At 35.7% G+C, this 144,179-nt stretch overlaps 8 protein-coding genes, 1 long non-coding RNA gene and 3 pseudogenes across 11 annotated transcripts; 8 read left to right on the plus strand and 4 right to left on the minus strand.

Moving 5' to 3' along the window:
* Window positions 1–4,016: 4,016 nt before the first annotated feature.
* On the minus strand, window positions 4,017–11,005 carry LOC143554440 (serine carboxypeptidase-like 48). Its single transcript, XM_077044191.1, has 9 exons — window positions 10,875–11,005; window positions 10,558–10,726; window positions 10,349–10,468; window positions 9,729–9,872; window positions 4,864–5,017; window positions 4,712–4,798; window positions 4,386–4,634; window positions 4,180–4,313; window positions 4,017–4,106 (listed from the first exon to the last, which is right to left on the minus strand). Exons 1-9 carry the CDS (start codon window positions 11,003–11,005, stop codon window positions 4,017–4,019), a joined length of 1,278 nt encoding a protein of 425 aa, XP_076900306.1.
* Window positions 11,006–32,798: 21,793 nt separating this feature from the next.
* Window positions 32,799–33,804, plus strand: LOC143554441 (serine carboxypeptidase-like 48). Its single transcript, XM_077044192.1, has 4 exons — window positions 32,799–33,124; window positions 33,203–33,371; window positions 33,456–33,575; window positions 33,643–33,804. Exons 1-4 carry the CDS (start codon window positions 32,799–32,801, stop codon window positions 33,802–33,804), a joined length of 777 nt encoding a protein of 258 aa, XP_076900307.1.
* Window positions 33,805–43,055: 9,251 nt separating this feature from the next.
* Window positions 43,056–49,170, plus strand: LOC143554427 (cell division cycle protein 48 homolog; annotated as a pseudogene). The gene is made up of 8 exons (XR_013139016.1): window positions 43,056–43,180; window positions 44,500–44,728; window positions 44,993–45,742; window positions 45,809–46,030; window positions 46,105–46,176; window positions 46,236–46,517; window positions 47,525–47,883; window positions 48,779–49,170. The product of XR_013139016.1 is annotated as a cell division cycle protein 48 homolog (transcript).
* A 965-nt stretch (window positions 49,171–50,135) lies between these two features.
* On the plus strand, window positions 50,136–51,280 carry LOC143554443 (uncharacterized). The gene is given in 2 exon segments (XM_077044193.1): window positions 50,136–50,865; window positions 50,868–51,280. Coding segments are annotated over 2 exon segments (1,077 nt in total). The 3' UTR covers window positions 51,215–51,280.
* Window positions 51,281–51,970: 690 nt separating this feature from the next.
* On the minus strand, window positions 51,971–55,065 carry LOC143554451 (ruBisCO large subunit-binding protein subunit alpha-like). The gene is made up of 7 exons (XM_077044197.1): window positions 55,010–55,065; window positions 54,739–54,919; window positions 53,751–53,872; window positions 53,436–53,643; window positions 53,208–53,353; window positions 52,812–53,118; window positions 51,971–52,727 (listed from the first exon to the last, which is right to left on the minus strand). The coding sequence occupies exons 1-7, from the start codon at window positions 55,061–55,063 to the stop codon at window positions 51,988–51,990; spliced, it is 1,758 nt and encodes a 585-aa protein (XP_076900312.1). The 5' UTR covers window positions 55,064–55,065; the 3' UTR covers window positions 51,971–51,987.
* Window positions 55,066–56,938: 1,873 nt separating this feature from the next.
* Window positions 56,939–59,692, minus strand: LOC143554428 (OVARIAN TUMOR DOMAIN-containing deubiquitinating enzyme 12-like). The gene is made up of 10 exons (XM_077044184.1): window positions 59,188–59,692; window positions 58,949–59,103; window positions 58,708–58,781; window positions 58,112–58,166; window positions 57,940–58,014; window positions 57,777–57,850; window positions 57,653–57,701; window positions 57,488–57,572; window positions 57,343–57,399; window positions 56,939–57,249 (listed from the first exon to the last, which is right to left on the minus strand). Exons 1-10 carry the CDS (start codon window positions 59,513–59,515, stop codon window positions 57,227–57,229), a joined length of 975 nt encoding a protein of 324 aa, XP_076900299.1. The 5' UTR covers window positions 59,516–59,692; the 3' UTR covers window positions 56,939–57,226.
* Window positions 59,693–71,382: 11,690 nt separating this feature from the next.
* On the plus strand, window positions 71,383–75,904 carry LOC143554429 (uncharacterized). Its single transcript, XM_077044185.1, has 9 exons — window positions 71,383–71,430; window positions 72,306–72,422; window positions 72,609–73,058; window positions 73,163–73,575; window positions 74,090–74,189; window positions 74,313–74,372; window positions 75,082–75,171; window positions 75,291–75,410; window positions 75,502–75,904. Exons 2-9 carry the CDS (start codon window positions 72,324–72,326, stop codon window positions 75,808–75,810), a joined length of 1,641 nt encoding a protein of 546 aa, XP_076900300.1. The 5' UTR covers window positions 71,383–71,430; window positions 72,306–72,323; the 3' UTR covers window positions 75,811–75,904.
* Window positions 75,905–91,314: 15,410 nt separating this feature from the next.
* Window positions 91,315–94,853, plus strand: LOC143554430 (E3 ubiquitin-protein ligase WAV3-like; annotated as a pseudogene). Its single transcript, XR_013139017.1, has 2 exons — window positions 91,315–91,748; window positions 92,983–94,853. The product of XR_013139017.1 is annotated as an E3 ubiquitin-protein ligase WAV3-like (transcript).
* A 13,293-nt stretch (window positions 94,854–108,146) lies between these two features.
* On the plus strand, window positions 108,147–115,838 carry LOC143554444 (E3 ubiquitin-protein ligase WAV3-like; annotated as a pseudogene).
* Window positions 115,839–116,512: 674 nt separating this feature from the next.
* LOC143554432 (uncharacterized) lies at window positions 116,513–117,045 on the minus strand. Its single transcript, XR_013139018.1, has 3 exons — window positions 116,958–117,045; window positions 116,731–116,871; window positions 116,513–116,627 (listed from the first exon to the last, which is right to left on the minus strand). It is a non-coding gene; the product is annotated as an uncharacterized LOC143554432 (long non-coding RNA).
* Window positions 117,046–124,089: 7,044 nt separating this feature from the next.
* Window positions 124,090–127,216, plus strand: LOC143554433 (uncharacterized). The gene is made up of 13 exons (XM_077044186.1): window positions 124,090–124,237; window positions 124,371–124,482; window positions 124,573–124,686; window positions 124,790–124,894; window positions 124,971–125,054; window positions 125,140–125,255; window positions 125,342–125,443; window positions 125,509–125,622; window positions 125,724–125,780; window positions 125,885–125,951; window positions 126,658–126,711; window positions 126,789–126,863; window positions 126,970–127,216. Exons 1-13 carry the CDS (start codon window positions 124,218–124,220, stop codon window positions 127,090–127,092), a joined length of 1,143 nt encoding a protein of 380 aa, XP_076900301.1. The 5' UTR covers window positions 124,090–124,217; the 3' UTR covers window positions 127,093–127,216.
* A 1,674-nt stretch (window positions 127,217–128,890) lies between these two features.
* Window positions 128,891–131,872, plus strand: LOC143554434 (UDP-xylose transporter 1-like). The gene is made up of 7 exons (XM_077044187.1): window positions 128,891–129,067; window positions 130,164–130,348; window positions 130,441–130,508; window positions 130,591–130,723; window positions 130,814–130,975; window positions 131,056–131,328; window positions 131,766–131,872. Exons 1-7 carry the CDS (start codon window positions 128,947–128,949, stop codon window positions 131,859–131,861), a joined length of 1,038 nt encoding a protein of 345 aa, XP_076900302.1. The 5' UTR covers window positions 128,891–128,946; the 3' UTR covers window positions 131,862–131,872.
* Window positions 131,873–144,179: the final 12,307 nt, after the last annotated feature.

The following is a 144,179-nucleotide window of genomic DNA, read 5'->3' on the forward strand; positions in this document are numbered from 1 at the left end:
CCATGTTTCACACAAACCGAAACAACTTTCTGGTACTTCTTCCCCTCTGATTTCCATGCGGAGATATAAATAATCTTGATATCGTTGAGTACCTGTAAGTCAGATTTTGAAAGATTTACCAAGTTTCACTCTTAACAACTCCTGCTCGTCCTCATCCTCATCCTTCATTACCGCTTCAGCTGTCTCAATATCAACACCCCAAAGCTTCATATTTTTCAACACATCTTGAGGCATCGGCTTCATCGGTAAAATGCATCAACAAATATAAAGTAAAAACTTGCTTTTATTATACTAGGAAAATATGACTCAAAAATCTTAATACAATAACTCTCATAGATTAAACCCTACTTGGTTATATTCTATATATAGAGAAACACTAACTTGCAAGCAAGAAAACTAATTTACCCTAATTATCACATAACGGACAGCCACCCCTTCTTATCTAACTGGGCCGCCCACACCGGGCTCACTCAGAGGAATTACTTTAGGCCTTCATTCACCCCCCCCCCCCCCCCACCCCAAAATCCAAGTCATGATTAGGGAGGTCTCCAACTCCGAGCAGTTCGTGCATCTCCTTCAACTAGATCCACGCGAGTGCTTTCGTGAGTATGCAGCTTTCTGAAATTTACTACTAAAGTGTTCATCTTCGATCTGTCATCTTCAACACAATCCCGAATAAAATGAAACCGTGATTTAATGTGTTTCGTTCGACCATGAAAAATGGGAATCTTCCACGGCGGCTATAGCAGATGTGTTATCTATCTTCAACTAGATCTTCTATATTGGCTTTCCAGTAATCTCTCTCAATAATTCTCGGATCCATACGAATTGACATGCCATTGCGGATGTGCCATGTACTCGGCCTTGCATGAAGATAGGGCAACTGTGGGTTGTTTTTGCACACACCATGCAATGGGTTAAGACCCGTAATAGAAGACATAACTAGTGGTACTTCGTCCATCATCTTCATCCATGTTGTGACTACTATCACAAAACCGACCAATTTTGCTTGACCCTTACATTCATATTTTAACCCACACCTCATGGTTCCTTGAACGTACCTCAGTATGTGTTTAGCTACTAACTCATACGGTTCTCTTGGACTTTGCATGTAACGACTCACAATACCTACCAAATACAACAAATTAGGTATTGTATGGAGCAAATACTGCAAACATCCCATAATTTTGCGATAAGCCATTGGCAACAATTTCCTTCTTACTCTTGACTTTGCAAAATTTCGAACCGAACTCCATTGGTACTAGAATTGGGTTACTGGTGGTAAACCGATCCCCGATAAATCTTCTGAGCATATTCTTTTTGACAAACTATTATCTCGGAATCACTTTGAGTAACTTCCATTCCAAGATAAGATAATATGTTATCTTTCCAATATTGGATATTTCAAAATTAGCCAGCGTGCCTCATTTGAACTAGTGTATAATACTCGTACTTTTCCTGGTCACAAATAAATCACCAACATACACCGCAACAATGAATAGGTGTTTACCTCTCGCCTTGCGGTATATGGATTGCTTCATCTTACACTTCACGAACTTCATATCTTTCAAAATATGATCGAGCTTCGTGTTCCATGATCTCGGTTCTTACGTTACCCGTATTAGGCCTTTGAAAGACGGTACACCTTATGCTCTCCGTATTTCCTTTCGAAGCCCTCCAGTTTAGTTACATGAACAGCATCCTTCAATTGACCATGTAGGAATGCGGTTTGACATCAAGATGATGAATTTCCCAATCGGATGAGGCAGCTAATGCCATCATGATCAATAATCGAATAGTCTCGATTCTAGCTACCGGTGCGAATTGTTCTAGCTACCGGTGCGAATTGTTCCTCGAAATCGACTTCGGGGTTGTTACACATAACCCTTTATTGGTAAGGGCTCTCCCAAGGGTGGCATGCTTAACGTGTGTATGCATGCATGTAATCATTCGGTTATGAAATCATACAACTACATCACGATTGTATTGTGTTTCAATTGCAATTGCTCATCCTATTATTGATTGTAACTGAATTAAACTTTCAACATCCTTCTACATCTTTCAAGAGCGAATACATGTTGAACGATCCTAGATCCGAGCTCGTTTATCGACGATTTTACACGCTTCCGCATCTAGGCTTGGATTCTGTTAGTTGCGTTTAAATCCTCGCTTTAAAGTGTATTGTGCAATTGTTCATGCCATTTGATAATAATTGGTCAAGATCTATGATAGAACTACCCTAACCATTTGGTTTTTCATTTATGCCAAACTGAACCTTGACCCTTTTGTTTGGTTGAATAAAACATCATTGTATTTTCGGTAGAGATCCCTTCCCCACTCGATGAGTCATATTATAAAAATATCTAATTAAAAATCATGGCTTGGTGCTATGGTTAACTTGGTTGGTGCTATGGTTAATATGATTGGTCCATGTGACCAATTCACGTACTGTCACTTAAGTTTATTTAATTTGTTTTAGGTTTTTTTATGCTAAAATTTTTAAGCCTTATTAATTTATTTTTTTAGCTTACTGGGTACCATTGATAATGACTGAATTTTGTGTTTAGGATACAGCGTGGACACCGTCGATTCCGGTATTTCGTGCCAGTTCTAGACACAACACAAGGCATAAGTTTTTTTATTCATCCATCTATTCTGGCGAGTTCGCAAATGCAATGCATAGGTTTTTTTTTTTCACTGCACTTTCTTTTGTTTCAAATATGTTAATTTGTTATACGTGAGTGTGGATATATTTATTTTTTGTTTACTTTTGCGAAAAAAATATCTCTCAACTTTTGCGTTGCAATTGGAAAAACTAATGTTTGCTTTAATAATCGATAAACCAAATGACAAGAGATACGTTTCCTTGTTTGCACCATACCTTTCAAATTAGCAAACTTTCATCTTTTCGCACACTAATATCATTGCATAAGTTGTGATGCAAGATCAATTTTATCTCCATTATCAAAACCATATGGATAAAATTCATACAATTTCAATAATTTGTTCGTGTCCCACACTCATATGACTCGTGGATTCCAAATTTGTGACAATATGGGTTTAATTGTTATTTTTCAAAATTAAATTAAATTTTAGCTTGGTAAGATAGACTAAAAAAATTGGGTTTGGCGAACTAGGGGTAGTGCCTCCACACTAGATTGGAAGTTCATTTTTTTCAATAAATATACATATTAATAAAAAGACAAATTACATAAGTTCTAAGTTTAAAGACTAAAAATTTAAATTTCATCATTTTTGTTGTAGTTCCGCTAACCAACAACACGGATTGATCCGAGTCAAGTTGTGAGATTCATCTAGAGGACCTACATTTGTTATTAATTCATGTAATTGGATGTTACCACTTTGAATATTTAAAATATTGTAACTCATAATGATTACCTTGGTTGTTTTGTAAACTTGTTTTTTGTAGCAGTTTTGAAATTGGAATTAAAATAAATGATTTTTCAACTAAAATCGAATCAAATCTTTTCGAATTCGAATTTTAAACTCGAATCGAATCCGTATCCAACTTCAAAATTTCAAAATCCCAGACTTCTTGGAAATGGAAAGCCAGGGGAATGCTACCAACTCCCTTTACTCCCACGTTGGAAAGCATATGAACTTGACTGAACTGAATGACCAGCCTCGGGCCGGGGTAAAAGAAGAAGGGATAAGATAAGACAGTTTTTCGAACACGAATTTCAAACTCAAATCGATTTATGGATGGCTAAGAGTTTGGTCAGAATTAATGTTTGTTTTGTAAATGGCCAGTAATGCAATTGCTATCACTGAATATTTACCTGATAAGTGATAATTATCTATCATGTAATAGAGAGGGCAATTTATGACGTGACTCGTTAATATGACTTGACCCGACATAACGTTAATTCGGTTAGTCTCAGTTAATCAACATTACTTTGCTTATATAGCTCAAGTGCGATGACACATTCTAAAACGTCATAAATTTATAATCATTTGTGTAGATATGTCTTTACACAAAGAAAACAGTCTCTTTTTTACTTAAGTTTTCCATCTATCCACAGCTTTAACATCTGCAATGAAGCCTTTGGTTGATCACTTGGAGCCTGATGTCCAGCATCATGCACCTGCTTGACACAAAAGGTAAATTTTTGAAACCAAGAAAGCTTATCAAACACGCACACACAGGCACGCATGAACCTTCAGGAAAGTGAATGGACCATGGTTCTTTAGCTCTCCGGCTTCTTTCCCGTCTACCATAAATTTGACAACCCTTGCTGCTTCAAATCCCGGTTGACCCAACCATTTCATGGCCTTGACCCATCTATAGCTCCCTGTATATTCAGGTAAACATTATTCATGTTTTCATTTTTGAACTCAGCATATGAAAGAATTAAGAATCTCACCAAGCCAGTTACAAAGAAGATCATATTCTCCCGCGTATACAAGCATCTTAATACCATTCTCCAAAAGCTCCGGAAGGCCAACTTCAAGGTTTCTCATTTTGTCTTCCTTCATTGCGTCAAACACCACTTCACTTATTGAAACAAACTTTACATCCCGCGGTACCCCTAATATTTTTTTCACATATGCCTTATTCAAGAATTCTTGGACTTCAGGTGTTTCAGTACAAGATTGCCTCCTAATATCAAACCATTATCACATAACACAAAATTATATTAAGTTCAGATGTTAATTATGGTTGTAGGATTGTAAGATATTAGAGTGCTTACACAAGTATTGCTAATGTTCACAATCTTCGAAACGATCTTTAAACATAGACGCCAGGCATCAGCGCAGATTTTATGTCCATTTGTCCCTACAAATAAAATGTAATGAACAAATGATTGAAAGAAAATAACAAAATTATTTAAAGTTCATTACCGCATTGATTTACTGCCTTCTCGCACTCAGGCACCATCATCTTATTTATTCTGTTGTAATCTTGTTGGTTAATTAGTTTATTCTGAAGAGCAAAATCAGTAACTGATAAAAACTGGATTTTAGGTTGAGTGAGTTCGTTGCCTATTGCAATTCCCTATTTAAATCATCAATATCATAATCCCATTAGTATAACTGAAAATCCCAAAAGAGTTACAACTTCAAATATGTAACTTAACTAATAGATGGATAAAATCCTCGTCTCTTCTCATTAACCAATGTCAATATATAATACATGGAATCCCCTATTTTAGGGATATATTTACATATATTTGAATTATGAATAACAAGATAATTATCATTAATATACAATACTATTACACCCCCGCAGTCGAAGCGGGAGGTGATCGAATGCTGAGACTGGCTCGGAAGTCATCAAAAAGAATCTTCGGGAGTCCCTTCGTGAAGATATCTGCAATCTGGTAGCGTGTCGGTACATGTACGATGCAAACCTTTCCTTGTTGAACCTGCTCGCGAACAAAGTGTATATCTAGCTCGATGTGTTTCGTTCTTTGGTGTTGCACTGGATTACCCGATAAATATATCGCACTTATATTGTCACAGTACACTAAAGTCGCTACCGATAGTGGGCGATGTAGTTCCAAAAGTAAGTTCCACAGCCAACAAATTTCCGCCACGACATTGGCTACACCTCTATACTCAGCCTTTGCACTAGAACGCGATACGGTCGACTGACGTTTTGACGACCAAGATAAAAGATTATCCCCCAAGTAAACACAATAGCCGAATGTCGATCGTTGAGTGTCTGGGCAACCAGCCCAGTCCGTATCCGTATATGCCCGTAGTGCAAGTGTCCGTGTCGGACCGAGTGTGAGGCCGAGATCCGAGGACCCTCGAAGGTACCGCAAAATCCGAAGTAACGCATTCCAGTGAGAGACCTTGGGTGAATGCATATGAATGCACACCTGCTGGACTACGTAAGAAATGTCGGGGCGGGTAAATGAGAGGTATTGTAGAGCCCCGGCCAAGCTTCGGTAGAGAGTTGGGTCTTCGAAATCGTACCCGTCGTTATCACTCAACTTCGGTTTTGTATCAACAGGCGTGGGTACCGATTTACATGTAGACATACCTGCTCTTTCCAAGATTTCATTCACATAATTACGTTGAGATAAGAACATAGAATCACCGTCTCGTTTGACCGAAATCCCCAGAAAGAAACTAAGCGGACCAAGGTCTTTCATAGCAAATTCTGAAGCAAGTTTGGCCATGATGTGAAGTCTTAGAGCTTTTGAGGAGGTGGTGAGAATTATGTCGTCAACGTAAATAAGAATATAGGCTGTCTCGGATCCATGTTGATACACAAAAAGTGAGTTATCACACCGGCTTTGGGTGAATCCGAGTGTGACAATGAAGTCTGTAAATCTTTGGTACCACGCCCTCGGTGCCTGTTTTAACCCGTATAAAGATTTCTTTAGTCGACATACATGGTTCGGATAATCGCGGTGACGAAACCCCATGGGTTGATGCATATATACTGTCTCATGAAGCGTTCCATATAGAAACGCATTCGTCACATTGAGCTGATGAATCGACCAAGACTGTGAAAGTGCCAACGATATTACCATGCGAATAGTGGCCGGCTTTACGACAGGACTAAACGTTTCCCCACAGACGATACCCAGTTGTTGGTTTCTACCATCACAAACCAACCGCGTCTTGTATCTTTCCAAGGACCCGTCCGACTGAAATTTATGCCGGAATAACCACATACTTCGTATGACATTCATCTGTGGTTGGCGCGAGACTAATTCCCATGTTCCATTTTTGATAAGGGCATTAAATTCCATATTCATTGCTTGGCGCCATTCATGTGTAGACAAGGGAACAGTCGGGTTACGGGGAATTGGGGTGATAACGGTGGTATTTAGGTTGAATTGTTGTTTCGGTTTCGAAATTCCGTCCATGGATCTGGTACGGATGGTGCGGGTAGTAGTAAGTGGGGTTTGCACGGTGGGTGGGTTGGGAATATTTTCCACAGTAGGGATATGATTAATTGATGGGTTTGGGTTGTGGTTGGTTTGGGCCGTAGTAAGTGTGGGGTTAGTATGTGTGGGTTGGGTCGTGGAGGTATTAAGTCTGGGGACTGAGTTTTGAGTTTTGTTAGGTGGTCGGCGACCATAAACTCGCAAAGGAGTTGGTACAGTAGCCGTAGAGGGTGGGGGATCCGATTGGGTAGGTGGATTGTTGGTGGGGGGATTAGGTGATGGAGTGTGGTCTGTGGTTAAGTGCCAATATTGTGGGTGTATTGGGTCGGTTAGAAAGGTGTAAGTTTGAAGTGTGGGTTTGTTTATTGTTTTGAATGGGAATACGGTTTCGTCAAATTTTACGTGTCTACAAATAATTATTTTGTGTGTCGAGAGGTCAAGACACTTGTAACCACGATGTTGGGTAGGATAACCAAGAAAGACACAAGGTTTTGAGCGAGGCTCAAGTTTATGAATTTTGGTGTGAGGAATGAGTGGGTAGCATAGACACCCGAACACTCGAAGGTGGTCGTAGGAAGGTGTCCGTTTGTAAAGTAAGTAAGTGGGGGTTTTAAAATTATGATTTTTACTTGGAAGAATGTTGATTAAATAGGTAGCCACTTCTAGCGGCATGGTGCCAAAGGTTATTTGGTATGTTGGAGTGGGCTAGAAGGGTGCGAATGATGTTGTTGATCGAGCGGATTTTACGTTCCGCTTTACCGTTTTGAGAAGAGGTGTACGGACATGAAAAACGAAAGGTCATGCCGTGTTGGTTGCAAAATGATTGAAAGGATGTATTAGAGAATTCCTTTCTGTTATCACACTGAAACTGCTTGATGTTGCGTTCAAATTGAGTTTAAATTAGTTTATAAAACGTTTGAAAAATGGTGTAAACTTGTGATTTGTTGCAAATGGGATAGGTTCATAGAAAATTTGTCACGTCATCAACAAACAATATATAATAATGATGACCACCGGTGCTAATTACCGGTGATGTTCATAAATCACTGTGTATCAAATCAAACGGTAAATAAACATTAGAAGTAGATTGAACAAAAGGTAGTCTAGTACTTTTTCCCAAAGCACATGGTTGACAAAGTTTTGAATTAACCTTATTACATTTAATAGAACTAGATTTATTTAAAACATGCAATAAATTGGCCCCCGGGTGTCCCAAGCGTTGATGCCAAACATCTTGAGCGAGAGCGGTGAAGGAAAGAGAACGGATTTTAGAGATGATTTGAGGCGTGAGCGGATAGAGGTCCCCAGTACTATTGCTGCGTAGGATACGCGCCTTGGTCTTGAGGTCCTTCACAAGAAAACCAAAAGGGTCAAACTTAATAGAAATTTGGTTATCCGTAGTTAAACGACGAACCGATAAAAGGTTTTTGATAATATTAGGTACAAGGAGAACGTTGTTTAGTTTTAGGGGTGGGAAAGGTGGTGTTAGGGTTTGGTTGCCTTGTCCGACTACGGGAATGGTATTACCGTCATCAACAATTATATTTCGTGAATTGCCATTATTAAAAAAAAATTTGAAATTACCTGGGTTGTTGGTCATGTGGTTCGTGGCACCTGTATCCATGAACCATGGCTGCTCAGGAGGATTAAGGGCCATGGTGTGAAGAGCATGTTCGATGTCGGTGGGAGTGTAGCCGGCGGTATAGGCCTGAGATGGTCTCGGACCGAGAACTCCATGACCGGATGAGTTAGGCCATGAATTTGTCGGGTATGGGCAAGGTGGAGACGGCGCCCACTGCTGCCATTGAGACGCCCCCACACCCGGGTTAGACCACATGCTGGGAAACGGTGCCCATGGATAATACCCGACCTACGGGAAAGACCCGCGACCGCGACTAGCCATATTTCTCCCACGGTCTCTGCCGCGTCCGCGGCTATTACTGCTGCTGTTGACCCGTCCCCTGTCCAAATTCTGGTCGTTTCTCGCTTCTGCACGTTGATCGGAGGGTGCGTTGTTGCTGCCGTTAGAGCTGACCTGTAGGGCAGTGGCTGCCGAGTTGGCGGCATGGAGTGCAAGGGCTGCCCTTTCAGTTTCTTCCTGGCAGAGTTGCGAGCGGCAGTTATTGAAATCAGGCAATGGTTCCTTGTTACGGATCACGGTAGCAATGGTGACGTATTGTTCTGTTAGGCCCCCAAGTAATTTCAAAACCAATTGTGTTTGGGACATAGGAACATCAACATTGTGAAGTTGGTCAGCAAGCATCTTAATCTCTTGGCAATGCAGCCATGTCCTTGAAATTCTCGAATCGTGTGTTGGTGAGCTTAGCCTACAGATATAGGGCACGCGAACTCTTGTTGTCTTGAAAGAGGTTTTCGAGAGCGATCCACGCGTCGTACGCCATGGTGTCTTTCTTGAGAATGGTCCGAAGGAGGTCGGTGGAAATCGTCCCGTATATCCACTGTAGGACGATAGCGTCCAATCTTTTTCAAGAATCTTGTGTTGAGGCTGGGTCTTTTTCTTTGTCTTTGTTAGCAGCCGCAGAGGAGGAAGACGAGGACTGCTGTCTCGGCTCGAGATGGTCAGCGACAAGAAAAGCCGTGCAGTGGATTTTGAATAATTCCGACCAAGTTACGTATTGAGCACTCTCATTATCGAGAGTGATCGGAATGAAGTGATAGGAGAGAAAAGGAAGGAGATCGATTGGCTCTGATACCATAATAGATGGATAAAATCCTCGCCTCTTCTCATTAACCAATGTCAATATATAATACATGGAATCCCCTATTTTAGGGATATATTTACATATATTTGAATTATGAATAACAAGATAATTATCATTAATATACAATACTATTATTAACCTTCAAGTTTAAATGAATTCCGTCTTTGTTCCTGTTCCCATGGATAATGCGCGTAGCCAAAGCTGGAACGAAGTGCCCTCCATATGATTCTCCAGTTATATACAAATCATTTTTCACATAATCAGGGTGTTGCTTGAAGAACTCCTCTTTCAAAAATCAAAAGTGGGTTTTTAAGTTTGGAATTTTGACAATTTTGTCAAAGGGTATTTGTTAGTTGATTGCTTGGACATATATAATTTGATTAAGACTAAAATGATAATCGAAGAGTACATCGAGAATGCACATAAAAAGAAAGGAACACAGTCAAACAACGTCGTGAACGATGATTCTATTGATAAAAGGATCAAATGATCTTGGTAAGTGTTATCATACACCATCACGTCTGATTTATACATAATTTTGGTAGGTAACTGCCTAATGTAACTGTTTTAACTGTTATACGTGCCAAACACAACCGTTGGATATATGTGTCTGTAGCCGTGTGTTTATGTTACCCAACATAAATATTAACCTATCCTAATATAATAACATAAGTATCAGTATCATTACAAATAAGCATAGTAATAATAACAATCCTAATGATGTTTATAATTCTAATTAATTATCAGTTTGCAAATTACCTGTAAGAAATCATACATATCTTCACTCACGCCCTTTTCATCACGTCGAATATCTTTTTTACTAGAGCTGTAACTGAAGCCGGTTCCAGTAGGTTTGTCAACGTATATAATATTGCAAACCTGGCATACCAATTTGAAATTGAAATATTATTGTTACATATTTATCCAATATAGATACTTCAAATAATAAAATGTGTAAAGTAACGGACCTTATCCCAGCCATAGTCATTCCAGACCAGAGACAAATGTTTGGTCAAATGGAACGGACCATTTTCCTCAAAAACAGCTAATGCAGTGCTAGCACCCGGTCCTCCGTTCAACCATATACACACAGGATCATCCTTACCGCTTCTTGATTGAAAAAAATAGTAAAACATCCTGCAAAGTGCAAACATAATTAAAATATAAAATTAGTGTTACTGTTTTATTTTATAATTTTGTTAGCATTTTCTGCATGTTGATGAACCAAGTAAAGAGGCATCTTTGAACTTATTTGTTTGAGGCTAGATAACCAAGAACAACATACCTTGCGCCTATACTGTGGTTAATCTTAACATATCCAGCATCATGAGCCACATCATGAATAGACGCACGTGACTCGCCAAGAACGGGCAGTCTTAGTGATCTTTCAATGGTTCTGGAACAGGGATCACGCATTTCGGATTCAGGAAATGAGAAGGGCAAGTGGCATATGAGGGCAAGGAGAAACAGGAGAAGAACAACTTGGGCCATTGGCAAACTAGAGAGGATTTGAAATGATAAGAGAGAAATGAATTTTTACACAAGTGTGTATTCAACCTTATATAATGTTTTGATATTTATATTTATTTTTTTCCTTTATAATTAGTTATAATGTTCCCTTTTGTTTTATTCAGTTTTTTAGTTTAATTTTAGTTGATTTATCTATCCTCTTATTAGTAGACTTTGATTTGTTCACTCAAAGGCTATAATTTGTAGACGTGAATCAATATTTTTTCCTTTTATTAGGATGGTTATGTATTTTGTTCTTCTTTAAGGAATATTACCAGAAAAAAAGCATTTTTCCTTTATGTGCTCGTAACTTAATTCTTAAGAACATTTAAGTTTTCATCTTACTCCCTAAACGGCTAAACACATCAAATCAAGAGGTTTCATTTTTTTTCTTTTGTCTATCGTTGTGAAAATACGGCGAATATTACTTATGTGCAACAAGTAAAAACAAGAGTGTGGTACCCAACCCTACAATATTATGTGTGCCTAGAAATGAGGTATATGCTTTTTGAACCATTGTATTTGGCTTTTGATGCAAATAGACCAGGCCCGTCAATTTTACTCGTACGCGTAGTACTTGCCTAAACATACCCGTTATCCAATTACCCATAAAATGTTTGTTTTAAGGGCCGGGTTTCTATTAGACCTTCAAACATCACAAATCTGGATAACTCAAACCGATTAACCCGAAAACCAAATACTAAGCCGGGATCAACATCCTTACACTTTCACTTGTTTTTGTTGTTCGTGTGATTTAATAATGTATAAATAATAAAATACTAATTTGGGTTAAGTCACTAGTGTGGATAATCTAATGGTCTATTTAGTATGAAGTAACATAATGAATAGGGAAATGAAATTGATGAATGAATGGAAGTTATATTGGAACACACAAGGTATCAAAATAGGATATTTACCATTCTATGGTCATATTGGGTTAATATATAAAAATGGAATAAATCATTATTTTATGTTGCTTGCTAGACACATAAATGAAATAAATATGACAAAAATATCCCTACCTTAAGATAATTTTTTTTATTAAATTAAAAAGTGGTGATGATAGCGGTGGTGGTTAATAAATAATTTTTGGCTGTAGATATAATAGTGCTTTTTTGTGTATATTAAAAGGAGAGGTATAAGCAAACGTAATTTTAGACCATGTCTTATGGGAACAAAAAAAGTTCGTTAGGCTGAACTAGTTATACATGGAAAAAGCTTGTGGCGTTGGTTAATAACTAAATATAAATTGTGAGTTTTCACAAATTATATGCGATAATTGATTGGTTGTTTATTATCTTACTCAATTTCATTTATCTTCTTTATTGAGTAGTTAAATTAAAATTGACAACATTTCTTTCTTCTAAATTTACAATTTTCCTTAAAAGGGTGAGTACGTGAGAGTTCATGAGACCCACCAAATTTTCTTGATCGTCCAATATTTGTAAAAATTAAAAACGAACAAGTGTCCACACGATTGTTTTTTCGATAAAAGATATTATGTTCCAGTTTCACATCATCTAAAAAAAGCTTGTTAAAAGTAATACATCAAACGTAAGAGAGGAAAAGGTTTTTACATCGATGACGTCTTAAAGTATAAAACCATCGCATTTATTAAACAAAGAATAGTTTCTTTTAAAAACAATATTCTCTTGTAAGGGTTAGGTAATAATAGAAAGTATAATTTTTGTATGAAGGATAATAAGTTATCTAGTCTATGGATTTTGGACACGGATTGTTGAGTTTGTATTAGATCTATGGTGGTTCATGGATATGCTAATTTCAAAGTTTGGTAAGGTTTCATATGGTTATTTAAAAATTTATGGGATTGTTATTGAAATGAGAAAACTTATGATGGTTCATAGACATTTCAATTTCGATTTCAAATTTTGTTTCATGCGGTTTTATTTCTTTATTTATTTTTATGATCTATATAGATTGATTCCGACTTTAGGAATGTTTCATGTAATGTTTCTTTTGATTGTTAATACGAATTTCATATATATACTTTACATGTTACGCTAATCGTTCACGCTTCACAACATGCCTTTCTCATTTTCCTTGACGTCGCCCTTAAAACTCAACTCACTAAATGACAGCCCAAATTTTCAAGTAATCGGCTGCCGTGATCCCGACCATGATAACCCAAAATTCATCAAAACCCACACCAACCACAACCACAAGTGCAAACACCAAATCTATGCCCTAACCAACACAAACCCAATATACCCAAAGCCAACCAACCAAAAAGCCCTACACGAGAACACAACATTTGCATAGCTCGTGTATGTGTCACCACTCAAAGGCTGAAATGCTCCCACGACCCATTACTCAACCATTTACCCCAATCATATGCTCGCGCCTCAAGCCTGCCATGTTCAAGAACTCTTTGATTTCAGACATTTCGTTACAAGACTGCCTCCTAATATCATAACGCTGTCACATAAAACAAAATTATATTAAGTTTGTTTGTTTGTTATGGTTGTAGGATTGTAAGATATTAGAGTGCTTACACATGTATGGCTGATGTTCACAATCTTTGTAACAATCTGTGAACATATATGCTCGGCATCAACGCAATTGCTATGGCTGTTTGTCACTACAAATAAAATGTGATGAACAAATGACTGAAAATAATATGTCAAAATTATTAAAAGTTCATTACGGCATTGATTTGCTGCCTTCTCGCACTTGGGCACCATCATCTTATTTATTCTGTTGTAATCTTGTTGGTTAATTAGTTTATTCTGAAGAGCAAAATCAGGATCTGATAGAAACTGGATTCCAGGTTTAGTTAGTCCATTGCCAATTGCAAATCCCTATTTACATAATCATAATCCCATTAGTATAACTGAAAATCTCAAAAGGGTTACAACTTCAAATATGTAACTTAACCTTCAAGTTTATATAAATTCCGTCTTTGTTCCTGTTCCCATGGGTATATAATGCGTGTAGCCAAAGCTGGAACGAAGTGCCCTACATATGATTCTCCAGTTATATACAAATCACTAACTAATAATACAGGAATATATATATATATATAAACATTATATAATCTGGCTCATGTTGCTGGATATGTTACTAAGCACAGTATAGGCGTATAGTATGTTTTAAAAAAAACATACCGTGTGCCTATACCGTATGAAATGCGTGATCCCAGTTCCAGAAATGTTGAAAGACCATTAAGACTGCCCGTTCTTGGCGAGTCACGTGCTTCTAGTCATGATCTTGCTCATGTTGCTGGATGTGTTAGAACTAAGCACAGTATAGGCGTATAGTATGTTTTAAAAAAAAAAACATACCATGTGCCTATACTGTGCTTAATTCTAACATATCCAGCAACATGAGCCAGATCATGACTAGAAGCACGTGACTCGCCAAGAACGGGCAGTCTTGCTGGTCTTTCAACATTTCTGGAACCGGGAACACGCATTTCAAATTTCGGAAACGAGAAGGGCAAGTGCCATATGAGGGCAAGGAGAAACAGGAGAAAAACAACTTGGGCCATCGGTGAACTAGAGAGGATTTGAGATGATAAGAGAAATGAATTTTTACACAAGTAATGTATTCAGCCTTATATAATGTTTTTATATTTACATATTTATTTTTTCCTTTATTATTAGTTACACTTTTCCTTTTGTTTTATTCAGTTTTTAAGATTAATTTTAGTTCATTTATCTATCATCTTAGTTTTAACTTGTTCACTCATATATAGGCTATAATTTGTAGACGTGAATCAATATCTTTTCCTTTTTTTAGGATGGTTATATATTTTGTTCTTCTTTAAAGAATATATTACCAGAAAAAGGCATTTTTCCTTTATGTGATCGTAACTTAAGTCTAAAGAACATTTAAGTTACCTACAAGAAAAATACCATGTAGGGACGAAACCTATAGGGACTACACTAATTGTTTCTATAGTTCACCCTATAGGAACAATATCTTGTCTCTATATGGTTTTCCTGTTTTTTAAGTTTGGTAACTCTATAAAAAGAACATGTGGTCTCTATAGAGTAAAAGTAATTTCTTTTTAAATAAACAAAATCCTAAAAAAACTTTTGGAAACATGTCATCTCTAAAACATTTAATATTTATATATATATATATTTTATTTTCTTTAATATTGATCAAAATATAAAAAAATAAAAAAAAAACCAAAATATTTTAACTTATAAAGACAACAAGTCGTTTCTATAAAGTTTAAGTAAAAAGAATTTATATTCATTAGGTAGTAAAATTTCCCACTATTTTGAAAAAACAATATTAAAAATAATCTACTCTATAAATACAACATGTCGTCTCGATCTATAAGCCAAATTAGTCATTTTTGTATTTATTTAATCATGATTCTTACCTAAGGAAAGTATTAAAAATATATACACTGAAACATAGAGAGATAACATATTGTCTCTAAAAAGTTTGACTAGTGAAAAATTATGCGGCAAAATTTCCCACAAATCTACCAAATTAATATTTTCAAAATTAATTAAAAAAAATATTTGGCAGACAACATGTTTTCTCCAAAGGGTTTTATGATAAATCGTTTTTTTGTTATTAGTTGATTGGTAAATAACAAAAAATATATATTAAAAAAAGGTCTTCACTTTCACACGGTTTAAATTTGTTTGATTGTTTTTATTCTTGATTGATTAATATAATTAATTCTTTAACTAACACAATAACCCTTATTATTATTAGAAAAAAAATACTATATATTTATGTGTGTGTATGTACGTATGCATATATGTATGTGAATTTGAATATGTATATTTATTTATGAAGTAATACATAAAAATTATCCTCGTGAGACAAGAAGCGCAACATCGCCCATTTGGGTAGGTCCATCGCCTAGCGCTACATCACTCATTTTTCAGATATTTTCATACCCGCGTATTGTGATGGTCTCGTGTTTTATCTATCGCAATGCGCGAAGGATGACTAAATATTATTTTTCATGCTGGTTCTTGTCGTACATATTTGGGTGTTGGTTTCTAATTAATTTTGGAACATCTTTGGTCATTCATGAAAGTTGGGCAAAAGTAGACCGAAAGTTTCAGGGTGTTACAGCAAAACAGTTATTCGGGTGTTGATTAAAACCGAGATCTAAGCCTTGTACGTCAAGAAAAAGAAGAATAATTTGTTCAATTACAATCACAATTGTGATGGTGAGAAAGACAGGGGTAAGTACTAAGAGAACAAGAAATGTAAGACAGGGGTAAGTATCAGGAGAACAAGAAATGTGACCGACCCGATTAGAAATAACGAAACATAAAGGGTCGGGATGACAACTATGTGGTTAGAGAAAGAGACTTTCAGCAACCTAACGAGGAAATAAACACGTCTGTGGTTAGAGAAAGAGAATTTGGGATGTGGACGCGAATATGGCCAAGGTCCAGCAAAAATACGCAGCCGCCATTGAATCAAAACCGAACTTGTTAGATGAATGGTTTCAAGTAGGCTCATGTTGGTTGATAAGTCTGGAAGTAGTGCCACGGTCGAATTAATTGAAGGCAACCTTGGAATCATCTACCTTAATATTTAAGCTAAAATTTATAAATAAATAATCTAATTTCCGAATCAATTCACTCTCACCTCCCATTTCGTCCCTACAGTTTCTCCCTTTCTTCGATTATGATGTCGCAACGCCTACCTTCGCCAAGCTCACCATCATTTATCTAACGCTAGCTCTCATTCACGGTTAAAGATTCTAAATCACATGAGTAATGCCTGCTTGTGTCATGTCCGTAAGTAATGACATGTTATTCTCAAATTAGTATATGTTCGTTTGGGTCTGGTTACTTTCGATTGTGTCTGTTAGAGTCCATTAGTATGTGTTTATAAAAATAACTAGTTTTAGAGCCCGTGTTACATACGAGATAATTCAACTTATAAAATTATAAGTAAAACAAATAATTAAATGGCGTATATGAAAAAAAAATGTATTACATCTATGCTTGTATCTATACAATGTGTACATAAATTGATTTTATTCATATCACAAAATGGTTTTTTTAAATGAACTTAATAAAAAAATGTTCGTGCAAAATCGTACCCGAGAATGTTTCTTTCTATTGAAAAATTCATTCTCGATGTCATATATGTATAATTGAAAGAATTTTGGTTATGAACCAATTTCAAAAATAAGACTTCTCATACGACAGTAGTCCTAACCACTCAGCCTAAATACAAAAGAGGCGTTACCTTTATTGATATATTTATCAATTTACCACCCATCAAAAGAAAGTAGGATATTAAATTGTAATAATGGATAAGCTTCAAGCACTATGAGCTACACCATAAAAAAGATTTGGATAAGTTTCAGAGGGCTTCTCGACTTTGTCATAATGACAACATAAAAAATAACATGTTAACCTATTCAATTTTGTGAATATTTTGTTTCATTTGAGCATAATTTTGCATGACATGCTTCCCATACAATGTACTGATCACTATTGAAGGAAAAATTAATGTTGACATAAATATTTGAAATTTGATAAAAGTTAGAAGCACTGATAGACATGGGGGTGGCATGTCGAAAGTGTTCGCAATCTTTTCTTAAGTTTTAATAGTTGAGGGGGGAAATAGTCAATTTGCCAAATCCCAAACCTTTTGATTATTTCAAAAAATGCCCTTAAAAATAAACTTGAAACCCGAATCATGTTTAAAATTCTAACTTTCATACTTTTGACATTTTAAAGTCAACACTTTGAACTCATAACAAATTTGACGATAAATCTATTTTGCATTCTCAAACTTTTAAAAATACTCAAAATTTTCATTTTTGGCCCGTAACAAAATTTGACCTAAATGTGGTTAACTTGTACCAAACAATCAATTTACCAACTTTTGACCCATAAAATCACATTTAACTTCCACAAAAATCCCAAAACAATTTTCATTTGAGAAACATGATTTGTTGTTGATTTTTAGAATTCACCAAGTATTTGAATATATAGTAAAATAACATGTTAAGATTTATATTTATAAAAATATATAGATATTATATAAATATAGTGTAAAAGAAAAGTGAATAATTATTGATTTGTTACATATATTAGGTTACTCATTTTCTGCATGCGTAAGTTATTACGCACGAAAAGACAGAAGATAGAACTTGAGCTTTCACCACTCTAGTTGCATTATACAAGACTTGCCCAATGGCTATTCAAGGGTGAGAAATCCATTAAATATGTACTTGCGACTTTTTAAAATTTCTATTTCTCATTGTAGATAAACCACAAATGATATTGAATATTGATTGTGCATCTGATATAGCTACATAGAAGTTTATTTGACCGGAAACTTATATACATGTTATTTGGTTGAAGTGATTTATTATGTTTGGGGTTGTGGTTTTATTAACAGGTTTAAATTTGTTTGATTTATTGGGATTTTTGTAAGGCCCCGTTACCGGTAGCCCTACTTTCGTGTTGGATTTACTCATAAACGCAGTTCTAAATATCAGAGTTAATTAAAACGTTCGCGGAATATAAAAGCTTTCATAAAACATTTCATATCAAAACACGTCTTGTCTTAAAACATCATTTTGTCTTTCAAAATAAACGAAACATTTAACTTAAACGTCTTGAGTCTTCCGATGCCAGCCTCTTATTCAGTGCCACGTGTCTCCTCAAGCGAGCTGCCTCATCCTACTCACCTGCGTGCATACTAAAAGTCAGCTACGCTGAGTGAGTTCTAGTTAATCATACACTATACAATACACATAAACTTATATTCTTTCATTCATACTTTCATACTTTCATACTTTCTTTTGTATTAAATTACTTTCATATCTTACGTTATAAAGAGCATTACGCCCTACCTTTCTCGAGTATTATTAGGGCTCGGTACCCTTTTCCTCGAGTATTATTAGGGCTCGGTACCCTCCTTCCTCAAGTATTATTAGGGCTCGGTACCCTCCTTCCTCGAGTGTTATTAGGGCTCGATACCCTCTTTCCTCGAATATTAGTAGGGTTCGGTTCCCTAGTTCTCGAATATTAGTAGGGTTTGATTCCCTCTTCGTTACCATACAACCACCCTTTCCTTCTTTTGTTAACTTTATCACATTCATACACATAAGCATACATATCATACTTACCTTATACTTAACGTTACAACCTGACAGTACGTGCAATATCCGAAGATCGTTCACGTACCGTCAAGCCATCATTCATACATATCACATCATTCACATAAGGCATACACTTATCTCTTAGGATAAGCGTATTAACAAACATATCGAGTATGCACACAGCCCCGAAAACATAACACATAATTGGGACTAGAAACTCACCTGAACACGGTTACTTTCACCGTTAATCGTAATCCCTTTCTTCAGTTGTGCACGGCTGACTGTATAACAAGTATACATATCAATTAATTATCACTACTCATATCATCTTTCTAGTCTTAATTACTACCCACAACGAACGGGGGTCCGGGGGCAGCGCCCCTGGCAGCGGGGTCTAGGGGCGGCAGCCCCTAGCAGGGTCCAAGGGGCAGAGCCCCTGGCTGGGGTCGAGCTGCCAGGTCAGCTTGGAAAAATTTTATTTACATTAACTGTCTTAACACATTTTTCATTAGGTTTTTAATTTATTTTCTAATCGAACTTGACTTTAGGCGAAGTTAAACCTTAGGCGAACCTAGCTTTAGGCGAAGTTAACCTTAGGCGAACCTAGCTTTAGGCGAAGTTGTCATCAGGCGAACTTAGCTTTAGGCGAAGTTAACCTTAGGCGAACCTAGCTTTAGGCGAAGTTGTCATCAGGCGAACTTAGCTTTAGGCGAAGTTAACCTTAGGCGAACTTAGCTTTAGGCGAAGTTAACCTTAGGCGAACTTAGCTTTAGGCGAAGTTAACCTTTGGCGAACTTAGCTTTAGGCGAAGTTGTCATCAGGCGAACTTAGCTTTGCAGGCGAAGTTCATCAGGCGAACTTAGCTTGCAGGCGAAGTTGTCCAGCTGCGGTACTGTTCGTTCTTAAATCACTTAATCATCTTCGTTTCTTAACCAAATAACTCGATTTAGGTATCCACGGAATCGTCTGACCAACGCCTACAAACCCCAACCATCAAATCGACCTAACATCGATGTTTAAATGGTGCGATTTAGGCATATAGGTTACGGGTTCTTTTATCAATCGATTAACCCATCAAATCATAACCATTTTCAGTAAGTTTAGCTTTGTTAGATTCGTTTTTACCATTCAAACACAGATCTATCATTTCTATACTAATCCAAACCTAAACGAACAAGTTCTCGATATAAACATACCGTAAATGAGTCGAACTACGAACACGAGCTGGTCTTGCTGCTTTGGTTCGTCACGACGATCTAGCATCAACAAGCTCGGGTCCTCGTCTTTGGATCTTGGTTCGGGTCGTGTGTGTTTTGGAGTGTGTTAGAGAATAAGATGGAAATGAATGATGGTTTAGGGTTTAGGGGATATTTATATCCCTTAAAGCCCATGGACCTAAGGCCCATTCTCATTTAACTCATCTCAATTAATCTAAGTCCATGATCCGTTCTTTACTCGATATTAATTAATTAATAACGCGAAATCACAAAACGTAACTTTCTTTATTCAACATTATAAATTTTAGGATGTTACAATTTTGTTTGAAAACTAAAAATTTTTTTTTTTTTAATAATTTAAGACCTATAGAGACAACATGTCGTCTCTATAGGTAAAAATATATTTTTTGTTTTTTAAAAGAAAAACCTATAGAGACAGCATGTCGTCTCAATAGGTGAAAATATTTTTATATATATAACTTATAGGGATGACATATCGTCCCTACAAAATTTCCATAATTTTTTATTTTTTATTTATTTCATATCTATTGGGACGACATGTCGTTCTTACAGAACGAAAAAATATTTTTTTATTATATGTTTATTGGGAGGACATGTCGCCACTAAAAGTTTATCTATAGAGACGAAACCTATAGAGACAACCTAAGGACCTGTTGGTACGAGCCTCTAGTGACAACACATGTGAAAACAACATGTCGTCCCTACAGACTTTTAAGACCGATAGAGACAACATATCGTCCCTATAGGCCAAAAGCACTTGATCTCTGCAGGTATATTTTCTTGTAGTGTTATAAGTGCATCATTTATTTAAACTTTTTAATATAATGTTAAGTATTTATATTTATTGTTTTCTACTTTTCTTTAGTATTAGTATTCTTTGATTTGTTCACTCAAAAGTCAATAATTTGTTGGCGTGAATCAATGTTTTTTTTCCTTTTACTAGGATGGTTATATATTTTGTTCTTCTTTAAAGAATAGTACCAGAAGGCATTTTTCCTTTTATGTGTTCCCAACTTAATTCTTAAAGAACATTTAAGTTTTCATCTTACTCCCTAAACGGCCGGGTAAAGACATCAAATCAAGAGCTTTTTTTTCTTTCCTATCCGTGTGAAAAATAGGGGAATATTACTTAGCTGTCAAGCAAAAAGAGAGGTGCAACAAGTAAAAAGAGAGGAATCCCTCACATGTGGCATAGTGGTATGAAACTTGGGTTTTAAGTGAAGATTCGAGTTCGTATCTTACTTGTGTCACTTTTGGGTGATTATTTGCAATGAAGGATTTGAGCTAGGCCTTATGCAAAGGTTATCAGTTCGAACCCCGATCCCACCTGAGTTTTCGTCCCATCGTGTGTTATGCTTGAGAGCTCTGCTCTTGTGGTGGCACAACGTTTCTGGGGAACACCTAAGCCAAACTCAAACTCTGAAGCCAACGTGGACCCGGTTAAGACAACATAGTCTGGCCAGAGTTAAACATCAAGACTCTCCAAATTTAGAGAGTGCGATAGACTAAAGACAAAAAAGTCATTGTTTAAACAGTAAAAAGAGAGGTGTGTGAATACACAAGGACACAACCTAACTATATTATGCATGTTTGGAAATGAGGTACTGGCTTTTTAATGCAAATTTTTTTTTTATTATTATTAGGTCATGTGTTAGGAAGTAAAAAAAGATAGTTGGGCTGTTGATATATAATTATTTTTTTTTTCCAAACCTGTATGATAGGCTGGGTAATTTTATATAAATTTTTTTTGTCTGATTCAGTCGTTCTGGTCAGGCCAGCCATATAAAAAAACAGATAATCAAACAAAATATATATCATATAAACAAAAAAAAATACGTGAAATTTCATTAGAAACGTAAGTCTTTCTCATTGAAACAAATACAACCATTGTTTAAAATCTCATCACTCATTCGATTATGCAAACCGGATTTCACATACTTCATCACCGAAAAGCATCCTTCAACCCTTCAATACTCCCTCTCAGACAGATGATTCATTGACTCAATGATATCATCTGTGTCCTCCTTATACATCTAGACCGATGCACTTTACACCGCTACCTCAATACACTACATTTTACCAATGAAAGATAATGTGTCTAGCTATAATGTCTATTAATCTCTAATTAACCAAATAATCCAAAACATAAAGAACAATACATATATGGGCTTAACCCAATGCTATGGCACGGGGGTCGGCTGACCGCTATGAAAAAATTATTTTGTTTGCGATATATATGTTAATTGTTAAAATACCGACCGACCCCTATAATTAAAATTTCGATATCAACCCCCTTGGAATACTGAGAAAATGAGAAGAAAAAAGATAAAAATGGAGAAACAAAAATTATCGCCTGAAAATTTTCCGATGAGCATGGATCGTGGAGTTACAACGGCAAGAAAACATTGAAGAGATAAAATGATGATGAAATGAATTATTATTTTATTAGGTGTCATTGTACTTCTTATAAATGGTAAATGTTATAACTAAACTTTTTTTAACAATAGTTAAAAGTATATCTATAATAAATTTTTATTTTTACTCAACTTTTTTTTTAATCTAATTTAACTGATTTTTATTTAATTTCGTTTGTTACCTTATTGTCTTATTTTTATTTTACATGAAAATAGTGTACAATAATATACACACATGTATAACTTGCCACATCACTTAAATCTTTGTGATTTTGATACTGTATTTATATTAAAAAACATAGTTCATTTGTATTTTATAACATGCGTTAATTGGTATGATTTCGGGCTGCGGCTCGAGCTTGGTCTCATAGGTGCGCCCCTTGATTAATTAAGTAATTTTGTTTCTTTATTTATAACTAGGTTAGAGCCCATGTTGCACACGGGTGAAAAATATAATGAAAATAAAAAATTGTTATATTTAATACATTAATTTTATGTGAATTAACAATTCACATAAAAACTTATGTGAAAAATATAATGAAAATAAAAAATTGTTATATATAATGAAAATAAAAACTTCTTCTGGCCCTGTGAAAAAAATTCTAGGTCCGCCACCAAACACCACCACACTTCGGTCAAATACATTTCTTATGTAAGACCACGTTATGGTTGCTTTTTCACAAAAGTTTTCTATGAGCTTAAGCTAGCAACTCGAGCATCGTTTTCAAAACCCCCGTATGCCTTTATGTTTTAATTTTTACATTGTATCTAAAATAATTGTCTATGGTACCACACTTCGTATTATAGGCTTCAATAACAAGCTATATTAGTGTAACATTCCAAAATTTTCGGTCCAAATTTGACGACTTAGGAAAGATAAAGGACCCAAAATATATAATGGTGAATATGAAATAAGAAAATGAGAATATCCCACTTTGAAGAAATAAGATGGGTTTGTCCCACATTGGTGAAAGAAGTGAAGTTATCCCACATAGATATAAAACTATAAATAAAGAAAAGAGAACTTGTCCCACAACGCTAAAGAGAAAAACTTGTAAGCTCTTTATAAGAAAAAAAGTTCACAAAATTATATTTTTGTATGATAAGACACACTCAGTAGTCTTAGCGAGGGTACGGAGCCCCCGACGAGAACGAGCACGGGCTCGGATAAAGTGCGATGGGCGCAATTTGGCGCTTTGATAGCTCACTTTGCACTTCGCACGCTCGCATGCCTTAGTATTTTTGGTGGAAAAAAATATTCTCATCGTGCTACGCAACAGGTGGAGATAGGCCTCGTTGCGTTACGCGAAGGGTTATAGTTATCCGGAAAAGTTTGGTGTTAATCACGCTATGCGACGGCCACTTAGATGACCCATCGCGGTATGTGATGTGGAGGATACACAGCCGTGACACGTTGCCTGTCATGTGGCATAGCTAGGGCTGACTCGATAGGCCTATAAGGTCATCGCTACGATATGAGATGACCTCTTTTGTAGGCCGTCGCGATACACGACCACTTCCTGAATTAGCTATAAAAAAGGAAGCTCACGGCATGTTTCAATCGTTCAGTTTTCTTCGCTTTCTCTCACTTCCTCTTATAGCATAAATTTTGGTATAAAACCTTGAGTATCTGCAACAATACCTAGTCCGATTGATCGAGAATTTGGTACACGGATCCAAGTCTTGGCCTGAACAAGGTGAGACTTTGTGCCATTGTGTAAAGTTTTAAATCTCGTGATTATCGTTAAAGCTTATCGGTTTATGGGGTGTTTGGGATTGCTTATTTTTACTAACTTATAACTTATTAACTTTTTGAAAAAGAATAAGGTGTTTGGGATTGCTTTTGATGTGAGAGGGAAAAGCTAATAAGTTACATGTTTGTAGCTTATTAACTTAATGAAAAGTTATAAAGAGGTAAAATAAGGAATTCCAAACACCCCTTTATGCTTATATATATATATATATATATATATATATATATATATATATACACTACACTAGATGCTTAATACCAGGAAGCTCATAAACAGTAAACTTGCTAAGTGAGACATTCGAGTTTTTGTCCAACTCACATTTGTGTGAGACAACTGGTTTTCCAATACTATCATGACGATTTTTAAACTTATTAAACTCATGCCAAATAGTCCAAATGCTTTCAATATATTTTCAAAAGGTTTTAATTACGTTACAGAGATTAAGTCTCTGTAGACCTTGGGATGACTACTACTAGTATTGTTGGGTTTTGTATGCAAGGCTTGTCTAATGGACTATTACATATTACTTATTGGACAAGTGTTAACCAATAAGTAATGTGACCACAGTCACAGATATGGCTGAGTAACATGTACCTTTTGGTAGTTTGTAAGCAGACAGATGTAAAAATATCTTAATGTTGTAACTATAAAAATGTGTCATTCACATATGAATCTACTTACCAATATTTCCTATTGCTTATCACACCCCGAATTAGGGTCTAGGCATGTGACCAATAGTTGGTACCTGTTTTGTAAATATATCAGAGTTGCGGATTATTTTAGGGGAAGACTTTGTTTAAAATAAAATATTTATTTGTTTCAAAACTTCTTGGATAATTAAATATCTGAGTATTTTATTTACAATACATGTTTAATATGTTTACAATATTTTAATGATTAAAACGAGTGACTCTAATTCCTTGCTATCTTTACTATACTTGTTTCCCTGAAATGTGGGGAAAATACGTCAGCGACGTGCTGGCGAATCGTTGACTCTAAAAACATTTAATAAATCTTTTCAGACAAGATAGTTTTCTTGACCAAAATCAGCAGAAACTTCTCTTATTTCTGAGATTTGTACCACTTGCCACACACGCACCAGGGCCAGCCCATGGGTGTGGCTGGGTGGTCGACGGCCACAGGCCCGACACCCCGCTTGGCCCGAAATTTTTTTTTTTGAAAAATATTATATGTATTTTTATTAAAAACAATATGTATGTTTAATGTTTAAACACAGTTACATAACCACTTGCTTGATCTAGTGGAAAATGGGTATTACTCTTAATCAAGAGGTTGTGGGTTCTACCCTCACTTGGGACATGTTTAATCTTTTTTTTATATAAAAGTTTTTTACACAACCCAAATTATAACAAGTAAGCCCATAAAAAAATTAGACTGTTTAAGCCCAACAAAATAATTCCTTTACTTATGGCCATAAATATTTTCGCCTTTGGCCCAAAATTTTTTTTGCTTTCTTGAAGTCGGCCCTGACACACACAATTAAGGTTCTTCGGAAATTGATGCCCATTGGAGAACTTGGTTATGACTGCTAGCGTGCGGCCATGTAGCCTTGCATGATAGGCTAGACAAATATGTTTGGATCCAGACACATGTGTACCTGGTCTAAGTTGCTTTTATTTTCTATCTTGTAATTTAGGGATCACATAATCCCTTAAATCTTTATAAGTCTAGATCACGTAATCTCATATAAACATTTAGCTAACTTGTTAAGATAAACAACATTTTTATCTTAATGACTGATTATAAAAGGTTTAACGTATTCACCTGTGATTGTCTGTTCTAAATGATATGGTGATCTCGTTTGAAAATCTTTGTGAATGAATGATGATTAACTTATAATAAAATAGGTTTATATAAATATTCGATCGTCTCTTGATCCAGCTACAGACCTTTAGTCTAGTTTTGTTAGCTTTAAACCTTGATAGATCATTTGTTTGAATAAAATATTCAGATTTGCAGTCTTTCTGTTTCTTTACCAATCATGTGCTAAGTTTCTTTTTCATAAAGAAATATCTATGACAGGTTTCTTTTTCAAGAAGAAACGTCAATCTGACTATAATCTTTATATGTAAAATCTTATGTTTCTTTGTTATGAAGAAACAAAATTTTGACTATAACCTTTTGTATATAAAATTTTATATTTCTTAATTATAAAGAAATATTATTTTAACTATCGCCTTTGTATATACAAAGTTTATAAATTTGATCAAGGTCTAGGCTATACCCCCGACTAGGGTCTAAGCCATATAATAATAACTTAAGCGGAACCCTACCTTACACGGTTATTTAGAGTTTACACGCCTAAGCTTATACGAGCAGCACTTCTACTCTATTTGTGAACTAGGGCTTAAACCGTCGGAACTTGGCACAACTACGAGAACTGGCACGCAAAATGAGGCTGTGTGTGTGTGGAATGTGTGTTTGGTGTGAGATTTGAATATGCCGCGAACCTCCCTATTTATAGGAAATTTTGTGTTCCTTCGCATAGCACGAAGGAAAAAGGTTCTAGCCGTTCACGTGGCACGAACCGACCTTATTTCGATGAGTCATCGCTAGGTTGCCACGTGGCGCCACACGTGATGCCAAGTGTTCGCACGTGTCCTACATGCGTGATGGCCATTTCGCGTAGCGCAAAGTAGTCATGAAATGGTTCTTCGCATAGGGCGAAACCGCCCAACTTTGGGTTATGTGATTTGTCTTTCGCGTAGCGCAAAGGGTCAGATCTTTGTCCATTTACGTAGCGCGTCGGATCAAAAATCTAGATTTTTTACTTTTAGTCCCTCTACCTTCTAAAAATACTAAGGCGGCTCTCAAGCGTGCGAAGTGCAAAGTGCACTATCAAAGCACCTCATTGCGCCCATCGTCGAGCCCGTGCTCATGCGTGTCGGGTGCTACGCACTTTTGCTAAGACCATTGAGTGCCTTATCACATAAGAATATTATCATATGAACTCATCTACTTATAAGGAGCTCACATGCATGTTTTGTAATTTGTCAATGTTGGAGGAATTTCTCTTTCCTATTTATACTCATGTGGAATGTGAAATGACTTCATTTTCTTTCCTCTTTCAATGTGATTTGAATCAACTTTTCTTATTTCTTCAATATGGACGCTTCCACCTCCGTATTTTATATTTTCCATTACTTATTTTGAAGAAATTTTAGATCCCTCATCTTTACTAAGTTGTCAAATTTGAACCGAAATTTTGAGGATGTTATACTGATCAAATGTTTTTAAACATGTTTCAAGTGACTTGTTAAAAGACACGAGAATGATGCATGCAGGCCTTCCAACTTAAATAACTAGCTTATCACCATAATAAAGGAACATGTTTTGTAAATTATGGTTTATCCCTATAAAACCTTTGTACACATAAAGTGGATTTTATCACATTTTATGGAAAAAAAATGACGGTGTTTTACACTCTGATAAAATTTTTCTAACTATAGTCCTAATAAAATTTTCCACTGCCAAATTAGTAAACACCAATACCACTACTTGCGTTCACATCTCCCCTTCCAAGATATAGGGTCGGGCCGTGACAATTACTACATATATGTTGATGGCATTACTAGGAGTAAAATTATAAAGTAACTCAATAAAAAGAGGAAAGAGGGTCACACTGTCACTCACACATGCAGTCCAAAGTACACATAAAACCTCATAATTCATTATATTTAAAATAACTAGACTATTCTTGAAATAACACATTTTTTGTAAGCACATTTGGCAAATAACAAATCATCTTTTGGAAGGCAGTAGTATTCTTTAAACAAATACTGAACAGCCTGTTTCTTGTAGCATTCTTTAAAGGAGAACAAGTAAGCACCCTGATAAAATAAGAAACCACTGATTCAAGCATAAGAACTATAACCTTTTAAGATAAACAAGTCCAAGATTTCCTAAATAGATCTACTCAATTGTTCATAGAGAGCGACACACAACAAAAGTATCACTTGTTGGATTATGCATTTCCATTTTCATGTTACTTGTAAAACAGCAAGATCGATCAACTACATGCCATCATTCTCGTTAGGTACTAAAATCGACGTGTTTTGTGTAGTGATAAATGTATTTAAAGCGTCTGCATATCTCTAAAACTCATATCTGAAGCAGATAGCAAAACAACACTTAAACAACCATCATGGTCCAAGTTATAAATTACATGTTTCTCCTTGCCCTCATTGGTCATTTACCCTTCACATTTGCTAAATCCCAAACACATGATCCTTCTTCAACTTCACAGCATACAGAAACAGAATTTGAATTCAATATTAAGGCATTAAACCTGCACCCCAAACTAGATGCTAACATATTTAAACCAAACGCGTCTGATTCTGTCAGCATTTCAAACTCCAGAATCGTTGAAAAACCGTTAAGACTCACTTTCCTTGGCCAACCAGGTGCTACTATTCAAAATCTTGCTCATTCGGCTGGATATGTTAAACTTAATAAAACTATTGGTGCAAGGTATTTTTGTTGTCACCAAATATGCAAAAATTGCTATTAAAAAAGCAGACTATAACTATGTTCTAACTATGTTTGCAGGATATTTTACTACTATTTTCAGTCACGAACCAAGAAGGATGATCCTCTGGTTCTATGGTTGACCGGAGGACCAGGTTGTAGCTGTGCAATAGCACTTTTTATAGAAAACGGTCCGTTCCATTTGATCAATAATTCGTCTCTAACATGGAATGACTTTGGTTGGGATAAGGTCTTTTATACACTTAATTTTATACATTCTGAACATTGAATCAACATGTAACAGTATTAGGTCAACTTCCAATTGGTGTGACAGGTTTCCAACATAATATTCATTGACCAACCTATGTGTCAAACAGGTGCATGATGCTGGGCATATGGTTCCAATGGATCAACCGAAGGCGTCACTGCAGATGTTAAAAGTGTGGATGGAAGGAAAACTGCACTAAAAGAGAATGTTTTCTATGTATAATAGACATAAATCTACACATAATATTACAAAGTTATGATCTTTTAAAATGCTATTTATTTGTAATTGCAGCATAATGAAAAGTTAACGAAAAATTAACGGTCGGATCTTACTCCATATAGTTCAGTTAAAGTATCCATTACAGTGTAAAAACCTGACTTCAACGGAACAACCGATACAACACGCTGATGTTGTGCATTGCCATTTCTAGGGTTTGAAAGTGTCACCTTCAGCATCTCTCCCTCCATAATCTTATTGCAGCCTCACCTATTTTCATAAATTACGACATACAATTATAATGAATTATTGTGAATTAAATGATATACTGTGAACAATTAACTTAGTATATAATGTAGGCAACATAATTTGAACAATGACCAACATAAAGATAATTACCATAGCCCAATACTCGGCTTCAGCAGAAGAAATAGAGACGTACAACTGCTTTCTAGTCTTCCATGACACTGGAGTGTAATGTTGAGAAAAACGATTACCTAGCCACAAACGGTGAAAAAAATATCAGTCAATCAATCTTACCCAGTAAAATTCCAACCAACAGCAAAACTACATGGCAGGGTCTGGGAGGGTGGAATGTAAGCAAACCGTACCTCAATCCAATAGAATAGAGTGGTTGTTTCTAGAGAGATCCTAGCTCTAAAACTATATATAAAAGGGACATAAAAGTTCAACGTCAGATCTCTAGCCAGCTAGGAAAACAAAACAATAAATAACTACATAATAATAGTAATAGTAATAGTAATAGTAATAGTAACAGTAGTCGCGATACTAAATTGATAGATATAAATAGTGATAATAGTTCTGAGTATATGAAAAAACGGTTAAAAAAAAGTGCAGAATTAATCTTTGCTTGGCTAAACTTTTCCCCGGCCCAAATGAACCTATGAAGATGCAAACAAATAGGGTCTAAATGTAAAAGAGACAAAAAAAATTTTTGAGTGGAAAACCTCTCAATACGAGAGTAAAAACCACGGGACTACTAGAGTCGTTTCAAATTCACTATCATTAATAATAGAGCAATACAAAGTGTTCTCTAGGATATTAGAGGCATACAATCATCATCATCATATACTTGGAACAAACAGTCCTCAAGTATATGGAATAAAAACAAACGAATAAGAGGTAACACCAACGAGAAACTACAGGTCTCTAAAACATCTCTTATCTTCAAAACACCAAAAGAATGGAGCACCCAAAAAAAGCCTTCTTTTCGTAAATTGATTGTCGACAAAAGAAGAGAACCAACAAAAATACTCTCACAATTCTTTCGTATGTGTCGGCAGAATGTTACATGTGCACACTAGAGATGAGCTTTTTTCCTGAATATTGGTCCCGTACCGTACCGTACTGACCGATTGTAAGCGGTACCGGTATCGATATTTTTTTCTTAAGTTCGGTATCGGTAAAAAACGGTATCGGTATTGGTACTTTGCGGTACAAATCGGTATTGGTACCGAATTTATATAAGATATATCTGATGATTTTTTATGGATAGTAATTCAATTTACAAATATATCATTGATTGTGTTACCTATTTATATGAATTTTAAGTATCTATCTACATTCCATTCCATTAGTAATCAATATTTAGAATCCTAGTTCAATTTCTTTTCTTCCTCAAATACTCATCAATCTCAATTATGTGAATATGGTTTGTTATGGTTTTGTAAACCTTGTTTGCTTATGGGTTTTGCAAGAGGTTTGTAAAATCTGTCACCTTTTTATTTTTTTCCATCACTAGGGTTAAAAAAATTCAATAAATTAATAATAATCAATGATATATAACACTTTGGAAGTTCTGCCCTGCATAACTTCAGAAAAAAAAAATCAAAGATAAAATGCCAAAGTAGTTCTTTTTGTGTTGCTAAAAAAATAAAATGCTACTTTGGATCAGTTAAATACTAAAAAATAATAATAAAATGCTAAAGCGGTATCAAAGCGATAAATGACCAAAATATCGGTACTGTACCAATACCGAACCAATATATTCGGTAGGGTATTCCGCACCTATTTTTCCTCACAATTGGTATCTCTACTTTCGGTATTGGTAACGGTATCGATCTCATCCCTATCCCTAGTACACACCAAATAGAAACATTACAAATAATCCTTATATTCTTTTGATTGTGCTTGTCGTCCAAGAAACAAAGCCCACACCACACGTGGGCCCAAAACCAATGAACAAACAAAAAACAATAATAATTTTTTTTTCTTTTTCTTTATACTACTAGATAATATTAATAATAGTAATAACCGATGTAGGATAAATTGTTGGCTTTCTCATAGGCAAAAACAAAAAAAAAATAAAATAAAAAATACCGAGCACATACAGTTAAATCCAATCCGTTAACATTTGATTAAAGTCTAAATTAAAAAATATATATATAAAATGCATGTATGAACACTTCCAAAACAACTTCGTAAAACATACCTATTCAAAAGTTTTGTTGCATACGTGGTTATCATCATCAAACAAACCCAAAATGCGGATGGATGAAAAACTTAACTACAACCCGAATAGAATGTTTTGTGTAATATACAACATTATGAAAATATGATCCTTTAGAATGTTTTTAGTGAGTAGTGCAACAGCTGGAAGCACAAAATGTTGAATCAGTTTTCAACATGTTCTTTCTGAATATACAGTTGTGGTCAAAACTTTGATGTATATTCTTGAAATAACATATTTTATGTAAGAACATTTGACAAATAACAAATCTTCTTTTAAAAGGCAATAGTAACAGAGCTAAAGTTCACAAATCAAGTAATGAGATATCAATCAATCAATCATACCCAGTAAAATCCCACCGACAGCAAAGCCAAGTAATGAGATATAGAAACATAATACTGAAAGGCCTGTTTCTGGTGGCATTCTTTAAGGGAGAACAAGCATCATAATAATAAAAGAAACCATTAATTCAAGCATAATAACTATAGCCTTTTGAGATAAAGAAATCCAAGATTTCCTCAATAGATCTATTCAATTTTTCATCGAGAGCAACATACAACAAAAATGTGGGACTGTTTCTAGCAGTTTACACTTGTAAAACAACAAGATCTATCAACTATAAAACTTCACATAGAAGATACACTACATGCCATCACTCGAGTTAGGTGTACTAAAATCGACATCGCTTCTGTAGTGATACACGTATATAAAGTTTAAACCGTCTATAAATCCCTAAAACTCATCCTGAAGCAGATAGCAAAGCAACACTTCAACAACCATCATGGCCCGAGTAATAAATTACATGTTTCTCCTTGCCCTCATTGGTCATTTACCCGTTACATTTGCTAAATCCCAAACGCGTGATCCTTCTTCGACTTCACAGCAAACAGAAACAGAATTTGAATTCAACATTAAGGCATTAAACCTGCACCCCAAACTAGATGCTAACATATTTAAACCAAGCGTGTTCGATTCTGTTAACATTTCAAATTCCAGAGTCGTTGAAAAACCGTTAAGACTCACTGTCCTTGGCGAGCCAGGTGCTACTATTCAAAATCTTGCTCATTCGGCTGGATATGTTAAACTTAATAAAACTATCGGTGCAAGGTATTTTTGTTGTCACCAAATATGCAAAAATTGCTATTAGAAAATCAGACTATAACTATATTCTAACTATGTTTGCAGGATATTTTACTACTATTTTCAGTCACGAACCAAGAAGGATGATCCTCTGGTTCTATGGTTGACCGGAGGACCAGGTTGTAGCGGTGCAATAGCACTTTTTATAGAAAACGGTCCGTTCCATTTGATCAATAATTCGTCTCTAACATGGAATGACTTTGGTTGGGATAAGGTCTGTTATACACTTAACTTTATACATTATGAACATTGAATCAACATGTAACAGTGTTATTTCAACTTCCAATTGGTGTGACAGGTTTCCAACATAATATTCATTGACCAACCTACCGGAACTGGTTTCAGTTACAGTTCTAGTGATAAAGACATTCGACATGATCAAAAGGGCGTGAGTGATGATCTTTATGATTTCATGCAGGTCTGTAAATTGAAATTACTTTAAATTTTGTCAAAATCTCAAACTTAATAACCTAGTTTTGAACCAGGGGTTCTTCAGTGCGCACCCTGATTTGGTGAAAAATGATTTTTATCTAGCTGGAGAATCATATGCGGGGAAATACATTCCAGCTTTTGCTACGCGTATAATCCAGGGCAACGCGAACAAAAATGGTGTTCATATAAACTTTAAGGTTAAGTTACAACTTTGAATTTTGTAACCCTTTTAAGACTAGTATGATGCATGAGGGACCCATTTGGCTTATAAGCCCCACATCAGTTGCCCATACAACCGATGTGGGACAAGTCCCATACCTTGCAATGGTTTCAGTACGTAACAGATTATGACTTAATGAATAGGGAATTGCAATAGGCAATGGACTCACTGTACCTGGAACCCAGTACGCGTCGTCTCCTGATTATGCTCTTCAGAATAAACTAATTAACCAACAAGATTTCAACAGAATAAATAAGATGGTGCCCGACTGTGAAAAAGCAGCAAATGAATGCGGTAATGAACTTTAAATAATTTTGATATATTATTTTCAATCATTTGTTCATTACATTTTATTTGTAGGGACAAATGGCAAAAGCTGCATTGATGCTCAGACTAAATGTTATAAGATTAAGTCAGAGATTTTGACTATCTGCAAGAAATGTGTAAGAATTCAAGTATCTTACAATCCTGCAGCCATGATTAACAATGCTATTCATTTAAACTTAGTGGATTAATTTTATATATATCCTTACAAACTTAAAATATTTTATGTATACCTAACAAAAACTAAAAATATCACACACACACACATCCAGCTTTAATGAAATTTTACTAAATGATCATTCTACCCTTTACATTGTATTTGTTAAAACCCTACTTTTTGTTTGGATTTTGATCTACATCGATAAATAAAATTTAAGTTAAAACGAGTAAATAAAATTTTTGGAATTAAAGACGGGCACATATAAACTTTAAAGTTCTTATAAATAATAAATGGTCATATATTAAATTGTTTTTATTGAATAAAGTACATTTAATATTTTTTCTATTTGGAGGGGGGGGGGGGTATATGATATTTTTCAAGTTTGTAGATTGCTATGACTTGTCCAAAAATAACTTTATGTCATGTGACAGCAATATGATATTAGGAGGAAAGATTGCTATGACTTGTCCAAAATCGAACAGTTCTTGAACACGCCATCGACAAAGAAAGCATTAGGGGTGCCACCGAATATAAAGTATGCAGCATGTAGTAATGCGGTGAGTGAAGTCATGAAGGAAGACATATTTAAAAACCTTGCAGGTGGTATTCCAGATATTCTGAAGAATGGTATTAAGGTGCTTATATATGCCGGAGAATACGATCTTATTTGTAGCTGGCTTGGTAAGATTCTTTCATGCTGAATTCAAAAACCAAAACATGAATATGAAAGACTGAATTGCATTCAGTTCAATAGGGGATTATTACAATATATATATAAGTAAACTGGGTTCGTTGGCTCAGTACTAGGGGTGCAAACGAGCCGAGCTGCTCGCAAGCTACTCGAGATCGGCTCGTCAAAAAGCTCGATTGAGCCGAGCTGAATCGAGCCCAAGCTTCACTTATCGAGCTTGAGCCGGATCGCAAGCCTAAGCGAGCCTGTCATTTATATAATTTTTTAAAATATATATTTAATAATTAATAATTAATATATATAACGCTATGAAAAAATAAATAAAAATAATTGAATTATATATATTATTTTATACATAAAACTATAATAGAAAAAGTATATAAAAATAATAATAATATAAAAAATAATTGATAAATAGTAAACGAGCAAATCTCGAGCTTGAAATTCTACTCACGAGTTGAGCTCGAGCTTTGAAAATATAGCTCAAAACAAGCCGAGCTCAAACTCGAGCTCTGTGTAAGTTAGACGAGCCGAGATCAAGCCTAATCGAGCTCGGGCTAGGCTCGGCTCGTTTGCACCCCTACTCAGTACTAATAAACCCTACTGATAATATGCATTCCAATATAATATTCCAGGGAACTATAGATGGGTAAAGGCCATGAATTGGCCGGGTCAAGCGGGATTTGGAGCAGCAAAGGATGTCAAGTTTGATGTAGACGGGAAAGAGGCTGGACTGCTAAAGATCGAGGGTCTACTTACTTTTCTTAAGGTTCGTGCGTGCGTGTGTATTAACAATTAATGATTAACTCATTAGCATTTAACTATACACAAAATTGACCCTACGTATCAAACAGGTGCGTGATGCGGGACATTTGGTTCCAATGGATCAACCGAAGGCGTCATTGCAGATGTTAAAAGTGTGGATGGAAGGAAAACTGCACTAAAAGAGAATGTTTTCTATGTGTAATAGACATAAATCAACACATAATATTACAAAATTATTATCTTTTAAAATGCTATTTATTTGTAATTGTGATAGAATATTGCAGCATAACGGAATAATAACGAAAAATTAAGGGCCAGATCTTACTCCATATAGTTCAGTTAAAGTATCCATTACAGTGCGAAAACCTGACTTCAACGGAACAACCGACACAGCACGCTGATGTTGTGCATTGCCATTTCTAGGGTTTGAAAGTGTCACCTTCAACATCTCCCCCTCCAGAATCTTACTTGCAGCCTCCCCTGTTTCCAAAACATATGACACATAATTATAATAAACAAAACGATATAAAATTAAGTCTGTAAATGAACTGAAGTGAATCGAACGAGACCTTATTCATGTTCGTGCGTTAAGCTTTTGTCGGACAAAAGGACGGTTCATGAAAAGTTTACCGAACGAAATTCCGTGTCTATGTTCGTTACTTTGTTTGTTAAGGAATTAAGTATGTTCGTTTTCGTTCGTGTCCGTTTGCTAATTTTGCAAACGGACGCCAACGGATACTAACGAACGTAACCGGACACTGAAGGACACAAATGAACATAACCGAATACAAGCGAACATACATGAATTTGAGAAAAATAATCATCAAATCAACACAAAATCACCCAAAAATTCGGAAGTAGACCACATAATATCAAAAAAAAGCTTAACATAATAATCATAAACATAATTATATCAAAATAGTAATAGTAAAAGAATAATAATATTAAACAAATACAAAAATAGTAATAGTAAAATTCTAAAAAACGAATAAATATAATAATATATGTAAGCAAACGTAACCCCACAGACGTAATCTAACAGATGTAAACGAAGGTTAACAAATGAACCTAAATGAACATATTACTGATCGTTCACGGACACAACTGAACAAATGTGAGACCGCATCCTAGGCTTAGCGGGCGTTTAGGACACCGTGTCGGTGGAGCACATAATTTTTAAATATATTTGTTCAATATATATAACAAGGGGAAGGTTCATGTACAAAATAATCTTAACATGAGAACGTAGAAAACAATACCAATCTACCAAAAATGAGAACGCAAGAAGCAATATCAACCACAATACCAATCTACAAAAGCAATGTTTCATAATAACAAAGAAAAAAACCTAATAATAACAACAAAAGAATCAAAATCAGCAACAAAAAAATAACAGCAAATACTTATAACAGCATAAGAAAAAAACGTAACAATATCAACAAAATGTAAATCAACAAATACTTATAACATCTCATAATCGGAAATCAGCAAATACGAACAAAAAATAACAGCAAACAATTATAAAAACAAACCTAATAATAATAAAAAAATTGGTTCTCACTGTTTTCATGTTAAGCATAATATTAATTTGATCCTAGTGAAATTGTGTCCAAATAAATATGAAAAGAAAACATAGTAATTTAGCAATTATTCATTTATTCTGTTTATATTTAATTGAGCCAAAAAATTTACAGCCGTAGATATAATTACGTGGAAATAATAATAATAATAATAATAATAATAAATGTTTACCATAGAACGGATTAATGTTGGTGAGATCAACTAACTCTTGTGCAGAACAACCAAACAGAACCCTAGCAGCTCGGTCAAACAGCACGACCACGGACACGTTGGTGTCCGTGGCTACGGACATGAGTACTCGAAACAGGCGTTTATTAGTTGTGGTTGTGGGGAGCGTGCAGCGAGTGTTGGAGTCCGTGAGCGTTCGTTCGCAGGAAGAGCAGACGGTGTAGAATAAGTCGGTGTGGTCAATGGACATATTGTGTCGGTCGATTCCATGACGGTTGCTGATCGTCGAACAGAACAAGCAAAGCCTAAGTTAATAGTGGGGTGGCTTTAGCGACGAGGAGATAGAGTTTGAAGTTATTTATTGGATGATTGAAATGTCGAGCGGGGATAGCTCAGTTGGAAGATCTGAAGGTCACGTGTTTGATCCACGTTCACCGCAGGATAATTTTTTACTAATTTAAAGTAAAGTTTTGCATTTATATTATTCTTTTAGTTTCGGTTTTAGACTTGTGTTGTTTTTCGCAGTGTTTTAAAAACCGGTTTAAACCGGACGGTTGAACTGGATTTCAAACAGCAAGCAGGTATTTTAAGCCCGATATTTTTTGGCCGGTTTGCTAGAATATCGAACCGACGGTTTTTTCTAAAATACCGGTTTTAAGTCTAAGAAATTTTTGATATTTTCGGCCTCGGCCCATAATTTTTCAAAATTACTTTTAACCCAACAATTAACATTAAAACGCATAAACTTTAGAACTATTTTTTTAAAAGTGAGTGCTTTTATATTACTTTTTTAATATGTATTAACTTTTAGATTAATTTTTATTATGAAATTATTTATTTTTGGAGTTCAAGTTGCATTTATAGATAATTATAAGATAAACTATTCAACCAGTTGAACCTCCTGGTATAACTTGGTTCAACCGGTTGTACCATTTTTTAACTCAATCCGGTATGAGTAAAAAATCAATTTTTAAAACATTGGTTTTTCATATTGTATCAACGGTCACGAATTGTCACCTAGTTATTTTTAAACATAAACGTGATTTTTATATATTGTTAGGTGTTGTTTGGTAGTTTTTTAATGGTTTATAACATTTTCAATTTTTAATGCATAAGAGGTAGCATTAGTTTGAATGGTTAATATGTAATCAGCCTCTTAATTATTCAGACTTAAGGCTACCTCAACTATTCAGACAAAGGCTACCTCTTGACCATTAAAAATTATAGGCGTTTCAAAATTGTTTGTTATTATGATGAACTTTTTTTAAAAAATGTCGTACGAAAAAGTTATATATGTTTTAAAATGATGGGGGAATTAACATGTTACTAGAGAAATGTGTTTTTTCTCTTATGCCCTTAATCTTTTGGTCATCACTTAACACATGAAAATCAACTATGGCTTCTCATCATTTTTGTTTTTGTTACACTTTATAGAGTAACTCACTATAAGTAACTCAACCATATGAAAAGATACAAGTGTAGCATCTTTTGACCTGAAATTGAAATAAATATTTTTTGTTCTTAAAAAGGATATAAAAACACTATATATATTTTTTCCAAATGGTGATTTTTTTTTCAAATGGTAAAGATGTATAACTTAAGAGTTGATAACATTAAATCAGAACATAAATGATTTTTGGTCTATGCTATAGGATTAATTGGGGTTGCAAGTTGATTCGATTAAAGATTTGTTTTCATTCACAATTATAATACACTATTCAAGGAGCGTAAATTCTTCATGAAAATTAACAATCATGGTATTATTCCCAACCAGAGTACTCGTCATTATCGCTACACGTCTTCATTGTTATTGACGCTCGACAACACGATTACTCGTGGTTACTCGCCATTAACGCTCAAGACTCTTTAGCATAAAGACACTCATTTATAAAAGAAAACTAAAAAAATACCGAAATAATGATTTATTATCTTTTATAATAGGTGTCCAAAGTGTGTTTTCCAAGTTACTAATATATCAAGCACAGCCACAAATATGGTTGAAACAATATCCCACACCACTCGCGCAACGATTATTGCAATCATTATCTGTCATACAAGGTATAATACCATCATATTTGTTCTTACGTTGAATCTGATGGGCCACTAGTGATCCTTCGGTAGCAAAAGCATATAATGTTTGCAAACCTACAGCATATACTTCATCAACAATAAAATAGGAATATACTAAAATATATATAAAAAAGGGTTCAACAGATTGAGTGTACCATAGACTGAAATACACAATACGACCAAGAATGTCATCTTCAATGCAGTTAAGGTCATTTTTGAACACATTAAAATACAATAAGTTGAGAAGTAAGGAGATATTTTCTATTTAGACGAAGACAGCTAATGCATGACAAGTATATATGCATATCATGTCATATCATATCATATTATATCATACTATATTATACTATCTTATTTTATATTATATTATGTTATTGAGTATAATATAATTTGATTCTATGATATAGTGATTACTTATTAGATTGTATGGTCGACATACTATTGCAATGTATTGTAAGTTTATTTATTGTATGGTATACTATTGTATTGTAATAGTGCGTCGGGTGATATCGTTTGTTGGTGTTTTGAAGCTGGCCCATGTGAAGAGAGGCTGCGAACAAATTCATATGGGTATTTTTCACAAGTGGCTCGGTTTTGGGGACCGATGCGATCATTTGTGGTGTTTCTCACTATCGAGTTTATCTGTTTTGGCATCCCATTTTAGCATATCGATTCTAGTAATGAACCTGAACAACCAAAAGGTGGTAACCAGACTGGGAATTTTGGGACCGCTTTTTGGTTAAAATCAGTTTAGGAACCGGTTAGTTTAGAAAATGTTTTTTTTTTCATTTATTAGGATCCAAAAACATGTTTAAACATATAGAAGCTAGATGTATTACATAAACAACATAAGGCTCTTATTGTGTTTATTTTTGTAAATTAAAATTAACTATAACATAATTTTAGAAATTAGAATGTGAAATAAATTTTAGTTAGTTGTACTTATCCATGTCTTCGGATAGTCGCCATTTAGTGTTTATTCTTCGACATCATTATTGTAGTTCATCCGTACCAGCATATCATACATGAGTTTCTAATCGGATGGTGAAGACGAATGTTCGCTTGCTACCTCTCCCTTGTGTATTGTTTTCCTCCGGCTTCGGCACTTGAAATATTTCGAATGCACATCGTCTAAGTGATCCAAAGCTAATTGATAAAATGTTTTGATTTCGTCTTCAAGACTTGAAGTATTTTGATTCCGTTCTCACATAATTTTAGCAAAAAAAAAGGTGTTCATCATTTAGAGCGTTCACGGGTCCCTCATATTTACGTGAGTGAGTTCTTTATACTGTATGAAGTAGTTGTGAGTGAAGGACAGAGAGAAAGTTACAGTTGTTCACCCTCTATATTTTTTTTATGTTTTTTTAAATTGATTGTGTGTGAAAGAGAGAGAGACAAAAGCTACTGTTATCCATCTTCAAATCTAAAATTACAATAAAATCATTATATTTCTCTTTTATTTTTAATTAAATAATATTTTTTATTCATTTATTATTATCTTTTCTATTTTCTTCACTCACAACTACATTACAAAAAATATAAAAAACTATGATATGAACAGTGTTTCTTCAAATTTACTCATGAATGGTATCATTTTATCTCTCTTTAACTCACAACTGCTTAGACCATCCCTATTCACAAACCAACAAAATCCAATTTTTATTATAAAACTAATTTCTCTCTCTTCGACATCTACCTAACCCAATCCAACCAAACCAAACTTTTCATACTCATAAGCAACCCAACCTTCACCATTTTTTATTTAATAAATAAAATTTATAATTGTTGTTTTTTATTAAAATTGACTAGAAATATAAAAAATAAATTCTTTATGTAAAATAAACAATATATATATAATTTGAAGTTATTTAAAAAAAATAAAAAAAGTTCGGTAAGGATTAATATTTACTTTATATTAAAAAGTATATTTTTAAACAACTCTGTTTTTAATAAAATTTATACCGGTGTGTTCAAAAAAAAATCTAAACAAGACTATGTTTTTTGATTTTTTTAAAAAACTTAATCATTAAAAGTTATTTGAAAAAATCAAGATCGAAGTTAAAACTAGTTAGTGTGAATAAAAAAAAAGAAACTAAAAAGATGTCCAGTCAAGTGATGACATGTGGCAATCCTACCGATTGCAAACTAGTTTGCTACACCAAACCGTTTGCTATATATTCTTGTTTTTTTAATTTTTTTAGTTCAAATAGTAGGGCAAACTCATGTTAGGTTGGCCAATAAGGCCAATATGGGCGTGGAATGAGGGGGGAGAGGGTGCGGTGAGGTGGGGCGCGGAGGGGGGAAGGGTGGAGTGGACGATGGGCGCGGTGGGGGGCCCACCACCAACGGTCACTAGCTGTTTAAAAAAAAATTAAAATTAACATTTCTATATAAATTCAAACATTTTTCTCAATTTTACTCAAACAACTTTCATATTCACCAAATTTAACCATCTTCACAACATTCATCTTAACACCAAAGACAGGAGGGCCTTATGAAGGTGCACGAAGAAAGAAAGGCGATGCTTGCGGAATACAAAGCGATCCACAAGGAGCGAACGAAACAAAAGGAACTCGAGCTCGTCACAAAAGATCTATCGCATCTAGATCCTGTGTTGCGGGCGGTGATGGAAAAAAGAAGAGCAAAGATATTGGCCAAATATGCAAACGAGGACGAGGACGACGACAACGAGTATTAGTTATATTTTTATTTTTAGGATTTTTATTTTTATATGTAGGGTTTTTATTTTTATTTGTATGTTTTTTATTTTTATTTGTATTGGTTTTTTTGTTTTATAAAAATAAAATAAAATAAAAAAGGTTGGGCTTAGAAGCCCTTCACCATAGACGAAGCCCCCTCATCATAGAGGGGCATTATGCCATGGGGCTTCGATGCCCCCAGTGCCTACGTGGCGCTGACGTGGCACTGTGAAGGGGCTTCGAAGCCCCCACCATAGCACGCAGACTAAGAGTGGTCTTATAATAGCACTCTAAAAAATAGACAACACACCCACATAATTTTTAAAAACCGATTGAGAATGCTCTTAGTTTGACTGTAAGGGAGTTAAAATTATCTAAAAAAAATACACAATTTTAGTTTTAATTAACCGAACTAAACTAGTTTCACACGGTTGGTAGTTGGTACTTAGGTTGTTAGTTTGTTTTTGTTCTATAAATTGTTGCCCAAGACACTCCAACATGTATCTCTCATCACGTTCACAATAATAATATTCCATCTCTTCTATTATTATTATTATTATTATTATTATTATTATTATTATTATTTTCTCTGCAAATCTAATCCACCATGTCAAAACCAGCCTGAATCATCTTCTTCTTCATCTGATCCGTACGTTCCATCACCATATTATTCATTCATATATTTTTTTCACTTCAACCTGATCATTATTATTATTATATGAATATATTTGTTTGTGTTTGCAGGAAAGGAGGATCCAAGAAGGACTTCTCTACCGCAATATTGGAACGCAAGAAATCGCCGAATCGACTCGTTGTTGATGAGGCTGTCAATGATGATAACTCAGTGGTTGCTATGCATGCTGCTACCATGGAGAAACTGCAGCTTTTCCGTGGTGATACAATCTTGATCAAGGTTTGGTTTTTATTATTATTATTATTATTATTAGTATTATTATTATTAGTAGTAGTAGTATCGGTTTATCGGTCGGGTTGTGAATATGTTAGTTAGGGAACTTATTGTTTATTGCTATATTAGTACTACAGTTATTAAGTTTTTCCCTCTAATAAGTGTTGGTATTGGCTTAGAAGCCTATTGTATATTATGATGTGGTCAGGCACGACACGAATACATATAGAGGGTGTGTGGGATTGCTTATTTAACTCTAAAAGTGCTTTTTGTTAAAAGTGTTTATTGCCTTCTGGCTTTTTGAATAAGAGTTTTTAAAAAAGTGTTTGGATTAGCTTATGTGGTTAGAAAAGCCAAAAACACTTTTTAAAAAATGTTTGGCTTAGCTTATTTACATAAAATGACCAAAAAGGGTAAAGGGTGGGTATATTAGTAAAAATCCAATTAAAGAGCCAAAAACATTTTTGAAAAGCCCCAAATTGGGGCTTTTGAAAAAGTGTTTTTTCAAGCCAAAACAAAAAGGGCTTTTACATTTGCCAAACACCTTTTTTGCTTATTGGCTTCTTGAAAAAGCCAATAAGCCAATAAGCATTTTTCAAACTCAATCCCAATGTCGTTTTTTTTTCTTTTGTTTTTTCTAAACACGAACCTGTTTAGAAACAGATTACTTGACATTGCGTATATAGGGGCACGATAAATAGCACGACAAATCCATGCTTGTGTTTATTGACTAGGGTCTATATATTTTTTAGCGAGTATCGACCGAAGTTGAAGGCCATAAGCAGGGGTGAAGGTTAGTGAGGGTCCGGTGTGGCCCGAACCCCCTTGTTTTTTTGTTCAGTGATGTAAATTTACCTGTTTTCATCCGAAAATTTTTTTACGTAGTGTAAATTTACCCATCTTCAACTTGAAGTTTGAGGCCCCCCCCTGACGAGCTCGTCCAAGCTTCGCCGTAAGGGGCTAAGGGCGCGCAAAACTAAGCAGGGCGTATGTTTTGTTTTGTTTTTTTGGGTTTTTTTTTAATATAAGCAGGTTTAAACATGTGTTTAAGTCATTTAGGCACGGATTTAAACAGGTGTTCAACGTGTCAACTTGTTTAAGACATGAAACCTGTTAAGCCCAAAGCCAAACTTTCTTAAACTCCATCTCGTGTCGTGTTAACAGTCCGCGCCAGAATTTTCCAGCCCTACGATGATCGGCTTGAGAATATAATACTCAGTGTTTATTGTATATCATTACCATAGTTGGAATATATGATTTGCTTAGGATTACTTTGTAACTGTTCTAAGTGAACACTCTTTGTCTTAAATTGATATTATTTGCAGGGCAAGAAAAGGCGGGATACGATTTGCATTGCCCTTGCTGATGAAACATGCGAAGAACCGAAAATTCGGATGAACAAGGTTATTAGAACTAACCTAAGAGTCCGGCTCGGTGATGTTGTGTCTGTGCACCAATGTCCAGATGTTAAATATGGAAAACGCATTCATGTTCTTCCACTTGATGACACCATTGAAGGTGTCACAGGCGACCTATTCGATGCATATCTTAAACGTAAGCTTTCATCCTTCCCATGTTTGGGATTGAGTTTGAAAACAACTTATTGGCTTACTGGTTTTTTCAAAAAACAATAAGTTGAAAAATTGTTTGGAAATCACACAAATCTTTCTTATTTTAGCTTTTTGAAAGAGTTAAAAAGCTGTTTTCTAAAAGCCATAAATCCTGGCTTTTTGAAAAAGCCAATAAGTCAATAAGCTGCTTCGAAACTCAATCCCAAGCATGCTCTAAAACAGATAATTAAATATCCAAACTTTGCAGCATACTTCTTGGAGGCATACAGGCCCGTTAGGAAAGGCAACCACTTTCTCGTGAGAAGAGGTATGCGCAGCGTTGAGTTTAAAGTAATCGAGACTGACCCGGGTGAATATTGTGTCGTGGCTCCCAACACTGAGATATTCTGTGAGGGTGAACCAATTAAGCGAGACGATGAGGACCGGTTAGATGAGGTGGGATATGATGATGTAGGCGGTGTGAGAAAACAAATGGCTCAGATTCGTGAACTAGTCGAGTTACCGTTAAGACACCCGCAACTTTTCAAGTCTATTGGAGTCAAACCGCCAAAAGGAATCTTGTTCGGGTAAGACTTTGATAGCCCGAGCCGTGGCTAATGAGACAGGAGCTTTCTTTTTCTGCATAAACGGGCCGGAAATTATGTCGAAGTTGGCGGGAGAAAGTGAGAGTAATCTTCGAAAGGCGTTTGAGGAGGCTGAGAAAAACGCGCCTTCGATTATATTTATTGATGAGATTGATTCGATCGCTCCAAAGAGAGAGAAGACTAATGGTGAAGTTGAAAGAAGGATTGTGTCACAGCTTTTGACACTTATGGACGGGTTGAAATCGCGGGCACATGTTATTGTTATGGGGGCTACTAACCGCCCTAACAGCATTGATCCTGCTCTTAGACGATTTGGTCGGTTTGATAGGGAAATCGATATTGGTGTCCCTGATGAAATCGGGCGTCTTGAGGTTCTTCGTATACACACGAAGAACATGAAGCTTTCTGAAGATGTAAGCATGACTTATCGAAATATTAACATTTTGTTAATCGATAACGAGATTTTTTTTTTTTTGCAGGTTGACTTGGAGAAGATATCTAAAGAAACGCATGGTTATGTCGGGCCGGACCTGGCGGCTCTCTGTACTGAGGCTGTACTTCAATGTATCAGAGAAAAAATGGATGGTATTGATTTGGAAGACGAATCGATTGATGCGGAGATATTAAATTGAATGGCTGTTACGAATGAGCATTTCTCGACTGCTCTTGGAACTAGCAACCCGTCTGCTCTGCGTGAAACTGTACGTTTGATATGCTGAGATGTTGAATTTATGTTGTCTGCAACGTTATTTTAATCGTTTTTGTTTGGGTGCAGGTCGTTGAGGTTCCGAATGTTAGCTGGGATGATATTGGAGGACTCGAGAATGTTAAGCGTGAGCTTCAAGAGGTAATGTTTGTTTTAATTTGATCATGTTTGTTTTAACTTTTAACTGATACATGCACCAGACGGTTCAATATCTGGTGGAGCATCCTGAGAAATTTGAGAAGTTTGGAATGTCGCCATCGAAAGGAGTTCTTTTCTACGGACCACCTGGATGTGGGAAAACGCTTCTTGCAAAAGCGATTGCGAATGAATGTCAAGCAAATTTTATTAGTATCAAAGGACCCGAGTTACTGACAATGTGGTTCGGTGAGAGTGAAGCCAACGTTCGTGAAATTTTTGATAAAGCTAGAGGATCCGCTCCGTGTGTCCTTTTATTTGATGAGCTTGACTCCATTGCAACTCAGGTGATCACACCTCTCTTATATATACATATTCATGATCTTGAGTTTCAAGATTTGGAATTTAAACCGTGGGTGTGCATGGGTAAGTTTGATATGGTTTTAGGCTCAAGCCCAATCATAACCGAAGTTTTTAGGTTTTTGAAAACCGTTCAGTTTCGTTTTTTCTGTTTTCTCTATGGGTTCAGTTCTATTTGGGTTTGAAAAACTTTTTGGCCCTACATAATGAATTGGGCATGAGACTTTGGGCCTATGTTTTTAATTTTTTTCGTAAATTAATGATTAATTCATTATTATACATTTAGACCTAAAACTTTTGGGCAGTCGTTTATTAAATTGAGTAAACTGCGGTTTTGGTCCCTATGGTTTGTCCAAATCTGCGATTTTAGTCCAATAGTTTCAAATTTGCGATTTTCATCCATGTGGTTTCATTTCACTTGCAATTAAACCCGATCACACTAACCCCGTTAAGTCTAGCCGTTCACGTGAGGGGCAGTTTTGTTCTTTTTTCTCCCCAAGTAAACCCCAGCTCCAATTCGCATGCCCCATCACGTGAGAGGGCAAGGGTGTATTTGGGAAAAAAATGGACAAAAATGCCCCTAACGTGAGGGACACGCTGAAGGGTTTAACAGTCAGACTTAACGGGATTAGGAGATCGGGTTTAATTGCAAGTGAAATGAAACCACAGGGACGAAAATAGCAAATTTGAAACTATTGGACTAAAACCGCAGATTTGGACAAACCACATGGACGAAAACCACAGTTTACTCTATTAAATTTTTATGACTTACTCAACATTCAAAAATAAAAATCATAATTCCAAATTCAATAAGACTTGTTTTTTTTTTTTTTTTGAATTTTTACGGGTTTGGTTCGGTTAGTTTTTATGGGTTTCGTTCAGTTTTTTCGTTGCATGCAAAACCAAAACTGTAATGGAAATTTTGTTTAAAGAAACATAAAACCAAACCGTTGGTTTCATGCACACGTTAAAACCGATATTGTGATTATTGCAGAGAGGAAGCAGTTCTGGAGACGCGGGTGGCGCTGCAGACCGTGTTTTGAACCAACTGTTGACAGAAATGGACGGGATGTCTGCTAAAAAGACGGTCTTTATCATCGGAGCCGCTAACCGACCCGACATTATTGACCCTGCATTACTTCGGCCCGGACGTCTTGATCAACTTATTTACATCCCGTTGCCAGATGAAGAATCGCGTTACTCGATATTCAAGCTGCAATGAGGAAGTCCCCGGTTTCTAAAGATGTTGAGTTGAGAGCTCTTGCTAAGTACACTCAAGGGTTTAGTGGGGCGGATATTACTGAAATATGTCAACAGGCCTGCAAGTATGCAATTAGAGAGAACATTGGGAAGGTAAGCTTTTTTTTATTTTTTATTTTAGTAGATTACAAATATATTTTTATAATACATTGGTAAGAGCGTATTGGTCATTAACTCGGAATTTAGCTGAGAATCGGACGCTAGTTAGGTGCTGTTTGTTTTTCTGAAAAAGGTCTTCGCGGGTTTTTTTGTCTGCGCCACGTAGACATTGCCACTTGCAGACTGTTTGTTTTCTCGAAAACGTTTCATTTAAAAACATATGCGCAAGCTCTTCTTGGTGCAGACTTAGCCCATCCACTTTTGAGATTTTCTAAGGTCTACAGAGGGTTAAAACACCACACCCTACCAACACCCACTGTCCACCACCACCACCCCCCATCGTCCACCACCACCACCCACCATCCGCCACCACCGTCCACCACCACCACCCATCGTCCGCCACCCACCGTCTGCCAATGTCCACCACCACCACCATCCACCACCCACCGTCTGCCACCACTACCACTATCAGCATCCAGCAGCAGCACCAACCACTACCACAGTTTGTACACCACTACTAGTCTATTTTAGCAATCAAAGGACGTTAAAAAACAAGCAGTCTTCTTCATGCAAACTGCAGAGGTTTGGTCCACATCTTCTATAGATGTCTACAGATGTGATTCGCAAACTGCAGACATTTTACCTCTGAAAAAACAAACAGCACCTTAGTGTCACGAACTAATTTGTTACATATTGCTTACTTTAAGGATGCCCATTGTAGTTAATTAAGGATGCCCATTGTAGTTAATAAATATTAGGGACCTAACCTGCATCTGGTATATATACACATACAGGATGAAATATGTAATATAGTTTTTTTTTATTTATTTACATGTTTGGTTTCATGTCGGGTGATTAATCGGAAAATGCGTATTATCGCATGTTGCAGGATATAGAGAGGGAAAGAAAGTGGAGTGAGAATCCGGACTCAATGGATGAGGATATTGATGATGATGTGGCGGAGATAAAGGCGGCTCATTTTGAGGAATCTATGAAGTATGCGCGCAGGAGTGTGTGTGATGCTGATATTAGGAAGTACCAGGCGTTTGCGCAGACGTTGCAGCAGTCGAGGGGATTTGGGTCTGAGTTTAGGTTCTCGGAAGCGACGTCTGGTGGGACGGACCCGTTTGTTGCTTCGGGTGGTGGAGCTAATGATGATGATGATTTATATAGTTAGGTTTTGTAAATTGTTGGTTAAAGTTGTTATCTTGAGAAAGAATGAAATAGACTTGTTGGGTGTTTTAAATTGTGGATTTCTATTCATTTGCATCACTTGTGCATTATCACTTGATGGAATATTTATGTTTTACTTGTTTTAGAATAGAAATAAGATGTTCAAACTGAGCAATTATTTACAAGCAATTATATGTGATGGCGTAAATTAGAGTCAACTGTGGTTTTAGTCCCTGTGGTTTGTTCAAATTTGCGGTTTTAGTCCAATAGTTTCAAATTTGCTATTTTCGTTCATGTGGTTTCATTTCACTTGCAATTAAACCCGATCCGACTAACCCCGTTAAATCTGACCGTTAAACCCATAAGCATGCCCCTCACGTTAGAGGCATTTTTGTTCTTTTTTCCCAAATACACCCCAGCCCTCTCACGTGAGGGGGCTTGCGAATTAGAGCTGGGGTTTATTTAGGGAGAAGAAATGACAAAACTGCCCCTCACGTGAACGGCCAGACTTAACGGGGTTAGTGTGATCGGGTTTAAATGCAAGTGAAATTAAACCACAGGGATGAAAATCGCAAATTTAAAACTATTAGACTAAAATCGCAGATTTGGACAAACCACAGGGACAAAAACCGCAGTTTACTCTTATTTATGTTATCCAAACTCTTTATATTCTTTTTATATTTTTTAATCTTAATTTTTATTACTATTTTATCAAAATAGACCTAATTTATGTTCGATCTGTGTTTGTATGTGTTCGTTTAGAAACTTAACGAACGAAAACAAACACACATTTTCTTAATAAGTGAACAATAGAACATGAACAAGAAATATCATTCGGTAGCGTTTGTGAACCATTTATGAACAAGTTTAAATGGTTAATGAACGAACAAGAAATCTCGTTCGGTTAGTGTTCGTAAGCTGTTCGTAAACAAGTTCAAATGCTTAATGAACAAACACAAACACGACTTCGTCCAGTTTAGTTCGGTTCGTTTATAGCCCTGTGTGTACTGTTTACCAAATATATAAAATGTTACATTTCAACTAAATTGTTTTCGGAGGATTCAGGAAACAAAATGGCCGTCCAAACCATTCTCAAAGACCTCAAAACAGTCCATAAACTTGCAGTAATTTGCAGGTCGATTCAATCATGGAGGTCCACGTGTCCGTTACCGTTTCAAAAAAGGTATGATTTGATGCTAAAAGAATATTCCGATACCGGCAAATTCGATTCAGCATTGGAAACCTTTAATTACATGAGAAACAACGGGATTCATATTAACAAACGGACGAGTTACAGTTACTTGATTAAGCTAATTAGAACTGAACAGTTAGGGTTAGGGTTAGATCTACTGTACAAATTGATGGAGTCTGGTGTCCACGTGTCAGTTTATACATTAACTGTTGTGGTGGATGGGTTGTGTAAGTTTGGGGAGATCAAATCCGGTCGAGAGCTGGTTCAATATGCTATCCGTAAGCGCGTTGAAGCGAATGTGGTTACGTTTAATACGTTAATCGGTGCCTGTTGCCGAAGGTGGGAGTTTGAGGAGTTGGGTTTGGTTTTGGGGTTAATGGAGGAAGGGGGGGTGGGGTGGAACGTGGAGACGTATAAGATTTTGATCGACGGGTATTTAAGCGGTGGGCGGGTCGGGGATGCCGAAAGGATGGTGATGGAGATGTGTGGGAAGGGTTTGAAGGTGGAGATGTATTTGTGGAATTTGATTGTTGGGAAGTATTGTGAGTTCGGGCCGATGGAGAGTGCGTTCCAAGTGTTCGATGAAATGACTGAGAGAGGGGTGTGACCGAATATGAGATGTGTAGGAGTTTGGTTAGTGGGATTTGTGGGGTTGGGGAGATGGAGGCGGCGATGGAGTTGGCGGGGAAGTTGCAGAGGAAGGGGGTTGATTTGGGTTGTGGGGTTTTCGGTGATTTGGTTAAGGGGTGGTGTAAGAAGGGGGAGTTTGGTGATGCGGTTGGGTTGCTTTTGACGATGGAGAGGAACGGGGTGTTTGGTGATGTGGGGTTGTATAAGATGGTTGTTGCGGGTTTATGTGAATCGGGTCGTGTGGAGGAGGCGACGAGGCTTTTGAGCTTTGTGGTGAAATGTGGTGCTACCACTGAATTTATCACCAGTCTAGTGAAGGATCCAAAATAAACTTCACATACAGAGTAACTTAAAAGTCGCATAAACCATGCTTTTGCGACCGACCCATCATTATTCAAAAGTCATAAAGATTTTGCGGAGTTAAGCAGCTGGAAACGATGCGAGTATTGCAGCAACACTCCTGGCATTTGTGTCATTTACTTGAAATTTTGCAGCCCCAAAGCATAACTTGTTAATCATTTGTAATGCAGGTTTTTGGCATCTGACCGACGTGCAGGTGAAACAGGGTAAGTGGACGAAGGCTGCTAGCAGTGGAGGAGACATAAGGGTTCCGAGAGGATCCGATACAACTATAGACCTTTCATTACTGGAGTGGCTCGTAATCTTGTATGGGTTTAAAAGGTTATGATCCATATTTAAAAGTTCTGTGTATTTAACCAACTTTTGTAACTACCTTCAAAGTATTATGTATGTGCTAAAGGTTGGTTTATTTATTAGTGTACATGTGCACTATATTATTGTCCTAAGACTATATGTTGTGATTTAATTAAAATCGAGCTAAAGCCTAGCTAAGTTGCCTCATTTAATTTCAAACCCGAGCTCGAAGCCACCCTGGCTCGACTCGTTAATTTAAAACACAATGAAAGAGACCATAAATATTAACTTTAAAAGATAGCAGACACCATTTAGCTCAACATTTATCTCAGTTTGGTACAAAAACAGACCTGTAACGATCTCCTACACTACATCACCGCAATAACAGTCCATATTTATTATTCATAAATCCGCTCGACCACCTCAAACCAGTTCAAACCTCTTGTTGATTATACAGTAAGACCTTGAGGTGCAGCAGCCACAGGCACTTTAGGTTTAGGCTTCTCAACCACAATAGCCTGTGTAGTCAACACCATTCCAGCAACCGAAGCCGAGTTCTGCAAGGCACATCTAGTCACCTTAGCAGGATCAATAACTCCAGCCTCTACCAAATTCTCGTATTTATCCGCCATTGCATTATAACCCATCTCCCATTCACCCGCCTTCACCTTCTCAACCACCACCTCACCTTCAATCCCAGCATTTTGAGCAATCAACGAAGCCGGTGCCGCCAACGCCTTCTGAATAATATCAGCACCTAACCGCTCATCCGCGTCCTCAAGCTTGTCCTTGATAGCTGGAACCAGTGTTGACAAATGAACATACGCAGCACCTCCACCTGGCACTATACCTTCCTCAATAGCAGCAAATGTTGCGTTTTTAGCATCCTCGATACGGAGCTTACGGTCTTCTAGTTCGGTCTCGGTTGCAGCACCGACTTTTATAACCGCAACACCGCCTGACAGCTTCGCAATCCGCTCGGATAGTTTCTCGGTGTCGTAGACAGAATCTGTTTCAGCCAATTCCTTTTTAATCTGGGCGATTCTAGCCTGGATCTCGTCTTTTGATGCAGCATCAGCGATGATAGTGGTTGAGTCCTTGCTGATTGTGATCTTTCTGGCTAAACCGAGCTGCTCCACCGTGGTGTTTTCAACTAGCAAACTCATGTCACTCGCTTGGTATTCGGCTCCTGTTATTGCAGTTTAAAAACAGTTAAGGTTGCCAGAAAATTTAATGCTATTTGTTACCATTGATGGAAGTAACGTTAAGGTACCAGTCACAATGGCAATGTCTTGAAGAAGGGCTTTTCTTCTTTCACCAAACCCAGGTGCTTTAATGGCAGCAACATTAATGATACCACGCAATTTGTTCACAACGAGTGTAGCTAAAGCTTCACCACTAACATCCTCAGCAATAATCAGCAACGGGGCTCTTAATTGAGTGATTTTTTCTAGTAAAGGAATTATGTCTTTAATGGAAGATATCTTTTGGTCTGTGACCAACACTCTGGCGTTCTCGAATTCAACTAGTAGTTTCTCGGAGTTGGTGACAAATTGCGGGGAGATATAACCTCTGTCAATCTGCAACGCCCATGAAGGAAATGAGATATCAAGATAATCTCGAATATTCTATTGAATTGTGACATCATAATTAATGGTGATTAGCATACCTCCATTCCTTCTTCAACATCAACGGTTGTCTCAAATGAAGACGATGATTCAATGGATAATACACCATCTGGTCCAACCTTGTCGATGGCATCAGCAATCATGGATCCGATAATATCATCATTTCCAGCAGAAATTGATGCAATGGCTTCAAAAAAGATATCCAATCAGATAAACAGATGATGTAAACCGAAACTTGGATTGTTACACATAGAGAGAACATTTACTACCTTTGATATCATCACGGCCTTTAACCGGTCTGGCTCTCTTTTCGAGCTCCTCAATCAAACCAGCAACTGTCTTATCAATACCTTTTTTAACTGAAACTGGGTTAGCACCTGACGTTACACCCAACAGACCAAGTTTGATAATTTCACGAGCTAGAACTGATGCGGTCGTTGTGCCATCACCAGCTGAGTCATTGGTTTTGCTTGCAACCTGTGCGGTTCGAGTTGTCAAATGGTCATCATATGAAGATTCATCAATCAAGAAGTAACTTTTAGACAATAATAATCAAAATGGTTGCAACAAGATTAGGTTCAAACCTCTCTGATAAGTGCAGCACCGGCATTTTCCATGGGACTGGGAAGCTCAATAGCTCTGGCAATTGTAACACCATCATTAACCACCTTTGGTGAACCATATTCATCCAAAACAACATTTCTCCCTATACGGCAAATGCGTACAGTTAATAAATTACAATAAACTAGAATCCATAATTAGGGCCTAAAAACCTCAAGTTTAAGCAAATTCAATATTAATGCCAACCACAAATCCAGAATTAGTCTCTTAAACCTAAAGTTTTATAAAACTCACTAATTTTTCCAACCATTAATACAAAATTAGCGCCTAAAAACCTAAAGCCAAAGCTAATTCAATATTCATGCCAACCACGGGTGTAAACAAGCCAACCCCAAGCTAATCTAGGCTCGAGCTCAGCTCTTTTTGTCTTGCAAGAGCTCGAACTTAGCCCGTTTCAAACACTTTTTCTAAGCTCAAGCTCGGATAATTTATTATTTATGAATCAAATCATATACAATTTTAATTATTTTTCATACATTTTGAAAAAAAAAAAAAAACTTAGCCTAAGCTTGGCTCGAGCTCGTGTACGAACCAAAGCTCATCTCAAGATCATCGATGTAGTGTGAAATTAATACATAGAAGTCCGTCCATAAGAGTTGAAACTTAAAATATATACAATCCTCCCATACAAGGCTCGACCTCTGCTCGCAAGAGCAGGTGGTCGACCGACCCCGGCCCGACACCCCGATACGCCCCAATTTTTTTTTTAATTATATGTATATTTTTGAAAAAATAAAATATATATTCTTAACATTTTCTCTATCCGATCTCAATTCGCTTGCAAGCAACACGGCTCGTTTGCACAGCTACCACTAATTCGAATTAATCTCTAAAAAACCTAAAGTTTAAGTTAATCAATCCAACATTTCAACAACTAATCCGTATTTATTTATAACTATTAACCACAGGCTAACAACACAAAACACAATATAAACAACTAATAATGAATACCTCTAGGTCCAAGAGTAAGGCCAACAGCATCAGCAAGCTTATCAATACCGGCCTGCATCGCCGCCCTAGAACTCTGGTCAAACGCAATCTCTTTCGCGGCAGCTCGAACCGCGAACCGGCGGTTCGATTGCTTGGCGGTTCGCAACTGACTAACGCCTCCATTTCCATTTCTCAAACCTCCCTACGGTCATAACAACAGTACACAAACAGCTGAATATAATAATACGATTTTGTGATTAAAATTAATATTGAAATTGAAATTAATAACCACCTGTTTTGGAGTGCGGATGATTGAGGCTGTGGAGATTGCATTAGCAGACGCCATTGGAGGAGTAGGTGTGGATGGATAAGAGTGTGATTGTGATGATAATATTATTAATATTAATATGAATCGAGTTGTATTGTATTGTTTTAGAGTGTGATGTAAAGGTGGTTATGTTATGTTATAGGTAGGGTTTTAAGGAGGTTCGAGAACGTTCGATGAAACCCAGAAGTGTGTAGAGTAGACTCGCTGGCCTGCCTAACAATTTTTTTTTAATAGCGTTTAGATTCAACTTCAATACGTTTTTCTGAGAGGAGATGTCAACCGTTCATACTAATTTTGACGCTCTATGTCTCATGTGTGACTCACTCAAGAACCCCATTATATTTCAAATATGAGACCTCTAAAATTCTAAGCCTCACTCAAGAAGGCCAATGGCCTGCCTGACAATTAATTATTAACAACTCACATTTGGATCCCAACATTTTCCTTTATTACAAAACACCACCCCCTTTGCAAACTCACTTTTCCCAACGGAGCCACGTCACTCGCGAACACCGAACGAGTGTCAAGCGAACGATGGCAAGCCGGTTAGCGAATGGCTAACGGACCACAACGGGCTCAAGTGAACGACAACATATGGGCTAACAAATAGGGTTGTAAACGATCTCGTTATGATTTATGAGAGCTTGGGCTTGGCTCACTTCGAGCTTTTTTCTCGACTCATGGGTTGCTTTTTCAAACATAGGTTCGGCTCGTTTATTATGAATGCTATACGTATTTTCCATGTTATCGAAAGGCTAACGGGGTTACTTTTCAGTTAATATGGAATTGTTAGAGGAAAATACGTTTCAAGTGGGGACTTTTTGTAAACATTTTCTGAGTTGAGATTAATCTCAGTCAATAGGTACAAGTTTGTATTATTGAAATCCAGTAGCCCATTAATATATTTGAAAAAACCTTAAACACACCAAAGCTCAACCGGAGATCGTGTAGTACAATAAATGAGCAAAAGATTGTCTTAAGTTCGGCTATGTAGTGTGAAATTAATACATAGAAGTCCAAAAAAAAAAAAACTTGAAGATACACGAGGCTTAGTCTCTATAACTAAACGAGCTTTATTTGAAACTCCGAATTGTTTCAAGCTTTTTATTGATCTGAGCTTGAGATCACGTGAGTAGCTCAGCTTGTTTGCTTACCAAATGAAGTAACGGTTTACTTATAAATTGGACCACACTTATTATAAAATTTTATTTAAAGTTTTTAATTAACTACTAGCACGAAGAGCCCTATAACGTAGCTTGCTAAAATAAATGATCTAAGCCTCTAGCTTTGAGAGCCCTTTAAATTTAAAAGACTTCATAAGGTTTAAATTGTATAAAAAAGATTATTAAAAAAAAAACCCTATTTTCGTCTATGTTAATGCGAGATAATGATTTCTCCCAAAATGATTTAGTTATGCAACAACAAAGATCGTTACTTGTTAGTCTCGTTACTGTGAGCTCTGAGGGTTCTTGTTGTAACCAGCCTCAGACATGATTATAAAGATTTGCCGGAGATAAACTAAAAAAGGCGGTAGTTGCTTTGGCAAGTAAGTTGTTGACGAGAATTTAATATCTATCTTCTCGAGGCTTATGCACTTCTTCAAAGCTGAGCTTTAGTAGCATTAGATATTCTTCATCATCATATTATGTCATCGCGCTATATGTCTGCACACCGAGACTTTAACCGGTCCAGCAGTTCCTTCCAACATATTCAGTAAGAGATTGTGTTTACTGATTTAGGATGGCCAACAAAAGTACGACCATCTTATTATCAACTATCGTGATGAAACTTCTTTTAACCATGTTACTGCTATTATCAGTTCATATATGTTTGCAGTTACTGGATGGTAATATGGTATACTTCCTTTATGATTTCATATTTTCATAGTAAATCAATCTCTAGACCAACTTAGTAACTTAAGATAAAATCAGCTTAAAAGTTAACCCAAACAAGAAACAACTTATTAGTTAACAAAGAAAATCTTGCAATAAAAATCGTTATAAAACCTCTTTGAGAAAGACACAATATTGTCACCGAGCCTTCTTGCGAGGCCCCATGCAACGTCCTCGGGCCATTTTGCCTCGTTTATAATCTTGGGAACTAAGACCCAAACGACAGTCGAAGGTTCCAATAATATACGCAGGAAGATAAGCGAGTTGCAATAGCCACTCATCTTCAACCTCAGTCCTCCACTTGTGGAACATCTGGGTTAGAAAGTAAGATTAATACATTTGATTTTGGTGCATGATAACATAAGTCAACTCATCAAGTTTGACTATTCGGTAGGGACTTTTTACCTTCCACAGGATATATTGAATTGTAGTGAACCTCTGCCCAAAAGCTTAATAATATTACTGCAACAAAATAATTATACTATAAGATAAAGCAACATTATCATCGTCCACACATGATATATATTTATATAGAATTTTTAGATTTTACCTCGATTCGACCTTTGAACACTTGGAACAATCTCGATATAGCAGGTATCCTTATACGATGTGATTACACAGATTTTGATTGCATACTGCATCATAAAATCAACATTAATGACCAAAATTATGTGGATTGCTTCAAAAGAAACAAAGTTAACATGTATTTTCATACCAAATCAGCAGCCGCCTGCAAAGTCACATGATCACCCCATTCACCGACCCTAATTCACATCCACAAATATCATAAACATTAACAATGATATTACCAAATTAAAAGAAAAGAGGCAGTAAAATACTTGGACATATTCTTCAAGTAATCATCATAATCCATGGGGACATATCCTTCATATTTTTCAGAATATAGTTCAAGCTTTAGAAAAGAAAACCAATATTTAAAAGATGGTAATAAGAAATATATAAATAAAATAACCACATGAAAATTAACGAGTCTAGACTGACCTGGTTTACAATTTGTTGTCTAACAAATTTATGGTGCTCAGTTGTATGGTAAACTTGATCCGAAATAGCTCGAAACTGAGAAATGAAATACAGTTTTGTAAAGACTAATTATTAGGTTTCAGAAACCAGGTCAAACAGCATGGTCAACAACAAGATAATTGAGAGTTTTCACCTGGCAATTTCCGTCCCCTATAACTTTGGACTCTACTAATTGGTACAACTGCAGCCTGTATAAGAAATATGTATGCAACTTTAATCATCATGCTAATAATTAAAAAAACAAGATTGATATGTTCATTTAATTAATATACTAACGAACAAGAATACAAAATTTCGTTCATTTAGTAAACGAACAAAGACGAACACATGTCTCGTTTGTTTGCTTGTTTGTTTATGTTCATGAGCGTTCGTTTATTTAAATTGTTAGTTAATGTTCGTTTGTTTTAAGTTCATTTGTTAATATATTCATTTAAAAATGTTTGGCCCATTACAACTTAGCTTAGTTATAGAAAGTTTTTAGGCCCGACACATTGTTTTTCACTTCATTTTTTACAGGTTTTGGCTCGATTATATTCGTTCATCTATGTTCAGTTACGTTCGTTCATGAACTGTTAGTTTATACTTTATACTGTTCACAGATGAACATGCTCATTTTCTTAACAAACGAACACGAACAAGAAAAACCCATTTGTTTAAACGAATGAACACGCTCCATTTGTGTTCGTTCGGTTCATTTACAAGCCAATGAATTATGATGTTGCTTAATACCTGTCGAGCAGTCTCTGATGATCTAAAGTTGCCTCATCTAGAGAAGGTATTTCTCCGTTGACCTTGGGAACATGCTACAAAACATCCAGCAGCAATTTATTATTTATTTAATTAATAACAACACTATATGGTAACTATGCAACAAAACTAGCTATTTGACTTAATGTCGTTATGCTACATAAATAAATTACATAAAACAAATGAAATCCATTACTGCATAAATGTAAGATAAAACACTTACTGGAACAGAAGCCATATGATTCAGCCTATTGCCAACTTCATCATCTAATGCGTACTCATCACTCAGCTCCAATGAGTACGACAATTCTTCACCATAGTTCAACTCACTTGTAGGGCTTTCACACGGCGGCATATCATTTGTGACCTCATCATCTCCTATAATGTATATAAACATCACAAAACCATAAACTAACTTAACTAATAAAATATATCAAATAAGAATGAATGTGTATCTATTACCAAGACTGCAATTGGCCATAGATTGATTAAGTGAATCCTGCAAGTAAAAAGATGCTTGTGAATGATCAACTGATTCACAAGAATCTGCAGATGCTTCTGCAACTGAAAACGACGATGTATTATCTGGAAAGGTAACTATATTATCCTTTTCATTTTCTGTGCTGACACATTCTGTGTCATAACGGTTTTCACTTGAATACTGATATTGATAACAATCTGCATAATTTTGTGGGCCATAGCTGGAATAGCAGTTGTCAATAGATGGCCCACTATCAAAGAGCAGGTGACCCCACCGAACAACATCAGGATCTTGACCGGATGAAAACATTTTGCTAATATCTGATTGCTTAACTCATATTCGGCTCGCTGCAAATATGAGATCACTTTATCAAAACATGAGGCTGTAAAGAGATAAAATAATATTATCTACTAGTGGTCCCTATAAAGATCAAGATAATGGACTTATTATGTGGCTAAACTTGGACAAATGAGCTTTCTGGGTTTATTTAAACAATAAATCCACTTTCTTCTTATTGTTCTTTTTTTAAAAGGGAAGATCTTTAATTGAATCTACTCGATATTTTAGCAAAGAATATAGAGAACATTATTATAATGATTCTGAGATCAATTTTATATCTTATAAATCACGACAACAACTATATCTAAGTTAGGAGTGCGATTATCCAATCGCATTATTCAATCAGGATCATGTATGAAGTATGAATCTGGCTAAATTAGTTTCATATACTCACTGAAATCCCGATCGCCCCCTGTAAAATTTTGCGATCGCCCCCCATGAACATTCAAAACCGACCCCTAAAAACCAAATTAAAAAAATTTATAAATTTTCAGGAATTAGGCCCAATGCTCAATATTTTAACTATTAAGGAATTAGGCCTAGTGTCCAAAATCATGTTTAGTTTTCAAAAAACGAAAACAAGTAGAGAACAACTTTATATATTTAGAACATTCCCAGCCCATTCCGGCATTCCCTATCCACATCCATATAATTACAATAAAAATCACTACATTTTCTTTCGTCTGTTCAATTATATAACATTTTTAATGCATTTATCATTATCTTTTCTCTCTCCTCCACTAACAACCACTCTCTGAAAATATTAAATAATTATACAATGTGAATAGGGTAACCCCAAATTATCTTTCCCCAATAACATCTTCTCTCTCCTCTGCTCAAAGTCACTCATAAGTCATAACCATACCATATAATATAATTTAGAAAGCTCACTCACATAAGCGCATTTGTAATAACGCTTGACATACTTCTTTGGGTTATATTAAAACTTAGCTTGATTCTTTTATATACATCGATCCCACCCGAACCAAAAAAAAGTTATCGTTTACCACGAAAAAGGGGAAGCAAACCTAGAAATAGAAATGAATAAGAATAAGCATCCATTTCCCCTAGATTTGATGCTACATTATTATAATTAAATAAAAGCATACAAGCTACATAACCCTAAACAAACTGATTCAATTGAATAACAATAACGATTAACGATCGATATGCATGTGTATGTGTGCAACTTACAGCACATAAGCTCACTAATTCGATCGGAAAATAAATAATTATCAAACAATTAACAAAATTAAAATCGAAGGAAAAGAATAAGCAGGTGATTACATAAATAAATAAATAATAATAAGGTTGATTTGATTGTGTGATTAGATGCATTTGTAAGAAAGAAAGAAAGAATTAACCTGGATTGATTGTAGAAGAAGCAGATAGATATTTAGTTGCGGATCGGAATGGAAAGTGGGTTTTAAAAGCGGAATGAAATGGAATCATGAAAATAGTATGAACAACGTTTATGGGAATGGAATGGAATGGAATTGAAAGGAATGGAATCCACATCCGGCCACCCGGGTCCTTTTCACAATGTCTTTCCACCCAATTCCTCGAAATGCTTGTTATTTTTTTATTTTGTTTTATATAATAAAATTCAATTAAACCATGTGCTTTTTTTATATGTACCGGGGCGTATAAGAAACTGAAAAAATTGATCTGAAGCTAGAAAATTGAAAAAAACGACGGTTTGGTTTAGTTTTGATTTTCATAGAAACTAAATTTGCGGTTCGATTTTGGTTTGCATGTAATAATTTCAAAAAACCTCAAACCGAGCCAGATTTCTAAATTTTTATTCTAAGTAATATATATAAGAATTTAATAAATATGTAACTCATATAATTTTGGTATATTGGATTTTAATAATCCAAACTTTAGCCTATTGGCCAGTATTAATCCCAACTTAAAAAATTCCTTACGTTAATCCAAATTTTCATCTTATTGGCCTTCATCTAGCCTTTTTCTAATAGAGAATAACCTGGTTAGTTTTTTGACAAAAAATTGGCATTTCTCCAACTTGAGAGGGATAAATAAAATTCAAAACCCACAACCACCGTCACCTCTATAGCCCGCCACCACCACCACCACCGCAACCATCGTCACCTCCCTTGCCACCACCGTCGTCGCCACCACCACCGTCACCTCTGTCGCCACTGTCACCTTCGCCGCCGTCGCCATCGTAACCTCCGCACCCATCACCGTTGCCATCGTCACCTCCGCCCCCGTCACCGTTGCCATCGTAACCTCCGCCCCATCATCGTTTCCATCGTCACCGTCGCCGTCGTGCAGATTATAAGTTTAAGGAGAGTTTGAAAATTTATATTATTATAATATATATTAAGAGAAATCTATAGCTACAGTAATTTTATTATTGGTCCAATCATATGGCAGCCACTAAGTTTCTTTCTTTTTTAACATTTTGAAATCTGTTTAACTGTTTATCCATTTAGAAGTAGTAAAAGTAACCAAAGTGGAAGTTGTTGTGGTTGTGTTGCTGTATTGTTGTAACCTGCATGTCCCGAGTTCGAACCTTATTTAAGCCAGCCTTTTTTTTTAGTATTTTTGTTTTTTTGTGTTTTTTTTAAATAGATTTCATACAACGAAAAAGTAAGGTGGTGTAATGTTTCGTTTTTTACTTTGTTTTATACGTTATTTTGAGGAATTATTTTTTGGGTTTAGCTTTGATATTATAAAGAACGTAGTCGATATCAACCGAATTGTTAAAAACAATGCAATTTAGACACCACCATAATACCTAGCATGTCAACATAACAATGACTTCCACCATCGATTTGTTTGTGTTCCTCACGATCGTCAGATTGACTACCCATAGTGTAACATCACTTAGATTTTAAAAAGTCAAAAGATCTAAATCCTCCTATCTTGCTACCATATTCGAAGTCCTCACAACTATTCACAACCACCAAACAAGTTTCCATCATCTAAGAATAAATAGAGCAAAACAAGCATAACACGGAAGGAACATTAGCATCTCTATTCACTAGATTCAATCAAGTTGGAAGACATTCGAATAGGATCTGTCAAGATAAGGTGTTAACCATTCATATAATAGCCTTAACTTAATCTGGATGAATCATCCCGTCACTACAAAAAAGTATGCATAGATTTTCGAGATTATTTCGTTTATTTATTTAGTGAATGTGAATCATTAGCTAAAGTCTAAGTTTTTGAGAAACCTTAATTTTCATGAGGACCTATATGTCATATAATCGAAAAACTTGAGATACAAGAAAAATATGCATATATTATTGGTTTCTGTTAGACTGTCAAATGACAACCCCTATTATCTTTAATAACTCACATTGAATTTAACAAAGTTGGTGGATTTGTGTGCTTTGCTCTAGGTTTAACACGTTTCAATTCATAAATCATACCTTAAAAATATGAAACTTTTAGTCTTGTTGAATACCAATGCCCTAGAAAATTTGGGGCCATGTAAGTGTGAGTGCCTAAAGCGGTCGTCTTATCTTACCAAATAGTGCTACTCATGTGATGTTTTGTATTTTGGGATGTTTGAATATTTCAGAATTTATAATCGATATCCTAGCTTGTATGAGAAGTTCTAAACATTCCTAACTCCGACCTTGTGACACAACAACCCCATTGATTGCACTCACTACCGTCTAACATTCCTAAAACACTTGTTTATTATTTTATAAGATATGCTATATACGGTGCTAATTAAAATGTTCTACGGGTTTACTAAAATAAAGTTATAAATATTAGTTAAAAAGATTTTGTAAACTTGGGGCGCATTCGTTTCACGGACTTTTTTTTAAAGGATTCGGAATTAGAATTGAAATAGAATGGAATGTTTGAGAATCCCTATCATGTGTTTGGTTGGTTAATATGTATTGGAATTGGAATATTCTTCATTCTCGGGGGGTTTTTTTTTCCGAAAAACGAGGACAACGAAGGAAACGTTTTGGTTTTTTACATTTTTTGTTTTTTATTTATATTTTGAGTTATAATTTTTTTATTAATTTTTTTGAATTTTTTTGGAGGGGTTTTTATTAACAATAAAAACCCCTCCAAAAAAAATTCAAAAAAATTAATAAAAAAAATCGTAACTCAAAATATAAATCAAAAACGAAAAATGTAAAAAAAACTAAAATGTTCCTTCATTGTCCCTCGTTCTTGTTGCAATGGAGTGGGTCGGCCTATGAGCGTTACATGACATTTTAACTGACCACACTAAATATCGAATAAATGAATAAAAAAATAAGTAGTTGGAGTATCTCGTGAACCACCACGGTGATATCCTCAACCAAATATCGAATTAAAACGGGTTATGAAATTAATAGATGGAGTGCCCATGAATTGTCATAGATTTTTCACCCAACTAAATATTTAAAATCAAGTAAAACACAATTTTGGAAAGTTTCCGAATTTAACCACGAATCACAGTGAATTCGCTTTATAAAAGGAATGCAACCGTTTGATCGGTAACGTTTGATTCACTTAAGGTCCGGTTGTATGACATGTTGTTCAACTTTGGCCTAGGGACTCGAGTACTGTGGCCGGGTTATCCTCCAGGTAAGGAATAGCGTCTTACCTTTGGTTTTCGGAATCGTTTTGCCAAGGCCCAATTCACAGTTCTCTAGTCCCCTATGGCTACTAACCAAACATGACATACCCCCATGCCCTAAGGAGATGGAGTAAAAACAAATATGGAAATTCTTAATTAATTTTCCAAAAATAGAAATGCAATCTACTAAAGTTTTTAAAAGATTTTAAAAGATTTTTTTAAAGATTTTAAAAATATTTTTGAAAGTAAGACATAGCCTCAGATTTGGTGTGTGCAATAATTACTAAAAATAAAAGATATATTAAGTAATTCCTAAAATAAAGAATAAATCACTACCTAAAATAAAAGATATAATAATAATTAATTTCCTAAAAAAAAAATCTAATGCATATTTTTCATAAAATAAAAGATACAATCAATAATTACCTAAATAAGCTATAAACAATCAAGGAGCACATAAATCAGTTTAGATAGGCACGTATAGGGTTTCTAACATATGACTAGGACAATTTCTAACCACCTATCTTAAACCTTCGGTTCTGATACGAATCTGTCACACCCCAACCTAAGGCGGAAATGCGGGGGCGTGAGCATGATTGCTCATAGCTCGAGGTAACTATCATACAATAATGGTGACAATATCTAATAATTAATTCATTTCGTAAATAACCAAATAATATCCAAAAATAGCAATTTAATTTCCAAACAATAATCCATGACAGAATAGTAATAATCCAAATTATAACTTAAATAAAGTGTTTCTTAAAATGGCCTAGGGTCTCAATCTAGCAATCTAATACTCCAAGTCTTCAGTTTAAACGATAACCTACATGTACGTAGAAAATACAATAGTTTTGTCAACAAATATGTTGAGTTAGCAAGTCATTAGTTTTGCAATGATATATATATATAATATGAAAGATAGCAAAACGTAAACAAAGCGGTAAATAAACCAAACCAGTGAGCAAATAAAGTGTCAAGCGAACCATTGCCAAGAGAATCGGGCGCCGGTTAAAATTAGAAGGTCGTATGATCATACTATAATGAGAATATGGTGGACCTCTCCGAATACGCAAATTAAACAAGTAATCAATTTAGCAACTATGTCTAGCAATTCAAACACAATACCACGTTTGCTAATGTTAATATATGTATAATATGAAATACTGTAAGTATGTATACGCCCCCAACATGTTTGAAAATATGTGAAAACGGGGGAATGACAAAAACTCATCTTAATAATAAGCGAGTTAATAATAATTAAGAAAAAGAATAACGAGTCTTCCGATTAACGTGCCGAACGATGAAAACCAACAGAACCTGAAACTTAACGATATTAAAGTATAAGTAAAAGAGAATCTAATGCTGCTGGAATTAATCCAAACGGATAAGTATAACTCGAGTTATGTCGATTTTAATGTTTAAACGAGTCGAGTCTGACCAGAATCCGAACTTCGAGTCAGAAGTCGGGTTTTGGTCAGAAGCCTTAAAATTTAATTACGAGAAGAAAAGTCTTCTGGACCGAACATTGAATCCGACCAGAAGTATAAGAAAACGAGAAGTCAAAGTTGTTGACTGTTTTACCCTTTATCGGGTTTTAAAGCAATTGACCAGTCAATACCCGTCAATCTTAGAAATTGATTGAAGGTTATCGACTAGAGGATGTTTATGAACGAAAAGTCAGTTTACAACTTACCCGGAAAGTGAACGAATGATGAGATCTATCGAGTCAACGGTCCTTAAGCTTGCAAGGTCAACCGAATGTAAATGGTTCTTCAACGAAAAAACCAAAAACCGGAAGAATTGAGAGAGACAGAGAGGGTGACGGTTGAGAGGTGATGTCTAGGGTTTAGGTAAAGTTTTGTGGCAGATGGTTATGACTTGTTTATATAGAAAAAGCCTATACGAACTAATTATAGGCTTTTTGGTCCGTTTAAGCAAAGAAATATGTTTTAATGAAGGAATCAAGGAATATAATCATAAAGATTCGTTCTTGGGCAGTAATTAACAAGTTAGGACTTGTATCTTGACTATAATACATTTACTTGGCCCTTAATCTACTCAAACGTGCTTAAAATAAACGATTTCATGCCATAAACGAGTTTGGAAACGAGATATAGTTAACAAAAACGTGCAGCTCATCCACGGCCTCACGCGGCGGCGGTCCTAAGGCCGGTCGCGCAGCGCTCCGGCGTCCCTGAAGTCCATATTTCATAAATGGCAGATTTGGTCCCTATACTTTGTTAAATGATCACTTGTAGGATTTGTTTTGTTATACTTAGTGAATAAACAATATAAAGCATAGAGGGCTTAAAGTGAACATGAGGAAACTTAAAAATTCATAAATGTAAAGTATTAATAGATTTTAGGATCCGAATAGCATTCAAACACAGATAAAACAAAATAACCGAATAAGGTAAAAACCCGAAATGTTACATTCGGGTCTGGTGGGTTTTGAAGTTTGGGTCCATCTCGGCCCCGCGTACGTTTTCCGTTCATCGGAGACGAGTTCCACCCTCGCCGGTATTTGGATTCAGTTTCAATCTGTGTTTCACACTTCAGTTTATATTCATGTCCACTTGTATATATGTATACTCACATCTTTATATATATTTGTATATTTATATATCTATATCATGTTTGCTTGTTTAACCATGACCGATTTCTCACACGGTTTGGTCGGTGTTTGTTTATTTGATTCGTTTGGATCTCGTCTAAGACGGGTTCGTTTATGTCTGTTGGGTTCGGCTCGTGTATTCATTTCGTTAATAGATCTAAGATGGAAAGGAGATGAGAAAAGGAAACTAATATTAATTATAAACATACCTTAAATATTAATAGCTAGATCTTGGACAAATGGAATTGGATTGGAATTGGATTTTGGAAGGTTTGTACAAGAGATTTATGGTGTGTGTATGTGTGCCAATGATTGGAAGATGATGAAATGATAAGGATAAGGATTTATGTAGGGTTTTAGGGTTTAAATAAGCTAAGCCTAAAGGCTTTTAGGCCCAAATCATTTTCAAGTCCATTAACCTCTCCTAGTCCTATCCATATTCTACCCATTATTTAATTAATCTAACCGACGCCATACGATACAATAACTAAAATAGTACTCGAAACATTTATTTATTTATTGAAACTAGGGCGTTACAGCAAATTCGTTCGGTTTCCGTTATGTCTGTCACGGTACCGGAACAAAAAAAAACAAACAAAATTTAAGGACCAATACGGTGCCGCCAAGTGGCCCAATTGGCATTTAGCGGCACCAAAGTTTGAAAATATTATATGTAGTAATAATTAGGTTTTATCCCCCGTATTACGGGGGTTGTTTTCACTTTTCGTTTCTAATATTTGTATATATTTTTTGAATTTGAATTTTATTATTTAAGGAATTTAATAATATGATAAAAAGGTTTCACAATTAAATAAGATGTTATAATCTGTTTAAAAGCTATCTGGGTTTGGTGAGACTCATGACCCGCTTATTTTTTTTTACTATAAAATTGTTTCTTAATATAAATAATATCTTTTTTTTAAAAAAATGGATATTAATTTTTTGTATATCCTTATTTTATAGGATTTTCATATCAAATATTTGGTGAGATTAATTTTTAACATAATGAGATGTTATAACCCGTTTAAGGGTTATCTGGGTTTGGTGAGACCCATACCCGTGAATTCAGATTAAATGCATGAGAAGCCACCATTTACAAATAAAACAATGGTGGCTTAAGAAAATGTAGAATGTAACCATAGAGTTTTTAAACGTTTCATTTATATATATTTAAGATTTAAAATAAGATATGATAACCCACGGATAAGCTAATTACCCGATTTATATACAGGTTGGTGGGGGTATTGAAAAGGATGACTATGTGTGGAAAACAAGTTTTAAATTGATTTTGAAGATTTTATTTATTTATTTATTTGTTTTCATTTAATAAGCAAATCTAATCAGTTGACCCATCAATTAAAGGATATATAAGCCATGTATTGTGAGCATGCCACTTCAAATTCTGAGTTTATTTGGGTTTTTGTCCTACCGTGTGTTACGCCAAGTGGTGGCAATACGACTGTCAAGTGGCAGTCGGCGGTATCGGTTCTTAGAGGAATGCCCAAGCAAAACTCTGAAGCCAGTATGAACCCGACAATAACAGTATAATTTAGCCAGAGTGTGACAACATGGCTATTCAAATTTAAAAAGTATAGCGGGCTAACATTATGAAGTCGACGTTAAAAAAACATAAATACAAAATTCACGCGTCTAGTGAATAGTATTTTTTATTCATACTTAATTTGGTTTGATATTTACTTTATTTAATTTATTTACTTTTTAATTAGCTAACAATTTTAAATTGACATGATCATACAGTATCAATAATATTTAAAGTTTCCTTATAATATGGACGAAGCTTTATATATATTAGTGTCGGGATCCAATTTAATAATCTCATATTTTTCTTTACACTTTTTTCTATTTGTGTTTTTTTATATATTGGCTGTTTATTAAATTTTATCTCGCTTTTCATCTTACGATCGACATGTTGCATTAGAGCTCATTAATATATGGACGGAACAATGTGTTAAAATAAAATCATAAATCAATCTTTGTATTCTTATGGTGGAGATCTAGGATCCATAAACTCAACACTATTCGTGAAGAACCCCTATGTCATGGCCATAAGTTGCATCACGTGTGTAAACATCCACATAAATCACAGAGGTGATTACTATGGTGTTTTAAACATCCCCATAATGGAGGCATTGATAGAACTAGTCGTGAATATCGACCACGTGTCAAATGAAGATGTCAATCCATTATAACACTTTATCGTTTGACAAGGAATATGTACATCTTGATGATAATTCCAACGTCAAGACCGGTGGATTTGATGATGATGCGTCGTATCAAGCTATAGATGTTGAAGCACTTAATGTTGGGGGAGCGAGAAAATTGTTAGCGTGAAGGAGAGTAATGAACTAAAGGCAATAAATGATATTGAAATCAATAAATCTCAAAATGATGATGATGACAACGACGACGATGATGATTAAGACATAAAGGTTGAAGTCATAATATTTGAGGTGAGGAAAGATGTTAGCATAATGGAGAGTCATGAAGACGAGACGATAATAAATTATGACACATGAGCTGTTGTCATCAATGGTGTTCTCATGATGGATGCTACTGAAAGACCAACAACATTTAAAATAGATGAAAATGTGGAAATAAAATCCAAGAAGTTGAGGATGAGCTCATCTCAATTCAGAACGAACTACGAGGGATGAATAACCCAGTTATCATATCTGTGTGTGAATCGATGGGAGTGAGGAATACGCATGAAAAACAGTTTTGAGATTTTCATTTAATAAACAAATTACGAGTTATCACAAATTCATGTGGTTGATTAGTAGGCTATCTACTTACTTGTTTATAAAGACATTTGTCGCATACATGGCAGCAGCATGTCTCTCTCAAATGGTCATAATGCCAGCCATCTTTATTGCCTGAGTTCGAATCCTCTTACAATAATGCTGCTCATATTTAAATTAAAAACATAACAACATCTTATAATTTTACAGGTTTTTCTATAAAAGGGTGACTACGTGTACGTGAGACTTCATGAGACCTACCAAAATATTGTTACTCGTCCATGGTAAAAACGAACAAGTGTCACACAATAGTTTGACTACTCACTAAGGAACTAACCACAATAGCCAATGCTTACGAGTGAAACCTACGCCAAATACCAATTTCAATTAAAAACCCACCAAATAAAGATATGATACTCCACTCCCACGTAATCTTAAAAAAACTTGTATATTGCTTTGGTAGATAACTAATGATAATTTATTAAAAATGTGTTTATAAATATTTTAGTAAAGAAACTGTGTATTAATCATAATGACTAATTATAAAAATAATATAGGTAGACAACAGCGAAAGACGTTTTATTGAAACTTGTGACGATCACGTTCCGTTGCTATCTTATAATTAATCATTATGGTTAACTAGTGGTACCGGTGTGCTGCGTCAGGCAGGTTGGTAAAACTCAGGCGCGCCAACAAAACCTTAGCGTTGTTGGTTCCATGCGTTGATGTGGTAAGTCGATGCGAATTCGGTCGGTTTTCATCACGTTTATTACGATACCTCTACAAAAAAAATGTCATTCGAACGAATTTCGCTATGTTCGTTACGATACCGGAATTAAAACAAAACACGATGAGTCCACATGAATTTGGTCGTATTCTGTCACGCTCGTTACGGTACCGGAACAAAAACAAAATTGACATTCGGTTAGTTATCCTTACGTTCGTTGCAATACCAAAATTAAAAGGAAAAAAAATGTCGCAAACAGTAAGGCGTCGCAAAACGGTCCCATGGAGCTTTGTGGCCCCAAAGCTGTCTTTTATACTTATTAATAATAATTGTCGGGTAGAGGTTCATTGCTAAAATCTGGTCACAACAACTAAAAATGGTCGGCCGTGTAAATCTTGTCGCTAAAATCTGGTCTAAGCGACAATCAGAATTTTCTAAAAAAATTTAAAAATAATCATTTAATAAAATAAAAAAAGTTACCAACGATATGCCATCGCTACAGTTTCTAAAAACATATATTCATTAAAATAATTTTGTAATTTCAGCAACGACATGCCGTTAGTATAGGTTGGTGAAAACTTAACAATTTGACGGAGCCCATGCCGACAACATGTTGTCAGTAAAGGCCATCTTCCGGACAACATATATCGTTGCTAAAAATTGCTTTTTTAGAAAAAATGAAATAACTTTAATCTTTATTTATTTTATGTTATGTTGCAAGTGTCCAAATCATGACTAACACCAGAATTAGAAACATAACATGATAAGCTATCTTTCTCTTTCTCATGATTCTTTCATCACGAAAGCTCTTTTTCATCCTAATTATTTAATCACCTCCAAATCCAAACGTCAACATTCACAACCACCGTCCACCGTCAACACCACCCACCAAACACCCTTCCGATCAAAACAACACTACCAACAACATTTTGCTTATTTCATCATCAACTTAACCATATTAATTACTTTCATTTCACAAACCTTCACCATATTATTATCCATATTAATTCACGTACTTCTTTTCTAGTCACGTGGAATATGGCACCTCATGCTCCCACTGCCACCGACACCGCCCGTTAGTGTACGTGTTGCTATCATTTCATGCTTTTGATCATTTTAAGATTGTGTTATAAACTTATATTAATAGTACTATTAATTTCTTGTTATCAGAAGACCAAGAAAGTGAATAGTGGACACCAGAAGAAAGAAGAATTAGAAAGAGAGGTACTACTTGACTAATTCCATTAGCGGTATTAGATTTTAATAATCACAACTTTCGTCTATAGGCCAGGATTAATCCCAACTCGATGAATGTTTATACACAGATAGTCCAGTTTAAACGTATTTTTCTTCCAGTAGTCTCAAACTAAATGAAAAGTAATTCTGTTAGTTTTTGATGATGTGAATTAATATACGTATGGGATTGCTGGAGATATATACCGTATGCATTTCTTGAGTTGGCATTCCATTATAGATACGTCCCGTAAAAATTGGTAACTTTTTTACCTACTGTAAAAATTGGTGACTTTTTTTCTTTTTTTCCCCCTAATTATTTCAAATCAAAGTTTAATGATTTATAAGATGATATTAGTTATTTTTGTAATGATAATTAAGAACACTTCAATTAGTTGACTATAATAAGTTTTAGGGAAAACTCATGAAAATCTTTTACAAAAATGGGCCTATAGTTTTAAGTAAAAGTTGTAAAAGATAAACTTTCTTTTTACAATTTATTATTATTTTTTATTTTTATTTTTTTTTCAGAATTTTCCTCGTTTTCATATGATGTACTCAATAATCAAATGTCATGAAATAGCTTATTTTGCTTTAGTCAATTTGAGTTCTATATATGCATATATAGCTTAGGTTGTGGGCATGATAAAGGTACCCTAGTACTCCTAGTTGCATGTTATATGTTTCTTGACACTATCTACAGACATGTCAATCATTAAAAACTTCTTAACATGCATGCATAAGTCATGGCTCACCATCCCCCATTGATCCCAATATTTGTATGTTTTCAAGAAATAAATACACATGATCTGATGGATTTCGGGTAACTAACCAATTCGATCCATTGACGGGTGCTAATAACCTAGGTATCGACACTTCAAAAAATGCTAGATCACGAAGAAAAAGTTGGGGAGCTTCTTAAACGTACGTATCAACAACAAGACCCGTCTGCTCTTCATATCCCAAAATCCCTTCCTCCAAAGGTACGTTTTTTTCCATTCATTTTAACGCGTTAATTAGACAAAATATATTGTAACCACCTTTACCATAACTAGAAGTTATTTGGTTAAATAACTTAAATCTAATTTGTAGTTATTCATATTGTATTTCTATATATATTTGATTAATAATACACATGTTGAAATCAAACCGTTTGATTTACAATCTAGATGAAGGAGTTATTGACGGAACTAGCCATGGTTGAGAATGAGATAACAAGACTAGAAAGCCAAATCAGTCATCTACAATCTGACTTAGACAAAGAGAAAGAAGCTACAAGGGAATCAAAAATGAAACAAGCGCAATTTCGTCAAATTCCCGAGGGATTGTTAGCTCCGAAGACACCACTACCGTTACCAAAAGATAGAGGATACGACGACAAATTGTCGTTTGAAACAAAGGCATTACATTTCATTAGTAAAGCTATTAAGGGTGATTATAATCTTAGAGACTCCACTTCACAAGAGAAATCAAGAACTAAAAACGTCACGTTTTTCGAACAAAAAGAAAACCGTGATAACAGTGGGGATCTGGGGGTTTGTGATAGAACCCCGAGAAGAAGTGGTATTCTAAAACCACCCTCACCTGCAAGAGATACAAGACATGTTACTACTCCTAAGGTATATATGCTATTATATTCTTTTATAATTTAAAAGTACATAAATACTAAACAAATGAGTATTACTGATATCCTGTAAAACTATTGCTTTCTGTCTATTTTTAGAGAGAACGCAACGTAACACACTCTTCGGATCCGGCTTCGAGCCAATCTGAAGAAGAGAACATTGCAAAGTGGTCACCAAACAAGCTTTCCGAAAACATTATGAAATGTTTGATCTTCATTTTCACAAGGCTCCTGAGGATGTCAAGAACAATAGAGCTAGAGAAATCAGGACCGGTTTCGCGATCAGCCAACTTTTCGTTGAGCTTCAGGGCTGAACCATGCTTGAACTCAAAGGCAAGCTTGTTGCTTCAAAAGGAGTCTAGGCAGCAAGACCCTTATGGGATCTTTAACCAAGAAGATTCAATTCCTAGAGACATTGGGTGCTACAAGAACTTGGTTAGGTTTACATCTACTTCTTTGGACCCTAAATGCATTTCAAGTTCAAGTTACATTCCTTTGCTACAAAAGTTGAGGTACTTTACATTATTTTTAGCCACAGGACCAATGAATTGATGAGTTACATGGTGTGTTAAAAACAGTGTTTTAAAAACCGGTTCTTACCGGCCGGTTGAACCTGCAATACCGGGTCTTGCATATCAGGCCGGTATTTTGAGCCTGGTATCTTTGAGCGGTTTTCCTAGAACATTGAACCAACAATTTTCTCTAAAATACCGGTTTAAACCGGAAACCGCTTTTAAGCCCAAGAGATTTTTGATTTTTTGCGGCTCATATTTTTAAAAAATTACTTTTAACCTAGTGAGTAACATTGAAACGAGTAGACTTTCGGATTATTTTTTGAAAATTGAGTGCTTTTGTATTACTTTATTTTTATGATCGAATTAACTTTTGGATTATATTTTGTTATGAATTATATACTTTTGAATTATTTTTGAGTTGAAGTTACATTTACATTTTGTTACAATATTTTAGCCACATGACCCATACATTGGTGAGTTACATGATGTATTAATTATTATGTACTTGCAGGGCTTACATGAATGGGCTGCAAAAGGTGGACTTGATGTTTTTGACTTCACAACAGAAGCTGGCATTCTGGATCAACATGTACAATGCTTGTGTCATGCAAGTAAGTTCATCCACTTCTCATTTCATCATCTAACTAATGCTTTTAGGCCTGCATTTTGACTGTCTTAAAGAATCATTAGTGTCCAATGTTCTTTTATCTCAAATTAAATACTTGAAATTTCAGGGTTTTCTTCAGTATGGAGTTCCTTCTAGTCCTGACAAACTACATACACTAATGAACAAGGTTGGCCATTATTCTTATGAATTTTTGAGTAACAAGTAAAGTTACTGTCTTCCGGACGGAAGCAGGAGCGCTATTTAAGGGCGCTCTATTTTTCGGGGTTTAACTTGGTTTAGTTTTCAGGTTTTAAACAACAAAGAAGTATTATACCTGAAAGAGTTTTATTTCACTAAAACTCGCGCTAACTTTAATACTTTGTGTGCCTTTCAAAAATCCTATACAAAAAATGTGTGTGATCATATTCTCACTGTTATAATTTTAACCAAAATCGTGCCCTTTTAAAAAAAATTTAGGTACAAGTACTTTTGGTCCTGTCGGTGCTTAAAACAATTTTGTCTCTCCACATTACTATATACCTCTAGAAAATATGCGCTCCAGGCGCACCTTCGTAAAAATATCGGATTCATTATGGTCCCATCCCTCCCCCGTGATACTCCAACCACCCCAGGAATTGGATATCTTTTAAACAAATTTATTATTGCTGGTTTTATTTAAATTTTCAAATTGAAGTTAGGTGTATTTTTTCTCAAGTTTGACTAAAAAAAGACTCAATTTATTTGGCAAAAGTTTATAATCTGATTTTAGAACTTTAGTTGAATCGCTTTTCGGGCGAAACTGGTTCGAATAGCTAGGAAACAATCTACCTCACTAGACATTTTTATTGTTCTAAAAGCAATTTTAAATAACTTAGACAAATCTGAATGTGAACCAGGCATCCCTAAAGATAGGCGACCACACGATAAGTGCACAAGCTATAGAACACATCATATTGAGAAAGCGCGAAGCCTCGATGATAAACAAGGTAAACACGCTTAATTTTTGTTATGCTAAAATCTGCATGCTAAAGTTGATACATTAATTATAAGTCCACATCATATAAATTTGAATTCGTAGTTTAATAATTTATCATCTGGTCAATAGATCTATGGTAAGCCAGAAAGAGATGACAAAGATGCAATATTTCGCAAACTTCATGGGCTCGACTCAACAGACCCGAATGTCACATTCGCACTATGTTGTGGCACACGCTCTTCTCCCGCGGTAAATGAACCTTTGCTAAAATCTTACATTAATGTTCATTAATCATTAATAACTTTTCTAGTAATTGTATCCTAACATGTTTGGAATAAAGATAAGAGTGTATACAGGTGATGGGGTTGTGAATGAGTTAGAAAGAGCAAAGCTAGAGTACCTACAAGCTTCAATAGTTGTAACAAGTGCCAAGAAAATTGGGCTACCAGAGCTTTTGCTTAGAAACATGCATGATTTTGCTCAAGATTTGGAAAGATTGGTGGAATGGTTGTGCCAAGAATTGCCTACTTCTGGTTCATTAAGGAAGTCAATGGTGGAATGCTTTAGAGGAGTTAGTAACGCAAAGGTTTCATCTATTGTAGAGAAGCTACCATATGAGTTTGAGTTCCAATATTTGTTGCCAATGTAGGCAATCACAAATTCCTTTGTATATTTTTGTGTAAATAAATAATAAATAAATGTATAATAAGACATGATGTGTAACATCTCAGTTTTTGATATATTGTTTGAAGAATATTTATTAAAGTTATTGTTAATTTCCATTTGGTAAGCATTGTTAATTCATTCAAACTCTTCACTTTAGTAATTTCGAACATATATGATTAATAGAAGGATGACTATACGTGTTGTTGATAGCCAAATTGACCTAGAGTGGAACTTGCTGTTAAATAGGGGTGCAAACGAGTCGAGCCGAGCCCGAGCTCGACTAGGCTCGAGCTCGGCTCGTTTAATTTACACAGAGCTCGAGCTCGATCTCGGCTTATTTCGAGCTATATTTTCAAAGCTCGAGCTCGGCTCATTTACTATTTATTAATTATTTTTTTATATAATTATCATTATTTTTATACATTTTTTTCTATTATAATTTTATGCATATAATAATAATAATATAATATATATTATTTAGTTATTTTTATTTATTTTTTCATAACATTATATATATTAATTAATAATTAAATATATATTTTAAAAAGTTATATAAATGACATGTTCATTTAGGCTCGCGGGTCGGCTCGAGCTCGATAAGTGAAGCTCAGGCTCGAGTTTGTTTATTAAACGGGTTTACTTTTATGCTCAAGCTCGGGCTCGATTCAGCTAGGCTCGATCGAGCTTTTTAACGAGCCAATCTCGAGTAGCTCGGTTCGCTTGCACCCCTACTATTAAATGTGATACGAGGCCGATTGTTGTTGGCTGGGGGCGGGGGGGGGGGGGGGTTTAAGGGTCAGTGACCATTTATGTAGGCCACCACGTTCCCGCCATGTCCCCATAACGCTACCCCCTCCGCCTCTTCAAGCGTTAACCCCTTACCGCTCCTTAACGCTCCGTTAACCCTTCCGGCATGGTATTTAGCACCTCTCGCTTTTGCTGACTTGGACTGGTGGCGCCCCCGACGTTAGTTCCCAATATCGACCTGAGTATCACTTAGCAATTTAATGCTTTTGAATGCGAAAAATTCCTATTTCATCGTTTACTAATTGTTAAAAAAGAGAGATTGATTAAACAAATTAAGTATCAGAAGCTAAAGTAAATACTAAAAGATAGAAATATCAATGCTGTCTAATTAAAATAAATTTTATTAAACATTGAAGTAAAAAAAAAGTACATAAGACAACAATATATCGTGTCACCTTTAAGCATTTGACTATCAAATTTAGCTTGCAAAAACTTTGAAAAATCATAAGACAAAAATGGCAAATAGTATCACATCAATTTCGTACTCCCTTGATGGGTCGAAATGTAGAATTAACTATTAAGGATGGGAGGGGCCGGGCCGGGCCGGGCCGGACTAAGCATGTTTTTTTCTCCATCTATATAAAATATCAACCCCTCAAAACTAATCCTATGATTTTGCTATTGTTATTGCTATAACATTAATTATCGTTAAAAAATAGTTTATATAATTCGTTAGGGCCTAAGGGTCTTTTTTTCGTCTCGTATAGGACAGTTCAATCCATAGAATTGGCTCTATAGTTGCAAATGAGATCATAACTAATATTTATCTTAGCTTTAAGGTAGGGGTGTTTAGATTTCGATTCGCATTCGAAACATTCAAAATTCGATTCGAATTCGATTATTAAGATTCGAATTCGATTTTAAAGAATTTGAATTCGGTTTTAAAGAATTCGAATTCGATTCGATTCGTATTCGATTCGAAATTCGAATTCAAATTGTATATACATATATGTATATATAATTATTATTTTTTTTATTTGTGTCAAATTCATAAATAATAAATGTCTAAACCCAATATGCCATATTATTGTTTCCTAGCCTATACTAATATGGGCGTTATTTACTCTCATTTTGAGTATTTTAAATTTTATACTATTTGTAGTTTATAGTATAAACTCTATAAAATAATACACTTTGGACCACCAAAATTTATTAATTAAAAGAGTTATTAATTAATCGATAAATTAATAATTATTAATTTATATATTAATTAATATTTTATTAATTTATAGTAGAATACTTAGTTTACAAACACCTTTCAAGCTTTCACTTAATTATTGTATACAATGCATGTATATCAAATGAACGGCCCAATTTGAAAGAAACCTTCAATCTCCCACCTTATTATGCTTCTTGTGTTCAATGTATCACTTTTTGGACATTAAAAATATTTTCTATATAAATACAAGATCAAAATAGGCTAACACAAACAAATCATACACACAACATGGCTTCCCATCTTAAAGGTGTGAAAAAAACAACATTGAACAATTTCTTGTTGAGCTATGAGAAAACAAGTTCTACAATGGAGCCCCCTTCGCGAAACGAAGTTATTAAAGCGGCAATCACATTAAACAATTTCTTGTTGAGCTATGAGAAAACAACACCAGAAGTTCTTACCATGCTAAGGAAAATTAGAGACGAGATTCAAGGGGAAATTGATTTTAACAAAAAACAAAAGACAATTGAGTCATTTTTCATGAAACCTTCATAAATCATTCATGTAATATGCTATATATAAGGAATTATTAATTTATATTTTATATGGGGTCTAAAGAAATTATCAAAAATGTATTATCTTATAATTTTAGCGAATTATTAATTTAGCACCCTATCCCCGAGTCGGGATCGGCAAAAAATATTATTGTCACACCCCGACAAATGAAGGCGGAAACGTCGAGGCGCGACATGATTGCTCATTGCACAACGACACTATAAAGTTACAATATTTAAACAACTCATTTAAATCCATATCATCATAAATAACACAACAATTGTTCATACAAAATGCCAAATAGATAGATAAACAAATAACTTGTTCTTTTATTTTCTAATATCCTAAAGCCAAGATAATAAGTTTCTTCAAGTAATCCAATCAAGCTAACATCAAACCTGTAACATTGCATAAAATAGAGTTTGTCAACACGAAGGTTGGTGAGCAATTTTCATAGTTTTGGACAATAAGTATATAGTATGAAATCCACAACTAGTATATGAAAACAATAAATAATAGCAACAATTTAGATAATAAAACCGTCAATAAGAATACATTGACGAACCGTCAATAATAATACATTGACGACAATAATGAAATCGTCAATAAGAATACATTGACGAAACCTTTCTATATGGGGATACCATATATACTCCGAATTAACGTATGATCATACTTTGATGAGGCTACCCGCCTTAGCATTCAAGAATTTGCACATAATCATGTAAAGCATATAACACCAAATCGAGCATTTATTTAAGTAAACATATACAATACGTGTTGTGGTTTAAGACTCAAGTATAAATCATTTGAATTTGAATAAGTATGCAATGCCACCTCCAAAACGAAAGATGGAAAACGGGGGGATGAAAAAGTACTCACATTAACAAGTAACTTGAAAGATAGTGTCGTGAATAATCGGAGAGATCGGTTTAATGAGCAAGACCTATATTAAACGGGTCTTGTGTTAGTAGGTAGTCTTGGAATGGTTTAAAATAAAATACATGACAAATAAAGTAAATAAATAAAGTTTAGGATTTAAAATGTAAATATTTGAGAAATTAAAGAAACGAGTTTTGTAAAATAAGTTTACTCGAAACCGTGTCTCGGTATTCTATTCATTAGTTTTTTTCTTTTTTTTTACTCAACCTATGTTAAGTAATAATGTGGGTTAAAATTCGATATTGCAAAACCCTTGGTTATAAGAATACCAAAATGAGGTTTAAACGAGTGTTCGGGTTTGTCAGTTCGAGACTTGATAATTGACCAAGCTCACAGTTAACTTCCCAAAATAATAAATGTTATGAGATAACTCAATAAAATCAAAATAGACTTAACCAAGTATGTAGTTCTATTGTGAAGAACCTTAACGTTCGTTAAGCGAGTATACGACCTTATCGGTTCGAACTTGTTATGAGATCAAGTTGGTTACCGACATACCAAGTATGTTTAGAAATTAACTGAAATTGATTTAAAATATAATCTTGAAGAAAAATATGAGTTTTGGTGGCTAAAAACACACTTGTGTGTCTTAAGCGAGTGAACTCAGTTTAGTTCGGTTTTTGGTTCGGTCCTTGACTCGGAATAAGACCGATGATGGTTACCACATATCCAATTACCATGAAACTTGTAAAATAACTTATAAATAATAATACTCGAGTTTTACATTCAAAAAGTTAACAATAAAGCTTTTAAACAAAAGTTCGGTTTTTTGGTTCGGTCCTTGACTCGGAATAAGACTGAGGATGGTTACCACATACCCAATTACCATGGAACTTGTAAAATAACTTATAAATAATAATACTCAAGTTTTACATTCAAAAAGTTAACAATAATGCTTTTAAACAAAAGTTCGGTTTTTGGTTCGGTTCTCAACTCAGGATGAAACCGAGGCTAGTCACCACATACCCAATACCATGGAACTTGACAAATATGAACAATAAACTAAAATATGTAGAAGTTAAGCAAGTATAACAAGTTATATGGTTAGATTTGTTAAATATATAAACAAGGACTACAAAGTCCTCCATGTAACCTTGCCTTACTAGCCCGACATTTCAACCGGCCGAGACCGGAGAAATTAAAGACCGAAGGTAAACAAGGAGTGTATATTATATATATGTTGTAACATCAAGCTTTAAGTAGTGAGAAGTTAGTTAAAATGAAAGATTAGCTTATGAAGAACAACCTTAGAATTCAAGAATTTGAGAGAGAAATAAAGAAATGAGCAAGCACAAATTAAGAAGATGGGTGTGTATATATAGGGTAAGTTGAATGGGTCTTTCATAAAGGGTGTTTCATGAAAATGGGTTGGTTATAGACCCAAGAAAGCACAAACTACAAATGGGTCATTCAAGTCTCCATTTTGGTAGTTTTAGTCCCTGGAGTTCGTTTTGAGCGTTTTTGGAGAATTTTAAGAACCAAAAATGATGTTTTTTTTATCCAACAACTATAAAACAAATACTTAACATACAATTCATCATTTTGATAATATCGAAATGTTCGGGATACAAAACGGGTCGGATTTACATTAAGAATACAAGTATAAAATAACCCGAAATTGACAAATGTCACAGTATCCCCTACTTTAGGAAATTTCATCCCGAAATTAAGATGATGTAAATAAATATGGATATTTCTCCTTCATCGAGTCTTCTCGTTCCCATGCAAACTCCGCGCCACGCCGTGATTACCATCGAACTTTAACTAACTTAATGCGACTTCGCTTGGTTTTCTTTTCATTGCGGTCCATGATTTCAACGGGTTGTTCAACCATAATGATTGATTCATTGACTTGTACTTCGTCGAGAGGTATATGGAGACTACCTTCGGCTAAGCACTTCTTGAGATTTGAAACATGAACGGTCGGATGAACACCGGTGAGTTCTTCCGGTAGTTCGAGTCAGTAGGCTACTTTTCCGACTCGCTCAAGAATCTTGAATGGGCCTACGAAATGGGGAGCTAGTTTTCCTTTCTTTCCAAAACGAACAACTCCTTTCCAAGGGGATACCTTGAGAAGGACGAGATCGTCGCCATTGAATTCGATCGGTTTTCGCCGTTTGTCAGCGTAGCTCTTTTGACGACTTCTAGCGGCCAGTAGGTTCTGGCGAATTTGGTCGATACGGCGGTGGCTTCTTGGACCATTTCGGGTCTGGTAATTTGAGCTTCACCGATTTCGTTCCAACTAATCGGGGAACGACATTTGCGATCGTAGAGAGCTTCGAAAGGAGGCATACCGATGCTAGAATGGAAACTGTTATTGTAAGAGAATTCAATGTAAGGAATGTGAGAATCCCAATTCCCACCGAAATCGAGTACACACGCTCGAAGCATGTCCTCAAGTGTTTAAATCGTACGATCGGATTGTCCATCCGTTTGAGGATGATAAGCGGTGCAAAGATCAAGACGAGTTCCCAAGGTTTCTTGAAGTGATCGCCAAAATGAGACGTGAATCGAGCATCGTGATCGGAGATGATAGTCAAAGGTAAACCGTGGCGACACACGATTTCGCGAACGTAGATTTGGGCAAGTTGCTCAACGGAGTATCTTTCTCGAATTGGAATAAAGTGAGCGGACTTGGTTAATCGATCAATAATCACCCAAATGCTATCGTTGCCTTTTTGTGTAGTGGGTAGTTTCATTATAAAGTCCATAGCAATGTCTTCCCATTTCCATATGGGGATTGGTGGTTGCTCGAGTAACCCAAAGGATTTTTGATGTTCGGCTTTGACTTTAGAGCAAGTAAGACATTTCGAAACGTACGTTGCTACGTCTTTCTTTATACCCGGCCACCAAAAGGTCGAACGAAGATCGAAATACATTTTATCCGCACCGGGATGAATATAATATCGTGACTTGTGAGCTTCATCGAGTATGCAAGTATGAAGGTCATCGCGATCGGGAACCCATAAACGATTGAGATAATACAATAAGCCATCGGGTTTTGTTTCGAGTTGAAGCTCGGCTCCACATGACATTTCGTCGTACATGTTGCCTTCGTCAACGGTAGTACGTTGGGCTTGATAGATTTTGGCTTGGAGATCGGTTTGAACGGTGACGCTAAGAAGCAAGACGGATTTGACATTAACCTTTCGACTAAGGGCATTGGCCACGACATTCTCTTTACCGGGATGGTAGCGAATTTCGCAATCGTAGTCACTAAGTAACTCAGCCCATCTTCGTTGTCTCATGTTGAGATCTTTTTGGTCAAAAATGTGTTGAAGGCTTTTGTGATCGGTAAAAACCACACATTTCGTTTCGTAAAGGTAATGTCTCCAAATTTTGAGTGCGAAAACGACGGCACCAAGTTCAAGATCGTGAGTCGTGTAGTTCTTCTCGTTGACCTTGAGTTGCCTTGAAGCATACGCGATAACTTGACCTCGTTGCATGAGAACGCAACCGAGACCTTGATGAGAAGCATCGCAAAATACTACAAAGTCGTCGTTTCCATCGGGAAGGGTTAGAACGGGAGCATTGCAAAGCATGTGTTTAAAAGTATTAAATGCTTCTTCTTGTTTGGATCCCCATTCATAAGGCTGTCCTTTGTGAGTTAGGGAAGTGAGGGGTAAGGAGATCTTGGAAAAATTTTGGATGAAACGCCGATAATATCCGGCCAAACCGAGGAAAGATCGAATTTCCGTGGGTGTAGTCGGAGTCTTCCAATCTTTGACGGCTTCGATTTTTGCGGGATCAACATGAATACCCTTGTCGTTGACGATGTGTCCCAAAAATTGAACTTCCTCTAGCCAAAATTCACATTTTGAGAATTTGGCGTAAAGTCGTTCTTTTCTTAAGACTTCGAGAATGGAACGCAAGTGATGCTCATGCTCGGCTTTGGATTTAGAGAAGATGAGAATGTCATCAATAAAGACAATAACGAATTTATCTAGAAACGGTTTGCAAACGCGGTTCATGAGATCCATAAATACCGCGGGTGCATTGGTTAACCCGAAGGGCAAAATTCGAAATGTCCATATCGAGTACGGAATGCGGTTTTTGGAATGTCTTCTTCGCGAACACGCAACTGATGATATCCCGATCGAAGATCGATTTTGGAGAAACACGTTGCGCCTTGGAGTTGATCGAAGAGGTCGTCGATTCGTGGCAAAGGATAATGATTTTTGATAGTAAGTTTATTGAGTTCACGATAATCGATGCACATGCGAAATGAGCCATCTTTCTTTTTCACGAAGAGGACGGGAGCGCCCCAAGGAGAGGAGCTTGGACGAATAAAGCCTTTGTCGGAAAGTTCTTCGAGTTGGTTTGATAACTCTTGCATTTCCGACGGGGCTAAACGGTAAGGAGCCTTGGCCACTGGCATTGCGCCGGGCACAAGATCGATTCGGAATTCAACCGGACGAATGGGTGGAAGACCGGTAACATCATCTGGAAAGACGTCGAGGAAATCACAAACAATGGAGATATCTTGGATTTTTCTTTCCTTGTGGTATTTTACCACCGCTTGGGCTAGGAACGGAACATACTTTTGGCGTAAGTATTTTTGCGATTGAGAACATGACATGAGATTGAGCCTTTTAGGAAACATTTTGCCGTAGACCTTGAGAGTTTTATCGTTGACAAGCAGAATCCGAATGAATTTATCATAACAAACGACTTCGGCACGGTGCAAAGATAACCAATACATGCCAACTATGACATCGAAACTTCCCATTTGCATCGGAATGAGATCGATGGAGAATTTACGCTTACAAAGAGTGAGAGAACAATTACGAAGGACCGAGTTTATGGTGATAGAATTTCCATTGGCGACTTCGACAGAAAAGGGTCGAGAAAGTTTAGTGCGAGGTACGGCAAGAGTAGATTCAAACTTTAATGAAATAAAACTTCTATCGGCACTCGTATCAAATAATATAGAAGCCAAATGCTCGTTCACTAAAAACATACCGTTTACAACATCGTTTGCCACTTGAGCTTGATTAGCATTCATCATAAAAGCTCGTCCTTGGTTACCGGGATTTCCTTGAGGTGCATGAGGTGGTGGAGGAGGAGGTGCTTGGATGGCTTACATGGGTTGGATGAGTGGTGCATTGAGTTGGGGAAGTTGAGGTTGGTAGGTTTGGACTTGGTAGGCTTGGGTTTGATAGTAGGGTATGGTTACGGTTTGGGCTTGGTTTGCAAAAGTGAGTCGTGGGCAATTGTTGCGGAAATAATTTGGGTCACCACAGTTAAAGCAAGCTCGGGGTTGTTGAAGAGGGTTTTGCGGGTAAGGTGCAAAGCGGTTTTGGGTGTTTTGTGGAGTGGTTCTTGGTTTGTTGGGTTGAGTACGTTGTGCAGAACGACATGTGTTATTTAGATGGCCAAAACGGTTACAAATGGTGCAATGGCGACAAGGTAAGTGAGATGGGTGATGAAGTTGACAATTGTTGCATAGTGGAAAAGTACTGGTATAGGGTTTTCGATTTTGTGGGGGAGCTTGGGGTTGTTGTTGCGGTTGCGGTTGAGTAACGGCATAGTTTCGGTGGTTTTGTTTGGGTTTCTTTTTGTTGTTGTGGCGGGAAGAGTTTGAGTAGTTGATGGCTTGAGGTGGTGGGTCAACTTTGGCTTGAGATGCGGGTTCGGTTTTGCTTTTATCACTTTTCTTCTTGATGGTTAGGGTACTCGCCTTAACATGGTTCTCCGATAGCGCACCGGCTAGAGTAATTGCATCCTCAAGGTTCTCGGGTTTGCTACACATGACTGAGTCCCGAATTAGCATGGGTAAACCCCCGATGTATTTGTCGATTTTACGTTCGAGCGGGGTAACCAAATGAGGTACAAGGGTTCTCAATTCATGAAAACGGAGCGAGTAAGCGGAATTATCACCACTTTCTTGTTTCAATTCCCAAAATTTGGATTATGGTTTTTTGCATTATCACCACTTTCTTATTTAAATTTATAAGTTTTTTTTGCATTTAGGATTATGGTTTTTGAATTTTTGGCATAGGTAAACTTGAATTAGATTGTATATATTCGAATTCGAATCAAATTTCGAATTGGGCATATAATACAAATACGAATACGAATCGAATAGTTCAACTTTTAATCGAATACGAATACTGGCAAAAAAAAAATTATTCGGATTATTCGATTCGATTTAACTTGAAAATTCGTTATTGGATTCTACCATTTTATAATTTTATCTGACAAAAACTTAATTGATTTTAATAAACAGCGGATGTGACCTTGTTGTTGATAACAGAACAGTAAAATCTTTCATTGGCCAAATATTATTGGACTTGACAGAGGGCAATTTATATTGTAAGTTTTATTAATATTAAAGTAAATTGTTATTTTGGTCAATGTGATTTAGCTTCTATTACTCATTCGGACAAAAATGTAAATTTAAAACGAATGAACCTATAACATTTCTTTTTGTTACAGATTTTGGCGCCTCAGTCTAACAATCCATCTAAACTATTTAGTAGTTGCATGTGCCCTCTCATGAAGGGCAAAATTGTCTTTTTATATAACCTAAATCCTTGTATGCCATCTCGCTCAAAAAAAAAAAATTGTGGCATTTTGTTCAAATCAAGCAGCAAACAAGACTAAAAATCTTGACAACCCACTATGAATATATAACAATAGCTAACTGAAAATATTTCTGTGGCTGTGGCAAAATTTCTTGAATAAAACAAACGCATTAATGTAGTTTGTAAGTTATTTTTTTTGTTTCCATAACTTTAAGTTCAATTTAGGTAGACATTTAATTGTAGAAGTTAACAATATATATATAAATTTGAAAAAAGTTCATAAATACAAGAAAACTTTAAAAATAGAAAGTTGACTTTAGTGACATGACATTCTAGCGTGATATTAAATGTGTTATGCAGCTAATTTGCTTCTTTATATGAAATTACCGTTTAAGATAAAGTTGATATTGGTTTTGAGTTTTGACCGACTGATTTTCCTCATTTCTTGATTTAGTATTATTGTTTTTCATGTTCGAAAAGCCCCCAAATTAGAACATTAAGTAGAGAATTAGATTATTTATTTAGCAAATCGGATTTTGATAATCCTAACTAAATGCCATTGACCGATAATAATCTCAAATTAGTTTATTACCACTGGTGGTCCCGAATTTAAAAAAATTGGCTCTCAATGGTTTCCTGTTAAAAAAACCGAATGACATTAAGTTTTTTTCGAATTCGAAATCATTTTTAGAGCTTTTGATCGGAAGGCGGAGACAAGTCGATTGATGTAAAATTAGCTCGAAACGATGCTTCAAACAACTTAATTTTTGTTAATTTGAAGCACTAATCAAGCCGTTTGAAGTATCGTTTCGAACTAAGTTTTACATCAATCGACTAGTCTCCTTCCGATCAAAAGCCCTAAAAATCAGTTCGAAATTCAAAAAAAACTTAACGCTATTAGGTTTTTTTTAACGGGGGACCATTGACAGCCATTTTTTTTTTTTATAAATTTGGAAGCACCGATTAAAATAAACTAAGTTAGAATTATTATTGGACAGTAAAGACTTTCAAGAAAGTTGTCTTATAATATAACTAAAAGTTATTTATTCAATATAGGATATACGTACGCATTCCTTAATAATATATTATCTATGATGCTTCGCATGAATGTTTTCGTGTTCATTAATCATTATGCATGGTATGGTCTATGTTTATATACAATTGTGGTGTTACTCTAGTATAACCTTTAGCGTTTATTATGTGACAAAATAATCAATTTTGCGTTATTTAGTAAGTTGAAGGTTTGTGCGTTATTTAGTAAGTTGAAGGTTTGTGTTAGAGGAGTCAAGTTATTCTACAAAAAGGAGACAAAAATAAAAAGAATAAGAAGAATTTGTAGCAAAAAAAAACCCCTAAAAATAATGAAAAATTAATAAAAAAATTATAACTCAAATTTTAATACAAAATCGAAAAATGTAAAAACATAAAAATGTTTTCACCATCTTTCTCGTTCTCAAAAAAAAAAAGCCACTTGAAAATGACACAAGGTTGAGTGAATAAGATCATTGTGTTTTTTGTTTTATCATTGTGTTTTGTGTTTATTTTCGTCATTGATTGTGTCTTTTTTTTTCTTGATATTGTGTTATATTACTCAACATTTTATATTTTGTTCGCCATTTTGTTATATTTTGCGATCTATTGTGCATTATATGGTTTATCATTGTGTTGTTTGTTCATTTTCGACATTGTGTATGTTTTCTCGCCATTGTGTGTTTTCGTCGTTTTTTTTGAACGGGAACGACGGGGGAAATATTTTGTTTTTTTAATTATTTTTTTTTTAAATTTTTTAAAGGTTTTTTTTTACCCACAAATCCTTTTCACACTTCTCAGTTTTGTCTCCTTTGCTTTTTAACTTTACCTGCATTACAGGAATAGACAAAATAAAATAAGAAGTCTCATTGGGTAAATATTTCTTTTATGTTTGTTAAATTTTAAATGTTATGACTTATGAGCAGTCATCATTCCATTCTATTGCACTCCATTCCATTATTATGACATACCAAATCTGTTTTAAATGTCCTTTTGTTTATATTTGGCAACCACATTATTTGCAACCGCGTTATGTAAAAACAAGTCAACAAGCAAATGGAGGAGGAAACCATTATTAGTTTACTCGTATGATTCTTTCAGTCGTTCAACTGATTGTGACTGATGATCAGTTGAATGTGATGGATTGTTAGGTTTTTGATTTGGGGTGTTAACGTGTTAAAGATTTTTGAAATTGGGGTTGAAATGTTAAAGGGTTTTGGTTTTATCGGGGTTGAGAGAGAAAAGAGAGGTGACACCGTTGCAATTACTTGCAAAGAAACAATAAAAGACCAAACTGCCCATCACGTGTTAGTCACATACAATTACTTAACGAGGGATTTGGATGACCGTTAGTCAAAAGGACAAAAAACGAGGTACTTTGCCTTTGAATGGACAGAGAATGAAGTTGAACGTTTTAAAGTATCAGATACATAAATTAGCATGTTTAAATGATAAAAGTTGTAATTTTCTCTAAAATATAAATAAAAGGGAATGGGGGTGCAATCGGGTCAACATGAAAACCCGCGTTGGATCAATTGAATCCGAGGTCACATTTGATATCTCATGATGTTGATCAACGACTTCAACCCTTGCTTCTTTTCATCTATACAAGCCATCAAGTGCGATATGTATTTCTTTTTTAATTGACAAATTCACCTTAAACTACTTCTAAATCACTGCTTTTGTCTATAATGGGACCAATATATTATTTATTATCGTTTAAAGCTTATTAAACTATATTTATATTTTCTTAAATAATTAATTAAATGTTTGCAAAGTTAATTATGTTAAAATACAAACGTGACAACTAGATAATTAAGCGAATATGAAGTCTGATAATAAAAAGTAGTTTCAATAAATATACAAAAACAAAATTAGTTTAGTTAAACTTTTTTTTTAAATGGTAGTTCACATGCTCTTAACAATAAACAAAATTAGTTTAGTTAAAACTCTTTTTTAAAATGGTAGTTCACATGCTCTTAACAATAAACATGTTTTTAAGACTATATGTTAGGGTGATGTTAAAGGAACACCTAAAATTGGGTTTTACTTGATGTACACCCCTTCCTTGTATACAAGCATATAGACAGTATTATTGATGATTCGTTTTATATGGGCGTATAGCCCTATAAATTTTTAAATTCAGTATGATGTTGGTTAGTACTTAGCACAAAGTAAATGGTGTACGTGTAACCATCCGTTAAAAATATTGTTGAATAAATATTTACTATTTATTGTAAAATTTATCATATTTTAAATTTGGAATAAATTTACATTAAGAAGAAAACTTCAAAAATAGTAAGTTGACCAATATTTTAGCGTGGTATTACGTATTATTTGCTTCTTCTTTACAAGGAAAATATTGTTAAGATAAGGTGTCTCTATGTTGGTTTTGAGTGCTTTGACCGACCAATTTTCCTCTTTTCTTGATATAGTATGTTGTATAAGACTTGCTCTTTTTCATGTTCAACATTCTCCCCCAAATAGAAAAAGGTAAAGAATTATATATTATTAAGTTGAGACCGTAAATATTAAGTATTTTCCAGGAAGATGTCTCATAATAAAACTAAAACTTATTCATTCAATATCATAGACATTTCTGAAAAAACAAATTATAACATCTCTTCGTATAGATGTTCAATTGTTCATTATTTACAGATTACGTCTTATAAGGCAAACTTAACATGTCTGAAGAATGATGGTGTTTTTTTTATTATCATATTCGAAAATATTAACGTTTTTTATTATTATATTCAAAAATTTTGTATTGTTAGAATCGTTGCCAGAAATGTGCCTTAAAACGAAAGGTGTAACGCGTATTTCTCTCCTAGAGTATCACATCACTTGAGTTCATTTAAGTAGCATAACCTAATAATAATATCACATGTTGAAGTTGAAAGTGTCTTGGTAAATAAATCCACTAGATCTTGTTTTTCAACAAATTTGTTAAACAATAATATCACATGAAATTTGAATGTACTAATTAATGTGGTCAGTTGTAGGTGGGTTTAATAGTTAATAAAAAAACGAATTTGGTGAACCGGGGAATTGATGTGTCGTTAGTAATTTGTTTGGCGACTGTGAGATCGCATACAGTGTGTGGGTTGCTTTTACGAATGGCTAGATTTACCGTCGATTCAAACTTTTTCTAAATCAGGAATTTTAAATTAGCTTGTTTCATACTTTCCTAGACTCTTTTCTAGCTAGAAGAGAAAGCTTATTCATGGCATTATTCTTACAGCTTGATGGGCCATTTGGAGATACAGGAATGATGCCGTTTTTTCACGGGATAAACGAAGGAAAGATCTCATCATAGATTTTATTACATCAATTACACGTTTTGATGGCTAATTAAGTAATAGAGATCGAACTTGTTATGCTAGCTAGTCAGAGTAAATTAAAAATCTTCTCAATGTTATGTAATTAACTTTTGTCTCGTTTCTAACTTCTTGCTAGTTTTAATATAATTGGCCGTTAAAAAATTAGTTAAACAAAAAAAAGAAAAAGAACAAGTACTTGCAAAAGGGTCTAATAAACCACACAATATTAAATTTCATATGTGAAAAGTCTACTTATATTTATATATGCATGTGTTATGTTGCTGACTTTACCATCACAAAAACAACTTATAAAATTTGGTAGTTTATACACTTGTGGTGCTATGAGTTACTCTATTATAACCTCTAGCATTTAATGTACGTATTAGAAGAATAGATGAAATAAAATATGAAAATACTATTACCTTTAAAGACATATTTATGTTAATGATTTTAATTAGTGGTATCAAATAGTCACAGCTATAAATTAGGTGAAGATTTACTTTTATGTTTCGTAAATTTAAACTAGCATGAATAGTCATGAACTCATGATTCCATTTCACTAGTTTTGAATACCAAATAAAGTGTTTTACTTTTTATTTGAAATAATGTTTTCATTTATAACAAACGCGTTATATGCAATCTTGTTATGTAAGCACAAAGCAACAATGCACACACTTTTAAAACTCAAGTAATCAAGAATTTAGTAATATAGCTAGCATGAATCTCATAATTCATATTTACTGTTAACGAACTTCAATTTCAATTAATCGGTTTGGAAGCTCGGGTATGGTCACGATTAAGGGTAAAAACATAACGCGACTACTAGTTTGTTCGGGCATATTTAGGGACGACAATCTTGACTCAAAGCATTTTAAATTGGTCAACTTGGTTTGCTTTGAAAATTATTTAATTAAAATAGATTGACTTTATTTGTAATCAAAACAAATCTAGATTTTAATTAAGAGAGATAAACTTTATTCTAAAAGATCAACATTTTTAGTCGTCAATATTGCTTTGACTTTTGAACAGTTACTAAGTTAAATTCAATACTTACAAGTTACAATCTTAAAAGTGAATACAATATAATTGTTCATATATTACATGAAAAATTAAATTAAATTGATTTATCTAGTGTCCATCTACTATATAAGTTCATAGCAATTGGTTCCTATGTACACATACCCTAAAATCAACACACAAACCCATACACAATATTTAAGGAAACTATAATCATCATCGTATATCATCAAATCTTCTTCAAGAATGTTTGTTTACACCGATTAGTTTTTCACTTTTTCCGCTTAAGATCTGTCTGTCCATTCTTCTCATCATAATATTATTCTATAAATATAAGATTTGTATATTAATTTGTACCACTGGAATCATGGGAGGTGAAAGTACATGGAGGAAGATGAAGCTCGCTCTTGGGCTTAACACATGCATTGATGTGTTGAAAACATCCGACGACGAAGATGAACCGCTGGCGAGAAGCTCAGGTGTTTGTCGTCGAAAGGCGACCACTCCGACCCCTTCGTCTTCCGGTCTCCTGGTGGACAAATCCGACGTTATGTCGTCGACTGAGGTACTTTCTGCTTTTGCATATAGTTTCACTTTCTTGTTAGTTGTGTATGATATTGTCGTATAGAATTATCGGAGTAAAAGTAGAGTATGAGTAACATTACAATAAAAAAAATACCGCCTATTGGTTAGGTTATTGTTCCACATATATATTTTTAATGTGATTAAGAGATTCTTATTGTGATGATGATAGATCTTTACATGTACAATATTATATGGGTGGGGATGGAGTCATATGTAGATAGTGATGGCTTTTGTTGTTGTGATGTAGTTTTCAAATCTTAATGGTTTGATGGACCCTTTTAAGGTTTATCTTCTTTCATATCAATCTTTATTGGTTTTTGACAACATTTTTTATTTGTTTGATTTTCTGTTAGTATTGATAAAATTAATATATGTTTATAGATGGACAGTTTTACACTTTACTTCCCCTTCTTGAAGGTAACCTGACAAAGGATATTTTTTGGTCAACACTTTAAATTTCACTTACAAAACCTCTCTTTTTTTTCTTTTTCATAGTTGAATAAACACTTTTGACTTTGATTACTTGTGAAGCATGAAAATGAAATTGATAGAAAGTAAGTTTATCTTTGAAAAGAGTATAAATTCTTTAGCTATCTCTTATTGATTCATAATTCTTTTCATACATATGATGATATGCTTTTTTTAATTAATTTGTTGATGGAACATCATTTGCTTATTGATCTTTACTTTAAAATGTTCCTAGTTTTTAATCAGATAGAATAACCTTTAACACTAGTTGGCCACCCGAAAGGCGTTAGGCCAAAGTGATTTGCATCTTGTGTGATCTTGATTTTACCTGATAATCTTTTGACACCATCTAACAAAGTTGTGGTTAAATTTATATAAACCGGTATGTATAGATCGGGTTCTATCTAACTTTCAAAAGATCAATACTTAATTGTATTTTGGAAACAAAATGTTTGATTTGAAATAAAAATAGTGTTACTGCTTCACTTGGCTTCAAACTGATGTTCATTCATGAGATATACAACCTTAACTATGACAGCACTTTATAAAATTTATTCTTAATCATGTTGTAATCGAAAACACAATCGTGTTGAGAGTTTATTAAGGGAGTCTATTAACGATAACATGTCGACAATAAGGATCACCGAAGTATGGCCCATACTATGATGCGCGTCAACTTAAAAACATATGCATTATTATTTTCAAATTCCTAACTTTTAATAAAATAATTTTTCTTTGGATTGCAGCAATTTTGTGCAATATGCTTGATGCCAATGAAGACAACCAGCAGTCACGCAATCTTCACAGCGGAATGCTCACATTCCTTCCATTTCCATTGCATTACATCAAATGTAAAACATGGAAATCGAGCATGTCCCGTCTGTCGAGCAAAATGGAAAGAAATCCCCTTAAAGAATCCCGGTTCTTGTGTGAATTCAAGTTCAAATTCCAATCCATGGTCCCAAGAAGATTACACAATGGTTTTCCCAGTTGGTATGCCAGTACCGCCACATTTAGTACGCCCTAATGCTAACTTATTATACCAAGTTCAAGAACCTCCCATCTTTGATGATGATGATGAACTAGTCGTCCCGGAAGAACAAGAAGACGATATCTTATCTAGTGATTCTGATTTTAATGAAGGAATAGAAATGAAAACATATCCTGAAGTCTCTGCAGTAGCAAGATCAACTTCCTTTGATAATTTTGGCATCTTAATTAATATCAAAGCTCCCGTCATTAAACGAAATCTCAACAATCGTGCGCCGATTGATCTAGTGACCGTGCTTGATATTAGTAGCAGCATGTCGGGTACGAAGATTGCGTTACTAAAACAAGCAATGGGATTTTTAGTACAAAATCTTGGCCCGTGTGACAGACTTTCGGTCATAGCGTTTTCTTCTATAGCTCGTCGCCTTTTCCCTCTTCGTCGTATGACCGAAATTGGGAAACAAGAATCTTTACAACTGATTAACTCGTTGGTTGTTGACCGTGGGACATTTATAGCCGAGGCCCTAAGAAAGGGAGCCCAAGTGATGAACGACCGCAAATTCAAGAATCCCGTTAGTTGTATGATATTGTTGTCGGACGGGCAAGACACGTATTACACTAGTGTCCGCCTGCATAACCCCGGGTTTAAAACTGATTACCAGGCTCTTTTACCGTCTATTCAAGTTAAAAAAGGCGAACCTCACGTACCTATTCACACGTTTGGGTTTGGTGCGAATCATGATGGGTGTGCATTACATTATATAGCCGAGAATTCGGGAGGGATGTTTTCGTTTATAGAAGCGGAGAATGTGATACAAGACGCTTTTGCTCAGTGTATTGGCGGGGTTTTGAGTGTTGTGGTTCAAGAACTGCGAGTTGAAGTCGAGTGTGTTCATCCCGTGTTACAACTTGGGTCTATTAAAGCCGGGAGTTATAAAGCGGGTATGGATGATAATAGAAGATTAGGATATATTGAAGTTGGCGATTTATACGCGGAAGAAGAGAGAAATTTTCTCGTAGAAATGGATATTCCGGGTGAAGAATCAGGTAATGAAATGTCATTGGTGAAATTTAAAGTTACTTATACGGACCCAATAAAGAAAACAATGGTCATGGGTGGTGATAACGAAGATGTGATGATCTCGAGGCCCGAGACAACTTTGGGAGAGCCAAAAGTATCGATAGAAGTTGACCGTCAGAGGAACAGGTTCAGGGCCGCCAAGGCGATAGCCGAGGCTCCGAACAATGGCTGAAAATGGTGAATTAACGTCGGCAGCGTCGTTACTTGAAGAATGCCGAAAAAAGCTGGCGGATTCTGTGTCGGGTGGTGGAGGTGATCGGTTGGTTGTCGGTTTGATGGCTGAACTGAGGGAAATGAAAGAGAGAATGGTGAACCGTAGAATGTATGAGTGTACGGGTCGGGCTTATATGTTGTCCGGGTTGAGCTCACACTCGTGGCAGCGTGCCACGGCTAGGGGTGACTCGACCGAGGTGACGAGCGAGATAACGACTTACCAGACACGGACAATGGTGGATATGATTAACACATCTAATACAATGAGTATTAACCTGAGTCCTTCAACATTAACGGTTAATCCCAGTAACAAAAAAAGTACTTAAATGATATGACAAAGTATCCTTGTTAATTTAAGTTTATGTTTTATATTTGTTCCAATTGGATTTGATGGGTAATATTGTAAGGATATTAATAAGTTTGAATCTTATGAACATTTATTTAATATCAGATAAGTGATAGTTTGTTTTTTAATTTTCAAGATTGACATGTTTGTTCATAACTTCCTAGCACCCTGGTGACTATGTATATATTATAATAAAACTAATTATTCGAGGTTAAGAAAGAGTATTATCTCAATGATACAAGAAAATATGAGATTTGTGGCGACCAAAGAACACAAGGACTGAAGTTTTGGGGGGGGGGGGGGGGGGGCACGTCCATTTGATAGACAAATACGTCCAAAAGAATGCGCGACCGAAGGTACAAGGCAGGACGCCTGCCTGCGAATGCAAGGGTTGTGCAGAGCAAGGCATCAACACTCAACAAGGTGGTGGCACCTATACACTCGGCATCTGCAGAACCACCGGTGTAGATCCGCGTAGTGAACAATAGTACCAACTACTACGAAGAGGTGGGACCCGTGTAAAATGGCATCCATGATCTCCACTATGACAATCACAGAGGAGACCACCGGTCTTACTTCGACACGTGGTCAAGTAACGGGTTTCCACCAGTAGGTACATTCGGCTATAAATATGAGCTCTCATCCAAACAGTAAATTGCCTCCGTTCAGAGTCTCATAATTAAGATACATTCTTTGTGCTTACACTTTATGCACGGAAAGACCTCGATAAAAACGATGATGACTCTTTGTTGAGGTTAAAGCATCTCTCCCTTCTAACCCTTCGCCCACATTCAATTCTACTATTTATTTGTGGTTTCTCATTCTATCTACGAGCAAAGGTTAGCGACCAACCCGGTCTGAACTCGTGTTTCTTCATCTGGCAACGAGGATTCAGAAACCATCAAAATTTTCGGTATGCAAACCTCTTATTCACATACTTAATTTTCAATTTTTGTTGTATAAAATCACTATTAATAGCCCAGTTGCTCCCCTTTTAGGCGCTTCCTCTAGTTAAAGAGTGAATTCAGGAGTTCCAGGCAGGCGATAGGGGCTTCGGGGGGATAACATGAATCGTATAAGCCTGAACCCTATTAGTTATGTGCTTCCCCCTTCAAGAGCTGGGCTACTACCCTAATAAAGTTCTTCCTAGCGTATAGTATTGGGCAGATTGAGTCTTTCTCTAATATAGTACCTAATAGTTAGATTAAGCATTAGGCGCAACTTCGACTATAAAGCATCCCGTTAATATCTTCTCTTTCTGTCTTCAAGCTTCAAGCTTTTGCCTAGGAGCTCGGATTCCAGTCCTATCGTTAGAAGGCAGCATAGTTGGAATTTCTTCCTGCGGCGAATAAAGGAAGAGCTCTCGGTAGTTGCGGTGGAGTAAAAAAATAGATTATTGCTTTCGGAACCGGGAACTGTCTGGTCCTCTCTTATGATAGCATCGTCATCCGCGCAGCCTTTCTTTATCCCTTGCTTTTTACGGCCCTGCTACTAATAGAATAAAAAGACTAAAGTTCCGTTGGGTGCTGCCTTAGTTCGCTAGCTTCGTTGTATGGAATGACCGGACTGACTTCAGGGAAGTTTTTGTGGTAAAAGGAAAAGAGTTGGGCTCTCTACCGAAGCCGTTATTGGGCTTTCCTTTTCACCAGGGAAACTCCCACGAGCTTTAGGGTAACCTCTGTCTTCATGTTCACATCTTTTTCTTACTCTTTCATTGGGCCTTTCGCCTCCCTCGAAGTAAAAACTCTCCAGTGAGACCAGATCAGCCAGAAGCCTTGGTGTGCTAACCAAAGAACCCGCCCCAGCGGACCCAGTTTCCAAAAGATTGAGTGGTCTGCGCATAACACCTCCTGACGGGGCATCTCCTCCATCCTCGTTGGTCCTTCCAAAACCTACTTCTCTTTTATTTCTTTTATTTTCTTCTTTTTCACTCTGGCGCAGCATTGTCCACTGGGGATTAGTAACAAAATAAAGTAACTGGCTGATGGGAGACCTGTTCCACGTCTTAGCTTCGACCTCCCAGTCACAGCACAGACATGCCTGACTGAGAAACAACCAACAGCCTTGTTCCGAGAGTATAAAGAACCCCCTCTAACAAAACAAAGTAGCAAGAAGGATGACTCTCGAAGGCTTGGTCCTTGTACCGAAACAAGGTCCCAGATCAATTTGCTGAAGCCGAAGGCCAATGAGGAAAGGTCCTTGACTTTGCTTGAAGCGGGAAATAAAGTATACTTTGTATACTATGAATAATAGCTCTTCCTAACAAATGGAAGTGTGGAGGAATCGAAAGCTAGAGCTATTAGTCTACAATAGGGCTTTCTATCAATCAATCAATAGTGATATCTCACTTTCAAATGAGATATTAGCAAAGAGGTTTTTGCATACCAATATTGTAGAAGCGTATGGATATATTTTCATTTGGGATGTATAATAATGTTTAATGTTTCTTGACATAGGGATAGTGATCCTCAACTTGTTTTTCATAATACATAGTTACTAGTTAGGTTTGTTACCTAAATTCTCTTAAAAGTTACTAAATTTGTTAAACAATCAATTTGTTAATATTGTTTTGACTTTTGAACAGTTATCAAGTCAAATTCGATAGTTACAAGTTTAAAGTTAATATAATATAACTGCTAATATATTAAATCCATGGAAATGTTAAAATACAAACGGAGACAAAAACGAGAAGTGTGAGAAGGATTTGCGGCCATACAAAAAACCCCTAAAAATTTCAAAAAATTAATAAAAAGATCATAACTCAGAACATAAATAAAAAACAAAAATGTTTCCCTTGTCATTCCCGTAAAAAAAAACGCCGAAAAAACAAAATGCAGAGACAAAAGACACAATGACGAAAATGAACAAAAAGACACAATCATGAGTAAAATATAACACAATGTTGAGTAATATAACACAATATCAAGAAAAAAAGACACAATGTTAAGAAAAAAAGACACAATCAATGATGAAAATAAACAAAAAACATAATAATAAACAAAAAGACACAATGATCTTTTTCTCTCAATATTGTGTTTTTTTAGAACGAGGAAGATGGTGGAAACATTTTTGTGTTTTTACTTTTTTTGTTTTTTTATTAAATTTTGAGTTATAGTTTTTATTTAATTTTTTAAAAAGTTTTTTTTATGTGACTATAAATCCTTTTCATACTTGTTATTTTTATCTCCTAACCGGACCTAATTAAATTGATTTATTTGATAGCCAGAAGATTGCCCATCAAAGTGGTTTTCCTCACACCCTCTCTACTATATAAGTTCAAAGCAATCAATATACATACACAAACACAACCGAGGAAACTAAAATAGTAAAAGGACCTTATATTCTTCAAGAATGTTCCTTTACTGAAGAAACACCGGTCGAACCCCGACAGATTACGAGTAACCTGAGGGTTAGATAGACGTTTCCCACGAGGGGTTAATTCCGGCAAGATGGTTCTTCCGATAACCTGCAAAACAGACACCGTGAGCTCGTCACTAAGAAAGGGGGGGGGTTCCTCCTTGTGACCACCCTCCGGCGTGAGAATCAGTCTATATTACTCTTTGAATATAAAAGTATATTATTAATACTAGAGCAGTTATCAGGTAAATTATACAAGATATTAGATGATGAAATGATATTACCATTTGATGTCTTTTATAGCCGAAGGTGGGTTTCCAAGGAGGTTTAGCCGGCCTACTACTCTGCCAACTGTGGCCTACGCACGTGCTCTGCTGGTAATTGGTGGATAGGCAGCGGCTGACAGTGACCAGGCGTGCTGTTCACTTTTCCTTTTCCACCAACTACAGGCTAGGCACGTGGTATGGCAGGAGTTGGTGAGCAGGCGGCGGCTATTGGTCACAGTGCTGTGGCGTGTTGTCTGCCATGCTGCTGTCAGTGAGCTGTCGTATCGTTGGTCAGATCTTTTGTCCATACCTCGTCAGGTATCACACAAAAGATCCTCCATTATTATACGGACTGGCTCATTTAGGCGGGAGTTTTCCCCCTCCCGCCTTTATGCGGGAATGTTCCCGGCTTTGCTCATTCCTTCTTCAGGTGACTGCTGAATTATTACGAGTCTGAGCCTTATGCGTGTAGCCATGCTGCGCGGGTGGCCAGTCCCTAATGGCGGGTATCCGCACCTGCGGGAACAGGCGGATACTTGGAAACCATAGGGAGGCATTTCCTGCGAGACCAGCTTGCGTACCGCATGTGAGGTCGTCACAACTCTGAGCGTGGTGGGTCCTGCGGGTTTGGTAGGTCGCGGCGCAGACGTCCCTATGGTGAAGTCTGCGGGTTCAACTGCGCAGACGTCCGTTTAAGGAGTCTTGCGTGTTCAACTGCGCAGACGTCTCCTTTTAAGGAAGTCTTGCGGGTCCTAACCACCTCTGCTGGGACCTACCTCTTCAAGTCCCCCCAGTCCAATGTTCTGCTCATGAATGTTTAATAAAGTGAGGTGAACTTTTGGACTTAAGCAAGGGGTTTTTGAAAAGGGTTTAGTTTTATGGGTTTTCCGCGGGAAGTCTTACCCACGGGTTTCCCAATGTCACGCAGAATTTCCCAATGTTCTGCTTGATCTCTGGGATGATGCGGATAGGTCTGTAATCTCCCCGCAAGTCAGGAGCGTTTAGAACCTTTTGTGTAGATTCTCCATGAGGTCTTGGTGGTTTTGAACATAGTGATCAATCATGTTATAACCACCAATTCCATCCTGAAGTTTCAAACAATCTAGTTCTTGACGTTCCCGCTATGCGGGGATGTTAATCCCGTTTCTGCAAGCATGGCCCAGAAGATCCTTCTTGGTTTCAATTCCCATGGAGTGCTCGGTATGCGAAGGGTTTTGCCTTGACGCTGTACCCGCACTTCGTCTTATTAGTTACTTTACTCCCAAGGTATCCCTGGCGTTAAATCCCTGCAGGGCTAGGTGCGTGAAGGGTTTTGCCTTAACACTGTACCCGCACCTGACTTATGGTTGCCGAGGTGTTCCTGGCGTTTAATCCCCTGCGAGCGCTAGGTATGTGAAGGGTTTTGCCTTAACACTGTACCCGCGCCCGACTTACAATTAGGTGCCGAGATATGACTTTTTACGGGTGTTAGGTATGTGGAGGGTTTTGCCTTAACACTGTACCTGTGCCCGTTTTGTAGTTGGGTGGAATGCCAAGATTTTCTCGGCTTCACTTCCCTGCGGGTGCTAGGTATGTGAAGGGTTTTGCCTTAACACTGTACCCGCACCCGGCTTTATAGTCGGGTTTTTTCCGGTTTCCGTTCCCTGCGGGTGCTAGGTATGTGAAGGGTTTTGCCTTAACACTGTACCCGCACCCGGCTTCATAATTGGGTTTTTCCGGTTTCCGTTCCCTGCGGGTGCTAGGTATGTGAAGGGTTTTGCCTTAACACTGTACCCGCACCCGGCTTCATAATTGGGTTTTTCCGGTTTCCGTTCCCTGCGAGTGCTAGGTATGTGAAGGGTTTTGCCTTAACACTGTACCCGCACCCGGCTTCATAATTGGGTTTTTCCGGTTTCCGTGCCCTGCGGGTGCTAGGTATGTGAAGGGTTTTGCCTTAACACTGTATCTGCACCCGACTTCATAATTGGGTTTTTCCGGTTTCCGTTCCCTGCGAGTGCTAGGTATGTGAAGGGTTTTGCCTTAACACTGTACCCGCACCCGGCTTCATAATTGGGTTTTTCCGGTTTCCGTTCCCTGCGAGTGCTAGGTATGTGAAGGGTTTTGCCTTAACACTGTACCCGCACCCGACTTCATAATTGGGTATTCTTGGCCTCTGTTCCCCGCGGGTGCTAGGTATGTGAAGGGTTTTGCCTTAACACTGTACCTGCAGCCGTCTTACGGTCAACTGGATAGCCAGGGTAAGGGGTTTTTCCCGCTTATTTTTGAAATCTTTTTGAATCTTTGAAATTTGAAAAGTTGGTGAAAGGATAAGAACAGTCGTCGTGCGACGGTTTCTTCTGACTGTGTCAGGACGTGCTGGAAGTTATAGCAACGTGACATTATATGGTCATTCCAGACGCTTTTTACGGCGCGTGGGCGCGATTTTTCGGGCGCGTGGCCGTAGAATTAATGGCACTCGTCCTTTCAACAGCTGTTGCCAGCTTGCCTGGTGCCACATGTCACGGTTTCATTGCACCTTCAATTTCTCTCTCCTCCGCATTAAATTCATCGCATTAATTGCGATCACTATATAAAGGGGGAGAGAGTCCTTTGTAATTCACATCTTCACTTCTTCTCTTCATCTCTAAGGCGATTTCTGGTGAATACTCTCTTATTTAGTTGAGCATTCCTCCGAAATCGTTTCTTCTTCCTCTGCAATATGTCTTCCCATGATGCTGAAGTTGTAGCCGACGATAGGAGTACTGCTGGTGAGTGCCAGTGTGCTCTACCTATCGATCTGTACCAGTATGTCGTCAGGAAATTCATGCTTGAGTCTCTTGAGCCTGAGTTTCCTGAACCTCAGCAGACTGTGTACGATGCCCCCAGTGGCAAGATCGGGGTATATGCTGCATTCTTTGTTTATGGGAACCTTAGGTTCCCATTGACAAAGTTTGTGTACCGTGTCCTGGAGAGGCACGGTGTGCACCTGACCGAGGTGCATCCGATGGCGATTGCCAAGATTCGGCACTTCGAGTGGGTGTGCCGAATTCTGGGCATTGAGCCCTATGTGGACCGCCTGATGACCTTCTATACTTGGAGGTGCATCCAGGGGTGGTACACCCTGACAACCCGTATCAAGGGTTTGAAGATTTGCGCGACCGAGCGCAGTCTCCGATCGTGGAAGCGGGAGTTCTTCTACATTTCTGCCCGCGCCATCCCCATTGCCATGAAGTTTAAGAAGGGGCAAGCGCTTCCGAGCCTTCACGCTTCCAACTACCAGGAGGCGGAATGGTTCGCGAAGATATCTCGGGTCCAATCTCCGGTTTACCGGTTTGCGGAGTCCGGGATGGTGATGCTGGGGATGAGCCGGGTATGGAAGGAGGCGTCTCGGTTTCCCATCCTTCTCGAATACGGTTTGAATTCTATTCCTTATGGTATGTCTTGTCTTTCTTGCTGATATGAGTTTGTCTTCTAACTGTTTCTTTTCTTTCAGAGGGGAACGATTTGGAGTCGCTCCTGTACCCGCGGGAAGCTGACGGTCCCGTGCTGGTGGGTACTCGTGATCTAGACGAGAACGAGTTGCCCATCCTGGAGCAAACGGCGGATCGGTTTGTGGAGGTCTATCCGCTGGGCCACGAGATCCTGAGCCACCGGCGGCCAGGTAAGGCGTTATTCTATCCTCCACCCCTCAATGCTGTACCCGCTGCTGGGATTCCTGACATCCTGTCTTCTTCTGAGGAATCCGCAGATGGTCCTCCGCTGGTGCGGAAGAAGAGGGCTGCCGGCGGGAAAGGGAAGGAGAAGGTGGCCTCCACAGCTGATCTGGTGCTTCTATCTGACACCGAGTCAGATAGTGAAGAGGTGGCGGGGAACCCCGGTGGTGAGAAGACCACTGCTCCGGAGGCTACGACTGTTACCTCCGGAGAACCAATGGCGACGATGGTGACCGGCATCAAGAGACCGGCTCCATCGGGTTCGTCCCCGCCCGTCCGTACGTTCAAGCTCAAGAAAACCCGTAAGTACAGACATCCTTCTTATCTTTGTAGATTTATCACTTTATAAATTTATTGAAACACTTATCTTCTTGTGCAGGCGTGGATGTTGACGCATTCCAGGGTGGAGCGCAGAGGATTACCTCTCCGCCGATGACGGTAGGCTCGGTCAGCCTACCTGAGGCGACGACCCAGGCGCCTGCGCCTGCTTCCGCTGGATCAGTTGCTCACTCCTTTGAGCCGACTGTTCCAGCCGAGATGACGTCACCGCCGGTGGTAAGTGCGATTTTTACAGCATCTTTCACCGAGCCGGCGGTTACGATTGCTGCGGATTCTGCGGCGGCGACCACGGCGGCCGCTACTATGCCTCCGCCACCGGCAACGACGGCCGGCCCATCAGGTACGCGCGGGGCTTCTCGCCAATCTTTGTCACCTTCCCATCTGCCTGACCTTTTGGATGGGTTTCCCTTAGGTTCAGGCGATGGGTTTGGTGGCTATCGGCCTGTGATCGACCCTACAGGTGCGTAGGGTTCTTTTGGCCTTTCTTATATATTTCTTCTTTTTCCTAACTGCTTTGTTTCTTTTGCAGTGTCGGATTCCAATGAAGTGTACGTTCCGCGATGGAACATCCGCCGAGGAACAACCCTTCGTACCCCGGTGGAGTGCGTGGAATGGGCTCGCCACGCTGCTCCCCATGGTGCGTTGGGGGAAGCCATGGCTAGCTACCAGGAGGGTAGGCTAACCAATGAGCTTCGGGTTCTCCAGGCCCGGATGCAGCCGCGCGTCGAGCTGCTTTGTCGTGAAAACGACAAGTTGAAAGCAGCTCGCGCCAAGGAAGTATCTCAAGCGCGGGCTCTTCGGGAGGAGAACCAACAGTTGGCCGCAGCTGCTGCGGAGAAGGAGAAGGCCTTCAAGGCCCTCGAGGTTGAGGTTCAAGAGCGACTCGAGGCCCGCTCCAAGGCTGCCCAAGCTGTTAACGAACAGCTTCGGCTGGCTAAGGAGACTGCGAGGAACGCAACCGAGAGGGCCACCAAGGCTGAAGCCGTTGCTGAGCCTTTACGCGTGGAGAACGAGGAGCTCAAGGCCAAATTAGAGGCTCTCCAACGTGCTCATGATGCCTTGGCGATTGAGGATGCCAAGAAGCTCCAAGAGATCCTGGACCAGAGGGGCGTGCTTGACCACACCGAGCGGAAGCTTAAGGTTGTTGAAGAGGCTGCTGCAAAGGAAGTGCTACTTGCCAACCTTAACAAAAGCGAAGCCGAACGCACCCGCACTCAAGCTCAAGCCGCCCTCCAAGAAGCTCTGGTTGCCAAGGAATGGCTTCTTCGAGAAGCGTTGTCTCAGGTATAGTTAGCTTTACGTCTTCACGCTTTCCTTTGTACATAGAAAAGGTGTTTGACACTTGTATTTTCTTTGTAGGTTGTGCATCGGGTCTTCTCAGAGACTACTTACGATGATGCCATGAGCGCAGCCCTCAACGCTTCTCATGAGGATGGGGAAAAGGCCGGCTTCCTGCTTGGTCTAGGGTTCGTTGAGAAAGGCGTCCCGCCTTCCAACTTCCCTTTGTTCGATGTGGACACCGAAGCTGCATATGACCAAGCGGTGAACCAATATGCCTCCTTCCCGCATCCGGTGGTGGAGAAGGTGAAGGAAGTCGCTGCTGCTGATGATGGACTTGCTATCCTCAAGGCTTTCCTTGAACCGCCACGCTCCACTGATGGGGCGGGTCCAAGTGGAAGTGGTCCTGAAGCTTGATTCTGAAGATCCCTTCCCGCTGCTAGGATAGACTAGATTTTGTTTTGTAGGCGGGTAGTTACCCAGCCATTCTTGTAATATGTCTTTTGTGAAATACAAATGTTTTTTGTGGATAAGACTGTTATTTCCTTTGGGTTCATTGCTTTATAAACCTTATATGACTTGCATACTTAGTTTAAATTAGCGATTTCCCAAGTGTTTAGAATAAGTTAACCTTGAATGTGGTTGACAGTAGGTTGAAGTTTTGCTTCCCCCTTTTGTGAGTGTGCGGATAGGACCGGCACTTGCACTTGGTAGGATGGCTAAACTTTACCTATGTCTGACCTGCGCGTAGGTTTTTCCTTATCCTTTCAGAATGACTTTTAACCGTTTGACGCGCGGTTGTTAATGAGTTAGTGTTCAGCTTCCGCTACCAGGATTCATGCGGGTATACCGGCACTTTCACATAGTGGGATGGCTGAACTCTTCCCCTTTAACTGTCCTGCATGAAGGTCTTGTCATTTTCTGGGTTTATGCGGGTAACGATTCTTCACTTGATGCGGTGAATACCGGCATTAGTGTTCGAATCGACCGTTCAACGCGTGGTTGTTAATAGGTTAGTGTTCAGCTTCCTCTACCAGGATTCATGCGGATATACCGGCACTTTCACATAGTGGGATGGCTGAACCTTTCCCCTTTAACTGACCTGCGTGAAGGTTCTGTCGTTTTTTTGGGTTTATGCGGGTTTTGCCGCCTTCCCTACGCAATGACTCTTCTTGATGCGATGACTACCGGCATTAGTGTTCGAATCGACCATTCAACGCGTGGTTGTTAATAGGTTAGTGTTCAGCTTCCTCTACCAGGATTCATGCGGATATACCGGCACTTTCACATAGTGGGATGGCTGAACCTTTCCCCTTTAACTGACCTGCGTGAAGGTTTGATGCTTTTGGGTTTGTGCGGGTTTTGCCGCCTTCCCTGCGCAACGATTCTTCACTTGATGCGGCGGATACCGACATCTCTATGTGCAAAGTTCATAAAATATAAATGTAAAATCATCAGCTTCAATTTGAAGGAGAATCGTTTCCATTAGAAGTGGCTCTAGGCCTTTTCTTTACAAATTTGGAATTGATCTACATACAAACTGTGTAATTGAGCTCTCATTAGGCGTGGCTTGGATGGGAGCACCATCGAGCCGACATGTATCTTGTTCGGGATCTCGTTGTTTACGCAGTATGTAGTCTCCGTTGAAGCTGCGATTTTTATTCGTGCGTTTCCCCAGCTGGGGTTCACGCATCAGCCTGCTCGACGCTCACTTCGCCACAAGGTGCTCGAGTGTCCCATCCTTGACAAATGCTTCGACCAAGTCCTTTACGTCTAAGCATTCTTCAGTGTTGTGGCCTTTGGTTTTGTGAAAATCACAATACTTTCTCCGATCAGCGTTGTGGCGATGCCGGATAAACGGAGCCTTTGGCCACGGGAGCTCCTCCGTGGCGAATATCTCGGTCACACTCTTTGTGAGTGGCGTCCACCTGGAGTTCTTCTCCGGTTTCACGTTATCTCTTCCGCCTAACCGATGTTGGAAACCGGACGGGGTGTCAAAGTTTACCCTTGACTGCCAAATGCCCAGCTTCCGCTTTTTGTTTAATCGGGCGGTAAGGACGTTGTTTTCCCTCGTCTTCTGGGTGTAGAGGTTCGTGCTCTGTGGAAGATCTCTACCCAGTTGCCTCTCGGTTTCCGCAAAGCGTTTAGCTGCGGTCATGATGGCATCCCATGTGGATGGCATGCCATCTTTGCCCGTCAGGGTGCGGATGAGTTCCGGGTCGTTTGCGCCCTGGATGAAAGCGGCGCGAACGAGATCTTCGCTAACGTTGCCCAGGCTTAGCTTCTTCGAGTTGAAGCGAGTGATGAAGTCAGGCAAAGATTCTTCCTCCTCTCGGACGCACTTGAGGATTGTCCACTGCTCCTCAGTGTACTTTCTTTGTTGACTAAAGTGTTGGCTGAACTTCTGTTGGAAGTCTGCCCAATCGTAGATGTGGTGGACCGGCAGACGGTCGAACCACGCTCTTGCTGCCCCGACCAGCGTCATTTGGAACATATAGCACCACGTGGGTTCCGTCCAGTTACTGACGGTCGCCCCCGCGATGAATCTGTTCAAGTGATCGTCAGGGTCAGAAATACCATCGTACGTGCCTATGTTGGACATTTGTTTGGCACTTCTTGGGGGGATTGCTTCCGCAATGTCCCTTGCGAATTTGGACGTTCCCGCCCTTGCCGCAGTTGGCGTGAATGTTTTTGAGAAGTCCCGTGGGCTGTTGCCCACGTTTATTGGACTGAATGCTTCTCCAAAACGCCTTCTCGGTTGGGAATCCGTTTCTTTACGCTTCCCTTTCGCCCTATGACGAGGGTTCGCGTCTTCCTCGGATTCCTCCGAATCATCGTCGTATTCGAATTCTTCCACTTGTTGGAGTGAACGTAAACGTTCATCCAACTCAGCTTGGAACTCTTTTTGACGTGCTTCGGCCCACGCTTTAACCTCATCGAGTGTTTGGCAGGGGAGCCTCGTCTGTTGATTTTCTAACTGGGTATCGGTGAATCCCAGTGTCTGATTATTTACTTCACTTGCCCCGGCTTGGGTAGCTGGGGTAGTGTTCGTAAAGTTTGTGTACTCGGTATTCCCCCTTGTAGCTGGGGTCATAATTACCGGAGTCTCTTGGTTACTCGGTTTTGGGACCGGAGTATCCTTAACCATCTTTCCAGAAGTTTTGAAAAAACTGGAGAAAAATAAAGTTCTAGCTTTATGCACGGATGGCGCCAATGAAGAAACACCGGTCGAACCCCGACAGATTACGAGTAACCTGAGGGTTAGATAGACGTTTCCCACGAGGGGTTAATTCCGGCAAGATGGTTCTTCCGATAACCTGCAAAACAGACACCGTGAGCTCCTCACTAAGAAAGGGGGGGGGGTTCCTCCTTGTGACCACCCTCCGGCGTGAGAATCAGTCTATATTACTCTTTGAATATAAAAGTATATTATTAATACTAGAGCAGTTATCAGGTAAATTATACAAGATATTAGATGATGAAATGATATTACCATTTGATGTCTTTTATAGCCGAAGGTGGGTTTCCAAGGAGGTTTAGCCGGCCTACTACTCTGCCAACTGTGGCCTACGCACGTGCTCTGCTGGTAATTGGTGGATAGGCAGCGGCTGACAGTGACCAGGCGTGCTGTTCACTTTTCCTTTTCCACCAACTACAGGCTAGGCACGTGGTATGGCAGGAGTTGGTGAGCAGGCGGCGGCTATTGGTCACAGTGCTGTGGCGTGTTGTCTGCCATGCTGCTGTCAGTGAGCTGTCGTATCGTTGGTCAGATCTTTTGTCCATACCTCGTCAGGTATCACACAAAAGATCCTCCATTATTATACGGACTGGCTCATTTAGGCGGGAGTTTTCCCCCTCCCGCCTTTATGCGGGAATGTTCCCGGCTTTGCTCATTCCTTCTTCAGGTGACTACTGAATTATTACGAGTCTGAGCCTTATGCGTGTAGCCATGCTGCGCGGGTGGCCAGTCCCTAATGGCGGGTATCCGCACCTGCGGGAACAGGCGGATACTTGGAAACCATAGGGAGGCATTTCCTGCGAGACCAGCTTGCGTACCGCATGTGAGGTCGTCACAACTCTGAGCGTGGTGGGTCCTGCGGGTTTGGTAGGTCGCGGCGCAGACGTCCCTATGGTGAAGTCTGCGGGTTCAACTGCGCAGACGTCCGTTTAAGGAGTCTTGCGTGTTCAACTGCGCAGACGTCTCCTTTTAAGGAAGTCTTGCGGGTCCTAACCACCTCTGCTGGGACCTACCTCTTCATTTACTTTTTCCACTTAAGTTCTGTCCATTCTTCTCATCATAATATTCTACAAATATAAGATTTGTTTTTCAATTTGTATACTTGAAACCATGGGAGGTGAAAGTAAATGGAGGAAGATGAAGCTCGCTCTAGGGCTAAACACATGCATTGAAGTGTCTAAAACAACCGAAGAAGACGACGATGAATCACTGCCGATAAGCTCGGGTATTCGACTAGTTTCACTTTGCCTTGTTATTTCTGTATGATTTTGTCATACAGAACTATCCGGTGTAAAAGTAGAGTATGAGTAATAATTCAATTAAAAAAAATTCTTTCAGTTGTTTGATTAATTATTATAATATTTTATTGTGATCAAGAGATTCTTTACCAGTGGCTGGTTATTGTTATGATAGATTTTTACATGTACAACACATGGGTGAAGATAAAGTCATATGTTAATAGTGATGGCTTTTTTTTGTTGTGTAGTTTTCAAATCTTAATGGTTTGATGGACCCTTTAAGGTTTATCTTCTTTCACATCAAACTTTATTGGTTTTTAACAACATTTTTTGTTTAAGTTACATATGTACTGGTTTAATTTTTGACCATTTTTTTGGCTTTAGTACCTGTGAAGCATAAAGATGATGAAAGTAAGCTTATCTTTGAAAATAGTATAAATTCTCTAGCTTTTGATGATATGATGCATTTGCTTTCCTTTAGTTCCTTGATGAAACATCATTTGCTTAATGATCTTCACTTTAAAAAGCTTCTAGTTTGCTAATCACTAAGAATAATAACTTTTAACACTAGTTGGCTCAAAAGATATCAAGTCATTAGGCAAAAGTGATTTACAACTTGCATGATCGTTATTTTACGCGATATTCTTTGACACTATCTAACAAATTTGTGGTTAATTATATTGAATCGGTATGTATAGGTCGGGCTCTATTTAACTTTCAAAGATCAAATGCTAAATTGTTCAATATCATAAAATCATATAAAAAAGTTTTTGTATTTTGTAAAAAGCATGTTTAATTTGAAGTCAAAATATTGTTACTTCTTTACTTGGCTTCAAATTGATGTTCATTCATGAGATATACAATCTTTTCTAGGAAAGCCAGATTTGGAATAAAGTGAACCGACAAGCATCAATACGAATTAATCATGTTGTAATCCAAAACAAAATCGCGTGGAGAGTTGATTAAGGGAATCTATTTACGATAACACATGTCGATAACAAGGATCATTGAAGCACGATGCATACTATAATCGTAATCTTAAAAACAGCAAACGCGTTATTATATTCTAATGTTTACAAATGATGTTTACAAATTTGTAATTTTTATTAAACAATTTTTGTTTGGATTGCAGCAACTATGTGCAATATGCTTGATGTCAATGAAAACAACCAGCAGTCACGCAATCTTCACAGCGGAATGCTCACATTCCTTCCATTTCCATTGCATTACATCAAATGTAAGACATGGAAATCGAGCATGTCCCGTCTGTCGTGCAAAATGGAAAGAAATCCCATTAAAGAATCCCGGTTCATATGTGAAATCAAGTTCAAATTCCAATCCATGGTCCCAACAAGACAATACAATGATATTCCAAGGTGATGGTAACGAATACTTATTATCCCAAGTTTTAGAGCCTCCCATCTTTGATGATGATGATGAACTAGTCGTCCCGGAAGAAGAAGATATATTATCTAGTGATTCTGATTTTAATGAAGGAATTGAAATGAGAACATATCCTGAAGTCTCTGCAGTAGCAAGATCAACTTCCTTTGACAATTTTGGCATCTTAATCAATATCAAAGCTCCTGTCATTAAATGAAATCTCAACAATCGTGCGTCGATAGATCTAGTAACTGTGCTTGATATTAGTGGTAGCATGAGGGGTACAAAGATTGTGTTATTAAAAAAAGCTGTGGGTATTTTAGTACAAAATCTCGGCCCATGTGACAGACTTTCGGTCATAGCCTTTTCTAATATAGCTCGTCGCCTTTTCCCACTTCGTCACATGACCGAAAGTGGGAAACACGAATCTTTACAACTGATTAACTCGTTGGTCGCTGACGGTGGGACCAATATAGCCGAGGCCCTAATAAAGGGGGCCAAAGTGATGACCGACCGCAAATTCAAGAATCCCGTTAGTAGTATGATATTGTTGTCAGACGGGCATGACAGAAACTACACCAGTATCAGCCCGCAAAAGGCGGTGTTCAAAACTGATTACCGGGCTCTTTTATCTTCTATTCAAGTTAAGAAAGGCGAAATACCCATTCACACATTTGGGTTTGGTGTGGATCATGATGCTCGCTCATTGCACGTTATAGCTGAGCATTCGGGAGGGATGTTTTCGTTTATAGAAGAGGAGAATGTGATACAAGATGCTTTTGCTCAGTATATCGGCGGGCTTTTGAGTGTTGTGGTTCAAGACTTGCAAGTTGAAGTCGAGTGTGTTCATCCTGTGTTACAACTCGGATCTATTAAAGCCGGGAGTTATAAAGCGGGTATGGATGATAATAGAAGATCAGGATATATTGAAGTTGGCGATTTATACGCCGAAGAAGAGAGAAATTTTCTTGTAGAAATGGATATTCCGGGTGAAGAATCGGGTAACGAATTGTCATTGGTGAAAGTTAAAGTTACTTATACGGACCCGATAAAGAAAACAATGGTCATGGGTGGTGATAACGAAGATGTGTTGATCTCGAGGCCCGAGACAACTTTGGGAGACCAAAAAGTGTCGAAAGAAGTTGACCGACAAAAGAACAGGCTTATGGCCTCAGAGGTGATAGCTGAGGCCCGATCAATGGCTGAAAGTGGCAATTTAACGTCGGCAGTGTTGTTACTCGAAGAATGCCAAAAAAAGCTGACGGATTCTGTGTCGGGTCGTGGAGGTGATGTGTTAGTTGTTGGTTTGATGACCGAGTTGAGGGAAATGAAAGAGAGAATGGTGAACCGTAGAATGTATGAGTATTCGGGTCGAGCTTATGTGTTGTCGGGCTTGAGCTCACACTCGTGGCAGCGGGCCACGGCTAGGGGTAACTCGACCGAGTTGACAAGCGAGATGCATACTTACCAAACACAGACAATGGTTTTAACTTTACGTGAACAAGTAATTGTAAGAACATTAACAAGTTTGAATCTTATGAATATTTATTTAATATATGATCATTGATAGTTTGGTTTTTAAATTTTTATGATTAGCTTGTTCGATATTTTAGTTGTCGAGGATGATGCCATTTGATCTTCAGTTTGTCTTGGATTCGTCGAGTTTGTCTTGGACACCATAATCACAATCACAATCACAAATATGTTTGTATGGCACGGAAATTAACAAAAATACAATGATAATTGGGAACCCTATTTAAATGAACCGATCTGTTGTGATCTTTGATGAGGAATGGTTATCACAACAAAAATACGATATAATGACAAAAAAAAAAGTTTCGTCGTTAGAAATTCAGAAACACATAATATAAAAAAGATAGTTTTTTTGAATTAGAAAAAAAAAACTATATAATTGACATGGATTTCAAAGCAAACATGTTCGTCTAATTTAATTTTTTTGACTTCTATGATAAGATGAAATTGGTTTCATTTTCGAAGGATCATATGGAAGATCATCCAAATCTATTTTCAACGGTTACTACTTGAAGATGATGATTGAAAGCTTGATGGTTCGCTTTGTAATTTTTCTCAATATTCATTATGCATACAGATCAAATTTAAACATTATTAATTGTCTACTTCAATTAAAAAATTTCAACATACTCATTAAGTCATTCTAATTCTAATTTCTACAAACAAAAAACAAAAATGATAAAATCAAAACATGAAATATAAGCAGTAATTTAAATAATACCATGAACTTGTGAAGGACTGAAGCCTGAAAGGTCAAGTGGTCAACTATTAAGGGGAGGCGGAGGTGGTGGCCGAACAGACGATGGTGGGGTTGTGTCTGTGTTAGGCGTCACACCCCAACCTAAGGCAGAAATGCCGGGGCGTGATCCGATTGCTCACAGCTCGAAGATACTATCATATATAAAATGTGACAATATCTAATTAATTATTTTATTCAAATAATACACACATTATCCAATTATAACAAACAATTTACAAATATAAATATAAGCTCAAATAATGTTTGTCTTGATTATATCCTAAGGTCTTGTCTACGTATCCAAACTTCAATACAAGCAACCTGCATATGCGTATAAAATGGAGTTTTATCAACATAAAGTTGAGTGAGAATATCACCAGTTTTGACACAACAATATAAATAAGCATAACGTGATAAGTGCAATAAATATAATCAAACCATAAACAAGTATGTAGACCGTTGCCAAGTAAATCGGGCGTTGGTCACCAGCAGGAACACCCGCTATATGATTGATTGAATAGTAATCCCAATATACGATTGATTGAATGGTAACACAAGTAAGCAAGTAGCACGTATGTTTGATTAAATCACTCACAATAACACGTATGTATTTGTTTGAATATATATATATATATAGTATGAAATACAGATACGTACGCATATGTCCCCAAAACGTTTAGAAAAGTTGTAAAATAGGGGAATGATAAACTCACCTTAGATTAATGAATAACGAATATAAATATGAATAAGCGAGTCGTCCACTACACATCAAACGATATAAATAATTCAGAACCTGAGATTTTAGGATATGATAATATAAATAAAAACGAACTTGGTGCCACTGGAATCAACCCAAACGGACGTTTAGAATTTAAGTTATGTTTGTTTTAAGATTTAAGCGAGCTGGTACTGACCAGAATCCGAACAGCGAGTCGGAAGTCAGGTTTTGGTTAGTAGCATTAAAATTTTGTTACGAGAATAAAAGTCTTCTTGACCAAACGTTGAATCCAACCAGAAGTATGAGAAAACGTTAAGTCAAACTTGTTGACTATTTTGCCCTTTAACGAGTTTTAGACGAATTGACCAGTCAACACCCTTCAACCACCGAAATTTATTGAAGGTTATTGACTAGGGAATGTATATGAATGATTTTACAGTTTACAACTTACCCGGAAAGTGAAAGAATCAAGAGACATGATGAGTCAAAGGTCCATACGCGTGTAAAGTCAAATAAACAAGCATTTTATCTTCAACGAATAAGCAAAAACCGAAGGATTTGATGATGATCAGAGGTAGGACAGCTGAGAAGGCTCCTCTAGGGTTTGTTTAAAGTGTTATGGCAGGAGATTAGGGGTTGTTTATATAGAAATAGCAATAACGAACCATATTTGGAAGATTTACTCGTTTAAGTAACAAAATACGATTTTAATGAGAATATCTATGAAATAAACCAGGGAATTCGTGCTTGATCAATAAGTTAAGAGTATGGACTTATATTTTGGTTAATATCCCTTTCTTGGACCTTAATTTACTCGATTTATGCCTAAAATAAGCGATTTACATGCTAAAAACAAACTAGGAAGGAAATAAACTTAAACGATCTAACCAGTTACCCATAGCGCCGCGTGGTGGGGGAGAGGCTTCCCACCACGCGGTGCTCCGGCCTCCTAAGGTGGAGTTTCATATTTTGACATTTTTGGTCCTTGTGGTTTGAGAATTGGATAATTAATGAATCTTTTATGCATAAATTAAGAATTGAACATCTTTTAAAGTATGAAGGGCCTAAAGTGAACATATGGAAACTTAATTACTCATAAACATTTGATTTTTATTAATAACAAAGATCTAAAATGTTTCCAGTCGGGTTAAATGTAAACGAATACGGGTTTAGAAAATCCGAAATGTTACATTAGGGTTGTGGGTGAGAATCAAACTTGCATTCCACATTAAGAAGGCAAGGTGTTCACCACTAGATCAAAATCTATTCCTGAGTATTATTTAAAAAGAGAAAAGAAAAGAAAGGGAAGTAGGAGAGAAAGGAAAGGAAAATATGTAATTTTATGTGCTTCCTAGTTGGGAGGAAAAGAAAGAAAAGTCTCAATTTACCATTATACCCTTAGTAGTGTTGTAGAAATCGCTAGTCACTAGTCGGGCAGTAGGGTAGGGACTAGCAATTAATCGGGATTAATTGGATCGGACTTTCATGTATAATTTTTAGTTTTATATATACACGCACACATTTTTATATGTAATTTTAAGTTTTATATACACACAAACACATTTTAGTAGGAAATCGACTAAAATCTTGTCGGAAACCACTGATTTTGGCCAGAACTTCGTCAGAGAAAACCAACTAAGTCCGATTAATCCTGATTTTAGCCAAATTTGACCACTGACTGATTAATTGATCGATTAGCCCAAATTTAATCGATGAGGTGGGGACTACCGCCTAATCTGAATTTTTACAACATTAGCCATTAGGTACTTCCAAATGTCAATAACTCATTTCCCTGAACTATCTCTACCTTTTTCTTTGTGGTCTCAAACAAGTCTTCATACTTTAACATGATGAAACCTCATTCTTTCTTCCTTCAAGAATTAAATTTAACCATGTTCGTTGACATGCGCGGGCCTAGTGTCTATTTATTATTTTAATATTTTGATATGTTCTTACATGCAAAACTTAGGGCAATATTATCTTTATAGGTAATGTAGGTTAGGTTTACTACATCCAGAATATCTGGTTTAACATGTTATATGGCTTCACTATAAAAGATATATATGCCTTTTAATTAATGGTGCAGCTAATTATATGGCATGTAGCTAATTATATGGCATGCAGAACATTTAATTAATTGTTCTAAGTCAAACAGAAAAACTCAACCCAAAAAATTAGTTTGATAGGTGAGGAAACCCATTTGGTTTATAAAGCCCACATCAGTTGCCCATACAAGCGATGTGGGACAAGTCTTATACCTTGCAATGGTTTCAGTCCATAACAATAGACCCTCGTTAAGGGTCAACGTCCTCGTTGGTCACGACCACGTTGGTAACGGTTGGCTCACTCCAGGCCACCACTCTAAGTCCTCGTTAATCACAGTTGGCTTCCTCCAGGCCACCACTCCGAGGTTGGTTCTAATACAAATGTTGCAAGCCAAACAGAAGAACTCAACCCAAAAGACTAGTCTAATAGGTAAAGGAACTCATTTGGCTTATAAACCCCATATTAGTTGCCCATATAAACGATATGGGACAAGTCTCATACCTTACAATGGTTTCAATCCATAACATTAATAGTTTTAATATACTTCATTAAACAGTTCTACAAGACAAATCTATCTATAATAACAATATAAATAAACGAAAACCCAAAAATCCTATGTGTAGCGATGTGGTCGCTCCCCCCTTTTATAGAAGCCATCGTATTGCTTGATTTTAAAATGGGGAGCTCTCATTATACCCTTATAAAATTCGTGGGTCATGGGTTTAACTGTCGGATCCTTCTAAACCAGATATCTATCAACTAACCCGTTTCTTCACCATGGTTTTCATTATTCACAAGAAACTGCTTGGGCGTCATATCTTCACCATGGAACGAAATCACTGCATCTCTTCTTCCTTCATGCTTCCAATTTCAACAGTCACTTAATCTATTCTTGAACCCTAAAACGGTTTCTCAGTTCTTTCTTGCAATTGAATTTGGAGCCCTAAGGTTAGTATTGCGTTCCGTTCTTTTCGAGGTGCAATTCGGATAGAAGGTATGTTCCCCTAAATTGATTTGCTCTAATTTAACATCTGTTATTTGTTCAGATTTCATTTGAGGATTCATCAATCAATTGCATTCATGAAGTTTCTGTTTCCCCTATCGTCAGTGGTCTTATTGGGCTTCTTCTTCTTCTTCAGAGGTAATCACAATAAAATGTTGTTGTGTCATTGGATTGTGCATTGGTTAACCTAATTTGGACTGATCCAGTTGGAGAAATTTGGATCTATATTCATGTATGCTTCATACAAACCCTAAATGTATTTTATATTGTATTTTGATAGGAATTTATTAAAAGCGCACAAACTCTTCTATTTTATAAGGTATTCTATGATGAATATTTTAATTTTCATTCTATTATGACTACATATGTTCATGTATACTTTAATTTTAATTTTAGATTTTGGTTTGGGTATTAATCGTATTTGACTTGCAAAGTTACTTTTAGGGTCAAATACATCAAGAGTTCAAATTTGATTCAGTATTTGCTTGAAATAATCAAATCTAGCTGATAGCTAAATCTTGTGGATCTTGCTAATTCGGAAAACATATTACATTATGTGGCAATAGAGGTATAATATTCAGAGTTTTATATTTTAAAATCAACCTTTGAATTCATCAACATGGCAGGGAAGAGCAAGGGAAGCAGGTGAGATAAATAAGAACTTGCTTACACTTGGTCATATAGTAAATGCAGCGTTTGATCCGTCGGGATATGTTCCATACAGGTAATAGTTCTTTACTACAAATATTATAATGCTAACTATTAAATTAAACTTTTTTCTTTAATTAGATTAAAATATTGTAAGGGTAAATCAAACCTGCAAGCTTTAAATGGGGGGTGATTTCTCTGTATCTACTCAATACTTCTTCAAAGCCATTACAAAACCTCTCTTCTGGATAAAAACTGAAAACATATTGATCATGCGTTGAGGCTGCAGGTTGGTAGCAAAATCAAAATGCAAGATCTAAGATTTAAAATTTAAGACTTAAAGATCCATAATAACAAAATTATCACTATAAATAATAGTTATATACCATCTCCAAAACCATAACATGGAATCAAGTTATCCTCATCAAAGGCGGCTAATGTTTTCCCAATAATAGTTATTGCTTGCTCGTTTGGATTCAAATTATCTCCAATATGATGTAGGCTTTTTCGGTTGAAAGACCTTGAACCTGTTTTAGCAATAAATAGTTAAAATGTTTCTTCAAGTATTGTAATTAAGAGAGGAAAATCAGGGATAATATAGTTACCGACTTACCGGCCCATTCATTGCTCTTTGTGAAATCAATAGCGACAATAAGGTTAGAAGATTCAAGTCCCGCGCGTGCTAGAGTTTCAGTCACCTGCATAAAAAGTGAAAGTATCTATATATCATTCTACTTATAACAAACTTTTATAACTCTTATAAGAAAACTTTAAAAGAAAACAATACACATAAATGCATTAATTCACACTAATATAACCATCATAAAAGTTCCACCTAAATAAACAAAGTATTAGCACTAACTTGCACAATATTACAAAAGCATGATGTATTTTCGATAAAGATATCTCCAAGAATGAACAGATACAATGATTAATTCAAATATTAAAAACAAAATTCAATTGCATAATATTATCTAAATACAATAACGAGATTGACATGGACCAACTGACCATGGGATCATAATACATACAAATAATACATCATATCTTCTAAACTCCATAAACAATACAAGCAATTAATTCTATCTGTTCCAAATGCTAACTGTTAAATTAAACTTTTTTGTTGAATTTATGATAACATGGTACTAAAACATCATGGACAGCAAATTAACAAGGTTGTTAAGAGGTTCATTAGGATGGAAAACATAAACTTGCATAATAGATTAATAGCTAATGTGTCACTGAGGTGAATTTTTACCTTACCATTTTACTTTAAATTGTATAAAAGAGTTGACGACTTGACGTCCCCCCGCCTCTGCATTACACATAATCTTAATAATTTTCATTTTGAAGTTATGCTCTTATTTAGAGTTTACGCTAATAAAATGCTTTCCTTTACATCATAATGCCTTCTATTTAATGGAAATATGTGGAGTTGTTCACTCTGTATTTGGATATGTGTTTCGTATGTACTTAGAGCTTTGATCTTTTATTTTTGGTATTTGAGTTTTACAGTGGTGGGTTATACAAGAGCGCAAGGGAAGACTTCAGCTGCTTTTTGACCAACTGATTTGGTATGCTATTGGATTAGACTGGGACACAACGGGAATGTAAGATATAAGTTCTATGTTAATTAGTTATTTGTTTTGATCAATGTTAGATTAAAATATTGTAAAGGTACATAATATATTATTCTTTTCATGCAAGTCAGATGGCATAGGCTGCTGGCTGATTTCGGGTGTTATTTAGTTGTTTACAGCTTTTCGTTTACATTAACGGTTAGGTAACCTTTTAATATTAAAGATATTATCTGGTTTGTTAGTTGCTTTAGGATTCAAATTACATATTCGGCTTCAGTTCGCTCTAAACTGTAACCAAGTTGGGTTGTCGTTTGAAACGAACTGGAATGCATTTTTCGTTTTCATTTATAATAAACTAAATTCTGTAAATGTTGCACCAGCGTGCATACGAATATTTACACATAGATAAACATTAAAATTCATTTTCTGTTTAGATTTTAATCTATGCAGCCTCCTCCTCCTTCTCCACCACGTCACTGTTTGTGGTGATGTGCACGGTCAGGTAATTTAAAGATTAAAACTTTATTATCGTTTTTTTATTGTTTCCTATTAATTGACTTTGTAATGATGTGTACTCTTTGTTTTTACTTTATGTAGTCTTGTCTTATCTTAGTTTAATATTACTAATCTTCACACGTGCTAATCGCCTTCAATCAGATTATGACTATCACAATGAAAGGGAATTAAAGTTTTGCGTTATAAAAAGTTATAAGAGTGACTTTTGAAGCTATATTTCTTTGGATCAATCGAGCCAGACGGATGCTACTTTGGTTAGAGCATGTATGGTTATGCATATCTGTGAGGTAATATATTATTAATTCAGTGTGTTATGTGTTATCATTGTTAAACACATATTTGATAATACTCGGCAGCAATCGTGCTGCTTCAAAAGCTACAGCCAAATTCAAGGTAAGAGATCAGTATATGAATTAATAGGATTGATTAAATTGATTTAGTGTTGTATGAATCTATTTGAGGCTCATATTATTCAAACTTCGAATCAGGTTTACAATGAAGGATTTTAGATAAACGATGGTATTGGCGCAATTTATTATTTTTTTGTCTTGGTAACAATTATGGACTGGGATGCCTTGGAGAAGTTGAAATGCCTATGCTCATGACCTCGCCTACCTTCAATCGTGAAACCCTAACCACCACATCTCCATGTTGAGACAATACATGAAAACTTTCTCATCTTTAGTTAGTTCTGAGTTTGACTTTGATTTTGAAAATAACTGGAACTCAAAGCTAGGTTAAACTAATAGGAAGCTGATATACATGACATAAATATGTGCTTTGTTATTTGATTGGTTTTAGAAGCTTTGAATGAATATTTTTTGCACCAACTTTTATGTTAAATACGTTTCATATTTTCTACCAACTTTTATGTTAAAACAACAAATATTTTTTGAACAATCAGCACAAAGTAAGACTGGTAGAATTGATTACAGAACTCAGAAGTCTGTCACATCAGACAATAAGGATTTTAAAATAAACATAAAATAAAATTAAATAAAAAAATAAAAATAAAACATGTAAAATGGTTCAAGAATTTTAGAAATCAACTATGTACAAGTGTTTATTGCGATTCATTCTCTATTAAAAGTTGGTTTTTATAATTTATTTTAGTTTTATGTTAATATGATATTTTTAATTAATTGTATATTTCGATTTCAGAGTTTAGACTTTAGAGATTAAAACATGATTTTTTGGCAAAACTAAATGGGCCAAAGTTTAATTAAGTTTTAATTTTATTGTTACGGAATTGTAATATACTATTAATTAAATAAATTGTATATTACTTTTTTTCAGAACTACTCTAATAACCGAGTGAGTCTCAATTAAATTTAAATTTTATTGTTATGGAGTTATTATAGACTTAATATAATAAATTGTATAATATAGAGCAATTCGTAAAATATAGAAATAAAAAGTTATAAATTGAGCACAATTTTTATTTGGTAAGACGTCACATTCAATATTTTATGATTTTACGCAAGTATTGTAAATCACCTTAATACAAAAGTGAATTTGAAGGGAGAAATGAAATTGAAGAATATAAGACACGTAGCTACCGGTTTTATGTCTACCAATTTTTTGTGGATATCGATCATATAAACTTTACTATATTATATACATGCGTGTACATGATATCCAAAATGACTTAAAGCTAGAAACTAATTATTTGTTATTTATTTTTATGCTTATATAGGATGATGGATGCCAAAAACTTGAAGATGTTGAATGATTTAAGTGATGCTGATGACAAATCAGTTCTGTTAGTACGGGTCGTAAGGAAGTGGATAAACCATATACTTGACAGTCCTCTAACTATTATTTTCATTGATTTAATCTTAGAAAACAAAGAGGTTACACATGATTTTAATTAGATTGCTACTTGATATTTTCTGCTAAATATATGATAATATGTGTCTTTCTGTTTTAGAGAAATAGAGTTCACGCTTCAATATTGAAGAAGTTCATAAGCTATTTTGTTAAAAAGATAAATGAGTACAGCTATCAAATCTCAAAAGCAAGTTTTGCAAGTTATTCTAATAATTTCATGTATGTTGAAAACACTCACAAAGTAAATTTGTCGAAAAATATTGATGTAAAGTTATGTGATAAATTTGGTGGAAGTTTTCATGCATTCAACTTTACAACCATTGATGATTTGCTTTCTGAAAAAATCCCTGCGTGCCGGTTATTGATCAAAAGAAAGGCTTATGCTAGGCTTCAGGTTATTTCTTTAGGTACCTGTGTAATTGAAGTGAAAATTCTTTCAGGAACTAATACTGGTGAAAGAATATCTATTCCTAGAATCGCTTTAACATCTTCTGACAAGAACATAACATTCAGAATTACAAGACGACAATATCCCTTGTCAGTTTGTTTCGCTATGACTATAAACAAAAGCCAATGACAGTCACTAAATAGAGTTGGTTTGTACCTAAAGAGTGACGTCTTTTCACAAGGAAAACTATATGTCGCCTTATCAAGAGTTACAAGCAAAAAGGGGTTGAAGATACTTATTCTAGACAAATATGGCAGACAAACTAACAAGACAACAAATGTCGTCTTCAAGGAGATCTTTTCTTACTTGAACTAAATTTAATTGTAATTTTGAATTCTTTATTTCATAAAATATTTTGAGTTCATACTGTGATGTTATTAATTGATTTCTACACTAAACTCAATAATATTACGTACATTAGAAAAAATTAAAATAACTCCCGTAACACGCGGGCTAAAAGCTAGTAGTTCTATATTTCAGCTAAATAACTTTTGCTTGTTATATTGTTAGTGTTGTTTACTTAACAAGTTAACATTGAATTTCAAGTTATATAATTCGAAAGGCTAACAACTTTACAAATAATATAGCCGACAACTTCGTCAACTACTACATGCTTGATGGGGTCCTATTTGACAATTACTTCTAGACATGGTGCAAACCATTGTTGTAGTCTACCTCAAAGCACTTAATGCATATTTATTGTTTAATTAACTCAAAAGAAACCATATTAATCCTTCCTTAATAGGTGACTCCAACCCTAATTGAATAAGATGCACAATCAAAATAAAGTGAGATTAAATTAAGAATACCTGATAAAAGAACGAGCATTGAGAAGTAGGTGTATGCTGTCAGAGTACTTGATGAAAGTGGTTGTATTTGAAGAGCGTTTAAAACATTTGACCTAAATAAAATGAGGACAATATGGTAATTATAACATTTTTCTTTTCCTTTTCATTCTATTTTCTTTGATTTGGAAGGAAAACAAAACCTGTCTATTTTCTTTGTTTTTCTTTTCCTTTCTGTTCCTTTCCTTAAAAAAAAAAAAAATCTATGAAACATCATTTTCTCCTTTACCCGTCCCAGTTTCTTTTTATTTCTCCAAATGCGTTCACTCTCATATTTTATATACACGTAATGAGTTCTCGTATCCACACACATATATGTAGATCCGCCCTAGACTTTGTTTAAAGACAAAACCTATAGTTTTAAAATGTTAATAATTTATTTACTATAATAATATTAATAATGTGAAAATTAATACCGCCACTAACACTCAAGAGAATAAAGAAACAGATAGCGATCGACAGGAGGCTGTAACGTGGACACCTCAGCCTTCTGATTATGATCATTTTAAATCTTAAATAAATAAATACTCAAACAGGATCATGCTAATTATTCATTTTTTTTTTCTCTATAATAATAATAATAATATTTTTTAGCCGCAATAAAAATTTAATTCGTATCCGAGTTCGTATTCATACCGATTTCTCAGGAACCGGAAAACGGCGTCGCTTTCACCTGAAGCAAACAAACAATAACAAACTGTAAGCAAGCATATCTGCAAACCCTAATTTCTCATTTAATTTCAAAATTCATAATTATTATTATGCTTCACTGTACACCAATTTGTGCTTAATTGAGTTGCTGACGTGTTCTTGTTTCACATTTCGTATGAATTTGATCGATCTATTGATACAGTTAGGGTTATGATTTACGCGTGTGCTTTAATTTAACCGTGACTGTGTTGTTTACGAGTTCGGATGACTGTGATTTGAATTTGGATCCGTTTTTGATGTGGATCTATTTGTAAACTGAGTTTATGTCTTATTGCTTAGTGTTAATGCTAATGCTGATAAGGAGAATGATAGAATGGATTAATTTATGTATAATCATAGTTATTAGTAGGAATAAACCGAACAGTAAAGCAAACTAGGGGTGCAAACGAGCCGAGCTGCTCGCGAGCTACTCGAGATCGGCTTGTTAAAAAGCTCGATCGAGCCGAGCTTAATCGAGCCCGAGCCCGAGCTCAAGCCTAAAAGTAAGCTCGTTTAATAAACGAGCCTGAGCTTCACTTATCGAGCTCGAGCCGGCTCGTGAGCCTAAACGAGCATGTCATTTATATAATTTTTTAAAATATATATATTTAATATTTATTAATTAATATGTATAATGTTACGAAAAAATAAATAAAAATAACTAAATAATATATATTATTTTATACATAAAGTTATAATAGAAAAAAATATATAAAAATAATTATAGTTATATAAAAATAATTTGATAAATAGTAAACGAGCCGAGCTCGAGCTGAGCTCGAGCTTTGAAAATAGAGCTCGAAACAAGTTGAGCTCGGGCTCGGCTCGGCTTGGCTCGTTTGCACCCGTAAAGAAAACCAGCGGTTTGGTTTTATGTGTCTGTAAAAACCGAACTAACGGTTCGGTTTTAAAATTCCAAAAACCGAAGTTTTGGTTTTCGGTTTGGTTTTAGCCCAAAACCGCACCATGCACTCCCCTAGTTATTAAAAGCCCTCGCTTCTTGCACCTAGGCCTATTTTTTCAGGCGATGCTCAATAAATGGGTGTCTAGTTCCTAGGCGAGCGCTTCGGCATTGTCTACGACTGGAACATGAGAAGGTAAAAGCCGAGGAAAAGAGACGCAAGGAGTGCGATTGAAACTTAGATCTAGGAGAGGTCAAAGGAATTACATTCAACATGTTGATATTCAAGTTTTGGAATTACGTTTGAATCTTGACTATTTTAGAACTTTTGGTACTAAGTAGATGATTTTAATGTTATATAATAGCTTTTATTTATTTTATTTGAAGAATAATATTATTTCTCATATACATAATATATCTTTAATTTTTTTATTTAAGTGCGCTTTTTTTGCGCCTTGACTGCGCCTATCACATTTAATAACTATGTGTTATAATGATTATTGAATGAAAAGTTTCCAATTTGTACCAAATATTACCAACTTTATAGAGCAAGTTAGGTACCAGAAAAAGAGCAATATGCTGGCCCAACCTACAAAAATGTAATGGACCCATGCATATAATATCAAAATAATCGTCCTTTTGAAACCAGAGAGAATTGAAGTTGCACTCGATCTTTTTAAGATAAGAAAGAGAATTAAAAATAAAAATGACTGATACTTTCTTGGATCAAGTGAAGGATAAAATACCTAGAGCTCATTTTATTGTTTAGCTACTTTGAACCAAATTATATGAAAATGCTGTGACGATTACTCCATCAAGAATGCAATTTGTTTAGTTTACTTAGTTTTACTAAATCCAACAATTCATCCCTTTTCATTGATACTATCTGGATTTAATATTGAGTTTTTTTCACGGTTTCAACTTTTCAGGTATTCTAGCTATGTTCCAAATTTTTATTTAGCCCTTTAGCATTCTGGTGGATGTTGTAAGCTCATTAGGAACTGCTCTTATAATTACCTGGACTCCTGGAGATTGACATATAGCATTTGTCACTTGTAACACAATGAAAGGCGCGTATCGCAGGTCAGTTGATATGCGCGCACACACACACTAAACTTTGGATCACACTCGTTGATCTTTCTAAAAAGATGTGACTTTTGTTTGGTTGAGTCACTTGAGCCATATTGAGTAATCAGTTTTGTTATTTTTGATCTAGTGGTGTTTTCAAGAAGTCAAATTGTGGCGGGAAACTAATTATAACCACAATTATGGGAATTGTAGTTGGATATTTTATTGGTGTTTCTTTCCCATCTGTCTCTCTTACCAAGGTAACTAACTTCTGAATTTTGGATATACTTTCACCACGTACAACCATTTATTTGAATTTCAATTTACTGTAATTAATAATATCATTGTAGGTTATCTTACCTTCAAGCATTTATTCACCATTTGATGTAACAATGCGTGAGGACCGCTCTAAAGCCCTTGAACGCAGTTTCCCTGAAAATCTTGGTTCTAGTAATACACCTAAGGTATGCTTGCTAAGGATTTCTGTCAACATTTGAATTATAAGTTAGAAATGCTGGTTTTAAGCGAGCACTTTAATTAAGTTTAAGTTACGCTCTTGTGTATCAGATTTATGTTCCAACAAATCCTCGTGGTGCAGAGACGTTGCCTCCGGGAATTGTGGTTGCAGAAACTGACTTATATTTGAGAAGATTATGGGGCGAACCTAGTGAAGTATGCTTTTCATATGTTTACTTCAGTTTATATCTTTTTATAACTTGAACTGTTTTTTAAAATGTGGGATTTTCAGGACTTGAAGAAAAAGCCAAAGTACTTGGTAACTTTCACTGTCGGTTGGGGTCAAAGGGACAATATTGATGCATCAATAAAAAAGGTTCCACAATATTAAATATATCCACTTTTATTAGATCTTATACTTATTTGAGGATGCTAAGGTTTGATCATATGACTATTTGTAGTTTTCTGCGGATTTCCAAATATTGCTTTTTCACTATGATGGTGTAGTCACCGAATGGGACCAATATGAGTGGTCAAAGCAGGCGATCCACATCAGCGTTCGGAAACAAACCAAATGGTATGTTTTGAGTTTCTTTTATAACAAACTTGTTATTTAAATGTTTTACTTTTTTAAGTTTTATTGTATCTAAACTTTTTTAATAGGTGGTATGCAAAGAGGTTTTTGCATCCTGATGTTGTAGCAGCGTATGAGTATATTTTCATTTGGGATGAAGACCTCGGTGTTGAACACTTTAACGCAGACAGGTATTTTTGTCGCTTATTTCTTGATTGTAAATTGTGAATTCACTTTATTATGTGTGGTGTTTTAGGTATATTCAGTTGGTAAAGAAGCATGGTTTGGAGATTTCTCAACCGGGTCTTGAACCTAATAATGGATTAACTTGGCAAATGACAAAGAGGAGAGGTGATAAGGAAGTTCACAAGTAGGTTATGAATGCTTAGTCATTTATATTTGTATAATGTTTCATGAAATAGTTCTTTAATGCGGGCCATACTTCAAGTTATGTATGTCACTGGTTTATAGGGATACAGAAGAGAAACCGGGATGGTGCAGTGATCCTCGTTTGCCTCCATGTGCAGCGTACTCTCTCTTTACACACACACACATGCAAACACACACACACACAAAAGAGTTGTAATGCATGATAATTTGGTTTCATGACAAGTTTTACTTGTTTTATTCAGATTTGTAGAGATTATGGCTCCTGTATTCTCTCGGGCTGCGTGGCGGTGCGTGTGGCATATGGTTCAGGTAAAGATATATATCAAGTATAGGGGTGTAAACAAGCTGAGCCTGAGCTCAACTAGGCTTGAGCTTGGCTCGTTTTGACATATGAGAGCTCGAGCTCAGCTCATTTTGATATACGAGAGCTCAAGCTCAGTTTGTGATTCATTCTTTCAAGAAAAATAAGACCATACAATACGCCAGGCCCGTGATTTGTTTTTTCGAACTCTGCTCGTTATTCTTTATTTTTTCAAGCTCGTGATTCGTTTTTCTGCTTAGTGTTTATTTATTATTAATTAGTTTATATACAATTTTAGTTATGTTTATATATTTTTTTAATTTTGTTTTTTATATATAACATAATATATATTATTTAGTTATTAGTTATTTTATCATAATTTTATGTATAATAAATAGTTTTTTTTAAATATAAATTTAATACTTTAATTGAAAATCATATAATTATTAGGCTTGCGAGAGCTCAATAAGTGAAACTCAAGCTTGGGCTCGCATATTAAACAAGCTTATTTTAAGGATCGAGCTCGTTTAACTTCGACTTGATTTGAGCTTCTAACAAGCCTATCTCAAGTAGCTCATGAGCCTGGCTTGGCTCGTTTATACCCATGCTCAAGTCACAAGGCAATATGGTCAAATAGGACGTGTGCAAAAAATTCTACCCTTTGAATCTTATCAGTTACCATAATTCTAACATTAACTTTATTTGTTTTTGCAGAACGATCTGGTGCATGGATGGGGCTTGGATTTTGCACTTAGAAGATGCGTTAACGTCGGTCAATCATCCATTTTTATATTCTTGTCATGTAACTTATTATTTATACTAATATCAACTTTATGACCTAACAGCCCGCACATGAGAAAATCGGCGTTGTTGATTCACAGTGGATCATTCATCAAGTCGTTCCTTCTCTCGGTAGCCAGGTGAGTCATCATTTTGTTTGAAATACTAAACAACCATCTTCTGGCTTTTGTTCTTTACTTCTAACACGATTAATAATATTATTGTTATTACTTTTAACACATTCAGGGTAAGTCTGAGAACGGTGAAGCTCCGTGGAAAGGGGTAAGAGATAGATGCAAAAGCGAGTGGGCATTGTTTCAAGATCGGCTTGCAAATGCAGATAAAGCTTACTTTAAGCAGATGGGATAGAGCTGAAGGAAGTCATGTACATTTTTTTGTTTGTTTGTTGACCCGTTTTGGGCCAGTTCAGCCCATGAGATGCTTGGCTATAGGGATCCATACTTTGTACTGTAGCATATAGTCCCACTATATGATGAGAAATGTCAGTTTTTGTGCATAGTTTATGTTGTTATGATAGCAGACTTCAGTGGTTTTGTTTCCTTGTGGTTGATGTTTTGTAAGGATTGGCAATACCCGGGTCAGGGTCGGGTCCGGCTATTTTCTCTAAAAACCATACCCTATACATCCGGTTCGGGTCGGGTATAGAAACAAGTATTTTAAAACAAGGTATTTGAATACCCTTTTTCCGGGTATTGAAAAAACCCTATTTTCAGGTTTTTTTTGGGTATTTTCGGGTATAGATTAGGTTTTCTAAGAGCTTGCACTTTTTAGGCGTATTTTTTTGGTCTTTTTTAGGTACTTTTTGGGTAATTTCGGGTATAGATCGAGTATTTGATAGACCGGGTTTCGGGTATTGGAAAAACCTAGTTCCGGGCATGAAACCGGTTCCGGGTATTACCGGGTACAAATCGGGTCCGGTTCCGGGTACGGGTTTTGATACTGACATGCATACCCTATCTATACCCTACGGGTAGGGTCGGGTACTGGTTCGGGTATTAAAAACCTGGGTATAAAATAAATCTGTCCGGGTTTTTTCTTGGGTTCGGTTTTTTTTTCCACCTCTAGTGCTACCTTCTTGATAAGAAAACATGGATCGGCCCGGCCCAATTGGAAGTATTGCATATATGTATAATGTATGGTCTTATTTTTCTAGATTTTGTTTAGTGCAAATGTGTGTTAAGAGGGTTACATCAATGTCAAAATTAACTTGAATTATTAGTAAGCAAAGGTTGTTGAGTCATGACCCAAGCTGTTAGGAGTATCATTCAAGATGCACTCATTCCACCTAACAAATAAATTAATTAGTGTAACTATTTTAATACAACTCTTGTTCTTGTTTAATTTTTCATAGTTATGGTTATTTTTGTTTATGAGCAAATAGTTGGTGTAAGATTAGCGATATAAATTCCTGACACGACACAAACATAACTAAAAAGTTCATAGATTGCGATTGATTTTATACTGGCTCGGGTCACCCTGATTGATTTGCGATTTTGCGGACTATAATTTGTTTAAAAATGTAATTAATACCATAACCTTTTTTATTAGCTAATACCAAATTTAAAAGTTAATAACATAGAAAAATTTATAGTTCTAGGTACCAAATTCAAAAAAGGCTTGCGGCGAAGCTTGTTGCTCGTTTGCCTTCACATTATACTTTATTATAATTTATTTTAAGTATTTTTATTTCTATTCCTAATTTTTGTAAATTTACAGGGTTGGTACATTAATATACAAAATAACATATACTTCTTTGTAGGTAAACGATGTGTTCGTACCAACCCATGAACATGCATATTGTGTTAATGTTAGGTTCTTACGTCAGACACTATTTCCAGGATCAACCCGTTAACCTGCTAATCCGACATGCTATAAGAAGTTGAAAACAAAACTTTGGTGGTGTAAAATAATAATAATAATAATAATAATAATACAAACTTAATAACGGCTACTGTAGAGATACATATAGAAACATGTTTTGTTTTGCCTTCAAATCCAAGCAAACATGGAAAAAAAAATGCAATTTTATGTACCAACCGATGTAGATGGCAGACCTTGAATTATAAACCCATCCATTCCATTCCATTCCATTTGCCTTCAATCTCACATTCTCCTGCTTCTTTTCAACTACTCATCATTTCTTGAGTTGCAGTCGAATTCGGACATTAACTGAAGTAAATTTGTAAGTTGTGAAAAGAAGATATGGGGGAGTTAACAGGGTACCAGTTGGGGGTTATTGGTGCATTGTTTCTATCAGTGGCATCATCTGTGTCAATTGTTATTTGCAACAAAGCCTTGATGAGCAACCTGGGCTTTACTTTTGGTAATGTTTCTGTATATTATTTCTATGTTTATTTGCATGTCAAGTAACCATTTTTGTTAAAATGCATGTATAGATTAGGTATATTCGCGCGCTAAGTTAATATATACAACATTCATATAGTTTTCTAGTATTCAATATTCAAGTAAATTATTATTTTAATGTCGTTATATATTATAATATAAGAAACTGAATTTGTTTTGATATTTGATATTTTAAAAAAATCCCATAGCAGCAGCGTAAGCAAATATGGTAGAATTCTATCTCTAGGACTGTTTTATAAATTCCGTTCCTATCAGTATCAATTTTTATTTCACCTATCTCATAGAAAAATAAAAGGGATAACTCTTGACAAAATGGTTATAAAGTTTCTGGCACGGCTTGAACATGACATGAAAATATTCAGGTTTTGGGTTCTTTTTAAAAAAGGGACGTGCTCGGGTTAATTTACCTATTTAGCCCGTTTAGTTAAACAGGTTGACGGTTGACCTGCATTATGTTTAGTTAAAGAGGTCGACCCATTAACCCGTTTAACCTATTTATTTACAACTCGATTAACACGCTTACAACTTGGTTATCGCCCACCAACCAGTTTGACTAGTTTGGATAAATAATGGTTAAAAGAGTGGTGTTTTTGACACGAATAAAAATATGGGTCATGTTCGGGTTGAACTATTCAACCTGCCAAACCCCTAACCCGACACGATTGACACTCTTAGGTTTTGCTAAATCTTCAGAACTGGAAACAAACAATTACTTGATGAAATTAAATACATAAAATAAACGCGTAAGTTAAGGCAATAGTTAATTTACACGTTTTTACACTAAAAATAGACTGATTAGAAAATAATAAAGTTGGGGGAAAATCTTCATTGATAAATATGATAAAGTAGGAGCCCAATTAATGAAATTTGAGCCCGACATCAGGTGGTTGTTTGCCACATGATCCGGTTCATCCATACCTTTTGGTCCACTGCTTATGAGTCTCGTAACAATACTTGTACCCCAAGTTATGCCCTTTTTATATTTGGGCCCCGTCTTAGGTGTTATAAATTAACCAAATGTACTAAAGTAACGAAATTTAAATTTCTTTGTGTAGCTACAACATTGACTAGCTGGCATTTGGTGGTAACATACTGCACACTTCATGTCGCGCACCGTTTGAATTTCTTCGAGAACAAGAAAATTGATATGAAAACCGTGATCCTCTTCGGTATCCTAAACGGTGTTTCAATTGGTTTTCTTAACTTGAGCCTCGGCTTTAACTCCATCGGCTTTTATCAGGTTTGTGCTTCTCATTACTCAATAGTTAAGTTCAAGTGGTAGTGCACATTATATTGTAACTTATAATATTGGTTTGGTTTCATGTTTTCCAGATGACCAAACTCGCCATCATACCTTTTACTGTCCTCTTAGAAACTCTTTTCTTGAAAAAACAGTTCAGGTAAAAAAACATGTTACAGGATTAGGGTTCAGGGTTTAACCCGTATTTGTAATAACCGTTTTTGGTTCATGATGACTTGCAGCCAGAAAATAAAGTTATCGCTTTTCGTCCTACTTCTTGGAGTCGGCATAGCATCCGTAACGGATCTTCAACTCAATGTTCTTGGCACAATTCTCTCCCTTCTAGCTATTGCCACCACATGTGTTGGTCAAATTGTATGATCTTCACTTTATATATATATATAATTTTTTTTTATTTTTTTACAGTCATCTCAAGTTATTCTTAACAAAAAGTTGTAATTTCAGCTGACAAACACAATCCAAAAGAGACTAAATGTGTCATCAACTCAACTGTTGTATCAATCAGCACCATTTCAAGCAGCTATACTATTTGTCACAGGCCCTTTAGTAGATCAATATCTCACAAAGCAAAATGTTTTTGCTTTCAAATATTCACCTCTTGTTTTGGTACTTTTTATGCCCTTTTTCAGTTAATTATGCATGGGTTGTTTTTGAGGTGATGTGATTATAGTTATATTATGTTGCAGGCGTTTATAATACTATCGTGTTTGATTGCGGTTTCTGTGAACTTTAGTACATTTTTGGTGATTGGGAAGACGTCGCCGGTTACATACCAAGTGTTGGGGCATCTAAAAACATGTCTTGTTCTTGGATTTGGGTATACTTTGCTTCATGACCCTTTTACACAAAGAAACATCATAGGAATACTTGTTGCCATTCTTGGAATGGGCTTGTATTCTTACTTTTGTACCCATGAAAACAAAAAGAAACAAATGATTGATCTCTCTCAAGGTTCACAAGTGCGTACCCTTCTCTCTCTTGACTCTTGCTAAACAATAAATTTTGAACCATACAACAGGGTCGGCTCAACCTTTTGAGAAACCTAAAGCGGATTCTAAACTTAGGCCTCTTTTAATAAAAAAAAATAATAATTTCTTTTGCTTAGAATCATAACATGTGGGAATTTGATATCGCACATTTTTTGTATACGATATCTAAAAGACACACAATCCTACGTGTTAGAGTTGTAGTTGAAAAAAAAAACAACTTTCCAACTATATTGATTGTTTGTTCTACTTGTCAAAGCTGAAAATTAAAGGAAGTTAAAGCCTAAAAATTAAGGGGTCCCAATCTTTAAGTTTTTCCTTTTTTCTCTTTTTTTCCAGTTGAGCCGCCCATGTACTATATAACCAATTGTTTTAGTTGATGCATATATTTTCTTTTAATTATTTTTCAGATCAAAGATAAAGATAGTAGCACCCCTCTTTTGGGACATCAAGATAAAGAAAATCATTTTGAAGTGAAGAAAGCAACCAAAGACTCCCTTGTTTAAGCTATAGTGACTGTTAGGATTATTAAATGTGTTTATTTCCTTTTTAATTCAACCGAGTATATTCAAATTTTGATTCTTTTAAATAAAGTTCAAAACTGTCACACACTTGACTTGATTTAGTCTTTATACTTTTGTTGTGGTTTCCCAACTTTTTTCTCTCTCAGATGTTAATTTTGTCTTTTTGTTGGTTATATACAAACACCAGCAACATGTGTGTGAATAAGGCTATACGGCCGTATAGGCCTCACTTATTGACATGCGTATGGAGGTGACAGTGTGACAGTTTTTTGCAGTCTGTACGAGCCGTATAGATATTATAGCTCATATAGATCCTATACGAGTCGTATAGACCATATACGACGCGTATAGACCTTATACGAGCCGTCTGACCTATACGAGCCGTATAGGATCTATACGACTCATATAGACAGCATGTCAACCTGTACTTTAACAAGAGATTTATAATTATTTTATGGTCTATACAAGCCGTATAGATGGTATGCAACCCGCACAACTCATGTATCATCTTTTCTTGCTCAAAACATGTTAGATTTGTGTATTGCTTTATAATTCGTCACCTAACAACTTCTATTTCATTCATCATGTATCTATATAATTTTATAAAAGCTATATTTTAAAAGCTGAGTTAACACGAATCAAAACATCTATATTAATAAACGAAATTATTTTTATAGCAATTATATTTCAAAAGCTTAGATAACTCATATGAATGTCAACCAAAATAGATTGCATGACCACATCTAAAAGCCGTTACCCAGAAACGCTCATGTTGTTCGTAGGTTGTTATGCATGAAGCAATTTTTTTTTAAATTTCGTGTTTCTATTTTGTAACCAACTCGGATGTTATTTTTAATATTTTGTAATTTAAAAAAAAAACTATATGAGTCAAGCTGACTCTATATGAGTCGTATAGCCTTATACGGTTCGCATAGGGACTATACAATACAAATCAATACAAACTAACACTTCCTGACTGAAAATGACTTGACTCTACACCTATATGAGTCGTATAGACCATATACGACTCGTATAGGCTCTCCTGATGTTTGAATAACCTCCGTAATGTATGTATAACCCAAGCCACGCCTAAAATGCAGTCAAAAGCCAAGTTGCATTTAAAGAAAAAAAAAATCTTTGAATATCTTGCATTTCTGTTTGTTAAGTATGTTATGATTAAAGAATTCATAGCCAACCCATACTTCTAGCATTAGCAGCGGGCCATATCAGTTGCATGATCAATTGATCAGCACATATGCAAATGGATGACATCACCCACAATGACCTAAGTAAAATACAAATTCTATTCATAATAAGTGATTGTTTTTGTATGCTCATGTTACATATTTCTCATTTGATTTCACATGAAATAAAAAGTTCGTCATCATAAATATATATATATATATATATATATATAGGGTAAGGTTAAAATGAAAACCCACTTGAGTTGTGAAAACCCGCGAAAACCCTATGTAACATCGTTTTTTTTTTGTTACATGTAATAAATGTTGTAACATTTAATACAAAACATCGAAACATAAAAAAAAATGTTTTGCTATTTTTTAACATTTTTTACTAATTTTTATATATGTTTTCAGGAGAGAGAAAAAATTATATTTATATTTACATTTTTTATTCACTTTAATTGTGGATCACAAGATTTAAACATTAATTAAAAACATGTGGTTGAGAATAGGTTTCTAGAGTTTTCACAACTCAAGTAGGTTTTCATTTTATACTTAGCCTATACACACACACACACACACTAGATTTTATCCCCTGTATTACGGGGTTGTTTTACATTATTCGTTTTTAATATATATATATATATATATATATATAGGAGAAGTATAGTTTGAAAACCCTCTTGAGTTGAGAAAACCCGTGAAAACCCTATGTAACATCGTTTTTTTGTTACATGTAATATATGTTGTTACATTTAATACAAAACATCGAAAACATAAAAAAAATGTTTTGCTATTTTTTTTATATTTTTTAGTAATTTTTATATATGTTTTCAAGAGAGAGAAATGTAAATAAACTTTTATATTTTTTATTAACTTTAATTGTGGACCACAAGATTTAATCTTTAATTAAAAACATGTGTTTGAGAATGAGTTTCTAGAGTTTTCACAACTCAAGTGGGTTTTTATTTTAACCTAACCCTATATATATATATATATATATATATATATTTTAATTTTATTTATTGTAAGAAAGTTAATAATTAATATACTTGTGGTTTGATGATAAAATAGTTTCACAAATAAATTATATGTTATAATCCGGTTTAAAGCTATCTGGGTTTGGTGATACCCATTACCCGTTTATTTTCTTTATTATAAAATTGTTTCTTAATTATAAATATCTTTTTATAAATAAAATAGGATATTAATTTTTAGTATATCCCTATTTTATAGGATTTTCGTATCAAATATTTGATTAGGTTAATTTTTAATATAATGAGATGTTATACCCCGTTTAAGAGCTATCTGAGTTAGGTGAGACCTTTACCCGTGAATTCGGGTCAAATGCGTGAGAAGCCTTCATTTACAAATAAGGCAATCTGATGGCTTTAGAGAATGGTTGTTTTACATTTTTTGTTTTTTAATATTTATTTTTTGGATTTCAATTTTCTTTGTTGTAAGAAATTTAATAATATACTTAAGGTTTGATGATGAAAGGGTTTCATAAATAAATGATATGTTATAACCCGTTTAAAAGCTATCTGGATTTGTGACCCATGACCCGCTTATGTTTTTTACTATAAAATTGTTTATTAATTATAAATAATATCTCTTTCTTTTTAAATTGGATATTAAATTTTAGTATATTCCTATTTTATAGGATTTTCATATCAAATAATTGGTAAGATTAATTTTTAATTTAATGAAATGTTATAACCCGTTTAAGAGCTATCTGGTTTTGATAAGACCCATACCCATAAATTTGGGTTAAATCAATGAGAGGTCTCCATTTAAAAATCAAGCAATCTGGTGACTTCCATAAAAAGGGGGAGCGACCACATCGCAACACGTAGTATTTTAGGGTTTTCATTTATAAATATTATAGATATATATATATATATACATATATATATAGGGGAGGGATATTTTGAGAACCATGTTGAGTTTTAAGAACTTAAGAACTCAATTCTTGGCCACACATTTAATTAAATGGATTGAAATATGTGGTTGAGATTAAATCTGACCAAAAAGTCAAAGTAGGAGAGAGAATAAATATGTAAGTGATTACACAAACTTTTACGTCCGTTACACATGTGTAAAAAGTCGACTCTGAGTGTAAAAAATTATGTAATTTTTTTACGTATATGTAACCTACATATATTACGCATGTGTAAAAAAAATTTCGAAAAAAAAATCGTTACATTGAGTTCTTTCGTGTTCTTAAAACTCAAAAGGGTTCTCATTTGAAATCTCCCATATATATATATATATGAGAGATTTCTTTTGAGAACAACTTTGAGTTTTAAGAATGATGGTCATGTAAAAGTTAGGTATTTTATTATATTAATTAGTTATATTTAGTTAAATATTTGAATGAACATTTATATTTCAAACATCTTTACGTGTTTCAGGGCATTGGACGTTGTGGAAGCTTAAAGGGTTGATTTACGAGCTTGAAATGAAGGCTTACAAGTACGAGAATGAGATTGCACGCTTCACGAGGCAGAAATAAGAAAAGAAAAATATTCAATATTCTGGCTGTCACTTCCAAACTCTGAATTTGATTTTACTTATTTGTTAGGTCCATGGGATTTGATTGATTATCTTGTGCTCTTGATCTTAGCTTATGTGTTAGTTCCTTCATTTGATGCTAAAGAGATTGGACTTAGGGATGATAAATTGAGAGATTAGGGACTATAATGTACTATGCAACATCAACAAATTTTAAAAGTTTGTAGACATGTATATGTTTGACTTTGTTCTTGATCTCATTATTACAATAATCTCTAACTGGAGTTGTGTTTTGTGTGATGGGGTCAACTAAGATTTGGTATTTAATCAAACCACAATGGTGAGTTTGCTGATTTTGCTACTTTAATCAAATGATTGGTTGATATTAATTTCTTCTCTATTCAGATTGTTTATTCATACAATGGTGAGTTTGCTACTTTATTTTTGAACTACTTATATACTTTGTTCCTTTGTATTAGAATCAATTTATCAGTTGACGTTTTTGATACTTTGCATGTTCGTTTCGTTGTGCAGGCTCATACTTTGTTAGAATTGCTTGTATCAAAACATTTCAACTACATTGAAATATGGTAAAAAGTTTGGATCTTTTTTTGCTTCTATTGCTTACACTAACATCTCTTCTACTGATAATTAACTTATTTTTGTGATAGTTATTTTACTTGCCTCATTCGATCAGTTGATGTCAACCAAAACTCTGGTACTTATGCACGCTCATTTAGATTGTTTTTTTTACCCTTGTTACAAATTGTTTACAATGTTGTCAGTTGTATGTTATTATTTTTCCATTTTTTAATAAGATGTCAAATTTGAGAACGCACCAATCTGGCTGCTTGTTAGCTTCAAAATTACCTTCTGATTTTTTTTTCTTTCTGAATCCATCACAATCGAAGTTTTTTTTTCCTTCTAATTATATTTAAAAATACTTCTGAATCTAATCTGTTAATTGTCTTGTATGTTTAACCGCAATATGTACTAAAAACATGCTTGTATAGTTGCAGTTGGGAGCTTCAAATTTACTACCCAATATGCATCATGTGATAGCTAAAAGATTCCTTTCTTTAAGCCACTTGGTGACAAAATTGAATTTGAAATGTGGAATGTATCATGTGAGAATTGTTTTACTCGTAAAGCTAATTCATTTTTTATAAGCATTTATTTCGACATACAGCTTCATATATTTCATTTAAGTTGAATGTTATTTTATTTTTATTTTCTTTATTTTTTATTAAAAATTAGTTGATGATTTTGGTTCAAAAGTCACAAATATTAGTCAATATTAAAACGGGTGGGTTGATTTGGAGCCTGTGATGAGTCAAAACAGGTTCAGTTCATATTGGGTCAATCAAAAAACAGTCTTACTTTGGTTCGGGTCACAAGTAATAACCAAGAATAGGTTGGGGTCAAAACAGATCGTGACCAACATAGATTGAGGATGCAAGTTTTATTATTTAAATCTTACAAATTATAAGTTTTTGTCGTGGTTTTGACATCAAATCTAACCACCTCTTTAAATTGTCGTCGTGAAGTTATTGTGCTTGGTGACGGCAATGACTTTTGTAAAGGGATTTACCAAAGTCTAAGTCCAATGCATACGGGCTTATCATTAAATACATGTATTTCTTTATTACTAGCTGTGATTTTTATATGTGTTAATTAATTATGCTCTCAGTACTGTTGATAATGTCAAATAGATATTTCGTTTATTATTTTGGTTTGGGGCCAAACTTCAGCCAAACCAGATTGTTATGTAAATATATTTCATGATATTATAGTTGACTTTTGAAAGTCAACCCTGATGGTTATAGGCATTTGATAATAAATTATTATTATGACAATCCATGATTCATCTCTTTGTCTGTATGAACTGAACCAACCCAAAACTGAAAAAAACGAAACAAAAAAAAAACTGAAATGAAATAGAAAACGAAACCGAATTACCGAAACCAAAAACCGAAAAAAATAAAACCGAACTGTAACAAAAATCATTAAATTGAAACAAAAAAAAAAAAAAAACCAACCAAAAAAATAAAACCAAAACAAAACAAAAGAACAAAACCAAACCAAATGGTTTTTAAAAGTTAAACAGATATTTCTCATATTATTTCGTTTGAGCTCAAATTGAGCCAAGCCATACCAGCTTGTTATGAAAATAATATTGACTTTAGAAAGTCAAACTTAATTGTTATGGGCATTGGTACTAAATTATTAATAGGTAGGTTTGACTTTTAAAGTCAGACTTTGTACTTCTTAAATTCAATTTGATATGAAATTTAACTCTGTTGGTGAGGCTTGTAATATACAAAATATAATTTAGTCGTTTTTATGAAAAAAAGTTAGAGAAGCTTGAGGGTTTATAATTTCAAATATTGGTAAATTTGACTTCAAGCGTCAGCTTGTATCTCTTAATAATACAAATTGGATACTCAAGAGTGATGCATATAGACCGTGCAGCTTCTCCTCGAATGTGTCTTGCGGTCAATCATGTACATTCTTGAATTGTTGACCATGCGTCATTGTATGGTTGCCAGTTTTATCGAGCCACAGGTAACAGTCAATCTTGGGATTCAAAAGTAACCCACTTAAAATTCATAAAACTTCTTTAACCCTCTCCTACAATTACATATTACTTGTCATGTTTGACCAAAAAAGTCAACACATATTTGGCTGTTTTATTTTCTTTTGCAAGCTTTATTTGGACCTCCATTTGCCTTCATTCAAGGAACACATGAAGCTGATGGATCCGAAGGATGTTCGGCCATCCAATTTAGCTTGGCGGCACACTTGCATGGATCTATTCGGGCCTAGAAATCTTTATTAGCTTAGCAAATCATGAAGATCATAAAAAAAAATACACAGTGTTTGGATGTGTTCAAGACATGGAGGCTGTAGAGAAAATTGCTCCACTTCCCGTGCTCCTGTTGTTTGGAAAAACCGGTGTCGTTTTCGTTTAGTATAATTGACAAGGTTGCAAAGTAGAGACTTTCTGGTATAATTTTTATCATTTTAACATTGATCTGGTGTTATCATGGCTAGAGGCTTTTTAAAAGAGAAGACAATTATACACCATTTTGATGAATCGAAAGGTAGCACCTAAATTGGTTGATTTTATAACAATTGTGTCGATATATACTACATTTTATATCCTTTTAAATAGAAAGTATTGGGCTAAATTAAAGATATTATATTATGCAGCTAAGTCTGACAAAGGTTATATTCGTGTGACTCTAAATTTTATTTATGACATTCCAAAACATTTATAACATTTTGATTGAAATAAATTTATTTAATGAAATTATAAAACATTTTAGTACATAACATAAAGAATGCTAAAAATATAAATATAACAATGAGATATAATTATAATTTTTATTAAACCGCGTATTTAATAAAGCAACAATATAATCCAAACCTCATGACTTAACCCACCATTATTTCAATCCAAATATCTATACATCCAGTCCAAACGTTCACAAATAATTTCCCAAAATCCAAAAAAAATAAATAAATAACAAAGTCTCAAAATTTAAAAAATATAACAATAAAAACAATAAATTGTCTTTGTTACTTAATAAATGTATATTATAACCATTTATTTTGAAACATTTTTCAACTTAGGAGTTAATGTTTAAATTAATGTTCAAATTAACATGTGGAAATTATAAAAATGGAAAATTGATGAGTTGGAAATCTATGTGGATATGCTAGTTAAATGTCATGTGAAAACCTTGTATTGTTTTAATAGTGTAGTAAGATTCTATATTTTTTTTAATTAATGCATCTATCATAATGTGATGAACATGGTGTAACTGTGAACAATAATGAATACTCAAATGCAATGGGCTTATTTTATTGGATTATAAGGTATATGATTACCCTTTAACCAATAATAATTCTAATCGAGCATATTTCCCATGTAGAGTGGTCCCCGCATCAGTGCATGGGCTAAGGCACAGTTGCCTTGTTAGAGCCGGTTGTTACGAGTAATCCTAGTAGCATATATACTCGTTACAAATTCACTCAATTTTTTTCGCAATAACAATTATGAACAAAATGGAGAAACGCACTAGCAAAATCGAGTACAAATTAAATGTAAATGAAGTGTAATATCTATGATGATTGTGTTACCAGAAAATTGCTCCTGGCAACAAAAGTGAAAATTATGATTATCACTAGTCAAAGTGAAAAACATCCACAACAACAAACCTTTTGCAAACCACCACATTAACGCCAAACCTCCTGCTTTATTTCACAACAATAAACCTCCACAAACCAATTTAAAAAATTATTATATATAGGTGAGGATCCTAACAGAACTTTGAGAACCATTTGGTCAAAAAAAAAAACCCTTAAAAAAATAATAAAAAATTATAAAACCAAAAAAATAAAACTTTAATAAAAGTAAAACAAAAACAAAACTTTTATCTAGCATCCCGGTTTTATAAAAAAAATCTCGGTTTTCCTTATTTATACATAAATGCATATTATCATTTAATCTTCAGTTACATAATATACGCATATGTACATTATCATGTATCTTAATTGTACATATGTGTATAAAAGGAACATGTATATATACATATATGTATATACGTGTTATAAGTATTAGAAACCATAAGTATTATACATATATGTATAATTTAGCAAAACCGAATTTTTTTTACTAAACTGGGATGCTAGAAAAGCGTTTTGTTTTGTTTTTTTTTTTACTTTTTATTCGCATTTTTTTTGGTTTTATAAATTTTTTTATTATTTTTAAAAATTTTTCTTGAACGGTTTTATAAATTGTTTTTGGTTTTATAAATTTCTTATAATTTTTTTACTTTTTTTATTTTGTGGTTTAAAATGGTTCTCACACGATGCCAATCATATATATATATATATATATATATATATATATATATATATATATATAGGATTAGGCTCATTTCAGAAGTGTGTCTTATTGCGAGAAGTGCGAGAAATAAAACCAACCAATCAAAAATTTTCATTATTTATATGATTTATTTTAATCACAGGGACATTTTAGTACAGATGGTTTTTCTTATTTTTGGTAACTAATTATTATCTGGAGACAGTTACGTATTAATTGTTTATTATATTTTTCTTACCATAAATTATATCTTTTTTACCCCAATTCCAGTTTATTATAATTATGAATTTTAACCATTTTTTATTTTTTTCTTATTATGACAAACATACCTACATTTTATTTAATTCTCAATATAACTATTTTTTATTATAATATATACATAATTCAAATTCTCATAATCGATATCTTTTTATTTACATTTTATCACCAAACAAATCTACATCATTTTATTTATTTTATTTTTAATTTCAATTTTTTTGTATATATTATACATTTTCACTTCAAAATACCACCTACACAATGCATAAACCTACACACGATAAAAATTACACGTACACAATTCGAAATATCACCTACACAATGCATATATGAACTTATACATTACTTAAATGAACCTACGCATGATAAAAGCTACACATACATATTTCAAAATACCACCCATACGGTACATATATGAACCAACATATAATTTACCTGACACACGATAAAAAATACATATACACAATTCGAAATACCACCAACACAATACATATATGAACCTATATGATACATAAATGAACCTACACGCGAAAAAAATACACATACACAATTCTAAATACCACCTACACAGTACAAAATAAACTTTTTTTATTACATTAAACTACATATAATAAATAACGGATAATAATAACCTACACTTGTAAAATTTACACAAACACCTTCGTGATACCATATACACAGTAAATATATGAAACTACACCGTTAAAAATAATCCTTACATAAATATATGAACCCACACAATACACTACTATACAATTATTTATTCCTCCCATGCATACAAATTTGAATTCAATAGGTAACTACACTTTCACAAAACCCTACACATAACTGTATGTTTCTAATTTTGCTACATAGGTAATATATGAAAAAATCCATAATATACAACCTACACAACCATAAATAAATATTTGCAAAATTTTTAATAAGGAAAATTAAATTGTATTAATAATCTTATTAGCATTGATTGAGCATAAGAAATAACCGTTGAATTAATTAATGTATGGTTTAATGAGGCCTACACCACAATAGACATGTCTACCCTTTTTAATTTAAAAATATGTCATAAATATGTGTTTTTATTTACGATAATGCCATTTATATTGTAGACCATTGATTAGACACAATCAATGGCTTAGATTCATTTCTCGCACTTCTCACTCTAATATCATTTCTCGAATGATCCATTCCCTATATATATATGTGTGTGTGTGTATGGTTAGGTTAAAATAAAAACCCACTTGAGTTGTGAAAACTCTAAAAACCCATTCTCAACCATATGTTTTTAATTAAAGATTAAATATTGTGGTTCACAATTAAAGTTAATAAAAAATATTAACATAAATATAACTTTCTCTCTCTCCCAAAAACATATAAAAAATAGCAAATTTTTTTTTTAATGTTTCGATGTTTTGTGTTAAATTTTACAACATATAATACATATAACTAAAAAAACGATGTTACATAAGGTTTTCGCGGGTTTTCACAACTCAAATGGGTTTTCATTATATACTTTGCCTATACACACACACACACACACACACACACACACACACACACATATATATATATAGAGAGCAAAGTTAGAATAATGTCACACCCCAATCCAGGGTCTAGGAGTGTGACCATCAGTTGGTACCTGTTTTTTAAATATATCAGAGTAGCGGGTTTATTTTAGCGGAAGTCTTTAAATATTAAAATATTAATTTACATTATCAAAATTACTCGGGAATTAAACAACTGAGTTTTAGTTTTACAAAACCGTGATATTAATAATACAAGGATTTGTAATATTCAAAAACAAGCCATCTCGAGCAATCTTCTATGACTCCAGTCATTGTATATCATCTATTATCATCTAGTTACCTGCAAGGGTGGGGAAAACACGTCAGCTATATGCTGGTGAAACGTTGACTCGATAAAACATTTATAATAGTCGTTAAATACAAACATAGTTTTCTGTTTCACAAACTCAGCAGGAATGCCTGTCCATTCCCGGGATTTATACCACTGCCCTACACACACAATTCAAAGGTTCCCCGAGTATATAACCCCTGTTCGGAGACAACCTTCCCCTAGGCTATATAACCCTGTTGGAGAACCGGTTATGACTGACTTGATTTTGTATGCCAATTATCAGTTATGTTTGGTTCCAGACACATGTGTATTCGGTCTGAGTTGCTTTTTATTATCTATTTTGTGTTATAACGATTTTAGAGATTATATCTCATGCAAACATTTATCAGACTCTTTGTAATAAATAACCTGTCTATTACAAGAGTAAAATCAGTTCAGACAGTAAAAGGTTAACGTGTTCACCTCGTATATCAGTGGATAATATCAAACTCCTCTTCTCAGTATGCTTAACAACCTATATTCATAATAGGCATGCATAAGTATCTAGTTGATACTATTCACTAGACTTTAAGTCTATTTCAGTTCAGCAAACTCAAGGTCTGATCAGCAGACTTGAAGTCTGATTCAGTTCAGCAGACTCGAGGTCTGATCAGCAGACTATTAAGTCTAACCTAACCTTAGTATAGTTATAGTCATTTTATGAAAATACTATGAATTTACATATGACGTTTGGAATAACACGCTTTGGCCTAATAAAGGATATCACGTTGGCAAACTTCTCCAGGTAAGCAAACGGGTCCCACGGTTGATTGGGATTTGTACGAATTGCTTTCCTTAGGCAAGAAGAGTCTACTAATGATACCCCCTTCCAGTTACTACATGCCCGTCAAAATAATAGTTTTGATAACATTACTTCACAAGGAAGCAACGTCTTTACTTTATAAAACATTACTTGGAAAATATTAACAGTTTAACGACTATACTCTTAACAAAGTTATAACTATATATTTAAAGTAATTAGTAAAGTAACTTAACCTTAATCCTACCTTAATCGGCTTGACGAGACTTAAGGGCTAAGAAATCGGCAGCGGTTCGGCTTGTACTTCGTTTATATGATCGACAGCTCGTTAAACAGCGTAATGACACCTCCTTTCTTCGCAAAAACAGCCCACGGCACCTCGAAACTCTCTTGCACGCTTACCAAGGTTAACTATGTGAAAACTAAGGTGAAAATGGGATGAAATGGCTTGAACCCGTAGCTGCCCTTTTATAGGTGAGTTTTGCAGACCGTCGCGTAGTGCGATGGCCTTTTCCCCAAGGCCGTCGCGTAGCGCGACGCCGCAATTAATCAGAAGCTGCCACGTGTTGACACGTGGTTGGCCACGTGTCCCTGGTTACTTAACCTGATCATCGCGTAGCGCGATGAGACAAATGAGTTTTTTTCGTCACGTAGCGCGACGCCTACCTTTTTCTTAAATTGTGTGATTCTCTGTCGCGTAGTGCGATGAAGTTAGTCAGAGGACCATCGCGTAGCGCGATGGGTCTAAAAACCCAAATTTTTCATTTTCAGTCATTTAACTTTCAGAATTGGCATTTTTA

This window comes from Bidens hawaiensis, unplaced genomic scaffold (assembly GCF_021521415.1).
Source record: "Bidens hawaiensis isolate Kalapana, Puna unplaced genomic scaffold, B.hawaiensis_p1.1 tig00017681_1, whole genome shotgun sequence".
Taxonomy (NCBI): domain Eukaryota; kingdom Viridiplantae; phylum Streptophyta; class Magnoliopsida; order Asterales; family Asteraceae; genus Bidens; species Bidens hawaiensis.

Coding starts and splice junctions, on each gene's coding strand:
- LOC143554440 (XM_077044191.1), bottom strand. CDS start 11,005: ATGCGTGATCCCTGTTCCAGAACCATTGAAAGATCACTAAGACTGCCC. Junction 9,873..10,348: donor ATATGTATGATTTCTTACAG/GTAATTTGCAAA, acceptor TTTTTGAAAGAG/GAGTTCTTCAAGCAACACCC. Junction 4,107..4,179: donor GTCCATTCACTTTCCTGAAG/GTTCATGCGTGC, acceptor TGTGTCAAGCAG/GTGCATGATGCTGGACATCA.
- LOC143554441 (XM_077044192.1), top strand. CDS start 32,799: ATGGCCCGAGTAATAAATTACATGTTTCTCCTTGCCCTCATTGGTCAT. Junction 33,372..33,455: donor ATGACTTTGGTTGGGATAAG/GTCTGTTATACA, acceptor TTGGTGTGACAG/GTTTCCAACATAATATTCAT. Junction 33,576..33,642: donor ATCTTTATGATTTCATGCAG/GTCTGTAAATTG, acceptor GTTTTGAACCAG/GGGTTCTTCAGTGCGCACCC.
- LOC143554451 (XM_077044197.1), bottom strand. CDS start 55,063: ATGGCGTCTGCTAATGCAATCTCCACAGCCTCAATCATCCGCACTCCA. Junction 53,873..54,738: donor CCTTACTCTTGGACCTAGAG/GTATTCATTATT, acceptor TTTGCCGTATAG/GGAGAAATGTTGTTTTGGAT. Junction 53,119..53,207: donor ATGTTGAAGAAGGAATGGAG/GTATGCTAATCA, acceptor TGGGCGTTGCAG/ATTGACAGAGGTTATATCTC.
- LOC143554428 (XM_077044184.1), bottom strand. CDS start 59,515: ATGTTTTCATCCGGTCAAGATCCTGATGTTGTTCGGTGGGGTCACCTG. Junction 58,167..58,707: donor CATCAGAGACTGCTCGACAG/GTATTAAGCAAC, acceptor TTTCTTATACAG/GCTGCAGTTGTACCAATTAG. Junction 57,573..57,652: donor TGCAGGCGGCTGCTGATTTG/GTATGAAAATAC, acceptor TTTATGATGCAG/TATGCAATCAAAATCTGTGT.
- LOC143554429 (XM_077044185.1), top strand. CDS start 72,324: ATGCTAGATCACGAAGAAAAAGTTGGGGAGCTTCTTAAACGTACGTAT. Junction 74,190..74,312: donor ACAATGCTTGTGTCATGCAA/GTAAGTTCATCC, acceptor TTGAAATTTCAG/GGTTTTCTTCAGTATGGAGT. Junction 74,373..75,081: donor TACATACACTAATGAACAAG/GTTGGCCATTAT, acceptor AATGTGAACCAG/GCATCCCTAAAGATAGGCGA.
- LOC143554433 (XM_077044186.1), top strand. CDS start 124,218: ATGAAAGGCGCGTATCGCAG. Junction 124,238..124,370: donor ATGAAAGGCGCGTATCGCAG/GTCAGTTGATAT, acceptor TTTTTGATCTAG/TGGTGTTTTCAAGAAGTCAA. Junction 125,781..125,884: donor CGTTTGCCTCCATGTGCAGC/GTACTCTCTCTT, acceptor TGTTTTATTCAG/ATTTGTAGAGATTATGGCTC.
- LOC143554434 (XM_077044187.1), top strand. CDS start 128,947: ATGGGGGAGTTAACAGGGTACCAGTTGGGGGTTATTGGTGCATTGTTT. Junction 130,509..130,590: donor TTCTTGAAAAAACAGTTCAG/GTAAAAAAACAT, acceptor GATGACTTGCAG/CCAGAAAATAAAGTTATCGC. Junction 130,724..130,813: donor CCACATGTGTTGGTCAAATT/GTATGATCTTCA, acceptor TTGTAATTTCAG/CTGACAAACACAATCCAAAA.